At 40.0% G+C, this 137,136-nt stretch overlaps 4 protein-coding genes across 7 annotated transcripts; 2 read left to right on the top strand and 2 right to left on the bottom strand.

Annotated features, from left to right (window-relative positions):
• Nucleotides 1-5,756: 5,756 nt before the first annotated feature.
• leap2 (liver-expressed antimicrobial peptide 2) lies at nt 5,757-9,234 on the bottom strand. The gene is made up of 3 exons (XM_014981643.2): nt 8,942-9,234; nt 8,424-8,611; nt 5,757-7,153 (listed from the first exon to the last, which is right to left on the bottom strand). The coding sequence occupies exons 1-3, from the start codon at nt 9,017-9,019 to the stop codon at nt 7,099-7,101; spliced, it is 321 nt and encodes a 106-aa protein (XP_014837129.1). The 5' UTR covers nt 9,020-9,234; the 3' UTR covers nt 5,757-7,098.
• Nucleotides 9,235-15,511: 6,277 nt separating this feature from the next.
• Nucleotides 15,512-19,381, bottom strand: bmp15 (bone morphogenetic protein 15). Its single transcript, XM_014981642.2, has 2 exons — nt 18,628-19,381; nt 15,512-17,095 (listed from the first exon to the last, which is right to left on the bottom strand). Exons 1-2 carry the CDS (start codon nt 18,965-18,967, stop codon nt 16,122-16,124), a joined length of 1,314 nt encoding a protein of 437 aa, XP_014837128.2. The 5' UTR covers nt 18,968-19,381; the 3' UTR covers nt 15,512-16,121.
• Nucleotides 19,382-23,390: 4,009 nt separating this feature from the next.
• On the top strand, nt 23,391-100,468 carry shroom4 (shroom family member 4). Of its 2 annotated transcripts, XM_014981640.2 has the most exons (12): nt 23,391-23,696; nt 49,401-49,552; nt 72,692-72,898; nt 84,367-87,193; nt 91,674-91,735; nt 92,237-93,022; nt 93,450-94,031; nt 94,719-94,848; nt 95,547-95,648; nt 96,728-96,898; nt 97,543-97,685; nt 97,783-100,468. In XM_014981640.2, the coding sequence occupies exons 1-12, from the start codon at nt 23,574-23,576 to the stop codon at nt 97,943-97,945; spliced, it is 5,448 nt and encodes a 1,815-aa protein (XP_014837126.2). In that variant the 5' UTR covers nt 23,391-23,573; the 3' UTR covers nt 97,946-100,468. The 2 variants fall into 2 exon arrangements, with proteins under 2 accessions (XP_014837126.2, XP_014837127.2); XM_014981641.2 differs by lacking the exons at nt 23,391-23,696; nt 49,401-49,552 and adding an exon at nt 68,619-68,977.
• A 2,254-nt stretch (nt 100,469-102,722) lies between these two features.
• Nucleotides 102,723-133,582, top strand: clcn5b (Cl-/H+ antiporter 5b). Of its 3 annotated transcripts, none has more exons than XM_014981638.2 (17): nt 102,723-103,004; nt 103,543-103,689; nt 117,829-118,007; nt 119,076-119,175; nt 120,298-120,485; nt 121,650-121,772; nt 123,112-123,318; nt 124,179-124,259; nt 125,092-125,326; nt 125,415-125,590; nt 125,676-125,816; nt 127,356-127,542; nt 128,986-129,128; nt 129,333-129,482; nt 129,766-129,871; nt 130,127-130,343; nt 132,637-133,582. In XM_014981638.2, the coding sequence occupies exons 2-17, from the start codon at nt 103,554-103,556 to the stop codon at nt 132,725-132,727; spliced, it is 2,460 nt and encodes an 819-aa protein (XP_014837124.2). In that variant the 5' UTR covers nt 102,723-103,004; nt 103,543-103,553; the 3' UTR covers nt 132,728-133,582. The 3 variants fall into 3 exon arrangements, with proteins under 3 accessions (XP_014837124.2, XP_014837122.2, XP_014837125.2); XM_014981636.2 differs by lacking the exon at nt 102,723-103,004 and adding an exon at nt 103,265-103,437; XM_014981639.2 differs by lacking the exons at nt 102,723-103,004; nt 103,543-103,689 and adding an exon at nt 112,709-112,821.
• The last annotated feature ends 3,554 nt before the right edge of the window (nt 133,583-137,136 follow it).

Here is a 137,136-nt window from a genome sequence, read left to right as displayed (position 1 = left end):
GACTTGTTATTCAAGGTGATTATATTCACCCTGATATGAGAACTTGGTTGAAAATTACAGAAAGATCTAGGAATGGATGAGAAATTAGCTAGAATCAGTGTTTTTATGATAATGAGTCAGGGAGAGGATGTTATGAGAAATTGCTTGGACACCTAGCAAACTGGAATCGTCCCACATATTTAAAAGGATTTATTTAAAAAATAAATATAGCAAAAGTATGGTCTGTCTGCAACATCCACCAAATCGTCTTCTGATTTGTGTTTAGGCTTCAGAAAAAGAATGATGACCAACCAGAATTATGAGAAAACAAGTATTGCCCAATCAATGATAATTACCCTGCTACATTTAGGTTGTGATGTTTTTGTGCCATCTCTTCTTTTTGTCTATCTGTATGAATTTCCTCCCAGGTTTGTCTTGCTTTTTCTTCACACTTTTAAAGTTCTTTCACACAAACATTACTATAGATAACAAAAACTAAGGAAATAACAAACTAAAATTGAGAAAACATGTTTAACTGAACTTTATAAAAACTGTAATTAATGGAGAAAAACTACAACAAACTGGTATTCTATCGTAGGTTTACATACTGAAATTATAGCTGTAATGCTCTTCATTTTCGTTTCGCTACCTACTTTTTTTCAGCCATTACAACCGTTTAATCGGTTTTTAAGATGCGGTAAGGGGATTTTCCGAACCGTCTTTAAACGCACCACGAGCATAACGCATGTACGTATATCACCGAGGGCAGACCAGCTGCTGATGAGAGGAGCAATTAGCCAGAACCAAAAGGTAAAAAACAAAAAAACCAACTTGGCTTTTCGAAATAGACCATGTAAGTTGAGTAGCTAATGGAGATAAAGTTAGCTAAATGACTAGTTAATAATTCACGACGGTATTAAGCTAGCTAACAAGATGTTGCCTATTTCACATCCATTGCTAGTTAACTAACGCCAGAAATAAACCCAACACTAAATTTCTGTACAAAAGTTGCGCTTACTGTTGCTTTCCACATGTTTAAAAAATTCTTTATTGTCACGATAGAAAGAGCAAAGAGTCAGGATGGCGACATTAGACCTGAACCGGACGGTGATGCAGGGTTTCATCAGGTAAGGAGAGACTAGAACTCGCTGAGAAACAGATATTTGCTGTACAGGGTTTTTACAGATATTTCAAAATTATTCTCTAAAAAATGTCTTACTTAATTGTAGGTATCACAGGGAGAAGGAGACAGGTAGTTTATATTTGTATATATTTTTACTTTCAGATATTGTGTTGAAGAATTTTCCATATTTATATCTTGGTCAATTTTGTACGTCTGTGTTGTCACATTTGACTAAAATTATCCCATTTTGTGTGATAACTTGAATGGTGTACTGAGTACTTCATGTCCAGTGTTGCTATTTGGCACTTAATAATCTGCTACTGATCATGTAAATGTTTGAGTGTAATTGTGTCAACTCAATCTGCTAAAACATTGATTTTTGTTAGTATATAGATGGAGAATTAGAGTCTGTCCAGTTCTGCTGCACTGAGGCTCTTACTGGGTAAAGACACACAAACTCTAAGGACAGGTGAATGCGCAATGAGGGGAATAAAGGAAAGTAAGAAACAACAAAAATGACTATAGAAACGCATTTGAAACAATGTGTAACTAATAAAACTCAGCAAACTCTCTAAAAACAAATCAAAACTGAATTAGACAAAAAGTTGCAACGAATTAAAAGTAAGCTATATTGAAAAACACAAAACTTTTATAAACCTGTTTCACGCATAGACTTTTTCTTTCTGTGGAACTGTGTTTGTATTCAAGATTATTAGCCAGTCGCTAATTCTGCTTCAAAACCAGGACACAGCTGTACGTTAAGATTCGCCGTCAACTATGCCGAGAAATTTGGAGTGGGAAACAACAGAACAAAACACTTTGCAAACTTGCTGACTAAACCTGTAATGGAGTATCGTTTTCCACTAATAAACTGGTACTGGTCTGGACTTTAAGGCTGCTCAGTAAGGAGGAAGCTATTACTCCAAAAGCCATATAAAAAGTCTTTTGTCCATTGAGTCAAAAGACTCAATGGACAAAAGACCAACACGTAGGTGGCACAACTATTGCAACAATGCATTTTAGCACTTAGTGGAAAATGGAAAATGTGAGTGTAACTTGCAGGAGTTCAAAGTTTAACAATATTAAGACCAGAACGACCAATTCTATTTTTCCCCAAAGAGCAAACAGACCTGGACAAACACAGACGGTGAGGTCGTGAAGGCCTGAAAATATCAAACTTTGACACGTGTTCCAAACACGCTCGCCAATCTGTCAACTGTGTGTCATAAACGGGCAAAAAAGTGAACCTGGTGATGGATCACCTTGAACTACATCGTGGTGCGAATGGAAAACATTCCCCTTGGCTGGAAGCCATTTGCTGAACATTCAAACCAGGTTCAGCAGATTAGTCAGTGAGTTCCTGTGGTGCACAAAGTGAAACCAGATTCATGTGAAATCGGGGTGAAAAGCATTTGACATTTATCCCTGTCTGGATTATATCAATGTAAACCCAAGACTTGGCTCTTAATTTTTAGATATACGAATTAAACATCACCTGTAGGCTTGATATTTGTAATTATTTGTTTATTTGTTTCACTTCACCTTTAATGTCTTTAGCCAATGTTTCTGTGTCAGTCAGGTCTAATTTTCTCAGTAGGTTTTGCTTTCTGGGTCCAAATGTTACCACAACATATTAAAAGTCGTGGTTGGTTCAGACACAAAGACCTTTTCAACCACAAATAAAACACTGGTCGATGTCTTCCCATCCCCGGTATCACAGTGTGATACTGCATAGCTTAGGATCTGATACCAAATAAAAATACAGGACCAGTATCGCCTATACCGATACTTATTACTGATATATCATGAAATGTCTGACCTTTAGGTGTTTCTGTTGTTTTTCCTTTGAATTCTTTTGTTAAAGCTTTGTGACAAATTTTGGACAAAGTTTATAGCTACCTTACAAAATACTTTAATAACTCATTTATGTGATAACGAGAAACAAAACAAATTATTTTGCTTTATTTTATAAATAAAATGCAAAAAATATATAATTTGAGAGCAAATCAAACCAAAATCTAATTTCCATCCCTGGTCCCATCGGCAGGTTGATGATATTATTACAATAATAAGAAAAAGATGCTTTACACTGCAGCACAAAAAAGAAGAAAAGGAGATAATTAAACAATTTGTAGTCTATAACTATCTTGAGTAATTGACAATTTAAGTCGATAAGTTGACATAACTGCGCTAAAAATAGAGTAGTATGCAGTTAAGCTGTGCTAGGCTAAGCAGGCTAATGGTATGAGTAGAAAAATTAGCCTGTGTCGTAAGCCAGGGTTTTCCACACAGCAAACTGACTTCTTCACATGCTTGGAAAGCTTTAGATAGCCTCTGAAGGTCCAGACGGAGCTGTTAAACAAGTGCCAACTAGGAGTTCTTCGACCCATCTCTCACATACTCGAATCAGCACAGTCTGCGTGAGGAACAGCGTGTGCAGGACAGCAGCGCCAGATGACTTCTGCCCAGACTGGAGAGGAAGAAGAGGCCAAGTCAACATCAGGCCATCGCAGCGAAAACATTTTTTTTACAAAAACACACGTGTGAACAGTAAACAGATTAGAAAACCCCAACACGACCAAACAGTGAGCCCATTTAACAGCTGTTGGCACCTACATTATAGTTGATGAGCTGGATTTGAACAGTTTGGGTTTATGCTGAGATTGAAGCACACATTTAGGGAATCCATTATGGAATCAGGGGACTAAATGTTCCCTGATTTGCAAAACTGGTAGACATTCCCCTGAAACATTTGAAGCTGTAATGTGAGGAAAAGGTGGTTTTGTAAAGTCGTTGCACGATTGTGGGATAGATAGAAACATAAGCCACACTTTTCAGATATTGAAGTTTGATATTTTTAGGCCTTCACGACCTCACTGTTGGTCTGCTTGCTGCTTTTAAACAGTTCAAATCAGTCAAAAAACACATCTCTTTCTCTCTTGCCTTTCAGAATGCTTAATAGCTTCTATGTAAATGTGATTTTTATGTCCAAGGTCAATGCAAGGTGAAATCAACAGAACTTTACCCTCACACACTTGGCTCGGTCCAGTTATTGTGAAAGACTGACAATTTAAACACCAGCGGCTCTTTGACTTTTAAACTCTTGACAGCGGCTTCGCTCCCTCGAGTGGCATAAGAAAAAATGCAAGAAAAAATGACTCAGATGTCTTGTCATTATCCTGCAGCAGATGTTGCTTTATGATTCACACGCTTTCCAGTTTAGTGCTGGAATCAAGCTGGTGTGCTGCTCCCACCAGAGATATGCAGCAAGATTCTGTTTATACATTTGTTTCACTTCCAAATCGCTTTTGTAGGGAATTTCTATCCAAGTTGACCAAAGGTGAGAAAAAAGGACCAATCTGTGTTAAACAAGGCTGCTGGTCCTGGGCTCTGCAGGGGTTTTCAAAGTGGGAATGACAACCAGCTACACACGCAGAAACACCAAATCTTACCACGAACTGTTGTGCAGTTTTCTAGTGCCGATATCTTAGTACACTTGAAGTAAGACAAAACTAACAAGAAGTTCTTCAGAAGCTTTGTTTTTAAGTCAACAATTCCTTTAATATTGATGAAAAAGTACTAGTTCAATCGACAGATTACTTCACTTATGCCAAGATGTTTTCACCATGTTTTAAGTGAAATAATCTGCCAGTGGTACATTTTCATCAATATTAAGGAATTATTGACTATAAACAAAGCTCCTGTATCTTGCTGAAAAGTTTTAGTTTTGTCTTATTTCTGATGTGCTAAAATATTGACACTATGCCATATAAACCAAAAATACTCAGTAAGATTTTGTGTTTTTGCAGAGTTTTATTTCTGTGAAACTTTTTACTGCTGCAATAATTGACCTTTGATTCACTCAAGACAATAAATTTGATTTGAATTGAAAAAATGCACTGAAGGAGGATGTGCATTTCAAAAAATGCCAAAAACACTATAAGAAGTACATAAACAGGGCAATGTCAAGTTTAGCCAAATCGTTAAGGATGCTTAAAATATTAACCAAAATTAATCAGTCATCCTATATTAGGACCTTTTTAAGCACAAACATACCAAACTCCATGCAGCAGATGTTTCCATGAGCGGAGAAGTCTAAATAAGTACTAAACAGTTTGTAGCAGTAAAATTAACAACCAATCAGCCTCAAGCAACTCACCACTGAATTTTGTACGTCCGTAAAGTTTTCATCAAGTTTAGGATGTAAAGGGCAGATAAATAGCAACAATGGCTGGATGAATGAAAGGGTTGATGAAGTTGGCTAAACGTATGCTGTTACTGTTTCTTGTTCCTTCTCTTTTCTTCGTGTCGCGCCCTGAAGAGATTCATGATGTCTCCCCACTTTGCTCGACAGTTATGAGATGTATGTTTTGTTTTTTACAGGCATGCTATGCGTAATGGCCTAGCATTTCCATTTTGGTTTTGTCTGCCGAAAGATGCAATCAAGAGAGTTGATGCATGGAAAGAAGGGCATCTATTTAAAATATTTTAATCTCTCTGCCTTTAGAATGACTGAAAATAATGTTCTGCTCCAAACGTGAACCCAAATGTTTGATTAGCAGCTGCTGCCATTTTGTTTTTCGCTCTGTGCGTTCCAGAAACGTAACTCACACCATGAATGCAAAAACCTTCTGATTGAAAAGATGAAACTGAATCCTTTTTCAAAAGCTTTTATTTGGCTTTTCTTCCTCTCTTTTACATGTTTGTAACACCGTACAGTACAATGATATTTAGATTTAAAAAGTGCAGTCCAACTAAAATCTCTCTCTGACACACAAAGTGTGCAAAACATCAGACTCCGCCTGCCGTGTGCGTGATGTAAACTCTGCAGGCGTGTTAAAAAAGGACTCTAAACCCTTCCATTGTCAGGGGATAGATGTGCAAACGTTAAGGCCGTGCAGCTCGTGGTTATGAATCGGATCCATGTTGAGGGCTTGAAGAAAATCAATTCAGGATGATAAATTATTCTAGACTGAACCAAAAATAAGAGCTAAAGACAAACAGGAACAATTTTGACATTTAGACAAGGAAGGCAAATAAATATTTCTGAGATTTTATCCTGTAAACAAAATTATTTCTCCCTTTAGAACTTAATATAGTTTATCGTTGCCAACTTGAAGTTTGATCCATGTTGCCCTGTTCTCTCTTAGTCTTTTGTCAGCTGTGCAGGACACAGCCTCTTCTAGAGAATAAATAATGATTGGTATTTTGAAGAAAAATCTGTAATCTTCTGTTGAAAGTATTTCAGTTTAGGGTTTCCGTGCTCTGCTAATCACATCACTTTATGTATGTAGGTTATCTTCTGCTGCATAGACTTTCTTGAGATAAAAGCAATGCGTGCGTACTTCAAAACAGCATAATGACGTCAACTTCTGACGAAGATCGGAAGGAGCGAAGGTCGTGAAAGTCTCTGTGCTGCAGTTCGGTTCCTGCTCCTACCGTCTGTCATTAGAATAAAACTACAGATAAAAGACAACCTAAGAAAACAGTTTAAGCCAGTTCTGTCCAGAAGACATAAAAATGGTGGGATTATGTCTGTTTTTTTTTTTCTTTTTTTAGGGGTCATTATTGTTATATCACAAGAATCAAACTGAACTATCAACCAACCCTGTGTTATTAGGGAGGGTGTGTGGATACAAAACTCCATCACATCATTTGTAGAATGAAGTTCAAGGCTAAAGTAACTTGAACATCCCAAAAAGAAAAATCTTCTTCTTTTGGGCGATGGCTTAAAACTTTTAAATCATAGCACCAAAGTCATTTTTGGTAACTTTCCTCAGTTCATACAAAATTATGCATATATTTAGCTGTTTGTATACATTTTCTGGTAGTTAAATTGGCAATAAATCCAAGTAGCTATGCAGATATAATACTCATATTTATAAATACAAATTCAGATAATACAGATAAAAATAAAGTTTGTATCCTAGTTTTCAGAATGCATCCAGATTGGGGTTGTACACTGATGTAAACTCGCTGGTGGCGTCCTGCAGGATCTAATATTTCATAGGCTCTGACGAGGGGCGTTGGTTTGTAGAGCAGCGTCCCTCCCTGAGGACAGACAGAAGTTTTTAATGTCATGAAAAAATACAGTACATGACTGAATAGTTAACAACAGTAACATGTAGCCCCAACTCTTCCTGGTCATTTTTGCAAAAAAAAAAAAAAAAAACACAAAGAAAAAGCAAAATAAAATTAATTTTTTAGAAAATCTATCAAGACTCTAAATTTCTTTGCTTAGAGTTTTGTTTCTTTCATGAGAAATATTTAATCTCCAAGTTGTTCATAATTACACAAAACATAAGGCAATATATGAGGCAAAACCCCCGATTGTTCTTAGCTATGTAAGCTAGGCTACTGAATTTTTAAGCTAGCAGGTCAGGGTCTATTTTTGCTGATGATGCAAGTGTAATAAAATAAAGGTTGTTGCTCTATTTTTGTTTTGTGAGGTAATAATCAAATACAGAGTCTTTTGATGAAGTCATGTCAACTTGGAAAGCCAAAGGTCTCTGACTTTGAATGCAACACGGCTGCCGTGAATTCAGAATATAGCTAAAACTAGAAGAAAACTGTTTGCTCTTCGGGCATTTTGTTTCTTACTAAATAAGTTGCGCACATGGTATAGTACAATTTTTTTTTAGTATTTAGATAAATAGAAGGAAAAAATACACTAGTTTCGCCTTGAATTAGCTTCAGCAGTGATTACGACTAATGGCTACTCCCAAGCATTATCCAAATGGAAATTAAAACAAATTCATCTTAAGTTACTTTATGACACTTGTAGCCTAGATCTAAATTTTTTGGATATGAATCTAAATGTACATCAGTTATAAAGTTTAAAACTAGTTAAATGTTTTGGCTTAGTAACATTTTGTCCAAGCTATTGGGCCAGTCACTAGTTTCGTTAGTAATCCCTGTGACATAACTTTAAGTGACGTTTCTCTCCTTGTTCCTTTATGCTGTGTTCAATTTATAATCCAAAGTTTTTATTTTGAAGTTTCAAGTTGGAAAAATTAAACAGAAATTAGCCCTCAGGAAGGCATGAGCATGAGCAGTACATGTAAAACTTAGTGAAAGTTGTAGGAATAGATGGTTTGTGGATCTCATTAGTGCCCCTATATAATGCATAATCTCCATCTGTTAACCCGCGTAGATGCATGAATTACCAGGTAGCTCAATGCTGACCCAAGAAGTAAGTCCTAGTGGATTTAAAAATTTTCCCTACTACCTGAACTTTTAACTCCTAGTCAGGCACCCTTCTTAGATATGGTAATGATGCATCACAGTTTGATTTCTGAAAATATAATTTTTTTCCTGTTACCTGCAGAGTCCAGTCGCGCATTCAAAGTTGTTTTGGCAGAAAGCTCCAGATGGTTTGCTGCTCATGATCCTCCATAGAGGGGTCATGCGGGCAATTCTTTTCAGCATGTGCTCTGTGTGTTCCCCCCTTACGTCTTGGATCTGGTCAGAGCCAGACTGGAGCCGTGATACCAGCGGACCTGCGTGTGCCTGGCAACCGCACAAAAAAGAAAATGCACAGGAATGTCTATTAGTTGTTGAAAGTTCATCACAAGTCGATAAACTACCATGTTGATTTTGATTTTCTGTCTCTAAGTTATTGGATTTTGGTGTGTAAGAGCAAAATCAATTTAGGTGTATAAAATTTGAGCAATGTAATGTCAACGTTTTTAACATCTTCCAATGATGATCATCTACTTTTTGGAAGATCAACTGAATTTTCTATTTGTAACTTAAAACATTTTAAAATCAGTATGTATCTCCCCTAAAATAGCCACAGAAAGATTTCCCACATTTTAATCAAATGAGTAATCTTCTTACCTGCTGTGCCAGCAAAAATACTGCAATGCACATCACCACCAATGCTTTTCTGTGAGTGAAGAAGCTTTGCTGTTCCATCCTTTCAATGGACTTAGAAAAAGTTGGGTCGGTTTCTTTTATCTCTAAAGACCTCTGGACTTATCCTGGACCAGGTGGATTCCCTGATGTCCAACGATGAATCGAGAACTCAGCAGGAGAACTTGACTGACTCTGGAAGTGAAGCAAAAGTTTTCAGCTTTGCTGAACGTACAACCCAGATCTGCATGACTGAGTAAACCTGTGTGGGTCGGGTTCTCCTTTATATAGTAAGGCCAAGATCCCAGAGGGTGGAGAACACGAGAGAGGGACAGAGTTCCAGTCCGTGCAGTGTAATTATAACCTCCCACCCCCTGCACCCTTGTCTGCCTTTATCTCTCTTTTTTGTCTAATCGAGACATGGTGTGTCTGCAGAAAAGTGTCGTTGTCATAAATCAAACCATCAACCATGTTCAGCAGAGTGGAAAGTTACTGGAAAAACGATGCTTCCAGTAAGAGACTAACTAATGTTGACTCCATTTTCAGACATAAATGCTATCTGTATGAGAAAATCCTTGTACTGTTGTGCATCAGCTATACTGCATTAGTCAAATTCAGCTCAACAGTCATATACAATATGCTGTAACAAGTGCAGTTCAGGCGACACAAAGGGACCTCAGCATGTCACATGTGTACACATGTGTGCGATTCATACATTTAAGTGTTAGCTGAGGAGGCAGGTCTGAGCATGCTGCTGTTTATTTTGTTTTGAGGAAGAATTTGGTCAATTTTTGCTGTAGTCATTTGTAGGAATGTCCTTTAGTCTACAAAGCAAACTAACAAAAACAAGAACTTTGTAGCATCTGTGTCCTTAAAAGATAACAATGTGAAGATCATTGTGTTCTGTTCACATCGACTAGATGGAACAACTGGATTGTTCCTCCAACTCTCCTTTTACTGTAAGAATATTTAAAAATACCATCTTTAACAATAAATTATGTAACTTAAAGGTGAACATGCTCCTGAGTTGAAGACATGCATATTTCATCATATAAATTCCTGTAAGTTTTGTGTTCACCAAAAAGACTGGTATGAACTGTGTGTGTCATAATTTATCATCAAACATGACTCATCAGAATGACCCTAACAGGCTCCATGGGATGATGAAACCTCCAAATGGAGAAGAGCTAATATTATTAGCTCCCTGCTAATGTATTGGGTATTGGGTTAAAAATGTAAGTTAGCCTTAAATATGTTAATCACAGGTCTTACATTTTGTCATGTTAGGACTACTTAACCTTATATATTCTATGTAGTTTTATTCTTGCAGGATTTTTCTATCAGGCATAAATCAAACATCTTCACTCACTCCATTCTGTGACTCAATAAGGATATCAGTAACAAACTGCTAATGCTTGCTAGCTAGCAAACAGGCCAATAGAAGCCAGGATAGCTCTCTAGGTAGCTAGAGAGCCATTTACTATCAATGTTGAGTCAATTTCTAGCTCTCTAGCTAGCCATATGCTGTCTCCTTTGCATGTAGCTAGCTAGAGCCATATCACAATTGCAATAACACATTGAGCTTCACATGTTAGCTAGCTAACTAGAGCGCTAGTTAGCTAGCCCTGCTACTCTTCAGCTACCTGTCATGGCTTTGGTGTGAGGAACTACATCAGAGCCACAACAGTCTAGTTACAGCTCTCTAGCTTTGGCTAGCAACCCATATGCCATGTGAAACGCGTAAAACTGCTGCCAAGAGCTACAAAAAGACCCCAGAAAATTTATAGTTTTGGTCTTCTGCATTGCTTTTGTACATCTCTTGTCTTAATTTATTTATTTATTTATTTATTTTTTAAAGTCTTAGATTTGAGTTGGTGAAACCTGCATAAAGCCTGCATTAGGCTAACTCAATATATTCCAGAAAAAATATCTGAATTGACAGGACAGAAATATCGACTATTAAAACATGTGCAACAATATGACTAAAGTGCTGATTCTAATGTTCCACCAAACATTCATTCAAAGGTCACAAAGAAGAACTGTGGCGTTCTCAGAGAGACTTGTCATTATCAGATGTGTCTGATATGAAGGTTGTTCCACTTTCCCCTCCAGTACTAATATTTGTTAAGAACGTTTTTAAAAAGTCTGACTTCACCATGATCTCTGAACTTTAAGCCGAACTCAAATTCCACTTTGCGTCCCGATTGTTGGCAGGTGTCAGACATGACCACATCTGACTGGCTTTCAGTTCATGTGTCGGCTGTGTGTACGGCCCAGGCTAATGTTCACAGAAATAGGTTACTCAGAAAGTCCCTAAATTTGAAGAGGCCTTGACTAAAGGCCAATATCTCTGATAGCCAGTGTGGTAACAGTTCAGCTGCAATAATGTCTGACACTTCTTTTTCTCAGAAATAGGAATAAGAAGTAAATAAAACATAATATGTGGTATTGAGAAATTTATTTTCACTTGAAATTATTTAGATTTGCATGGTTTAGCTCTTGAGCATGACAGGTTAGATTTCTACAGACAAAATGATAGATATTCTAAAAATGCAGTTTTTGTAGTTTCAGGTCCCAGACACTTGTTCAAGGGATTGCCTGAAAGCCAAAACTACACTGTCATAGTACAAAGAAATTTAGCTCATTTTCAGTTTAACAAGTCTTTTATGCAAATGAGCCAAAGAACTTGATAACTGTACCAGAAAATTTACATTGTATTCACAATTTTACTTGTGTACCGGAGGTTGATTGGGATTATGTTATAAGTTGCAAAACATCAAGCAGAAAGATCTTGTAATCCTTTGAATACTAATTTACATGTCAAGAAGTATTGCACCATATTTGACCTTTCACCTAATTTAGTTGACCTTCTTAAGGTTACTTTAGTTTGTCCGTGCTGGAGTTTTAGGTCTGTTCACAACATGATTTACAAAATATGACAAGCATCAAGTTAAATGCATTGAAACATTATATGATCCTTTTTTAATATGTTATAAATCCATTACATTTGGAAATAATCCTTAGTTTACATATTTGTTAAACTTGTCACCATGTAATGATAGGATACATTAGAGATAATCTGTGAATAAATCAAGCTCCTCTGGTTCCTCTCTGTGCTCCGATGGCCTCCTGAAGAAATAGACCGCTCGGTAAGAAACAGCCAATCAAGCTCGTGTATGTGCTTAACGTGGTGAACTTGCTCTGGCCTAACAGAGAGCAAGGGGGAAGTTGTGAACAGCATGTGTATAAGCATGATTGACAGCACTAAGTCCCTCCTCCTGGCTCTGATTGGTTGTTTCTGGTGTATTTCTTCAAACAGCAGAAGGACCGCAGGGATGACGCAAAAGAGCTTAAATCATTTTTTAATTACCCGTCTCATACTGTAATAGTGACAATTTTAACAAATATGCAAAAAGCATAGTTTAAAAAAGTTACATACTCCAGCTTCAAACCTTGAGTGTCATCCTGTCTTCAATTATTGAAATGCATTTTGCAACCTTAAATTTTTAAAGTAGTGTTGATTTGTTTCTTTACATTGGCTGTCAAATTGGAAGTTTCTCCTATGTTATCCCAACTCTGCCTCTGACTGGTTTATGGTAACCACATGATGACTCTTCACATAGCATGATTTAAGAACGAGCCTTAGAACATTTTGCTTGACCGGGTCAGAATAGGCTTCATCTACCTGTCAGATCTGGTTGTGATTAACGTTTTTTTTTTTTTTTTTGCATTGTAGTCTAATTTTTGTGTGAATTTCCTATAATATTACAGTAACTTAGTGACTTCCTTTAGCAGCATTTTCTTTTGTGTTCCAAATATAAAGTGATGAAAAAACCCAATACATCCAAAAGACCAACCCAAAACAATGGTTGCTTGTGTTGAGATTTCCCCATCAGCAAAAAAGTCTGAGGTGTGAAAGCAGATTTCCATTTGGCACCATGAAGGAGTCAACAGCTTGATGGGATCCCTCTCAGATGTTAAATCCTTTTGTTCGGGAACGTCAATTATCCCACTCCCCCTAAGATAAACTGGCGATTACTATCAATACTCCTTTGTCTGACAGGCATAAAACAATAAAAACATTACACCGAACATTGTCATTTATTCTCAGAATGCGTCTAAAAAGTGACTGTATAAGCACAAAGTCTCCCTTGTTGACTTATTTCATCACCTCTTACATTTGGATGAACAAATACTTCATTTCTCCATTAACTACCCAGAATAGATGAGGCTGCTCTTTTTGTCATCGCTGGTTTTCTGACTCAGACTGTCTGTTTGCTTCTCTTGTTGGCACCTTCTAGGGAAACATTTACAGGAACATGCAGACTTGTGTGTGTGTGTGTGTGTGTGTGTGTGTGTGTCCCTGTAGTTTCTGAACTGTACACCCGTCCGAACAGATCAGGACTGACCCTAGAAAAAAGGCAAACAGTTTCTTGGTGGAAATGTTGGTGAGGAGGAACTGAACATGTTTCACATAGTGACTTGAAAACAGGCTGCAGATGACCATGACCGAGGCCCGTGATTTTTACGTGTCTAATTCCACTCGTGAGGGTGACCCCAATGTGAGTTTGTGAAACCACAAACTGTAGATGTGGCCTTTAAGGTGGATACCCGTCAGTGCAGGGAGGTTGGCAAACAGTGGTGACTGATATTTTTGTGCCCTACTTAGCTTCACGTTTCAGTGCTGCTAAAAGACCAATCCTGCACATTTTCTGCAGCATAAACCAATATCCTATACCTATGAATAATTTTCTTGCTAGGTATTGTTTGATATAAAAAAAAAATAGTTAAAAGATCAAATTTAAGATTTTGTGGTTGAGAAAAAAACAGTAGTGAGGTTGAAAAATTTGCTGTAGCTTCCAGGCAGTTCCAGGCATATTGAATTTATCTCTATCAAATAAATCTGTGACTGTAATTTGAGATGATTCATCCTTCTATCTTGTGTGACCAACGTAACCACAAGAAGCATTCTTTCTCCTGTTTACTCTCTTCTCCTTTATGTCGATTGCTGTGTCAATGGGTTATCTTCTGAATGTTCCCTTTCTAGATCTAAACGTGATGTATTTGACTATTTGTAACCAGTTAACCTTTTCTGCCCTTCATGTGAATGTTACGTGTCATTCCTAAAAGGCTTTTCCTGATACAGAGGTCAGGAAGACGGGAGAGCGAGATCAGCTTGTACAAAGCAGACACTCAAGACGCAACCTAAGCTTTTCTGGAGAATATCTGGGTCATTTGAAGTATGTAATTTTGAATTAATTTGCCTTCTCGGAAACTAAATGCTGCACGCTTGTTCCTGTGCAGTTTTCTGACAGAAGGGCACCATCTGGTGGGTGTACTGTGGTACTGCATCTTCATTTTTGGAAGTGTATTTTGGTTTCCTCTCAGAATAAACTTAGTTCTTATATGTGGTTGGGTTTTAAGATAATTGTGAGAGAGTACCATCTTTGGGTATAGTTTAATATGTTCTACCCCGTTGGCTTGAAAAACAATGAGCCACCCAGTCTTTGGGTGAACCTGCCCCACCTTCAGGTTCATCCAAAATATGTGTCCCTTATATAATTCTCCCACTTCTGTTTTTTTAAATTAAGGGGTCACACCTACATGCTTCAGATTAAACAGATTTGCATACTCAAAGATAATTGGAGCAAAAAAATGATTTAAAAAATGTTTAATGTTTGTACTGACAGAAAAAAAAAAGCTCTCTAAGCAGCCACATCTTTTGGACTGCCGAGTTGAATTTAACTTGTTAGACTCAACTTGGATTACTGCCTGAAATATAATTTAAAAAATGTTAAAATTCACCAACAGCCTGAACTAGTCTGGTAAAACCAAACCCATTACCCCAGCTTCTCCAGTTTGAAACTTGTTTGGAAAAACAAAAAACCCATTAAATTTAAAGTTTTGTTTAGCACTGCACATCTAGGTCCTACAGGAAGATAAAGTCACTTTAAAAAAAAAAAAAAAAAAAAAAAGAAATATTCATTTTAAAAAAAGCAAAAAATCAATATAACAGACAACTGATCGTCTTCATGATTGTTACAAAACAGAGTCTTCAGTCAGAAGCTTCTCCAATATGCCAATATAGCATTACTGGAGATAATCTGCCCACAGCTTTTGGCATCTACAACTCTGAAGAAAATATGAGTTAAAACTTAAAAATTTCCCTCTGGGAGTAGTAAAATAATTTTGAATTGAATAAACCATTCATTTTTAAAATAATTGAGTGCAGATATATCAATGTCTCCAATGACAATCAGAAATAAAATTGGTCACCTGAAACAAGTGGGAGCCATCATTTCTATACTTTTAACAGAGCATTTAATGCAAGTCAATTGAGTTGTAGCATCTCATCTCATCTCCAAGTACCTTTCTATTAAACAAAAGAAATATTTGAGAGAATTCAAATTTTCTGAGAGTCATTCTTTTAGGATAAAATTATTGATCCCAAAGTTGATGACTTAGTAAAGACATCCTGACATGCATTTCAAAGAAAGGGGCTTTTAAACCATACAAATGAAACTTTTGGTTTTGGACAACACACAGAGATAAGGCTTTAGAAAATATGCTTTTTATTTTATTAATCACTTTCACTCATAATAAAAATTGCACTCTCTTCTCCCGTCCTTTTAACATCCAACACCGTCATACCTCCTCATCATATTCAGTTGGTGCCCTCTGGGACATCCCAGTGGCAGCATAAAGTTTTCTTCAGGAGATTCTTTTCATAAATACATCCAAAACAGCAAAAAGTTCAGTTTGGCGACAGCAACAATGTAACCCTGCAACCCCCTGAGTAGGTACGTCCAACATGGCTGATGCCTTGTCCATTAAAATACCCCCCACCCCACTTTATCTTTGGTAATATAGTATAACAGAGGAAACTGGCCTTCATCAGTGGTGCCACATCATCCAGAGCTTTCTTTTTATACAAAAATATTTTTCGGTCCGCTTGAGCCCTGTTGTGAGGCACTGATCAGATTTAAAATGACACCGGACAAAAAAAAGTAAACTCACACACAGAAACTGCCTTTAAAGTGCTTTAACAGTGATCGGAAACTTCCTGCTTTCAGTCTTGAACTAATCACACTAAGCCCTATTCAACTCTTCCTGGGTCAATGCGTTAGTGCTGAGCAACTGAGTCATTGGGCACTGCCTCAAGTCCTTAACGACACGTACAAGACTCAGCCACCATGTCCTCCAGCTCCCTGTAGTCCACCTTCTTCTTGTAGACAACCAATACGCTCATGGGCATGTACTTGTAGGGAACGCAAGACGGTGGAGGGACGTCCCCCACTCCCAGCTCTTTGATGAGTGTCTGGATGATGGCGTGGTTGGGCGAGTGGTAGCCATAGTGGAGCACCCTTGGGCAGTCCCCTTGGCAGTATCTGGGATTGTAGGCCCGGGGAGCAATGAAGTAATGACCCAAGCCGAGTTCGTTGAACGCCAGGTTGAAGGAGTGGAGCTTACAGCGGTTCTTTGGGACTTCAGTTTTGCGTTTGAAGTTTGAGATGTCGGAAAAGATGGATGCTGTAGAGGAGGTGGAGGAAGACAAGGAGGAGGCGAGAGCGTCTTTCAGCTCATCCAGAGAAGAATCTTTGGCCTCTTTGGAGCTACGCCGGCGGCGAATCGTAGGCTGCTCCCACCACCCGACTCGCCTCATTAGGTTTTCCCCTTCTGCCCCAAGCAAGTCCCCCATCCACTCCTTTACCTCCCTCTCTTCCTCCAAATACAGAAGAAGAGAGGGGACTTCCAGCTGAGGTTCGCCGCTCAAGCCCCTTCTACCCCAAAGAGGAGTCCACCACCACGAGGGACTGGCGTCCCCGTCAGCAGGCTCTGCACACCAATACTGGGCGATGAGGGTGAGGTGTCCTTGCTCACCTTGATCCTTTTCCTGCGAGATGTGAGCACTGACATGTGCCGTGATGTCCGTCTCCGTCCAACGCTGGTGGGGCTCCAAGGTGACCAGGCTGCTGGCGCCCAGTGAGGTGATCTGAGCCCTGCAGAGGGGCGGCTCTACAGCTTGGGTGGTGCCCGAGGGTGTGGAGGAGGTGCGCAGGTGGACAAATGAAGCTCTGACAAGCTGCTCTGAGGGCAGCGTGTCCACTTTGTATTGTACAGTGAAGGTATAGGTGAGATCTGAGAGAAATTGAGAAAAATTTAATTTTCTTTTCTTTATACAAGAACAAAATCAGCCTCAAATTAGAACTTCAGGATCGATTCTCTTATTTGGGCCTTTGATCTAGATTCAGCAATCAGTGTCCTAGAATAAGGAAAGAAAATGTATGCAGATCCTTGTCTGTTAAAAGTTTTAGCCACAGTTTTTCTACACTTTCTAAAGGGCTTTCAAAAATGTTCTTGATTTTTGCTGCTTATCTGTATGAATGCAAAAGAGCAAGCAGTGCAAAGTGGATAAAAAGGGTACAAAGGAAGTCGTTTTACATCTATAAAACCTACAGGGCTGAAGAAGAGGACTCAAAGAAGAGGACCGGAAGGGGTGACTGTCCAACCAAGACAGGATTCATCCTCCAACTGATCAACAATTGCATTTTCATTTGTAGCCAAAGTCTGAAGATGAAGTTTAAAACAAGACTTAAAACTGATTTTAGTGTCCAACATCACTTGAACACTAAGGTTGGTTGAATCTTTTTCACAAAGGATTCAACCAATGCTGAATTCAGATCATCACTGAACTTGATTGAATCTGTTCTGGATTTGTCTTGTAATTTTTTTTAGGGGTTTTTGGATCTCATTCCACTGACCCATGAACATAAAGACAGAGTTACTTTGAATTAGCCAATAAACTTATTTCAGTACAACAATAGATGGAATTAGCAGTTAATGGTGAGACCACTGGTGATACAGGCTGCCTTCAGATACCCAGGGTTGGTCAAATAGACTGATGAAATAGACTGAAGATGGAAACATCAACCAATACAATCAATCCAAATTCAAAAACCAGTAGTGCGAGCTAGTTGATATGGTCAGGAGTTGAGCTAACTACCATTGGCAAATGGGCAAGATACAATCCTCTTTATTTTGTACTCTCAAACCCTGTAGAAATATGCCCACTGCATTAAGTTGGACATAACTTTTGATATCAAATATTTAGTTTTAAGCAAATTCTCAGAAGTACAATTTATTTTTTAAATTGTTGTGCTACGATGTAACACAGCCATGCTGAATGTGGTTAGGTTTGGGAAGAAACCTGCTTTGCATGAAATTCCAACTGCTTTGACTGTTCTGTTAATAGTTCCAATTTCAAAACCTTAAAAGTTCACTTTTGAGAACAAATTGAATTCATAGCCATGATATCCTTCAATTTTTCCATTCATAAAAAAGTTGAAGAAATTTTTCCTACTTTTTGGATTGATAAACTGAACTACTACCCTTTCAAGACTTCAACATTTGGTTTAGATGCATTTTGAGCCTCCTGACCCAGCTGCTTCAAAGTTATAGCCGTTTTTTTGGTGGGGGATGGGGTTACTTTTATAAAGTGACAATCGGGATACATTTTCCTCATAAATTGAAAAAAAAAGGTTCGAAAACTTATGATAGACTTTGTACCTAGATATTAAACTTGAATTATTTTTGGCTCCAGATTTTTCCAATCCAACCATGAATAGTATAGCTTTGCTTAAAAAAAATGGACAAACTGTTTGTTCCTTCACCTCCTGAAGCGGGCAGGTAATGGACCGAGGACTCCGCGGGTCTCAGAAGGCGCACTGTGTTGGAGCCGAACTTCCGGTGCTGCTTGGGTCTGCCGTCTGGCTCGGCTGCGCTCCGGTACAAACTGAGCATGAACTGCAGGTTCTGATCGGCCTTCTGCTCGTCCGTCAGCGGCCGGTGGTGCGCGCCTCGGTGACTCCGTCGGCTGCGCCTCGGCGCGAGCTGGCGGGAGGCCATCTTCCGCCCGGTGAGGACTCCGGTGCAGGTGGAACATAGCAGGTAGATGAAGCAGGTCAGGACGCAGACACGCAGGAAGCCGTGCTTTGCGCGGGTCGCCCTCATTGTTCGTGAATACAACCTCTGGTGCTAGCGAGCTCCACCAACGAGGCTATAGTCGGCAACCATCCTCCGCACGGCCGTGGGCGTGACTTACTGGCGCACCTGACGGCTGGCCATGTTGGACGTTTTCACTTCACTTCCTGCACCAATTGATGGGCGATCCCAATTAACCACTCGGAGGGGAGCGATAAGCCAACGAGAACGCAGGGAAGCCACGTGAGTGTTGCGTAAAGGTGCGTAAAAAATGGTAAAACTCCCACATTCTGAGGCACTTTTGGAAAAACATTACGTGGATTGGAACGAGACACAGAAAGACCCAACCATGTTGATTTTTTTTACCCTACGAAATGCACAATAAACTTTTTTGCATGAAAACTAGATAGGTTGACACACGTCTTCCCATAGCAGCAACACCAGTTTGGAGCCCTCAGTAGATCTTGTCTGGTTCTCAAATGATTTAATACAAATCAGTTCAAACTAAACACATCTGTGACCAATTTGGATATTTGAACCGTTGCTCAGTTCGAACCAGCTAAGTCCAGAATCAACCCTATCCAAACAATTAGCATGTGACCACTATAAGACATCAATGCTTACTTCTTTGGTAGTTGATATGTTTTTCTGCTTACAGAGATTTTCTTGTTATACTAATCCTCTATAGAGGATTATGCTTTGTTGTTAAAATCCATCACTGCATTCGGTATTTGCTGTAGGACACAATGACAGTTCCTGTTTAGAACCAAGAAACTAATAAAAATACACAACTTATCACACTGTGTTAGATAAAGCAGGGTGTGTAAAAAAATCACAATTTATCTCACTGAATAACATAATAACTTGACATGGTCATTTCCTCTATGACCTAGTGTCAGTGTAGAATATGTTTGCATTTACACCTATATTTCAGCATTGCTCCAGTTTATATTTGTTTCTAAGCAGCTTAATTCACCTGACATGGAGTAGCTGGCAGAACATGTTTAGAAACATTTACATTTTCGTATGCCTGCTGTATTATTTCCTAAATATAATAGCAGAAAACATATTAAGGGTTTCAGAATCAATATACTTTGTAACATAGATTTAATAGCGTTGATAAGTTTTGATATTTTGTGCCTCTTCTTAAAAAGAGACATAGTTTGATGTCTTTTTCTTTACCAAAAGGAGTGGACTCTGTTGCTGTTTAAATATGAAGTTGTATGATAGAACTGATTTGTGTAATGGCCCAAAACAAGCTTACAAAACAAGTGAACAGCAGAAACCCAACAGACCAACAGTCTTGACAAAATCCAGACTTAATCCGACTGAAATTAAAGAGTAGATCAAGTTTCTCAGCATACTTTGTACTTGCATAACTTTAACACCACTAGGGGGCAGAATAATCTTCATTATTGTCATCATGCATGGATCTGCAACCTGCAGGCTCCTTGGAGCTTTCGCAATGATTCTTGGCTAAAACTGATAAAGAATAAACTCATGTTTCTACATGTAGATATATTAGTAAATGCAGTTAAAAAAATAAAAATTATATATATATATATATATATATATATATATATATATATATATATATATATATACATATATATATATATATATATATATATATATATATATATATATATATATATATATATATATATATACTGCTCAAAAAAATAAAGGGAACATTTCACTTTAATTTTGTGTGTGGCTCCAAATCCAGGCCTCCATTGGTTAATAAATTTGATTTCCATTGATGATTTTTGTGTGATTTTGTTGTCAGCACATTCAACTTTGTACAGAACAAAGCATTCAATGAGAATATTTCATTCATTCAGATCTAGGATGTGTTATTTGAGTGTTCCCTTTATTTTCTTGAGCAGTGTATATATATATATATATATATATATATATATATATATATATATATATATATATATATATATATATATATATATATGTAAAATTTGCACAGCTAAGAGTACTTGTAATATTTTAATATGTTTTTCTTGTCATTAGTTTCCCTCCCCATAATAATCAATGTCACATAAAAAGATTTATTCATCATCTTTGTGTAAAATTGTAGCTTTTTTTAATCTTAAAATGTAAAAATAGAAATACAATTGTGTTGTTTTTTTTTATTACAGCTAATGTCCCATAGTAAATATGTGTCAAAAATTCAAAGTTGCCTTATTTTAAAGAAAAATAATTTGATTTTAGCAGCTGTAAAAGGAGATTTATTTAGTTGGATTGAGGGCAAAAATGGCTTATTATTTGGTAAAGAGTAGACTTCTAAGATGCCAACCTGGAGATGGTAGACTGCACAATATTCTGAGTAACTGAAACTGGAGAGGGTTACATCTACAGATTAAATCTGTGTTTTGTAGAATTATGTCCAAAAGAGGATGGACCTTTTCTTTTGAATCAATCTTTTGAATGTTATTTGCAATTCATATTTATGGTAATCCTACTGCTTTATGGCATTCTAGTTGTTTGTATGTGTGCGGTATGATTAGATGTCTCAAAAAAAGAGTTCCTGTCGTTACTGTTTAGTTTCTGATAACAAAACCAAACAACAGCAAAAATAATAATCGAAGAATGTAACCAACAACAAACTCCCCACAGTCCGAATTAAAAGGTGAGATGTCTGGACTTGTTCAAACATTCCTCCCTTCCTTTTTGATTCTGTTTGATGTCGTCTTTACTTCTCGTTTGCCTTAAAATAGCAAAAGAGAGTAACCCCCACCCTAGCCCACCACACATACACACACGTTGAGTCAATTGGCACTTTAATGCGGTGACATTCCACAACAGTGATTATCTCCAGTCCCAGTCTGCAGAGTGACTGTGGGAAAACTTAAGGCAGCAAGTGGTAAAGACGGGTGTACTCAGGGAGGAAGAGATTTACAACGACTGAGGGCATCAAAGGTCGATGTGCCCGAAACGGCGCTGTCTGAGCTGAAAATAAATAAATAAATAAATACATACTGGAATTCACCAGCTGAAGCTTCTCACTCCCTAATCAGTCAGTTGTCTTTGGAACTAAGAAATATCCCCAAATTGAAAAAAACTATGTTTTAATTTGATTGTTAAAACGTTAAAGATTTTTTCTGAAGCGCTTCCATTCTCGTGAGCGGTATCGCTGGTCAACAAATACTTCTGCGTCCTGCAACGCGGAGTTGGATGACTCTAAAGCTTACTCTTGTGCTTTAGAGTTAAAGTTTTACCTCTTTAAGAAATTGAATTCTGAAGTATGATGTGACTGCTTTGAAATTTTGCATACATGTACACAGTACAAACATTTCATCTTTGTCTTTTTTTTTTATCTTTGCCTGTTTTTGGAGGGAACCCCTTTTTAAAACAAATTGGCCTATTTATTTGGAGATTTTTGGAATTGGAATATTTTGGATCATAATTAGAATGATTTGGAATATAATGAATTGAAATGGTGTTAGGTTTAGTTAAACCGGAAACCAGATTACTGTGAAGACATCAGACTGCTCATAATAAACAGACAACTTTGGCCTTCTTCCTTATTGATTTAAGTAAAAAAAAAAAAATCAGGTATTTTCCAATCTAAATCCAACAACCAGTAACTTTAAAAGAGCAGGAATATGTTCCCACTAGATAATGTAGTAGAAATTGAGGCTTTGGTTCAATGTTATGTTTTCATTTCTTTTTCCAGTTTTACTTGAAATTGTCTCAATTCCCTCCTAGAAACCTCAATACAGACCTGATTTACACACCTTTGAATAAAGCCCTTTCTATAGGGCCTTAAAAGTGATATATATTCATTTTTATATAAATTAAAAAAAATGTTCATGTGGTCATCTTTGCCTTTAAATGTGCAATTCTTGCTTAAAATCGCAATAAATCTGTATTATTGTAACAAAAATGTCTGAAATAAAACTTTCTGTTGTTTATACAAGTGTGTAAATTTTTATTTTATTTTTTTACATATCTGAAATAAACAAGAATAGACAATACCTAACTGTAAAACTACACAGATTTCCTTGTTTTTTTTCATATCTTTGTACCGTCGCTTTAAATTTTCCGCTTGATTTCCTATCAGTTATTCTATTGGATAGTCTTCTCTGATGGAGCTCTGCCATTGGTTGTCCGTTCTTTCAATCACAGCGCGCGTTTGCAGTTGTGGGAGGAGTCACTTTCCTCGCTTGGGAAAGGTGCTGGGGTAAAAGTTTTCCCAAAGTTTTCGGCTGGGTCGCCAGTGCAGAAATGAAACCGGAAATATTCGTCTCAGTCTCAAAAATAAAACAGTTGTTTTGCTCTATTTTTAGAAAAAATAAACTCCTTTAGCCAAATATTTGACCCAAGATATTTTTAAAGTAGGCTCTAGTACTATACCCAGTTGGTCTGTTGTGACGAAATTATGCCAAAGTGCCCTTGTTTTACGAACAGACCGACCGGATGTAGCTGGCAACATTGCCAATAACTTTACACAAGGCGAAAAAAAGTTTTTGCCCTCCCCCTATTCGGGTTCACTCACTCCCGTTTTCCCACCATCCATTCGTTGTTGATGCTTGAGCGGTGATGGAGAGGCCAGAGGGACCGCTACCGGCGCCGCTGGGCTGTTAACCACCGGCAGAGAGAAGCCTCGGTACGGAGCGGCATGGAGACCGTGGAGCAGCTCGTCTCCTTTCACCACATCCAGGTCCAGCTGAACGGGGGCGCGCCTTGGGGGTTTACACTGAAAGGAGGACTGGAGCATGGCGAGCCGCTCATCATCACTAAAGTAAGCTAACAACACAAATGTTCTTTTAAAAAAACAAACAAACAAACAAAAAAAAACATTCTTCATACACAACTTCAGTTTGCCAACATTGCCTCCGCGTCTCACTGTAATGGAATTTTAAAACAGGGATACTGCTGCAAAAATGCATGAATGTTATGACTTTCATCCAAGGACTTTTGTTACTGTTGGTTCTGTTGAATTTAACTATTAGCAAACAGGTTGGAAAAACGGGGGAGTCGTGACTGACTGCACTTCTTCAGCTTGTGCACCGGTTTAACTGACAGTGCAACATGTTTTATTATATGTTTTACACATATTTAAAGATGCATATATTATTGAGTACATTTTGTGCAGGTCATAAATCTGAAATCTAACAATTTGAAGTTAAAATCTGATGTTAAATATCAGAATTTGAAGTGTTTTATTTCTTAAGTTTGATTCTTGTGCTCCAATGCACCATGAAATAACTGAAAAGGTCATTGTGACAGGTCAAGCAGATGCTAACGTTTAACTTTGATGACTTTGATGGATAACTACATGATATATTACAGTGCACAGAAATTAAACAAAAAAAGTTAATTTTTATGCTTTTGTAAAAGAAAATGCAATATGTATTTGTTGTACACCTTTCAGCATTTACATGTCGGTTTATTTATTGATTGAATTGTGGTGATTCTTAAAAGTAGTTTACATGGGAGTCCCCAGACAAAAAGGGACGTTGTTCCTGTCCATGATTCTCCTTTCAATTCCAGGCAAAACCCCCAAAGTGTTGACAGACGGCTAGAACCACTTCACAGAAGACATGGCCTGGGGCAGGAATGATGTGAGGGGGGGTTTGGTGGAATGGGGTTAGAGGGAGTCTGTAGGATGTGGGAATCCTAGAAATGAAAGATGCTGGTTATCTGATGGGGGCATTCTTAAAATATCTTTGCTTTTCACGTGGCTCTTGGATTACTTTAGTGAGTGGGGTGCATACACTGTCCTTTACGTTATAGCCATGCGGGATGACAAATGGTGTCGTGTTCCAAAGCTGTATGGGGGAAGTTTTAGGACGTGACTCCATCTTGTTCTAAAAGTAGAGGACGGCCAAAGTATCCTCCTTGCCTCTTGAGGTGGTTCAGTCTCTGCGGGCGTTGAGCCACTGCAAACAAGAAATGTGTCTTTGAATTGCTGAAAGTAATTATTGCAGTGTGTGTTCTGCTGGGGGTGGCCTGGGCTGCCTTTTACCTCCGCTGCATCCCGCACACTTTATGGAGGACCTGCAGCAGCGGCGGTGGCAGCAGCTGCTGTGGTGGTGTAAACGTTGGCCAGTGTACGTTTTAGAATTCACCACAGCAGGGAATGGAAAGCCTGGCTCAGTCTTCTGGAAACGCCCGCGCGCGCACACACAGAGTCGCACACATTAACACGGCCCCTGGGAAAATGTGACTGGAGGGTTTGGTGGAAGGGGAGAGAGACTGTTGCAGGAGATAAACATCAGACTGTGCTGGTGGACACAAAACATCATGGCTGTTTTGTGTCCATTGGTTCATTAGTCTGTTCCACTCAGAAGGCAATTGAGTGCTTGACAACGAACGAATACGGTTCAGAGAAGGGTTTCAGGTGCTTAATGGATAGAGAGAACAACAGACAAGCTCCAGTAAAGGGGTGTGTGTGCGTGTGTGTGTGTGTGTGTGTGTGTGTGTGTGTGTGTGTGTGTGTGTGTGTGTGTGTGTGTGTGTGTGTGTGTGTGTGTGTGTGTGTGTTGAGGACATCAGTCACACTGTCTCGGTAATGGACTGCTGCTGAATGCCATCATTTCTGACTGGCACAGGTGTGTGTGAAGAAGGAATCAATATGCACGGGAGGATAAAATCTGTTTTCCAATACTGGAAGGAGATGATTCTGACTTGAACATTATCAATCAGTCAATCAAGTCTGAGAAACAAGGCAGTTCAAAGTACTTTACATCATAAAAACACAAAAATAAAGTAATAAAAACATCATACAGTCAGCTAGGGCTGAAACGATTCCTCGAATGGTTCGAGTACCTCGATTACTAAAATTCCTCGAGGAAAATTTACCTGCCTCGAAGCTTCGTTAATTTATGTTTTATTAGTTAGCGCACCGTGTTCCGGCCGGGACTTCATTTGCGTTGCGCGGAGCTCTCACTTCCGCCTCTGAGTTGTTGACAAAAGCTAAGTCTCAGCGGCATAAAGTCCAATCTTCAAGATTGGCCCGTGGGGATTTTATTGATTGATGATAATGCCCGACTTTTTATCGTTTTTGGGGAACCAATAAGCATCCTTAAAATGACTGGGGGAATGCCTGGAGTACGGCAGCATTTCTCCTCCGGGGCTGCTGGTTGAAAGCGAACGGCGGGAAGAGCGCTGAGGTGAGCGGATAGCCTGAACAGGGCGGGCGGCTGAGTAGCTGATGCTTACCGTGTAAATGTAGCTTTACCGACGAACCGCACAATACATTTCATATCCCGGTCTGAAGAAACGGGTGGCGGAGCGCATCGTACATGGCTGGTAGATGAGTTTCTGAGTGTGACCAGTGAAGGTGTGGTAAATATCCCGTATTGCTTCCCCCCGTGTTCGTCCCCCGGTCTAACGGTTCGTCAGTCCGCTGGTCTATTTCCTCCCCTCCATCCCATCTTACGTTCGTTCATTCGCCCTCTCCTCCCACTCCAGGCGGCATTTCCCGTATTTTCAAACCCAAAGCGTGACAGGTTAGGTGGCAAGGTGAGTTTAATCTATTAAACTCACTGAAGATGAATACATAAACTAAAAGCTGGATTGTAGACATTTTTATAAGCATATTTGTGAGCCTGCCTCTTTGTTATTAAATTCAATATAATTTCAGATTTTTCTATAACTTTTCTTCTGGTTAACTTAGAAAGTGAGCTATTATTGTTACAGGTTAGTTTTCTAAACTACAAAAAAGCAACTGTTAGGGATGCTCAAATATGAAAAATTGGACTGATATTGATATCTGATAGTAACATTGGTATTATGCCAGATTTACCAATATTTCATTTTATAATTTTTTTTATCCGATTACTCGATTAATCGTAAGAATAATCGATAGATTACTCGATTACTAAAATATTCGTTTACAACAGCCCTACAGTCAGCAATTGAGAAACCAGTAACAAACATTACATTTTGTCAGATTTGAAACTCAATTATCTTAATGTTGATGTTAATTTCTGACCTAATCTTGTGAAATTCACCAGATCGGTTTATGGTGAATACCAGGTCACACATAGTTGGCGTCCTACAAAATCTGTATTATTTCCCCAATTCCACTTTTTCCATTCTAAGGCTTATTACCTAGGAGAAATGGGTATCCATTTATTTGATCGCCAGAAAACAGACTGCACTCATTCAGACAAACCAATCAAACACAAAGCTAGCATGTTTGAGGGCGATGAGCCTTTGTAGACATGGAGACGGGCTACACCAATTTATTGGCGCCGATTTCCTTCATTTTGGGAGATCAGTGATCTGCCGATTTTTATATGTGAAGCCAATCTTATCCACTGATCTTATCTAGCTTGGCAAAGGTCTAAGAGTCAACCACTGTCTTCTTTTGCTCTCCGGTGAGAAAGGTTCAACTGACAGATCGGCCCAACAAGTTATGTCATTTACAATTAACAATTGTTACCTCACTGTTGCGTACTCAACAACTTTATTGCTATATTGAGCAACATTTTAGAAAATATTGGTATTGGAATTGGCAGGTTAGGCTTTTTAAAAGATCGGTAATCAGCGATCGGCCAGAAAACTGCAATCGGTGCAGCCCTAGTTCAGGCCTCCTGCACTCCTCGTTGCAGAAACTTTTGCTTCAGTTCAGGTCTACTCCAGGTTCAAGTCTACAATCTGCAATCTGAAGGCTTGTAATTGTGATACTCCTGCTGAATATTGCCAAGTGGACGTCAATTATTATTCACCAACACTTTCCTGAGTTTCCTCTCTTCCTCACTGCGCCCTCACCGCTCTTTTCCAGCTTTAAGTTCTCAGTCACTAAAAATGTGAGTCAAGTGTTGGCATCGAGGGCAAGGCGAATTGATCCCAGCGGCCCAATATTTTATTGCCATAGAGGAACTGCATGGAATATAATATCTTATGAAATACTACACATGAGCAGTCCTTTGAGATTGTGATATTGGGGACATTAACATTATGATAACTAGGACTGCAACGAACAGTTACTTTAGTTATCGATCGTTCTATCGATTATTCTGACGATTAATTGATTCTTCTGGCGATTAGTTCGTTCAAAAGAATCTGCACATTTTGCAGATTTTCCATTTAAGTACTTAGGCCTTTTTAATGCAATATTAGAAATACATTAACAATGTTTATAAATAGTCATTCTTTTTCTAAAAAAATTAAAATAAACATTTCACTGCCTTAAATGAAATAACATAACATTCCTACAGTGAATTTGAATCCAGGTAAGCTAAAACTATGCCTTCATCCATAGCAGCTCTGATGAACTTTACCCCCCACAGCATTTTTTTTTTTTTTGTGCAGTTTGAGTTTTTTTATTCACATTTTTCACTTTTTACAATGTAGCTTTTGTTAACCCCCTCAAACGTAGCAAGTTGCTTTATAATGGTATGTATACAGTCTGCTCTCGATGCTGGTAAACAGGCTGCTCCTTCTGCAGGAAAAACACTAAATCAAGGTAATCGCCCCAGAATTGTTGAAGAATTTTCCAACAGGCCGTGTGTTTCCCCAGCCATGCCGTGTTGACGTTTCTGTGTAATTCGTCGACATTGTCAAACAAATTCGAAGCTAGTTTCTCTGGAAATGTTGTAAAACAAACTTGTTTTGGAGGCACAGATATGCATCAGTCACAGGAACAGTAGAAAACAAAAGCATCTATTCAGACACGGGAGAGGACAAAACAAAAGACACGATCCGTCTTCAGGAGGTTTTTGGGGATTATTTGTTTACAGTTTGGCGCACTGTAATTGTCCTTCATGTCTTTGCTTTGGAGCTTCTGCTGCATGAAAGATTTCATGAACAGACTTTTTTTCCGTTTGGCTTTTCTTCACAATAGCACTTTTCAATACCTAAACATGTTTTGGTTCTCGGTTCTCATGAGAGTCTCGATGTTTAGCTTACGGATCCATCCTGAACCATTTCCTGTCTTAATGTGATACAGCAGGCCAGAGCCTCCATTTCTTTGCCAGCTAATGGATAAAAAACCCCCCCAAAAAAACGGTCTGTCAGGATAAAAATCTGCAAGTTATTCTCTTATCGAGATGGGGGGGAAAAAGGAGAAAAGAATGGCCTACGTCTCTACAACTGTCTCGTAAGAGCACGTCTTTACTGGAGTGGGTATGCCCCACTTTTCCCCACATTTTTTTTTTAAGGTTGGTGCTCATGTGTGAGAGTGCCAGTTGCCCTCTCAGGATGTCCTGAAGACTCTGTGCGGGCGTGCATGGCCCTGCAGAACGGGGGAGGGGCAACTCCTGCAGCTCGAGACAGCAGAGGGATACAAGCCATTTGGTCAACATTCCTCCGGGAGCATAACTAATTACTGCAGTAGATTGTGTGTGCGTGTGCATGTCTGCATGCGAGTCTTAAGCGTATTTGCGTACGCACACGACTCTGACTGGAAAACTTCACTCCATACGGCAGCCGATTAGACGTACGATGACATGGTGAGTCTGGGGTTTTGTCTGCTCAATGAGTTACTCAGTCAGTCAATTGCTGTGCTGCTCACTCAGCCATTTAGCGAGGCAGTCAGTCTGTTAGTGGCCAGGATTTAGGTGGCATGTAATGGCCTGAGTTTGCTTTGAAGATCAAGTGGAAGAGAGAGAGTTTTCTTTCTTTCTTTTTTTTTTTGTAAAAATCAAGAAATCTGAGCAGCTTAAAAAGTAAGTTTATAGGATATTTTTCCCCCTTTCTGGTGATTTTAAACAGCTGTAACTGTCATGTTGATTCATTTAAAAGAATTCGGACATTTCTGATTTGTCACTGGTTCGTTTCTTTATCTTATTGGTTTGGAATCCGCACTGAATGCAACATTCAACAGCTGCAATGTTATTCCAGTGGAAATCTGCTGGGTCTTGCAGCTGATTGGCTCAGATTGCTATGCTGCTGAATGTTAGTAGAATATAAGGTAAGGTAATCTTATTTGTATAGCACATTTTTTAGCAACAAGGCAGTTCAAAGTGCTTTACGTAATTTAGAAGGAAATACAAACAACAAAATGAGAAGAAAGACAGAGGTACAAAACTAAACTATTGGTTTTAATGGGAATAAGTAGTCAATGATTTAATGGTTTCTCTTAATCTTATGTTTGTTGTGGATCAGAGAGGTATAAAACTAATTGTTGGTTCCAGTTATTCTGGGTTGAGTTCTAGATTTGTACAGTATGTAGCTAAATGCTGTTTCTCCATGTTTGATTCCTGTTTTGGGTGGCTAAGTAAACTAACAGGAGTTTCTCTGGGTTTTGCTCCGATATTAAAAGCATAAAGCTAAATGTTGGTTGGTTCTCCATGTTTGATTCTTGTCCAGGGCTGCTTTTTGTAAGTTTAAAACTAGACATATAAGCCTCTTCCAATATTACCCATGATACCTCACTTCAAAATGCTCTACAATGGTGGCCAAGGCTCGGCTCACTCCAGTCAAAGACAAACAGAGATGGTGCTCTCTAGAAAAGAAATCGGTAAAGAACAACTTGGGCTACGTCAGGATGTCAGGACACCAAATTTAGCTGAAATCCCTAGACGCAGTGCCACTCGATGTGCTATTGGCTGGAATTTGCAAAACAGCCAATCCAAGAGTGCCATTTATTTTCCTTGGTGCTCTGAATCGAGCAAAAAAAGATTTACCAACCTCGATCTCTGTTCGGTTGAAGTGAACTCTGGTGTGTTCGAATGCATATGTGAATGCCAAGAAGGACCAGAGACCGCTTCAAAAGCAGGAAATGGACTTTCTGGGTAACCAAAACAAACGTCAGTCTTGCGCTAGTGGGAGTAATGACTCACGGTCTCTTACCAACGACCGAAGAGAAGTCCTACAACCGCTAAAATCTGAAGCTGCTCCATTTTTGTTTCACAAAGAAGGAAGAACGCTCATGTCGTCTTTAGAGGATTTGGTGTCGTTTCCTTCAGCGGTTCTTGGTGCGGCGCCACCACAGGTGAGGTGGGGGAACTGGTTTTTCAAATGGTTTGGATTGTACAGTGTGAAGGAGAACCAACCAACCGATCCAACCAAGTCTTGATTGCTTAACGTGATCACAAGAACATAAATTTCAAACTTCACCTCGTAAAAGTTATTTGCTTTAAAACAATCAAAAAGCTATAATAACCATGTATTAACATTATGTAAGAATAGTAGTAATTTAATGAAAAGTGATAATCAATCATGTGTTGATTTACTCCCCCCAAAAATACCTCTGCATCATTTTAAAAATTATTAAATCTCATCACAACCCTAAATTAACAACCACAGTTTAAAAATAAATTAAAAGGAAATAAATTAATTAAAAGGAAAATTTATTGAGATGAATTACTATTTGAATGGCAGAATAATCTGCCATTCAGATTCATGGTTGTGTACCTGACAAACACAAACTAACACAATTATGTGTTGAAATATTCAAATAAATATTCAACACATACTGCGTGTCATATTATATTCATTTTAACACACAATGTGTAAAATTAACACAAAATATGCTTTTAATTTAATAACACATTTTTTGTGTTCTTTTTTAACACATCTTTTTTTAGAGTGTACATTTTAACCGTCCATTTGGTGATTTGCTGGTGTATGTCAGTTTGTTCAAAAGTCGGCTTGGCCTGTGAACAAATCATAACAGTATATGTTTGGATGTTTTCAAATAAAGGGTCTGCCAACAACTTACACCTAATTAGTGTAAAAAAAAATCTAATTCAGCAAAAATAGTTTTAAATCATGACAATCACTTCGGTTCAGTTTATTCTTCTATAGATGTTATGACTGTCCAGTTAAACAGTTGGCCTTTCTCAGGAAGTGGCGCATATTTTCTTTCTTTTTTTTTTTTTTGCTGATAATTTTATGACTCAATTTATAATATTGAAACAGATTCACTTTGAGTCCCTCTTTTCTACAACTGTTCCTCTCCAACAAACATTGAAAGATAAAACCCACATGCGGGAGGATTGCGCTGTTTAATGCGACACAAATACACGTATGAAAGTGTGTCAATCTGTGGAAATACCCGAGTGGGAGTGTTGTGTGTGTGTGTGTGTGTGTTTACTGACATGCAGCGATGTAAGTTGTCAGCCCCATGTGTTTCGGGGACATTTTTATGTAGATTTGTGTCTGTGTTCAGAATGTGGGCATGATGAACTGCTTTGATTATCGTGTATAGCCCCTGTAAAGCTGTCAGCTCACTTTCATATGTGGTTTTATGATCTATTGAGCGCTCCCTTCTGATTTGTGTTGTGTTGGGGTGAGTGAGGGGGGGCATATTTCTGTTTCTAACTGCGCTGTGGTCCCAAACCATCGAGGCGACATTCCCGTGGGACGGCGGAACGTCAGGGAATATGAGAAGCAGTTGTTGCGTGATTTGAGAGTCTTGCTTGCGTATTTTGGTGTCGGGGCGCTTTTTCCCAGCCTAGTGGTTTCACATTAGAGAAATATTTTCAACACCCGTTTTTATGGGAAACCTGTTTCTGCTGTGGCTGCTATGCGCCTGATTTCGCCTACTGAGCTTTTTCAAACTAGTTTTTTTTTTAAAGGAGAACTGTGCCTTGGTTTTGTCTTAACCAGCTTTAGACATATTCCCTTATTCCTAGCTAACGAAACCGCAGAAAGGTTTATATTTCATATATGTGTTATTGACTCTTATAGGTGTCCAGCATATAAAGTCGCAGGAAGCAGATTTCCACTTTCAGCAGCTCTGAGTCATTTTCAAACGTAATTTTTCAGCAGAATCAGACAAAGTTCCTACGTCATCTGCAACAACGAGTTACACCTGGGCAGTAATGTAGCCAGATGTTAAGCCATCTTTTTCAATTGGTGTCACAGTTTGGACCTCTAAGCTTTTTCACATGGATTAACCAATCACCATTTGCCATCTTTTATGACAAATTATCCACCTTTGTGCATAGACACACATGTCCAGATGAATCTAGAGATTGAACACATTTGTAAGCAATTCATTGCATTAAAAAAAACCCAAAATGTGCATCTTTTGTACAAAAACGTCTGTGGAGAAATCAAAACCTTGCACCTGGGATCGTCTGTAACGTCCGTCAGAGACCAAGCCAGGCTGGCTAGCCTGCAGTCTGTTGCTTTACACATCTGGCATTCTTGTCTGCCATCATGCTGACTACGCTTTCAAATCATGGTTTACTCTAATAACAAGTAGTGGGACACTCTACTTTAATTTCCTTCTTGTCTTTTGAGTTTCAGTAGAAGATCCCTGTAAAAACATGCTTCACAATGATCCCATCCAGCTGATCTCTGATCAGTACCAGCAGCAAAGATAAAAGACAGCAGGCTCCTTTTATTCCTATTCTTAAAGCTTCTCAGTTTTAATTGTCTGATCCAAAGCAGAGCTTTGAACTCGAGACGTATCGATTGGCTGTTTCTCTCCATGAAGCTGCCGTCAGCCACTGATGTTAGCGCCTCCTTTGGTTCGGGTGCTGAAAAGTGGCTGTGGTGTCGGTGTCGGGGTTAGTCACAGTGGAAACAGAACAGCAATCCTGTCTGTTGTTGTCGATTTGGTAGAAAATCCTCGAAGACGTCACATTTGTGCTGGACTTGATACTGGAGAGAAAATGTTGTGCTGAGCCGTGAAGAATCTTTGGAAACCGCAAAACAATTTAAAACATCAATAAAAGCTTTGCGTTTTCAACCGTGCGTTATATTGTTATACCGGGTATACAGGCTTTGTTTCTGCATTCTTCACAACAAAAGATGCGTCATGTCATGCTGAAATGCTGCCTTAATCACCTACTTGACACTTATTCTCATCAATCTGACAGTGGATTTCCTTTGATGTATTGAAATCCCTAACTCGTCGTCAGACCTGTAGGATTCAGTGGGTTTAGCGCAGGATAAACTTCTTAAATCATCAAGCCTTTGTGTTTAAAAAAAAAACAACTAACAAAAACCTGGATGTAATGTTGAAACAGTGGCTGCAGGATTATGAAGCATCCTGAGTGCTTAAGATCAAACTGTGGTTAATCCTGGTACTACAGAGCATTGCAGAGGCTTTTCTGATTGTTGCTGAAAGGAAACATTTAGTTTTTCCTCTTAATATCTGAAATCTTTGAAAATATAATTTAATTCACCCAGAGGAATATTAGCTGCTCTTTGTGTTGACATTAAGACAAATGCAGAAGAAGAATGTTTTGACGTCAGGTTGTTGGTTTGCCTCCAACTGTCCTGTTTAGATCTTGTAAACAACCGTGTGTGTGTGTGTCTGTGTGTGTGTTTTCCTTCTGCATTCCTGGAAAGGTAGCCTCCAGTAGCATTGCGCTCAGTGGGGGGTAGATGAGGATGCCTTCAGATAGGGATGCTGTTGTCTCTCCTGTGTGTTTGTCTTTTCCAACTGTCTGCTTAACCAAAAACATATGTCACACTGCAGCGGAGTACAGTACACAACACATTGATCATCATAATAAAAAAGAAACGTTTTCCCTCAATTTCTGCTGCGTTTAACTTTCAAAACAGGTAAAAAAAAAATTTTTTTTGTCAAAACAGGTTATCATGTCATCATTTGAAGAAGTTTTCTTTTTACAAAATGAGCTCAAATTAACAAATAACAGGAAACCAGCTGTTATTAGCGTTTGGGTAAATGTCAGGCTGGTTGAACAGACAATTTCCATCAGTAAAGTAATGAGTTATGCCATGAATTAGCACAAATTTTCTTCTTAAGAAAATTTTCACATATCAACCTCCTGTTCTATTTTTAGTTTTTGTGAAACCATTTATGAAATTGAAGAACATCTTTGTCAGATTTTCAGCCTGGAGGAAAAAAATAAAAGGAAACTAAGTATCACTAATATAAATCCTTTTCTAGCTAATGCAGTATTGTCAGCACAGGAGGATTCAGTTTATCCATATTTGTTTCATGTTTTCTAAAGTTGAAAATGTGAAGGATGGAGCAAAGAGGAAGCAGCTGGTGACCGGAACTGCCCAATTTCAGGACTATGAATCTGGAATCTCGGTGAATGTGCAACGCTAAATGCTACTCGGTCGCTCTGGCAACAACGCAGATCGGTGTGGACACAGAAGGACGAACACTCGATAATAACACAGCATATCAATGCTACAGATATGAAGTCAGAAGAAGGACAACTGACACAAGAAGTTTTTATTTTTAGCAAACTATATTTTCTCCTCCATCTCCAGACACATTTTGGTAGAAACTGTGAGATGGTAAGAAAGAGCAACAGCATTAGCAGATAACAGGAAGGCTAAACATATTACACCAAAACAATTTCTGTTTTGTCATTTTGAGCTGTCAGTGTGTTACAGAACATGGTGGATTTGAAAATGTTGGCAGCTTTTGGAAATCGCAGAGTTTCTTCGGGGTCTACATTGTCTAGGGAACAGACTGCTGTTTTACTGGCGCCAGGCCCGCTAACCATGCTAATGTAGGAGGCTAAAGACCACTAATCATTTCTCCTCTGTTTTAAATTAATAAAAGCCTGTTTCACAGAATCTGCTCTTATTTGTAAATGATGAATTACTTCTAGTAAAGAAGCTGTTGTTTTATAATCTTCTATTTTGGTTGTTAATGAGAATCTGTTAAAATCGGTATCAGAAATTAACGACAGAATTACAATCAGTGAACCTCTAGTTTAACCACTTAACAAATATCTCCAGTCATAGGAGAATAACTAATGAGAAGAAAAGAGAATCACTTGTAATAAGATTAAATTGCTAATAAGGTTGCAGATTTAGCAACAAGTCAATAATTACATTCCAGACTCCTGAAAATATTTTCTCCCTGCTCTTGAAGCGCACTCAGATTGCACAAATCCATATTGATTTATATGTAGTGAAAAAAGAAAATAAAAACTATAATGAAACTATGTTTTAAAAAATATACAAAAATAATTAAATCTGGATCAATAAGGCTGGGTAAAAGCAACCATGACAGTTTTTTTTTTTTTTTTCTTCAGAAATAATCTAACAGAGTTTTCAAATGAAATGTTTTTCAGACAAATACTTGGCTGCTGGAGGAATGTTGCAGAATGTGTGTGTTGCAGTGTGTGTGTTGGGTGGGGTTGGAATGAATGCATCTCTGATCTGCAGAGCCTTCAGCTGTTTCTCTCAGGCTGCGTCTGGAGGCTCACACTCACATACACACACTTTCTCTATACATGAGGACCCAACGGTCCTCATGTAAGGCTGCTTTAAGGCAGCATTACACCGCGTGTCTCCCGTTAGTGAAACAGAAGTTGGATAAAAAAATCATCACAGTGTCACAGTGACCGCCATGACAGCGATGGCGGTCACTGTGACACTGCAGTAATTGGTAGGTTATCATGTTTAAAGTGTCTCACCCTGCATGTTGACGATCTATTTGGCCAGGTAGACGGATGTAAACGTATAAAGACGCAGAAACATCTGGGTTAATCAGAATTGATTATATCATCGCCATTTTGAACAATTGAATTATCGCAGTCGTATATTTTTCTGATATCCTGCACGTGATAAAATAGGGTAACTTTGCAGAAATGTATTCCTGGTACCGACTGAAGTCTTTGCCAAATTGAGGATATATCCAAAGTATTTCTAGGAACTGACATCTTGACTCCTCTGTGCTTTCTAAAAATTCACCAACATTGTGGAAAGAGGATTAGTTAAGATTCCATTTTTTAAAACGCTTTTTACATTCATGTGCTTCCTTTGACTTAATTTTTAAACAAAATAATCATCTTCCCATTGGAACAACTTCCACACTGAAGAGTGTTGCTGCCGCTAACGCAGGGGTAGAGTGTCTTTACTGGAAAATTATTGTTTTTTTCAGTATTTATCCTAAACCACCTGGATTGTTGCCAGTATTTGATAAAGACAATGTTGTTTGAAACAGATGATGCAAATCCAAATAACAACAACTGCATTTATTCAAAGACGTTTGTTTGCCCCTTTACTTGCAGACAAACGTATAGCAAGTAAACGGGCAAGGCTGACCCTTTTAGGTTATTTTAATGATTTTTTACAGCTAATCCAAACTTAATCCTGGTTTTAGCTCCTGTTCCTCTTGCCTTCCAGCTGTTTTATTCAGCTCTCTGCTGTTAGAAGACGTTTCCATGCTTTTACGGCAGGTTATGGGGAACCTTTACAGACATGATTAGTCCTACGCATCTGTGTTTACATTTACACTTTATGGTAATTTAGTTTCACCACAGACCAAAGGAAAATGCTGTACCACACATGCGTGCCGTATCCCCAAACACATTCCACGATACAGTGCGGTCCACGCCCGTGGCTAACCCAACAAGGGGAACTAAAGCCAAGGTTTTGACACAACAGTCTCTTTGTGTATCAGAGTCTGTCATGCTGCCATCCCTCCTGTCTGCGCTGTTCGTACTCTGTGGCGTCTGTCGGAAACATCCTCGCGTTCCTCCTTGTTTCTCTGAAGGTACGGTTCTCAGGGAAGGTTTAGTGTGACTCAGAACCTCCACTCTGCTCTCTTCTTGTTAGAACCGAGACCTCTGGATCTCCTAAGTTGCAGAAACAAAAGCAGACAGTGGAGCTATTTTTTTTGGCTTGAATTCGATCTTGTGTTTCTTCCTTCTGTGTGTATTTATATCCTTTCCAATCACTGCAGCCTGCAGAAAAGTGTCTAAAACCTCTCAGAGTTCTGCATGCACAACTCTCTCTGTTTTTGATACAGGTTGATGTAAGGTTAAAATGGAGGAAAGCTGACATGGATTAAGCGGGATAAAACGGTTACACATAAGAAAAGAATGAAGCAATTTTACTGCATTGAAAAAGAAAGTTGGAGAGAAATTGATGTAAATAACAAACGGTCTGGCGTCTCTTTAGTTCATTTTAATATGGCGGACTAGGGTACAGTTAAGCCTGTTCACCCCTTTAACATTGTGTGCCTATGATTTAGAAAGACGTTCTGTAATATAATCCTAGTCCACTTTAAGGAAAATGTAGTTTTATGAAGCCAATAAATAATATTAATTTGTTTTGATAAGGGAGCACATTGTATCATATCGCATACATGTCATGGATATCAGCACCAAGACAAATTTTAATAAGGTTTAAAGCTAAATATGTGACTGTAGTAAAAAAAAAAATTTTTTTACTTGTTTGTTGGAATTGTCATTATGTCGTGACGGTAAATTATTAGATAATCTGTGGAATAATTTAGCTTTTCTGCCTTCTTTCACTGCTAACTAGAAACAACCAATCAGGTCCAGGGGGCAGGTTGTAGCGCAGTCAATCACGCCCATGTGAGCCTGACATGGTGGCCATGCTAAGAGTAGTTAGCATGGCCACCGATGATGGCGGATAAATAGTTTTCCTGCAAGTTGTTTCTCCACCATTGGCACATTTGGCAGCACGTTCACAAGGTTGATTGACAGCACTTGGACTGTAATGGCAGCACAGGGAGGAGGTGGAGGAGCTCAATCTGTTGTCTGTTTTAAATTATACTGTGACAACCTGGTAACAGTTTCATCAAATGTGTAAAAAGCATATTTTTATAAAGGTTACATGCTGCTGCTTCAACGCTAAGTTAGCTGGTTGAACCACAGTACTGTGTTGAGAGAAGTGCAAAACACAGAATTTCTTGTGACTGCTCAAGGACCTCTGATGTTCCAAGGTGGCAGCGCTTCTTTGATTTCTCAAAAATAAAGACACAATTCAACATCTATGTTGCTCACATTGAGCCATACCAGCAAACCATGAAAATAAAGAGGCCGAGGCCAGTAGGTGCACTTTAAGAAGTTAATATTTCACCCATACTGAAATGGTGTGTGTGTGTGTCAGGAGGGGTGTCAGGAAGAAAGATAAAGGGCAACACTTTCATGCAGATTTTTTTTTTTTTTTTTCAAAGACACTGATGGATCAATCCTGCTCCCAACAGGCCGCCGACCTTTTAACCCAGGCTGTTGTCGTCGCTGATCACCGGATCTAATGGCTTCCATAACCCACCAGAAACGCACAGCCGGAGGCCGTTCACGGGGGTGTGCGTAAGCGACCCTGCGGACGCCCTAAAGTCCACCGACTTAACGTCCCAAAAATTCAGTGCTTGTAGATGCAAATTTGTGAAGTTGAGACTGTGGCTGGCAAACGGTGTAAGAGCTCCCAGCAGTGCACAAACATCCTTTTGTTTGTCTGAATTTATGTTTAGTTCTCAAAACTTTCCAGACCGGGGATATTGGAAGAGCTCCTGAGAAGCTGAGAGTTTGTATTTCTATATTTACCTTCGAGATGCAGTTAAGAATCACTGTTTTGATTGTGTTCGCCTTAACTCACTCATCAGTTATGTCCTGGCTGCTCTGCCACCCACTTGTTGGCAAAGGATATTTCGTCCTACTGAAGTTACAGCCTTCAGTAAGTTTGTTCATGTCATTAAAAACCAGTCACGCCATCATCCTCCTACCACTTCCTGTCATCATCGTCTTTGTGGTTTGCGCCAATGGTAACATCCAGTTGTTGATCATGTGACTTGTGTGATGCGACAAAAAGTGTTTCCATTGCGAACTAAACCAATGTTGATACAGCCAATAAAACCACCTCAACCTAGAGCTAAAACTTTTTATTGAAAAATTAGAGTTTTTCCAAAATTGGCGTGTTTCCATTAAGCAAATTAACTTTGAAAATGTCAAATTGCTCAGTTGGAAATACAGCGACTAACAAGTATTTGGAAATGACTTCATGATGAACCTCTGACCCAATCATTTAGAAACATTAACCAGGATACTTTCCCTTTAAGTATTTCGTGACAAAATCCACGTCTCTTTAGATATATTGTTCCACGAAAGTCTTTCTGTCTCTAGACTTTGAATGGAGGTCAGATGTCGCAGTGTGAGTGTCAGGCTTGTGTGGGTTACGAAGTCACCGACGTGTTTGTATGTGACGGGGTTGTAGCGGTGGATTATGGGAGTTCAGAACCATGCTACGCGGTATGACGGATGGGATCTAAGTGACAGGTTCGCGTTTCGTCAGGGTCGGGGGTTAGTGCGGCGCTGCTGTGCATCTCTCCAGAGGGCTGCGGCTGACGGAGCTTTGATGTGGCCCGCAGCTCGGAGACGGTAACGAGGGGCTTATTTTAACAGATTAAGTTCGACTTTAATGGCATTAGCGGAGCTTAAGGTGGTAAGAACGTCTTTGGTGCAAAGCGGTGGGGTTTCAGCAGGGGATTTTTCCTCGAGATCACTTGTCATTCAAACAACACAGAAGACACACGACTTCTAACTGTGCTTAAGTCCATCTTTCTGCTTTTTCTTCTTCATCTTTTCATCCTTTGTGTTGTAGGATCCCTTTTATCTCTCTATAAAGGATATTAAAGGGCATTAAACTCAATAGTTTCTTTAACAAGGGAGTTCAAGCCTTCCTTTAGCTGTTTGTTTTACATGCACTATTTCACAGCCACTCTTATGTGGATTAATGCATCTGTGTTTTTGTTTTGTTTTTTAAGCGCAAAGTTTAGGCGACTTCTTATTTAGTAATATTTAGTCTCATTTCTGCGGTGCAGCCTAGCAAAATATACAGACGAAGAAGTCCAGCAGAAAGTGACTCCGGCACATTTTAAATAGTCTCCAACCCGGCTCCGCATTGAAAACAAACAGAAGAAGTTGCTGTTGGGTCAATGTGGCTGTGGAGGAATGCTCACTCCATTTTCTTTAATGTCAGGTGGACACATCTGCTCACGGAAGTAAAGGCTTTGAGTAGGAATGGGCGATATATGGCTTATTTTTTTCATACCAGATATGATTTCCGATTTTTTTTCTGTCTTTTCTAAAAAAAAAAAAAAAAAACAGACAAAAACTTTAGTGAAAAATTTCAATCGACCCTTCTGTGAGTTGTACAAAGCAATATTAGGGACAGGCTATGAGAATTTTAGTTTTTCTTACAAGAATATAGTCATAATATTTGCATAAAAAGGACAATTTTACCAGCAGATTGTCTTAAAATTGCAAGAAAATAAGTTTTTGAATGAGAATGAACAGCAAAACTATCATCTCCATTCATAAATGCTTCACGTTTTTGAGTCGTAAATCATTGAATTCCCGATTGACATTTTTTCTCCCAAGTTTCGAATTTGGTCGTTTGAGGTGAAGTATTTGTCTATAACGTGTGTCAACCCTAGTTAACATCATCCCACTCGAAGTCTGAAATCGACACAGGAGATAAACGCAGCTCCTCTGCCTGAAGGAAGAACACGATTTAATCTACCAGATAAAACTGTGCCGTCATTTATTCACATGCTGGTGCTCCTCCATGTGATCGCACTCACAGGATCGTTCTGTGGTTTCCAGTCTGCCTGCAGAAGGTCAGAAAACAATCAGTGACTTTAAAAAAGTCAGGGTTGGGATTCCTCCCCACCCCCCTGTCTGGCCTGTTCCCGTTTAGCTAGTTACATTTTCTTCATGTTCTGTCTGTTCCACTTCACTCATTTCAACCGTTCCCCCTTCTGTCACTCCGCCATTGAATTTGATCCAACTGTCGGTGACCCGAGGTCTCCGCTCTCCTACGAGGGCGTGTTGCTGAAACCTCATCCCCAAAGGGGGGATTGGGGGGCCACGGAGGGCTTATCCGTCCGGGGGCATCATTGTCTCGTTTCGCTCCCCTCGGCGTTTCCATGGGAAGGCCGTTTGAGGACAGTTGCAACGCCCGGGATCAACGAAGCGCCACGGCAGTGCACATGCAAACACGGATCCGTCTGCTGGTCGCTTTCGTTGCGAGCGTGGGAGCTTTCTTTCCTTTTCCATGTCGACGGCTCCCCTCCTCCCGCCCTGATAAAGAAGGCCTTGTGCGAGTGTGGGTGTGAGGAAGCAAGGAGAACCTCACATGGCTCAGACTGGAGGGCAGAGGTTGAGGAAGGGTGTGTGTGTGTGTGTGTTTGTGGGAGCAGTTGAATAAGAATGAGGAGCTTGTTTTTCCATACATGCAAGACATGAGGAGCGCTATGCCATAGGTGTAAGGAAAAGGCTCTTAGAATTGCTTAGAAGAGCTTAAATCAGGGGTCCCCAAACTACGGCATTTGGTCCGGCCCCCTGAACAATGCCGGATCTGGCCCGCCTCCTCATACCAGAGAGCATTCAGTGTTTTTTTTCATATATTGTATTTTCCGGTTTATATGTGGATTTTTCTTCAACCACCAGGGGGGCTCTTGAGCAGATGTGAAACTAACTTTCCCTCAATGGAATATATACTAGTCAGTCACCGTTTCACTCACGGTTTTTTCCATTTGCATTCTGGGTAACAATCTGTCTAATAGCGCGAATGTGTCGTCGCGCGCGCCCCCTTTAAGGTTTCTTTCTCCAAAAACTAAAACCGGCCCCCGACCAGAAAAAGGAACAGCTATGTGGCCCTCGCAGGAAAAAGTTTGGGGACCCCTGGCTTAAATGAATGATTAGGACCTCAATATGATTTCCTGAAAAAAAAGAAAGAAATAAGTTGAACTGGATCCACAGCAAAACCATAAAATCTCACCAAGTATTTCAGTGCAAATATCTTAGAACACTTGAAATAAAACAAACTGATGTACAAGTAACTTTTCAGCTAAATATAGGAGCTTGTTTGAAGTCAGTAATTCCTTAATGTCGATGAAAAGTACTATTTCCACTGGCAGACTATTTCACTTTGATCAAGACATTTCCCCACGTTGTAAGTGAAAACATCTGAAAGTGGAAATGGTACTTTTATCAATACTAAGGAATTATTTACCTAAAACAACTCCTATATCTTGCTGCAGTATTACTAGTAAGTTAAATTAGTCTGAAATATTTGCACCAGAAACCAGAGAAAAATATTTGATGAGATTTTATGTTTATAGCACAAAATGTGAATATTTACTGCAGAGGCCCAGAGAAATGTGCTGGTAACAGAAATCACCTCATTTTTAGCTCGATGGCTCTTGGCTGCAAAATACTGCTGACGTCACTCTGAACTACGGAAGTCCACAGAGTGTAAAAAAATAAATAAAAAAAAAGCACCTTTTCAAAAATTAAAAATTCATAAGCAGCAAATTTGGTGATAAAATAATTTTTTCTATTCTTTCTGCAGTTTTGTCATTTTCCTCTTTTAGGTAGACGGTGTATAAACTGGCTCATTATCGCCCTCTATGGGCTACTACTGGAAACTTTATATCTCAGAGCGCAGCTAAAGTACAGTGGTTTGAATTGGAGGATGTGCTTCTCTGTAAATGAATGCAGAGGGTAATACCTGTGATCACACCTTATTCCCACTGAACTTGGCCGAGATTTCTTCTGGTTTAAGCTCAACTTCCATTTGGATAGTTGGCAGTAACCCACTCACCACATACAAACACTGAGTTTATGTTTTATTCCCAGTCCTTAGCCTGACTCTGGAGAAATCACCACACATAGAGCGACTTGTGGAAATAAACTCCCCTGAAGGGTCAGTGGAAATAATGGCGAATTTAGGAGCTGTCAAAACAGGAAACGTGGAGAAAAAAACCTTCAGAGCTTTTTGAAAGAGGTGATAGTGAAACCTCCAGCTCCTCTACTCATGTTTCTGCACATATTTTACTTTGGGGACACGGCCATTATTCACGGGAGCCCAACAAACAATAGCCCCTGCTGGGGTCTTTGTCCCTAAAAGGGGCCGCCGACATTGCCATCATGACATGGCTTTCATGTCTTCATTCTGAGAGAAAGTCTTCAGATGACTCTCAAGTGTTTTTCTTTCATTTTTCGTCTTTACCAGTCGTTTCCATCATTATGTTCAGAGAGAAATGAATGACATCAGTGTTAATTCTGACTTGTCTGGTTAACAGTTTACTCACTCGGTAGTGAGTAAGAAGGCTACACAGAGCGTGATTTCCTCAGATGTCGGCGTTGTGCATGGCCGTAATAAACAGGAAGTTGACAAACCAGCACAGACCACAAGTCTCAGAAACATGAAGAGAGATTTTCAGAAATGTGTTAATATTGGGCAACTTGTAATTGTCAACTAGCATTGACGATGTCACATGCTAATGTACGCCAACAACGGAAAATGCCAATCAGTCATCCAAGGTAAACGTTCGCTACATGAGAACCTGCTTGGCAAACGTGTTTCCGTTTGCCTCCAACTCTTTTTTTGGGAAAAGCCGACGAGCGTCTCAAGCCAACATAAAAACGTTTTGTTAATGAAATTGAGGAAGTTATCTCGAATTTTGCCGTTTCCATCAACCTTTTCTAATCCGATACGTCAAAATACGCACTGATGGAAACACGGCTGCTGTCTGGCAGAACAGTAACGCTGATCATCATCTTGAGCATCGACCAAGAAACCTGATTCTTCACGAGTCGGGAAGAAAGTGTAGGGACCCACTGACAGTAGCTAACAGTTACGGACCCACATTTCCTCCACCTGTAAGGCTTCACGCTGCCTTTCATCGAATGAAGCAGCCCAACCACTTACTCTTGCTGTTACTGTAACATTAAACCCCGTCATTTACATAAAATCTATTCATTTATGTTAACGGGTCTTGATTATTGGCCTCATAGGCAAGTCCGGCCCCCACAGCGTGACTGTGTAAACAGATAATGTTACTATGACGCAGGAAATACAACCACACATGCATGCATGTGACATCCGACCTTGTTACACGTTTGTCCTGTTCATCATCTACATCAGATTTCCACACACAGCTGTTACTAAGCTACAGACCAGAGCTCATCACTTTTACTAGTCTGTGATAGAGATTCAGAAGACTCAGGGTTTTCTTTTTGTTTATCTATCTACCTCTTCCCTCCATTTTTTTAGAAATTGGCACTGCGCCATGACACAAACACTGAAAAAGCAGCTCCTTAAATCTAAATTTGAAGGTGTGTGTCTGATTTGTGCGAGTGTGAGCGTACAGAGAGGGCATTCTTCCACATTTCCCATGTGCCGGGGCTGACCTCACCCAGTCTGGACATCCCACGGCACAGACAGCAGCATGGCACAGACTCGCACACACCTAACACTAGGCAGGCAGGCACGCTGGTCAGGTCATTTGCTTATTTTATGTACACTAAGAAGAAAACCTTCTTTCACCAGATGTTAACATAAAAAAAACCGAGGTAGGCTGGTACTTATCATCCTCGGTGATTATTTGGCACACGAGTTGTTTCTGTGCTTTGTGTGGACACAGTTGGTGTATGCTCTGCTTTGTGACCTTTTTTTGGAGGGGTGTTGTAGGGGTTATTAATGACATATGAATGAAAGCACATGTTGTTGGGTACGGTTAATGTATATCTTTGGCTGGAGCTTAAAACTAACACTTGTCAGATTCGGATCTGTATTCATTTCCAAAAGGGCAATTCATTTTTACAGCAAGTCGCAGTGAAAACAACACACCGACAGTTAATATTTAGCTAGAAGGCATGGCGCTAAACTCCACTGCTTCAAACCGTGGAGGTTAAAAACACAGAACTGTCAATCTAAAAGTGCTGCTAAGACTAAAAGGTGAGCAATAAAAAATGCATAATATTTAAAATTTTTAATCCCTCACTTTGAGACAACAACACACACAACCGTTTCCATCAACTGCAGTTATTTAGCCATTTCGTCCTTTCCTCGTTGATACGTTCAAACATGATTGAAAATCATTGCAATGAAAGTTTGAGGAATATTTTATAAATCTTCAAGAAATCTTTAAAGTGTACCAGGTGTGTGTCTTGATCCACAAGGAGGCGATAATTCACCAAGTTGCTAACTAGCATGAGGCTTTTCAAGGCCAGGTTGAGTTTTACAAAACCATCATAAAAAACTGGGACTGACCGGTCATCTGTCTCCGTTGTTTACAGTTCGCTAGGAAACAATAACAAAGTGGAAACTTTAGCCATTGCTGAGCAAAGGCAATGTGCGTGCGTGCGTGCGCGCGCGTGCGTGCAAAAGAGGGGATTGGAGAGTATACAAGAGATGAAGAAAGGAAAAAATCTATAATTGTGATTATTTTGGTCAATACTGACATTAACATTGTGCATTTCATTCACCTAAGCAACAAATTTCTGTTTCAAATTGGTGTCGACTCTTTGTTTTGATATGACTCTTTGATGATGGCACTTTAAAGTTAATTGAGCATGAACTAACTTTCTTCACGCTGCTCTTTGTGTAAAGTTTTTAAGGACTGGACTTTCAGCTACACTCTGTTCACTCTTAGAATTATTCTTAGTAGTTTTACCTAATTCAGTGATGTTTAGACGTGCTGTTTTCAGTCTAATTGTTTACTAAATGAGTTTTTTTTCCTTTCTTGATCAGCATTTAGTGAAATAAATAAAGACGTAAAAATGTGATTGTCATTCAACATTTTTATTTAAAGATCGTTGTGATTTTTAGTGGCCAATGTTTACAACATTCAGCCAGGAAATGGGCAGAGAGAGGTGGATCGGACTGTCGTTTTACTGGAAATATTGATATTATAGCAATATTTTTGCTTGAAATGCCTTTCTGTGCCCTTGACGTTCTAATTCAGGAACTAGCATATTTAAAGATTTGAGCAGGAAATTCAGCTTTTGCCTCGCAAATGTTTTCCCACACCTTGAACTTTTCAACATTTTTGCCAAGTTTTAACTAAACTTGGATGCATGTTATCAAGATTTTATTTGACAGACCCCAACAGAAAGCGGTGCATAGTTCTGAAACTGAAGGGCGATGGTGATTTCCAACTTCTTTCAAAGAAAATTAAGATCCGGTGCAACCCAACCGCCTTCTCGACTCACCTTTTGCACCTTCTGAGTAACTAGACACATTCCTGGATCCGTGAGAAAGGAGTGTCCAGCTCTGCAAAGTTATATCAACACATTTCACTTTTTTCCCCCCTTCTGTCTCTTTTTAATCTAAGACTCCTACATTAAATCTTTTTTTATTACACGTGCCACCCACATGACCAGGAATCTCAGGAAAAAGAGTTCTCGGTGGGGTCTTCCTGGGTGAAGTAAAGGGCAAACAAGTAAATGGAAAAAAAAAACAAAACAATGACGGCTCATTTGTGGGACCCCACACCGAGTTACGGCAAAACCTTAAAAAGCGAGCTTTTTGTGTGATGCGAGAAGCTTACGTTTTAGCTGCCAGAGTTAATTTTATTTACCGGCAACAACTTTAAACCTCTCTCTGTTGGAAGTCGGACCTTGGTTTCCTGTCTGGAGGTGTTTGTTGTCGAGCGGCAGCAGCGGCTAACGACTTCCATCCCCTCCAGAGAAAACGGGGTTTTGGCTAATGACCTCATCAGATCGCACGTAGCAACATACGCGCCATAATCAACTCCATTATTACCACTCTCTAATTATACCTCACATCTCTGCATGCTGGGGTTGAGTATATAAAATCCACAGGTGTGTGTGTGTGTGTGTGTGTGTGTGTGCGTGTGTGTGTGTGTGTGTGTGTGTGTGTGCGCGTGCTTTCGTGTGTGTGGGTGAGCGTGTGTCGGACAAATTACAGCTCGTTCCCCTGAGGTCGTCTCCTCCCTTCCTTCTTTCTTCTCCGCCGTTTCCTCTGCCTTCTCTGAATCATTTGTTTGAGCCTCGTTACCTTCTGGTGCTCGTTTTACGTTCAGCTCATCCTGCCTCACCTTCGTGTGCCTCCATCCTCCCCCCATGGTTTCGTTTCCGTGGGAAACCGATGGATTATTTTCTGAGCTTAACGGTACATTGATAGTTTTAGCAGGACCGGGATCTGACCCCCTCCTGTGTATTTTGTAATCTTCCACCAGCAGAGTTTATTTCGTTGGTGCTACATCTGTTGCATTTCTGCATAATGAAAGGTCATTTTATCGCTCTGGTGTTTTGAGGGTAAGTGTGTGTGTGTGTGTGTGTGTGTGTGTGCATGTGTGAACAGTATTCCACATTATGAGCAGCAATAAACAGTCGTCCACTGAAGCCCTTTTTGGCCTCTGGTTTGTTTTTAGAGTGAAAAGCTCATTAGAAACAAGTGAAAATAAACACAGTCGAATGCCTTTGACTCAGCCGGTGCCCTTCTTGTGTCTGTGGCTTTAAAAAAAAAAAGTGACTGGAAAGGGTTCAAAAACAAACGGATTAGAGTGCTTTTTATGTCGCTATGTTTCTTTCTAACTTTGCTTGTTGCTGCTGTCCTCAGTTATAAACATGTTTTTTGTTTATTCCACTTTAATAATATCCATACACATTATTTTGCAAAAATGAATGAAAACCATTTTAAAAATATTTTTTGTGATACAGATTTCTCAAGTGTTTATAAACCTCTGCTAAAATACCGGTGCTGTCGTGTTTTAACTTTTGTACTCCATGTTGAGCACAAGTGTTATTGTGCTACTGTTTTATTTTCATATATTTTAACTATATTTATTCCTAATCAACAAGACATATCAAAACAGAGAGAAAATATTTACTGCTGGAAAGTCGTTGCAATGAGCGCGATGTAGTGTTGATGAAATACAGGGTGTTGCGGTTCTGCATTTTAAAGCTGCTTTAGTTTTTTGTATTTTTTTAATACAAAGCCTGGATTTTGACAAAGAATTGGATTCGGACTCAGTATTTGAAAATTCTCTGTCATTATTGGTAGCAAGGTGTCCGCACATCCTTAAAAAGTCTTAAATCCGTTGAACAGAAACAAGTTGACCTTAAATAAGTTAATCACAGGTCTTAAATGCTGTTGTGGTAAAACTATTTAATTTAATATATTCTATGTAGTTTTTGTTTTTCTCACAGGACTTTACTGTTGTGCCAAAATTTGCGTCACACATACATTTTCACTGCGTTCTTTGACTCAACGTGGTTGCAGTAACTAGCTGCTAATATTCCCTTGCTAGCTAGCTTGAAAAGGTGCAAATTTATCACCAGTTGTTCATCTAAGCCATTGGCTCACTTCTGTCTCATGGTTTCCTTATTTGTGATTTTCTTTTGTGCGTTTCTGTCTTCAATCATATTAACAATGGTGTTTATATTTGAGTTGGTGGAACCCTCAGAAAACCTAATGGGGACATTTCTAGTTGTTTCTTAAAGTGAGTAAAACATTTTGTGGCTGCGGTTTGTATCTTCAGCTTTTTAGTGTCGCACTTGTTGGGTTTTCGTTGAATCTTCCTCAGTTTCACCGCCTGTCTGTGATTCTGTCTCTCTGGATTTTGTTCAGTATCTCTTCTTGTTGTGTGTGTGATTTATGTCTGAATTTAGCCTTGCTTCACACTGCAACACACCCATCTTTTTTTTTTTTTTAACTTAAAACCAGTCTAAAACATCCCAGTAATGCATTAACAATTCAGTCCTCACCACTGAGCCTAACACACTCTCACACAGAGCTTGTTACGAGGGAATGAGACGGGGTTTGTGGGATGTTTTGATTTGGGATGTTTTGGAGATGCTCTCTGGGGCAAGGTTGCCATGGGGACGGAAACAGTTTAACTAAAAATGTCTCCAAAAACAGGTTTTAAAGGAGTCGTTGTCCTGACTGCTCCATGGGATCGTTACAGGGCTTCTTTTTTTTTTTTTTTTTTTTTTAATCTTAACGATGAGTTTCTTCTCTTTTTTCTTTTTCTTTGTGTGAATGTGCCCTTGTTAGCCTTCCAGCTAATTTTCCCGAATCTCATCTTTGTCTTCAGATCGAGGATGGAGGGAAGGCCGCGCACTGCAAGAGGCTGAAGGTCGGAGATGAGCTCATCAACATTAACGGCTCCGCCCTGTACGGCAGCCGACAGGAAGCCCTCATCCTCATCAAGGGGTCGTACAGGATACTGAAGCTCACAGTGAGGAGGTAAACACGCATTCAGACAGCTGGAGTGTTATTCTAACCGTCTAAAAGGGAGTTTTTGGCTAACAGAAATAGATGAGCCGCAGTCGCTTTTTTTTTTCTTCTTCTTCTTCTTCTTCCCTTGTGTTGACGTTGACTCACGTCAACACAAGACAAAGGAAGGAGGACGTGATCATCCGCTTCCTGTTAGGATTCTGTTTGCCAGACACATTTAAAGGAAATCTTAGTGGGTACCGTGTCAGGTCGGTTACTAACCAAACACGAACTGTCGGCCGGGATTCTGTGGTCCAACATTTACTCGGTGCTCTACAGTTTCCACTTCAGTCCTAGAGGTGGCGACATTGGGCTTGTTTGCTTACTGCTAATTTGCAAAGATAAATGTCAGTTATTTTATTTATTTTTCCTGACCTCGACCCAATAGAACAGTTTTGGAACAAGCTGAGAGTCAGATCCTCATCCAACATCAGCGTCTGACCTCACAAATGTCCATCTCCTAAACCCTGATGAAACATCCCACCTGCACTCTGAGGCACCGTGCGTCGTTCTCAGACTCTGGTTGATTATCTCAAAAACCAACTGAAGACCGTTTCATTCAAGCAAGCTTTTAATCAGACGTGTTGTTGTGTCTGTTTTTATTGCGTTGGGTTTATATCCCTATTTCTTTATTCCCTGTTGCTGTTCTTCATTTGTGCAAGGTTCTACATTTATTTACGTTTCCTTTAGAGGTTTACAAGAAAAGTTTCCAACAGTCATTGCAACTTTTCTGCAAATCTGTATTTCCTGCTTTTCTGACTCGACTGAATTTTTGACTGGTCCCTTTTGCCCCCATTCTAACTGAACTTCATGTTTCGCCTCTTGAAAACCGAACCTGCAAGATAAAAGCATGTGTGATGCTAAACGTCTCATTTTTCTTTTTTTTTTTCCAAAACCATTTTTAGATGCTCTGTAGAATTTCCTTCCACTGTGTATATATTCAGTCATCGGTGCACTTCCTGTGTCTCTGTTACTTTATTCAGTCATTACAGCAGCAGCAGGACGATGATGCAGCATCTTCTCAGGTAAGGAGGGATTATAACTAGATAAGAAAAAGAGAAATGAAGCTAATTCAGCTTTTTTTGTAAGACCATGTTATGGCAAAAATAAAGCTTTAAAGAATTCAAAACTTTGATATACAAAACTTTGAGAAAGGTGCCGCACATTCTTAAAAAAAAAAACAAACAAGCAAACATTGCAACAACCTGGAGGGACTGCTCAATAATAAAATACCAGCTACTGTAAATGTTTACAACCTGCTAAACTAAACAGCAGTGAGGAATTATTAACACAGAAATATAACTGCGTCATCTTTAGCTAATCCCAGTTCAGCTAAAACTGAACCCTGGAGCCTGAGGCTGGAAAAGCTGAGCCTGTAAGTAGTTCCTAATGTGAAATTTTCTTATTATGGGGGGGGGAACACCTGCATCGATTTAAACTTAGTTTAGCACACAGTGATTATGATTCTTAGTGATGCATATCAATAACTCCCATCAGTTAAATCCTCGATTTAAGCTTCAGCTTTTAAACGTCACGGCCGACGAGTCATTTAGGGTCTGCTGGATTTTCCGATTCATAGTAAGTGTGCTAACAAGTTTGCTTGGTACAGGATGTGAAAGTGTGTTTTCCCACTTCTCACATATTGAGCCTCTGTTAATATTTTTGGCTCTGGAAGAGAAACGAACAGCAGGAACATTTCCACACTCTGAATATATGTATGTATATAAAAAAAAAAGGTCCAGTTGGAATTTCAGCCTTTAATTAGAGGATGTGGGTTAAACCGCCATCGCCGATCTGAGGTCACCTAACAACATTTCCACATTTACAACCGCAGGCTTTAGATGAACTGCAGGAGATTTTTTTTTTTTTTTACCTCTTCCAACAGCCGAGAAGTTGATTCAGTGTTGAGAAATGTTTGAACAAATGAAGGTTTTAGGCAGATGCAGCCTAATGCGTTTTAAAGTGTAAAAGGATTTCTAGAGAAATGCTGGAAAAACAGTGGGCATAAGTTGGTCAAAATATGCAGCGAATCCAAGAAACGTGAAGGAAACATAAGAACTAAGTGGGTTAACAAACTAAACTGGTTCCTAAACTTTACATTATGGTGATATTATTTAAATATTTCCTGACTTTTTGCACATTTCTGCGTCAGGTTTTCATCACTTAAAATGTTGGAAAACAGAAGCGAAACCATGGAGCCTTTGTCCCGATTTGAAATTCAACACTGTGTGTAAACACTTCGTGCCTCTGAAGAGAGAGGAGATAATCCCAGCTGGATTAGGTCGCATACGTGGTGTAAAAGATTTGACAGATTCTTCAGACAGCCCTCTGGAAGCAGCGCCTCTGGTTCTGGAATCAGGCACGGCATCTGCAGGGAGGTTTGGTCTGTTGAAGCAGCAGCAGCCGCACCGATCTCAAATGATGGTAAGAATCCGCAGGATGAATAATTGGTGGTGATTCAGACGGTAAACAGACAGAAATGAGCCTGAGGAATGCTACTAGTTATGATGAGAATGTCGCTCTGTTACTCATCAGTGTGTTACAGTCTGGTGTGGAGACTGTGGGGGACTTTCCTGCTGCTGGGGTGTGTGAATGTGATTCATATTTAGTTACAACTCCAAACGTCGTGTTTTATTGGAGCTTATGTGACAGAGCAACACAGAGTAGTGATTAATTGCGAGTTTGACGATAAATTATCTACTGTGTTCTGCTTGTGAGCATCAGTTTTCAAGTCTTGCCACTGATCTGGACTTTGACTACGCCGTTTTAACATTCTGCAGCTCCTGCAGAGTTACCAGGACTCCGAGATGATTAACGCTCCCCATGCAATTTATGCTAAAGAATTACTGTTTTAAGATGCAAAGGTAAAAAAAAAGTTTTTTTCTTCAAATCTACGCAAGGATTTTTCACAAAGAATGACAGTAATAGTGTGAGGACAATTCTTTTCGATAAAGTCACATGTCTTTTGGTTGCAAAGTATTTGCTTTTTGACATAATTGTCGATAAAAAAATGTTTCCATTGCTTTTGTGTAATGTTAGATTCTCTTTATTTTCCCACTGTTAAAACTATACGAAACAACAAAAACAGAAATTCATTCCAAGAAATACAGCTGTAGATTTGGTTAAAATAAGACAGTTTGTATTGTGTAGCTTTTCTCTAACTTTTGTTTAATCAACACACTGATGGCAACTTTACAACTTTTCTCACAATATTTTCTGACTTTTCAGTAGGAATGCATGATATATCGGCACCAACATCGATGGTCATTTTTATCGATCCGATAAATAAAGCTGGGTCGATTTAAACAGCCGACATTAATTTCCATCATGTTGTGTTTGGTATGTAGGAGATTGGTCATGTGTTGTGTGCAATATTAATATTGCATCTAGATATTGGCTGAGATTTTCATATCGGTGCATCCTTACTTTTCAGACAAAAATTGATATTGAACAAAATTGAATTTTGATTTTTAAAGATTGGTGATCGACCAGTAAACTTCAATCGGTGCGCCCCTACAAATAACCAAATCTTAATTAGTAATTAGTAGGCCATGCCTGTCACAGTAAGTAATGAATCATTTCTTCGCATGCTGAATTAAAATGAACTCAGTGATTTCCTTTTACATTATTTACCTTTTTCTCTCTCTCTTTGTGCCAAAAACTGGATGAGAGCCGTCATTCTGGTGCTTTGGTCTCAACTAGCCCTTTTTTTATTTAAGTTTTTCTCTTTTGTTAATTTCTTTTGGACATTTAAAATATCTTCCAGTTTATTAGACTTTAAAGCTTGTCAAAGTTAGAGAATCCTTGCATTATTGTGCCATTACCATAACGTTACTTGAAAATGGCCTCAAAACAACGTTATCGCTTATCGCAATAACTTCTGGGACAATTTATCGTCCGGCAAAATTTGCCGTCGGGCCTATCGTGTAGGGCAAACAGCATTGCACTTTGACCTCAATTTTTTTCTCAAGTTGTATCATAGCATGTCTCTGTCTGGCTCCGAGTCGTCACCACGGCAACAGGAAAGCCTCCAGGACGGTGGGAGTTTTTTTTAGGCCAGCCTACAAAACAAGCGGCTTGTTGAGCGATGATGAAACGCTCACATGGCGAACTCCTGGCTCTCGTATAGTTTTAACAGTGGAACAGGCTCCTGAGTCACAAACCAGAACTCATTACCGTCTGTTTTAATGACACGGGGGAGGGGGGCAGCCATGTTGGAACAAGGATGGCCTGTGAATGTATGGAGCTCCATGTTTCTTAAGGGGACTTTATAAGAAATGTGAAAAGATATGAGGAGGTATGGGGCAACGCTGAAGTGGAATAAGGTACGACACTGTAATCAGTACGTCTACATGTCCACTTGAAACTTTATACACACACGAGTCATTTTGCTTCTTCACCATAAGAGGGTGTTATTTATTGAGGTTCTCAACATCCTTTATACTCGGTGTCTCATCTGCATTTAACCCGCGTGTTTTTATCAAGGGTCTGTTGGTTTATGGCCACTTCCATGTCAAATGACCAAAGCTTTGATTGAAAGCAGCTTCACGGTTCTGTTTTCAGACTCTCGGCAGATTTGTTGTGGAGTCTTGAGGAAACTGGCCACTAATGGCCTTCCTTGTACTCCGTTTTACAGTGCACCCCTGAATAAATGGCCTTTTCAGCTGATGGAGCGGGCAAGAAAAAAAGCGGAATTAATTATATGATGTAAATGCAGAGGAAGGGAATGTGGAGCTGGCGAAGAGATGGGATTTAAAAGAAGCTGCTTTTGTGTAACGTTTCTGCTTCACGTGAGTCGGAGGCCGATCTGAGATTCAAAGTGGATTGTTAGTTACTAGTTAGTCACTCCTCTAACTTTTCTGATTTTTGTCAGGTTACAACCACAAACTTTAAAGTGTTTCTTTTATTTAACAGCACTAAGTGGTGTGTAACTGAAAACTGGAAGGAAAATAATACTGTTTTCTTTTTCTTAAATAAATTAAATATGAAAGTTGAGTGTTGAATTAGTATTCAGTCTCCTCTAAGTCAATGCCATTGAAGAAACATTTTGCTGCATTTGAACCAGATTAATCTAAAACTATTGCACTTGAGGATACATACACATACAAAATTTATATTTTTTGTTGAGTTTAATTTTGTTCTAAATATGTTGTGCTTTCACAAAATTTCGTTCTTTGTTTTTTGTTTTGTTTTGTTTTTTGAGTCAGTGGAAAGGTTTCCCCCAGAAAACCTGCTAAGCTTGGTGGTTGGCTGTCATTCGTCCAGCGGCCCATCATGTTTTTGAGTTAAAAAATGTTTACATTTACAGGAAATCTGAAAATATCACTTGACAACAATGTGTTATTGAAAGATTGAAAGATTAATACCTGATCACTTGCTATGAAGTCTTAAAAAAAACCTGGTGGGGGCTCAAGTAAAGCCTGGTGGCCCGCCAGGCTTATCATAAACCGGGGGAAGCCCTGCAGCATATTCCAGTTAACAATTACTAAATTAATTGGTGATTACTTCAATAATCAATTAATCATAATTATTTCAATTAACCACTCAAGTCCTACTTGAAATCCAATAGAAACACAGAAGTTTGAATTTAAAACGACAGGAAAACACGAGGGTATTTCCATGATCGCTGTATAAAAGGACAGACGAACTGTAAATCTCATTACAGGCTTTGTCATTGTTCAGGACATTATTAAGTCTCAAAATTACATCCCATCATGCCTTTGAGGGCTGCCCTCCTTTCTCAACCGTGTTGTTCGTGTTTTAAACAAAAAGGTAATTTAGCTCTGACTTACTGTATCGTTCTGCCAAAGGAAGGCCTGCAGGCTAAATCCGGCTAACCGCAGGAATTTACTGGCCTGCGCAGCAGTTCAGCGCCGGGTGAGACGGCATTGTGTTTTGGTCAGTTTTCCTTTTTTATTTCTCTACTGATGCTTTATTGGCATTTTAACAAGGCGGCTAAGGAGCAAAGAGAAGCCACACTGGTGTTAACCGCCCTTGTATTTCAGGCAGACCCTTCTTTTAGAGAATGTAGTGAAACCTGACAAACAAGCCGCAAAGAATACAAAAACATTACTATTTTAGAGTGAAAGCCTTGAGAGTTGAACGGACGCCACAGTTTACTTTTTTTTCCACCAGCAGAAAAGTAAAAGTTAGATACACAATTCAGGTCAGATTCTTTACTTGCTTTTTATTTGTGAGCGAAAGGAGCAGTGAGTTATACTCTAACATTAACATATGGCTATGAACTTGAAAACGTTTTACATTTTTTACGCTTTTTTTAATTTGTCCACTTATATTTGTTAGAGATATACAGTTGAGCCCAAAACTATTCATACCTTGGCAGATTTGGATATTAAAAATCAATCTTTTTTTTTTTTTTTTTTCAAATTTTGTTTTTATTGGATAATACTTATACTAATGAGCTAATATTAGAATGGATAATATAAGTAAATTTCTATATATTAGAACTGTACAGTCAGTATATCTATTGCTTGAAATTAGAGCTGCAATAATGATTATTTTAGTAATTAATTCTGACAATTAATCGGATGAAGAAATTGGTTCATTTTGTAGATTTGTTATTTTACCACTTCAGCATTTTTAAGCAATATTAGAGATACATAAAATTTACAAGTAAACAAATAATTCAATGCCATTGAATGAGAAAATAAACCCTGAAAAAGGGAGAGTCTTTTGAATATCGTAATGCCCACCCTTGTACTTTTCCAATGGAATATCTTCACATATTTTTTTGTCTGATGTGTATCTGTAAGGGGAAAAGGCTCTGGTCATCTTTGTTCTCCCAACCTGGAAATGTTCCTTCCTCAGTTCTTCCTGTTTTCTGAGACCCTTTGTTAGATCTGTTGTCTATGTCTCTATGTGTGCGTGTGTGTGTGTTAGCTACTCCAGTTGGGCAGCTATAAACACTGCAAAGGGGCATTCTCCAGCAAATGTATCATTTCCTGTTCCTCTCAAAGTTTTCCCTCAGCACTTCCTGTCCGGCTAAAGTGCTGAAGAAATGCGTTTTGTGTGAAAAAAAGCAGCTTTCACAGGGAGTGAACAAAAGACTAAACAGTTTGTTTATGGCTGCTGATCTGAAGAGGAAGCTGCTCTTTTTAGCTTGCAGGTGTGTATAACATGAAGGCTGCAAAGGCAGACGTTTAAATAGTTCCTTATTAATAGTTGCTCATTTTTAGCTTGCATGCTTTGGGTTTGTTAAACTACTTCTTCCTTTACACCTCTTAGGCTTTTCTAGACTCCTAAATTTGAAACATAAACCAGTAAGAGGCATATTAGACAATATACCAGGAGAAAAAGAAACACATTTGTAACTTAGGTTGTATGTAGCTTACTAGACACAAAATTTCTCAAGTTTGTTTCGATTAGTTTTGCTGACTCTGTGGCAAATATCAAGAATAACCCAGTTTGACTGAAAATGATATTAAAGTAGCTAACAAAGTATTTTCCAAAGAGCTGTTATTGGTCAACTGTGTCACGTCTTTGCTGTTTCTTTAATAAGTGACTGACAGACATAGCCCATCTGCAAAGTTTCCAGTCCTGGACTTGTCCATGTTGCTACACTGGGCATAAAATTGCTGAAAAAGCAACTGAAGTCCAAAGGAAAACTAAAAACATAAACAAAACAAATGAATCAAGAGCTGGGGAATGCTGAGCAAAAGCGCTTACAAAGAATACAAGACAGTCTGGATGCCTTGAAAACCCTATCTGATATCTTCACATTCTGTTAGCATGTTTAGCATTGCTAGCTGTAGATAGAAGTCCTTGTGTATTTAGCACGTGGACTAGACGTCTCAAAGATCATGAAATCAGAGAGAATATCTATCATCTCTGGTAAAAAGTAAATGTGTTGATTGTTTTACTTTAACTCCAAAAGGAGCTAATCCCAGGATAAAAGGCAGGAACCATCCCAGTCTGACCCAGGCTGGAGTTACGTGGCAACACGACGCGCTCACAGTGGCAGCAGAAGTCTGCGTGCAGAAATCAAAATTGTAATTACAAGAGGGATGATATTATGTTTGTCATGGCAGCATAAACTGCTGTTTATGACAAAGCTCTTTGATCTCAGCTCACTCTTTGATCCCCGTGCCACATTAGCTAAATGTTGGCTTTAGCCGAAGCCCAAACGAGGGAGAGGAAGAGCACATGAAAGGATGGAAATGGGGAAAAGTGGTAGAAAGACAAAGGAGCTAGCACGTGGAATTCTCTTAGACATTACGGCGATAAAATATCGACATGTTTTGACTCGCCGCCTTCCTCAGAAATGAGCACAAACACTTTCACGTCTTTTTGGCACTCAACTGAGGCTGGGATTTGTGGATGAACAAAATAAATATTTACTTCAGTTTCCCGACAGTTTTCAGACCTGAAAACAACAGAAATACGCAGAAGACATGGTTGTGAAACATGAGAGTGGGAACCTTTGTCATTTTGACCTTAATGAGTCTTGAGGTTTGTTCACACCGGAGATGTCTAGCACTTTCAAAGCTAACGCTAGATTAGCTCATTTATGGCATGAATATGATGAGACCTCAAAGCAGACACAACTACCAGGTTACGTAAAGTGACTAGTAAAATGACAGGTCACTGTTGTTTCTTGACTGTGTGCTATAGTTACAGGTGTGCTATAATGTCTCCACAAACAACTCAGAAAGTACAAAGCTGCACCTTCTATCTGAATGTTTCCATGACTCAAGGACTAATGTCGCAGCAAGATCTACAGAAATTCATCCATTTGTTTATCTTTAGTCGCATTGATTACTGAAACCAGGAAGACGGAGCACATCATCCCATTTCTTAAGTCTTCCACTGGCTCCCTGTAGCTCAGAGACTATACTTCAAAATACTTCTGTTAGTTTATAAATCACAGAGCGCAACAAAATACATTAAAGATCTGGAAGGTTGACTTGAGAGGTCAACCTTCCAGACCTCTCAAGTCTTCTGGCCTTTGATTACTGGTAAATGGAAAACTAGTCAACATTTTTGCTTGATGATTTTGAATGGTGGCATTTAACGAAATGCAGTGTTTGGTGACTGCGTGATGATTTTACGGTGTAAAACATTTTGAACAGCCCTCGTTGCTGAAAATGTTCCCCGCAAACAGCCTTGGCCTCACTTTACCTCCCACATGTTCAGAAAGTCAGGATTTCAGCGAGTGGGATCCAGCTGATACCAGGCTGCCATCTGCTGGCTCCCCTACGGCTGGCCTTTCACTTTAAATCTTAGTAATTGAACCCATGAGAAGCGAAAAAAGGATGTAGCCGGGGCCCATCTAATCAGCGTAATCGGTAACAGTGAAGTCTGATCAGAACATCAAACTCCTGAATCGCTCCTAGAAAGATAAGCCCTCTCGGCTCTGATCCCATCCGCCGCTCGGCTTCACAGTTTGTTTGTGCTCATTTGAAACGCTTGTTTTCATCTGTTCCTCCCAAGCTTCGATCTCTGATTGTCCAGTGCTTCTGCCTCTGAACGCTGACTCACTCTTTTCTTCTTCTTCTTCTTTGTTTGTTTGTTTTGGTTTGTTTTTCTCATTAGTAAGTTGCTTGGGACTGTCAGGAGCTTTTTTGGCAGTAGACACAACACACACTCACTCTCCAACACACACACAAACATTCATCTAATTGCTTGGAATGTTATTGCAGAGAGATGGATGGGTAAAAAAAAGCTCTCATACACACACACACGCACACACACACATCCGTTGTTTGGGATTTTTGAACCACATGCTCCCTGGAGAACGGGGCATGCTGAGGTCTGCGGTGCCAAGAACCATGAAGCACAATAGTCTGCCCCCCCATCACTCCTTCCCAAGCTGAACAATAGACATTCTTGGCATTCCCCAGGACCTCTTCCTCACACACTCACAAACACACACACATATACCTTTCTGGATCCGATTAGAGGCCCATCCGTAAACAATTTGGGCCGCGCAGTACATCAGAAGTAAAGTGGACACTGAACGGACAAGAGCGTCTCTCTGCTTTCAATCATCTTTGCTGCATTAGTTCATTAAAAAAAAGATCTGATAAAGGTCTTTTTTCCCCCTCAATTTAAATCTAATTCTGCTCACATTCTGATTTGTTAGCAAACAGGCAAAGATGGGACTACTGAGTTTGAGGGAGCCTGGCTTAACTCGAACCTTATGCAGCCTGTCCGGCGCTTGAGATCGTCTTGATCAAAGCTGCGGCCAAATTAAAGCGATGAGAAGAAAAAGGGGGTATGCATCAAGATACCTATTGGCCTGGGGCAAAAGAATTACTAATCAGGAGTTACCGTTTAAGTCCACTGTATTGCAGAGCTTAGTTTGGGCTTACTTTAACTCCGTTTTTATTCAGGAAGGTGCCATGTAAGCGGCATAACAAATTGTTTTTTATTAAAAATGCATCTCGTCTGTAACATCACAATACCCTTTCTGTCTTTCACTTGTTGCAGCTGCTTGGACAAATCTTAAATCTTTTTAGGTGTTTTGCAGTGTGTGAGTTGTTGTTTAACAAAAACCTTCAAGTAGAGACTATAGACGGGATTTCCCCAGAAAACTTCCTAAGTCCGTTGGTAGGGGGCGCTAGGGTTGTCATCCAGCAGCCCATCATGTTTTTGACTTTAAAAAAAAAGTTTAAAGTTGACAGAAAATTTGAAAATTATGTTTTATTGGAAGACGTTAACACCATCTATAAAGTCTTTAAAAAAATACAGATTTAAAATAAATAACTTGTCATTTTATTCATTGAAGTTGTCAGCATGTAGACTGATAAAGGCGGGCAGAGGTTACAGAGTTGTGGTGAATAAAAAAGTGACACCAGACCTCCTGTGGTCACATACTGACCATACTACGTTACCATTATGTTTCCAACTGTTTCACCAAAAAGACTTTGTACTCTGTCTTTGCTCTCACCGTTACTGGTGATTGAAAAAATCTACAATAAAAAAGCCAATAATACACTGAGGGAACCCATGAAAGGGTAACGCACACCAGCTACGTCAGACTGAATGACTCAGGGCCGTCAGCAATACTGAATTAAAAACATTTTGGCTCCAGTAACTGGTCTGTTGGAGCTGCTTTCTATTTTATTTTATTTATTTATTTTTGGTTTGGGGGGGAAAAAAATAATCCAAAATAGATATGGAACGATTTTTTTTTTTTTATTGAAAAATGTGTATCTGAACTTCATTCTCATCATTATATGGAAAATGACAAAAATGTCTTCCGATTGATTTCTGGTGAGAAAATTAGTTTATGTTAAAATACAGAAAAGGAAACCTAAGCTAACATATTGGTATTCTGATGGTAGCCTAAAGTCATTTTTGCTCTTACATTTTTATAGTCAGACAGTTTTAAGGATCTGTTACTGTAGGAACAATGTGGGTTATTTTTAGAACCAGGAACAACTGAAAAAAAATCCCAAATAATACCTGGACTACGACTGCAGATCCATGTTTACTGCACAGTGTCGTCTCTGCTGCCTGAATATTGAGCTGTTAGCATGTCTTGATAGCCATGAGACCGTTTCACAGTGTCATCAGTCAAAAGGCCTCTGAAGATTCATTGAAAAACCGACCGCTACTCAAAATCCTTTCTGCCCACAGCATCACACGACGACTCTTTGAACATTCTTGGATGATATTTTTTTTATTAAATTTAATTCAATTCAACAACTAGCTTTCACATGGTCCTTTCATCAGTATAATCTGAGCTTTGGGGTGTCTACATATTCATAAAAAGCAACATAAAACTTATTCAGGGTGTAGACGAGTGATGTTTTAAAAGGTTGTGCTAGTGTCCCTCCCTCTTCTGTTGCTGCCCTGTGCATCTGCCTGTATGGTTCATGTCAAAACCGGCCACTGATCGTTAAACCTACAGGAACCGTTTCTTTCATTAATCATTTATCAAATATTTACAGATTTACTTTGGTATTTCTGTTAGCAAATAGACACTTTTGTATTTAAGCTGCATGTATTTCACAGCTTAAATTGGCATTAACAATGATTGTTACTTCTGCAGTTGAAGTAATGGAGTGAGTGTCTCCTCTTCGTCTGCGTGTGGTCTCCTACAGTTGAGCTGTCTCCTGAGGCCTGGTTTTTATTAACTGGCCCATTAAGCTGCGACTCCGAGATACATGACACCGCTGTCCCCCCAACACACACACACGAACAGAGCAGAGGCATTAACAAGCAGACAGTGCCGTCTCACGCCCCAAAATAAATTCCTAAAACTCCGTTTGGAGGTGAAGACATGAATCAAAATGTTGGCTGCCGTCAGCTGAGATCGTAACATTCGTGTTGGTCGTTTCCTCCAGTTCTTTAAGGTTTAAGGCTCAGTCCATCAGCAGCTACAGGAGTTTGTTTGAAAGCTGAGCTCAAACAATTGTCATGGGATGTTTCAAGACCTGGCTCTCTTAAAACTTCAGCTGAAGTGTATGAGGAGGCAGTGATGGAGTTTAGCCTCTTAATTGGATTTTAGCCATGATAAAAATTAAATTGTCATATATTTTAGATTCATTGCACACCAACTGAAATATTTCAGGCTAAAATGTTTTAATTTTGATGATTTTGGCAAACGGCTCATGAAAACCCAAAATCCCTGTCTCAAAAAATTAGAATATTATGAAAAGGTTCTCTGAACGAGCAATAAAAATAATCATCTGAATCAACAAAGTAACTCTAAACACCTGAAAAAGATTCCTGAGGCCTTTAAAAACTCCCAGCCTGGTTCGTTACTCAAAACCGCAATCATGGGTCAGACTGCACGCCTGTGCACAGTGGCTATGGATGTTTCTACTCCAGACTCAGTCCACTGCTTCCCCCAAGGTCTGGAATCGGCCCTTCTCCACAATCTTCCTCAGGGTCCGGTCACCTCTTCTCGTTGTGCAGCGTTTTCTGCCACACTTTTTCCTTCCTACTGACTTCCCACTGAGGTGCCTTGATATAACACTCTGCAAACAGCCGATTCGTTCAGAAATTTCTTTCCGTTTCTCACCCTCTTGCTTGAGGATGTCAGTGATGGCCTTCTGGACAGCAGTCAGGTCAGCAGTCTGACCCATGATTGCGGTTTTGAGTAATGAACCAGGCTGGGAGTTTTTAAAGGCCTCAGGAATCTTTTTCAGGTGTTTAGAGTTACTTTGTTGATTCAGATGATTATTTTTATTGCTCGTTCAGAGAACCTTTTCATAATATTCTAATTTTTTGAGAGAGGGATTTTGGGTTTTCATGAGCTGTTTGCCAAAATCATCAAAATTAAAACAATAAAAGACCTGAAATATTTCAGTTGGTGTGCAATGAATCTAAAATATATGACAATTTAATTTTTATCATGACATTATGGAAAATAATGAACTTTATCACAATATTCTAATTTTATGACCAGCACCTGTATACTTGTTTCAACTCTTTTTCTGTTGCTTGAAAATGTATTTCTTATAGTTTTGCTACTTCTTTCAAAGTTGAAGTGTACACTTAATCCAATGAAAAGTTAGTGAGTATAAAATGTGCTTATCAATGTATTTTTAAAGGGTACATCTCAACAAGATATACCAACCAAAGAAAATCTCATTCTAAATTTTTTTTTTTCAGCGAAATGATGATGATGATGATGATGATGATGATGATGATGATGATCATGGTGATTGTCCTACTGGTAAAAGTCATCCAGGGATGTCTGGTGTTTTGAGGGTTTGAACACCTGACAAATGGACCTGAATAGGACTGATGCTGATTCGTCAGACTCGTCTAAAAGGGAATGATGGTTCCCTTCCGACTCTGACATTAGTGTTCACCAGTTCACAAAGCAATGTCCATAAAAACATAAATTAAAAAGTTTGGTTTGAAAAAGCTTGACTATCCTGCAAAGACTCCTTACCTCAATATTTTTAAGGTGAATTAACAGAGTTAATCAACATCACTGTCCAAGCTCACAAATACACTCCAGGAAAAACTGGTAAAAAGAAAATCCTTTGAACACACTGCTGAATCTTGTAGAAAGTCTATTGAGAAAAAACTTAAGGGTGTGCTGTGGATTGAAAACTGGATATCATGTCAGCTTAAATGCATGCGAAGGTAGACGAATACATTTTGCAATAAATGTTATGGTTTTACTTGTATTTATCTGAGTAAATTTGAATTCAGGACCTTCACCTGCTTCAGCAATTACTTACTTGAATTGCACCATTTAAATTCATTTAACTCACATTGACCATTTTATAAGGCTGAGAATAAATAAAGCTCTTCATAAATCATACATGCATAAAGTGGCTTTGTGAGTGTACTGTATGTTGAGTGAGAAAGTAATAATGCAGTTTATTGTAGGTGTTTACCATTTGATGTTCCTCTCAGAAACTAGAATATGCCAATATCTAGAAAACTTTAGAGCCGTCATAACCTGCAGAAACAGGCTCTATATATCATTAGCATGCAGAATTTGCATTGTCACTGCATCTGTCACCTTCCTACATCTATGCAGCTGATGCGAACCAAACTGATGCTGGAAAAAAAAAATCACTTGAAAATGTCTTTCCTTTCATAAGTAGGGAGGGACCGCTGATTAGAGACACACACACATACACATACACACACTCTCTGATAGTCTGGGGACTTAGCAGTAACAAACAGCTCATTGTGCTGCAGAGGCTAAACTGGACTTCACCCTTCCTGCCATCGACCCCCTCTATGGGCCTAGTCTCACTGTACTGATTACCTGGTATGTAAGATGTCTGTGTGTATTTGACCCTTGGTTGTAGCAAACAGGATTGTATGAGGTCCTCTGTGTAGTAAAGATATGTCCTCAAGTACGTTTGTCATCCAGACATCCATCATTAGGAGTTCAAGGGGCTACAAGGCAAACAGAAGGAGGTCTGATTGCATGCTGATATGCGCACATATACGAATGGGAGACCCATAAAGCAAACAAATAGATTCTAATCAGGTGGCCAGGGGGGGTAGAGGGGAGAAGGTTAGGTTCTTTGGGCTCTCTGGCATAGTTAACCTTTCACCTTTTTAGGGAGAAGACTTGGAATTCCAAGAATCTCCTCACATCCATGTGCACAACATGGACACATGTCTATGGAATGTGTCCCGGAAATCTTTGAAGCCCACTGAGGGACTTGTGTTTGGAAGTGTCTGCTGTTAAGGGGTTGGTTAAACTTTAACACCGTCGATATCAGCGACTCACACCTGCTGATGTTTGTTCAACATGGTTCCAGTCCGGGCAAAGAGTTGAAACCTGAAAAGCTTCACACACGGAGATCAAATCAGTTGCGGCCCTTACAAAAGTTTTTGTGTCAGGGGTGGTGGCTGATTTCTCAGGCTTCTCTGTTAACATCATCATTCTCGGAAGATGTGTCAACCCCGTTTATCCTGAAACTTTGATGGATGAACACAGGAAATACTTGGATCAAATTATTGTGAGCTGTGGTAACTAGCAATGAGATGTTGCCTTTAGACCTTTGTGAAATTACCACTTCATACCTACATGCTAACCTGACTTTGTGGACTTTGTGACCACCCTCTTGGGAGTCTCTTAGACGTGAGAGTGGTGGTCTAACAAGCTGTTTCTGTTGTTACACAAGTGACAGCAGAAGATAACATACTGGGCTCATCTTAGAAGTCAGGCTTTAAAGAGCCATGAATTTTCTTCCCTAATTCAGAGTTAAACTGTGAATATTCAACTGAGAAAATAACCAAAAATTGGATAACTATGTAGTAGAGGTGTGCCGATCGATCGGTCACCGATCATAATCGGGCCGATTTCCGTGAAAAAGTGCATGATCGGTGATCGGCGATCATTGGCTCTTGTTGCCGATACCGATCACCTGCATCTCATTTCGCAGCCTGCCTGTGCAGCTGGTCTCCTCTTTCCTTCACTCTGCGCAAACGCGCAGCAACAAATCCTAAGCGATGTGGAACTATATCGCACTGAGTGAATGGGGAAGTTTGCGTGTTGCGGCGGAAAATTAAAGCACGTGGGGTGAAGCAGGTCAAAATGCATCAACACAACGAAGCTAATACGACATAAAAACAATGCCATACTTGACGGAGTTTGGCTACATCGAGGCTCACTGCAGTAAAAAAGACATATGGAGGATCAGATAGCAGGTAAAGCAGCGCACAGCTACAAACACTCACCCGGATTAGCATGACGGTCAGAAAGCTAAACAAATAACCTGGAAAATTATTTAAGTCTTCGAGCTGCGATGTAAGACGCTGGTTCTGCTCTCGCTGTTGAACCGCTGCTACGCTACAGGTAGTAATATTTGACAGACGGAGCGATGCTTCTGCTCCACCTGGTAGTGACTCTCACACCAAACCTCTGCTTAAAGCTGCAGCATCTAACTTAAAAGATAAATTTTACATACGTATTAAAACTTTCGCCGTCCTAACATGAGACAGATAATCTCTGAAAAAATAATCGATCTCCTCCCTGATCTGCATAATTACTCCGCTCAGTCAGAAACAGCCACTCAGAGCTAGCAGTAACCAGCTAGCCGCCATGCTATCAGGAAGTTTTCATTCAGTAACTCTGGATTGTTTATTGTAATGGAACCTGTTTTTGCCTTTGAATGTTAAGTTTTATACTTGAACTTCTTGGCAATGTTGAGAGGTTTTATTTTGGCTCTTTGTATTATTTAGCCTCTTCAGAGCCTTCATATGTTATCATTCTGTTAAAGGTAGTATTATCAATAGCAGTACAATTTTCACAATGCCTGTTTTGTTTAGTTTTCTTCTTGGACAAAGTTATTAAAAACAAGTTTTTGTCTAAATTAAGGTGAATTCATGGTTCCTTTTTCCACATAATGTAACCGGTAGGGTTTATGATAAAAAATAAATAAATAATAATTATGTGATCGGTATCGGTGATCGGCCCTCATGGGTGATCGGTATCGGCAGGAAAAAACCTGATCGGCACATCTCTACTATGTAGTTATAATCCTCCTTTTCTGTACGTGTGAATAGGTTTCACACAAATAGACATTTAATTTCAATCTTTACATAGCATGACATAGTCCCATGAATTTAGACAATATTTACATGGTGCTCTTTGCTGTTTTTTTATTTACTTAAACATTATGTGAAGAATCTGGCATTAGCTTTTACTAAAGAATATGTATTGCAATTGTCATATAGACTTGCAGCACTGCCAATCTGTACATTTTCCCAAAGTACCCAATTATATTTATGTCCATCCATCCTGAAAAAGTCTTAAATTTATGTATCTAAATTTAAGGCCATAAAATGTCTTGAATTATTTGAAAACTAAGGTTTAAATATTAAATATTTTAATCACAGGTCTTGGCAGGACAATTACATCTCGCATATTCAGTTTTTTTTTTCTTGCATTATTTTTCTTTAAGGCTAAAGTTTGAGTCACATGCCAACATCTTCATTGCAATCAAGTTGGTTGTGGCTACTGCTAACTAGCTTTTAACATACCTTTTCCAGCCAGCTCTTTTGTATTGATCATGACAAAGTGTAAATCTATCGCCAGTTGGCTGAACGAAGTTTGTACATTTCTATAGAAATATAGGTCTTACATTTCATCGAAAACGGTCCTAAAAAGTATCAAATTTGAGTTGGTGAAACTTGCAGAAAAGCTGTAAAAAGTTTTGTTTGCTTGGTGCCTCAAGATGGGCCTGTAAAATAAACTTTTATTACCACTGGCCCCATTTTCCAGTGTATGTTTTTGTCCTTGTCCTTGATGCCACAGGTCAGCTTCAGAGACCATGGACGCTTTGATTAATCAGTGTTGTTTAGCTGGCATGACGACATACAGCAAATTGGAGGAGGTTAGGTCTAATCCTCCGGCTGATTGCTATACATGATATGTGCCAGAAATTAGACCTGAACCTACACTACCTTAGAAGATCCCTCTAGCTGCAGCGTATGTCAGCACAGTAGCCCCGCCCACTTCATATTTTGACCAGTTACTGCAGTTCTTGGTCAGCAATCAGGATAAAAGTTGGACTTGAGTGGTGTGTCAAGTGCAAGATGTAAGAACCCTCACACCAGGTAGGCAAGAAAAAATAACAAATCTCAGTTTTTTCTATGAATTATGACCCTAATTCGGGAGATGGGACAGCAATTAGGAATGTATTCCTTTAATCTTGTCTTCATTGAAAAGCTGTTGTTGCAAGAAGCCATAACAACTTGTTCCCACTATGGGTTAAGCTTTTCTCCAGCTAAGTTAGGGAAGCTGATCAGATTGTAGTCAAGCCGTCTAATGTATGCCAATGACATCAGGGTTTTATCCAGATGAACCCGGTGCAGTTAGCGAATGCTGTAGCACTTTCCATAGATTGTTGTAGATTGGTGTTTCTCCAAATTGTCCTTTGTCTACTCTTTGGCATGGCAACTCCCTAAACTGCAGCTGTGTTGCCTTTTAAGACTGACGCTGTTGCACAAAGTTTAACTGGCTACTTATCAGTAGCACAAAACGCAGCAGTCTAAGTCATACAGCTTTCATTATATTTCTGTATGTAAAAGAAATGCGTCCGAGCGATAAAAACAGGGATAAGGTCTTCTGTTCATCCATCACCCCCACTCATTGTGTTGGCCTATAATTATTGAGCAGTTTTTTTTTTCATACTCCCCTGCAGACCTCCCATCCTCTCTTACATTCCCCGTCTTTCACCACATTTTGTTTTCTCGTGTTTCTGCCAAAGCGGGGGGTTGGAGAAAATCTGGCCCCGTCTACCCCCCCCCCCCCATCTGTTCAAAAAGTCTCTGCTTTCTTTATTTCTTTCAGACCTCTTTTTCATGCTCCACAAACACACGCGGACGCCGACGCACTCACGTCCAAGGAGGAAGTACCTCTGCATTTTTTCCCCTCCTGTCAAACAATAACAGTGTGGAACTGTTGGTATTATTTTAGCGGGCTGTCCAGCGCTTTATCTGTCCGCCACAAGGCTTCCTCTCTGACGGACTCGCACATCCTGGTGTAGAGGAGGGGGGGGGGAGCGAGAGAGAGGCAGGGAAGGAATGGGATGGGAGAGAGAGAGAGAGAGAGAGATATGCCGAGTCCAGTTGGGAGACATAGCCATGTTTTGTCTTCCAGCGACAGGAGCAGAGGAGGAAAAGAGGAGAAGGAGGGAGAGGGGATGTGAGGATCATCAGTTGGTTTTTCCCTCTTGGTCAGAAGCTGACTACTTCACGTCAGCTCTTAGGCGTTGAGGTGTCACTCGTTTGCATGACATCCCAATTCTCATCAGACCTCAACTGGCTTGAGGGACAGGGAAGAGGATTCCGGTTGATGAATATGAGCAGAGTCCTTCTGAGTGGAAGAAGTTTGAGACGTTAGAGCAGACAGCGCACAATCTGAACTTGAACTCGGCTTGTCTGGGATCCCGAGGGCTGAGCTTGGATCATTTTAGCAGTGGATACCTGTGCTGTCAGGTAGGTTTTGAAAACTACATCTGCTCTACAACTCAATCTGTGAAGGATCTGAACACAGAAAATGAAGGTGTGCATTTGAGGTTTGCCTCATTCTCATAGACAAACTCACCTTAGCCAAAGTCCGCGTTTCGTCTCGCTTTGCAGCAGCTTCTGTCAGAGCTCAGATCTTCCCGACTGTCTGGCATTTGCTCAGTGCTTTGGTGAGGCTTCATGTGTGACTCTGATTATGCGCTGTGACCTTTGCGGTTTCAGTCAGCTGTTGCTGTTTCTGGCCATTAAATGCCACATTCCAAATCTTTTCATAAAGGCCCATTCAGAGTCAGAGCTTTTCCCCCCCTTGAATTCTGATCTTTGTTGTTCACTGATTTTGATGTTAGTTGTCAGTATCTCCCTCTTTAACTAGATTTTCAGTTCAAGATGCTCAAATGCTGCGCAAGAATCCTGTAAGGATATTTAGAAAAAGAAAGTTCTGTTAACTTTGACGAATTTCTTGGTTTCTTTACAAAAAGACGCCAACAGAAGTGGTGGGATAAGACACTATCTCTATGTTCAGATTAAAGATTTACTCTTATCTGACAAACTGTAGCTTAGTGGACTCAAAATAGACTTCATGTGATTCCTCTTTGGTTGTTGTTTCAAGCAGCAACAGGTTACCCAGTAGGTTAAAGTGTCAGAGAGAAGAAAGCAGAAGTCATTCTAAAACTTTATTTGGTTAAATTCAAGATTCCCTCAGACCTCGAGACCTGTATGTATTTATATTTATAAAAAACAAAAATAGAGAGGCAGCATTGGAGATTTGAGATTTTTGATATTTGGTTTTTGTAAAGTTTTGACCTGTCATTTATCTCCCAAGAGATTGGAGCCAGATACGGTCACACTGAGATTTCCAAAACATTTCCTACATTTCCAGGACAGAGAGGTTAAAGACTCAAAACAATAACTTTGGAGCAACTTCGCTTTAATACACTCACATTTGCCAGTCTGCCGAGACATCCTATAAACTGATGTTGGAGTCATCTCCAGTTCATAACTGAAAAGATCTGTTGTGGAAGATCAAAACTGCAAATCTACAAAATGACCAGCATCCACTGAAATAAACTTTTCTGTTTGCTACATTACATCTTTTGTGATCCCACTAAATTACATTTTTAAGTACCTCTAAATACCTGAAAACCAACTAACTTTTACTCTTCTACACACAGTAACAAAATTTACTCCGGGGAGTGGATTTTTGAATTTCAGACTGGTACATCACCTGTCAGAAATAACGATTATGGATTCGATGGAAACTGATTTTGTATTTAAATTTGACTAATGGAGAACCGCACTTTTAAATAGCCATTAAACGGTCCTTAAGCATAGTGCTCACAATGTTTTGATTTGCTGCAGTGTCCCTCGACCTCACCCCACAGCACCTGACAAAAGTGGTTCTTCCCTTTTAGTGAGGCTGCGAACTTAGGTTGAGATAGGTCAGGGTTTAGTCCTAGAGTTAGTTTTTCTAACTCTGTTACTCAGAAGCAGTATCACCACTTCAGAAATGGAAAATGCTATCTAGCTAGCTCTCCTGTTGGCTACATTCATACATGTCTACTGATATACTTAGAAAATTGATGGAAGAAAAACTTGATTACATACATAAGACCCAACTTTATAAAATACAACATAGCTAAAACATAAAAGAAGTGCACATAGCTGCTCAGCATTTCACAGACTTTCGTGAGAAGGTTCCCCTTTGTAAGTTCTGGAAGTTCCTCTTGTCCGCCATATTATTCTTCTTGTCCAGCAACTCACTATCTATGTGGAGTGTTATGGCAATTCTGGTATGTGTGATTTACTTGTAATTATTAACTTGTACTTTTATCTGAAGCAGTTTTAAAATATTTTAATAGCTGCGTATTTCTTGATGTATTCAAAGCCATTAAACTGTCAAGAAACCCCAAAAAAAAAACTTTAGTGTGGTTAGGATTTCTAAGAGTCTCACTTAGCTCTGACATGTTACAAATCATGTTTCCGGACAGAATAGATGCATACATGCTGCAAGGCTTTTCCCACACATTCTTCTGCTAAAATGTTTTACTGATAGTCTGAAATTACTAAGTTAACACGGTAAAAACGAGAAAAAAAAAATACAACCCTCTGTTGTAGATTTCAGAGTTTTAATCTTCACATCATCTCTGATCCAGCCTCGGGATCACTTTGCTTTTGGAGAAAAGGATAAGTTATCTGGTTTTAAAATAAACACATTATTTCTCCCTGGCAACACAGTAAAAAACAACTTGCATTTTGGGATATTTGTCTGTCATTTTTCTATTCCCACCCCCTCAGTTATCAAATTCTCTGTTAAACGTCGCTTGTTTTGTTTTTTTCTTGGTCGTAAATCTCTGAAAGTTAAACTTAATGAAACAGGAAGTGGCACTGAAGTGGCATTTCGCTAATACTTGTGGTGCGCTTAATAATGGCATTTTGTCTAGCTGGACTTCAGATAGTTCCCACACAAACAAACGGATAGAAGCACATATGCGGGCTTGACATAAACTTTCTCAGGGGATAACTCAAGGACATTGTCAGCAAAGTTGAACAATCAGATAGAAATCCGTCTTAAGGAGCCAGAACCAGGAAACTACAGTGTTTATTTTGGAAGTGGGTCTCCTGCTCTTGCTTTATCATAAACAATAATACTCAAAAACGGTCTTTTCCTCTCCCTCATGGTGCCAGGGTCTGCATTCTTCTTCCTTAATTGTACCTCCAAGTGCTTCTGTGAAATACCCAGAATAGTGTCATTTTACGGATTTTGCACTTTCTGGTTTAGGAACCATATATCTCATTCTGGGCTGGTGCTGGGAATTCAACTTTAGGTCACCCAGCTCTATTTTTTTCAAAGTACAAATCTTCTTGACATATGTCCAAATAATAGTGTTAACTTAATTTTATATTTTATATTCCTAGACTTCAATTTCTGTCTCTTTCCCCAAAAGTCGTATCCATCAACCCGTCCATCCATCTATATATCAAGTCTTTACATTTCGCCTTTTCTAACAGAATAAAGGGAGATTTTTCTTGATTTCTTGCCTATCAATTTTACTCATTTTCAGCTAGAAGAGTAATGATTTTACCTTTCAAATCCGTTGTGCTTTGCAGCAGCTGTATTTATAGACAGACCTCGTGTTTCCAAAGCTAAACCTTATCCAACCTTAGCTGTCAACTCAGCAGGTTTTCTAGCTCCTTCCATCCAGCAGCAGCATTCCTGACAGTGTGTTGGTTTAAAAGATATGAGCTTTCTTTCAGACTCCAGTGGTCATACATCGATACTGTTCTGGTCCCATTCCCGGACCCCCTTTTTTTATTTTACTATTTTTTTGTTCTTTGTTTCTTTTTTCTTAAATTCACACTTTCTCTGTGGGGGGTTCAGTTGAATCTGGCCAGCGTGTGAGATCGGAAGTCTGTATAAAGGAATTAGGGAATATTTTGGGATACGGTGGAATGCCTGGCCTCGGCTCTAACTGGAGAACTTACTGCTCATGTGAGATGAGCGTTTTATGGCAGCGCGGGGGGAAAGTCAAAACAGCTTCTAAGGAAACCACGTCCAAAAACACATTTTGCCGAATTCCTCAGCTTGTGTTAATTGTAATTTACTGGCTTAATTTGAAATCTTAAACTGTGAATATTCTTTTGGGAATAAATCCTGACCTGGGTCTTCCTCTCTCGTTCACGCAGACGCAGCGTTCCTCTCATCAGGCCTCACTCCTGGCACTTGGCCAAGCTGTCGGAGCCACTGCCCCTGCCCCCTCCTCCGTCTCCTCCGCTCCTGACCCCCCGGCCCCCTCCTACCAACTCCCCTCCGCTCCCCCCTCCTCCGCCTCCGTCTGCCATGCAGCTCCACTCCGGCTCCTACACCCTACCCTGGCACACAACCGACAACAGGTGAGACACAACAGATGGACTGACCTCACATTTACCAATAACCAGTAAAATGATTGAATTCTAGGTTTTACTTGATACAGTAACTTTTAGAGCAACATTTGACTGAAGCCTTTTGGAGCTTTTCAGTACAGAAAATCTGAAAAGTTGTATATCAGAGCTCTATAACGAATAGAGGAGAAACGTTTGGGTTCTTGTAGCTGAAAAGCAACTAGAGATGCTTCAGTCTTTCTCTGAAAACATTTGTTCTAAGTTAAAGAAAGAGGACTCCAATGTCTGTTTTAAGCAAAGATCTTTGTGGTTCTTTTTTACTATGAAATGGAAATAAAAGCGGGAAAAAATGGTGAACAAAACACAGATACTTTGTGTTATATCTAATAATTTGATACTGACTTGAGAACATTTGGCAGTATGTGATAGCAGCATTTCATTACATAGAGACGGGCAGGACCACACCAGTAGTATTTATTTATTTTATTTATATTGATATGGGATTAAATTCTATTCTATGCTTATTGTACATTCAGATCAAGCTAAGAAGTGTCTATTTTGTTTGATGCAACGGGTGACATATTAAGGCTTTTATTCCAGGTGTAGTTTGATATTTTCTGTTAAAAAAGGCTACAAACACAAAATTGTGATCTTTTGTGGTATTTCTTTGTTTTATGAAATTTTAAATCAGGGTCGAAGGAGATCGGCGGCAATAACGAAACCAAACGCTGTTCCTGCTAGAATTAAATGTGCTCGATTTATTTCCCCACAGATTACAGCAGAATAACATGCATCAAACACTGTTACTGCTAGAACAAATATGCTCGATTTATTCCCCACAGAATACAGTACAAAACACTCTATGACTAAACACGTGATGCTCGATTCATTCAAGTTACCAGCGCTTACCTCATGAAACTTGGCCGGAGAGCCTTCGGCCTAGAGACAAGCAGTAGCATCAACGTAGCTGGGCATTCGAACGCGATCCACAGCAGACTCTGACTAAAACCGCGGGCTTTTTCATATTTTATCTCTTAAACAAAGGGATGCTTGCGTGGAAAGGGGGAGTGGCCATCTCCATCCTTGCAGGCGAGCCATCCAATCAGAGGTAGCCGCTCTCCGACCATGAGCCAATCATGGGCCGAGAGCGCGAACCAGCAGACCAATCAGAGCCCAACCCAAGTCAACCAGAGCCAAGCACGCCCTGTTCACGTGATCTGCATGAAGATGCAGCATGTTCAATTTGCATACTAATTCTGAGCAGAATAAGTTTTATCAGACAAATAAAGATCAAACCATAATGAATAATAAAATAAAAGATAATAAAAAGATAATAAAAAGAATAATGATTATCAAAGAACATAAAAGATAATAAAAAGATAATAAAAAGATAAAAATACAAAATACCATATCATTCCACCCCTTGGTCTTTGATAATCACTTTAGTCTTTTATCCCGAATTCGCAAAGTAACTTTCATCTTAAGGCTGTGTTATAAATTCTATGAACCAAAGACCTTTTTACTCGTCTAATATATACGCAAGTCGTTCTCTTTGTATGTGGGCATGTATTGTTTTCATCCATTTTAAAGCTTGTGAGATGTTTCTCAACACCTCGGATGTGGCATTCCACATACTTAGGTCCCATGTCAGTTGTTGCTGGAAGATCTTCGCTGCTTCTTCCTGAGTCATAACTGTCGATGGCATCCAGACCCCTATTTGGTGAACAGCTCTAGCTGCATGTTGTCCGGTGTTGGACAGCATCGTGCGGGTAACCTCGTTATCCACCGCATTGGATACTCCCATCAGTGTTCCAGCTCCACCTAAAATTTTGTCATACCACTCACGTCCTCTCCGTGCACATGAGTCGTCTGTCGGTGTCAGAATGATACTGACACATCGGTCACGCGATTGAATCCGTAATGTACATCCTTTGGTGACAATAGGCATGGGTGACCTTGAATCCTGGCTCCGGTCATGGGTACTGCTTTCCCACCACAGTCGAATCTTAACTCGAGAGCGAAGCGGGACATTGTCAGCAGTACCATGGCGACCAAGGCACGGCACACGATGACTTCGCAGCCGGTACATCCTCCTCGGCGCCTCCCATGATGGCGGACGTCGTCACCGCCGGCGTCACAGGAGTATGGAGCTGAAATGACAATTAGCACTGCTATAACACAAAATAGAAAAATACTGATTAGTTTTCTTTTAAATAACATTTTGACACAGGCACATTCAACCACTTCTCTTCTCCTAAATATATACAGTTGCATCGTTGCCTTGGGCAATGATTTATGCGGCTTCTGGTGGACCATTTTCCTGTCTCACCCAAACCTTTGCCCCAGGTTTATCTGTGGAACCAAAGCCCCCTTTTCTCCTTACTGTTATCTCAGTGGGTGGAGAGATTTCCTGAACTTCTGACATGTCACACGGTTGCAGTAGCAATTGTGCAATCTTGTCTCCTTTTTGTAATACCAGGGGACTTTCGCCTTGGTGGCGACACACCACACCCAATTCTCCCTGATAATCACTGTCAATAACCCCAGCCTGAATGGTCAATCCTTTTAAGGACAATCCTGACCGCGGTAGAATATGTAACCCGAGCCCTGTTTTTACAACTTGAACCTGATTAGGTATTAGGGTCATGGGTTCCAGTATTCTCAAGTCCAACCCTGCGGAGCCTGGGGTAGCTCTGATAGGAAGTTCTGCCCTTTCATCAAGGTCAGGATACAGGGCTGAATGTCTCCTATCCTTATTCCTACCTTTTTTGCCCTTCTTTTTCTTTTTAACAGTCCGCAGGTGTATTTCCCCTTCTTCAGATGATCCTGATTCTTGATCCGAGATTTCAGCGATGATCTTTTTCTTAAAGGGCCCAACCGACTGTATTTGTCCTACCGACTCAGATCCACGTGCTTCGCTCATGGACTCCTGGACGACGTCGCGGAGACTTTGTGCCAAAGTATGCAGTCCTGGAAATTCAGAATATCTTGTGCAACTTACCTTCAATCCTTTTTTATGGCATTTCTTCTTTAATTCCTCTGTGGGAAGTCCATCTATTTCAGAGGGAGAGACCCCTGTCTGGATCAGTGCTCTCCAGTACGCAGATCTGGACGGTCCTTGTCTTAGCCTATCCCTGTGTGGGCTACGGGATCCTTGCTGATGGTCATCCCTTCTTCGTGGCTCCTCCCAATTCCCCAGGGCTCCTAACTCCCCTATACGATTTTTAATGTCAGACATGGAAGCACCTGGATCGCCTAGCATCACAGTTAGCATTGCTGCTCGGTAATGGGGGGGTGCAGTACGAATTAGCTGATCCCGCACGGCTTTCGGAACTGCTAAGCTTTGATATTGATCAGCCATGCCCACTACCAACGCATCTCTCACACACAACCGAGTCAAACGCTGTGTACATTCTCTTAACGTTATCCAAGCTCCAGTGATTTCTGGCCAATCAGTAAACGCGGCGTATTGGTTTTGTATCGCGGCCGCCCACACCACGAACAATGATGCTGCATCTGGCATTTGTCTTACCTCTTGGCGATAATTAGAGTTTATTGCTCCCTCTGTTGACAATCCTGCAAAGGACATCCCATCAACTGCATCTATTTCCACTTGTGAAGCCCCTTTATCCAGCATCCGTGCTAACCACAAATCTGTCGGCTCCCCATTCTGCTGCCGCAGTCTGCGCGTTAAATGTGAGACTTCTTCCTGTGTGTAATCTTCCACAATGGTACGGTAAATGGGATCAGGCTGAGGAGCCGCCACCATGTCATACACTGGATTTCCCTGAGCATCAACTACCAGCTGCCCCGCATTGTCCCTGCGCTGTTGTCGCACATCCGGCAGGTGTCGTTGCTCCTGCCTCCTGCGACGAACAGGTTTCAGGTCCAGCCGAGGGCGAAGGGGGGTGTTCGGTGTTCCCCCACAAGCATCTTCCCCCTCCTCCCAAATGTAATCTGTTTCATCTCCCGAAATATTTCCATCCCATTTCTCTGGGTCCCATTCTGCAGTTAAACCAGCAACAAACGCACGAACATTTTTTGGCGAAGGCTGCCGGGGCTTCCTTCTAAGTTTCTGTTGCTTCTTCAGTGCAGCTACCTGAACCACAGTTCTCTCAGCTAACTCAGTCATTTGCTGTAACCGGTTATTTAACAGCTGCACGTGTTGCTTATGTGACGATTCTGCAGCTAATGCATCGGCTAAGGCCTGTCTATCTTTCAGCTGCTGCGCCTGTGCTTCTTTATTAATCTCATGCTGCTTTTTCCAAGCGGTTACACAAGCCCACATACGCCTTTGCAATCCAGCAACAGGGCTTTTGGCCTCCACCTCGATGCTTTGCAAAACAGCTAACAACTCCAGCGGCTCGGCTTCCCGCAGCGCATCTCCCCACGGCTCGGGTCGCCCTCCCCCCTCGCGCAAACACTGCGCTACATCCTGGTGAGGCTGATCCCAGCCAGGGATTATTTCAACTTTCTTCCCAACGTCATACTTACTCTTATTTTTATTCTTTCTCTTAAACATGTTAAACATATTTGCCGCAGTCTCCTTTAAAATCCTGTAATCGTGACGCCAAAATGTTTTATGAAATTTTAAATCAGGGTCGAAGGAGATCGGCGGCAATAACGAAACCAAACGCTGTTCCTGCTAGAATTAAATGTGCTCGATTTATTTCCCCACAGATTACAGCAGAATAACATGCATCAAACACTGTTACTGCTAGAACAAATATGCTCGATTTATTCCCCACAGAATACAGTACAAAACACTCTATGACTAAACACGTGATGCTCGATTCATTCAAGTTACCAGCGCTTACCTCATGAAACTTGGCCGGAGAGCCTTCGGCCTAGAGACAAGCAGTAGCATCAACGTAGCTGGGCATTCGAACGCGATCCACAGCAGACTCTGACTAAAACCGCGGGCTTTTTCATATTTTATCTCTTAAACAAAGGGATGCTTGCGTGGAAAGGGGGAGTGGCCATCTCCATCCTTGCAGGCGAGCCATCCAATCAGAGGTAGCCGCTCTCCGACCATGAGCCAATCATGGGCCGAGAGCGCGAACCAGCAGACCAATCAGAGCCCAACCCAAGTCAACCAGAGCCAAGCACGCCCTGTTCACGTGATCTGCATGAAGATGCAGCATGTTCAATTTGCATACTAATTCTGAGCAGAATAAGTTTTATCAGACAAATAAAGATCAAACCATAATGAATAATAAAATAAAAGATAATAAAAAGATAATAAAAAGAATAATGATTATCAAAGAACATAAAAGATAATAAAAAGATAATAAAAAGATAAAAATACAAAATACCATATCATTCTTAAATAAGCTTGAATTGATAAACTTAGATTTCTCACATAGTCTAACGTATTACTCTTGTCAGCAGTTTTTATTTACACAGTGTGTCATCCTGTCCACTTGAGTCACTCTTTGCCTTCCTGTGACTCCCATCAGATTTTTTTTCATGCTGCAAGGCAGTGTCGGGGATTTTTTTGTTCTCTGTGACTGGTTCAATCTCGAAAAACCAACAATTGTCAGGAAACAGGTGACATCACTGCATTTTATAGTCAACACAGCCCACGCAGGAAGCATTGATCTATTTTCGGCTCCTATTCAAACATCCTAAAGTGATAGCCAATCACATCGCTCTCAGAAGACTTCATATGAAGTTGGGACTTCATATAAAGTTTTGACTTTATATGAAATTGAAACTTATGGATCCATCCAAAGCCCTTCTTGCATTGTTTGTGGAGGTTACACACACGTTTCAGTTTCTGTATTCATCCCCAGGAGTGTAGTTTGCTTTAAGTAGCTAAATAACAAGTAGCACAACAGGAAAACATCATTAAGAAGCCAAGTCATGAACAAGCATATCAGTTATTTGTTATATGCTGGACATATTTATGCCTTTAATAAAGTTGTTAAATTAGCCAAATGCTGTGTCTGTAGCTTATGTTTTACCCAAAAGTCAATAAGATTTAGCTACTTTTTGAACTGACGCAAGAAACAAACTGGCTACAGCTTAGAAACATCTGACATTTTTAACTAAAACAATAACATTGTTAAATAATTGAGGAGCTAGGCAGCTGACAACCTTCATGACCTCAGTGTCGAGTATAATGGATATATTTTTGTTCCTGTAACACAGCAGGCTTGGAGGACTGTATTGTCCGTTCAGGTTGAACTAAAATCAACCATGTGATGTAGATACAAGACCCTTTGTGTGTCTGTATGATCTCACCGAGGTAAACTGTAATCTGTTAGAAAGAAAGAGGAAGTCTGCGGCGTCTACATATTGACTCACAATAAAAATAGCTGCACTGTCCTTGTTTGTCAGCTGCATGCTATGTAAGAGGTTTGTACTGTTCTCCTTATGATAAGAATCAGTGATATAATGCACTGCTATTAGATTTAATAGTCCCACGAGGATTAGAACCAGTACATCTGTGTGTGTGTGTTTGTGTGTCTGTGTTGGCCTTTCATTCCTACAGTTTCTGTACGCACACACACAGGTTTGGATTTTTACCCATATTCGGACTTTGCATTGATTTCCATTAAGTTAAGTAATGGCTGCCTAATCATAAGACTTACACTAACCTTTGCCAATATATTCCTAAATCACTCTTAACAAAAATATAATTCACACCAAGCCTCTAAAACTAACACACATCCTTAAAAAGGGTCTGTCATATTTGATTTCGGCTTTGGTCCCCATAATGCCTATAGGTCTTCATAAGGTCGGAAAATGTCAGGTCCTGATTATGCTACATAAACAAGAACACACACACACACACGTTTGTATTTCTGTCCACAATAGGACCTGGTATTAATTCAATTCAGTTCTATTTATATACTGCCAATAAAAAAATTTCGTCTCGATGTACTTTTCAAAAGAAATTTATTCAATTTAGTCATACATTCCAACTGATCCTTATGATCAAACAGTACATTTACCTCAGTTAATTATTTAAAGTACTTTTAAAAGTGTTTATCTAAGGAAACAGATTCCATTGAGTTGAAAAAGATTCAGAACAATTTTTAGTACCAGAACCACCACAGTGGCTAGAATTTAACTCCTTACTTTGATCCAAATTCAACTTTTTATTAAGGCCCCTCACCCAGGGTGGCATATTAACTACCATTTATTTAAGAATCTACATTTATGTGTAACCCAAACCATTATTAATATATTCCTAACCCTTCCCTTAACCAAAATCTAATTCACACCATGCCTCTAGACCTAACCCCTAAGTCTAATCAAGGGGGTGCACCATATCAGGTCTGATTGTCCCCATAAGAACCAGCGGTTCTTAGAAGGTTAGTAAATATGCCAGAAACTGTCCTAAATAGGATAGCTAGACAAGTACACACACACATGAGGAGGCAGCTCCTGGCATAACTCTGGACAATGGCATGTGACTCCCGGAACACATGGACAAAGAGAGGAAGACATCCAGTAAACTCTGTTTGTCTGAAGAGAGAGGACAATCTGTACAGTGTGAATGGGTTTGTAATGTGCAACTTGTGTTTTTATCCAAGCACCGACACAATATGAGGCCTGAAGGAAGGAAGTTTATCTGTTCTCACCATTCTGATCAGCTAATAAAAATTGCTGTTGGTGTGTTTAGCTGACACACTGAGGATTAATCCAGCGACCTTACACGATCCCTGGGTGTATCTCTGCGACAGCCCTCACATGTCCCAGATTGGTCTCTGATTGGGCAGAAGTGACTGTCATTTCCTGTCCAGTTCTGACCTTATATTCTAGTTTCCTCTCTCTGTCAACCAGGTCAAATCTATACAGCCGCCTCCTCTCCACTCATTCATTGCTCACTTCCTTCCCAAGAAATGTTTTCCCATGCAGATAATGTAGCTTTCTTTCCCACACTCAGTATTTTTCGTCCATAGTCCTTTACAAATTTAAGAAAAGGTTTCGTGTTCTTCGTCTTCACCAATTGTAGTTTTAAAACAGGGTTACATCAAGAGTGACAAGTTGGTCGTTTCTGGATTTATGAGGAAGAGCAGCAACAGGTAGGCGAGGGGGAGCTCTGCATTACTCTATGAAGAGAAAACTCTAATATGTTCTCTGGTGTTTCATGAAAAAGACCTTAAGCTGCAGGAACGGTAGGACAAAAATGTCTGTAGTTTTTAAACTTGAATTTTAAAGTCTCGGCATACCTTCATACTAGTTATTGTCCATGGCGCCTCTCTCCCACCTATTGTATATGCCACCTTCTGTTTGGTTTTGTTACTCCCCCAGAGACACTAACATTTACTGAAATAGTAATGGGTCAAGCAGTCTGCAGCTCCAGAACCAAATGAAGCTATTCAGCCCTTCTCCAAGGATTGCAGTGACTGAGCAGAAATGATTTTGCAGAAATGAGCCAAATGACAATATGAAAGGCTATTTTTAGCTCGTCATTTATCAGAATGTCAGTGAATTGAAGATGAAATGAAACTTAAGTGATCTAACAAGGAATATGTTTGAAGCACGTTTTGAGAAACGTACTTACTGAAATGATTTTATAGTAGGCTGCAAATTATGTTTGTCATCTTTGTTAAAATGTCTCAACTTGCATTGTTTTACTGATGAATATTTGTATGATAAACATATATATGACATATATTGATAATTGATACATTTCTCTTTTCCTAAGACTCAAATATATATTGCTGTTCAAGACCAATTTTTTTTAGATTGTAAAGGTTGTTGAGTGTTGCTGACTGCTGGTCCAGCCTCAAGGTTTTCTCTACTTCAGCTTGCTTTAGTTTTTAAAAAAAAATTGTTTAACACAAATTAAAATCAACTTAGTCAACTTTTTGGACAACCATCCAAAAAGTAGCACTTTGGTATATATGAGCAGTTAATCAGGTCACAACTATTAAAATGTTTTGAAGCCATGTGGTCAGTGGCTTGGGATGCAGTTAACTTTTCAGAAAGGTTTTTTTTATTTTTTTACATTTGCACTTGGGTTCATCGGGTATAAGTTATCAGATTATTACTGTTTAATTTTTAAATTTTGGACAGAAATAGGTTGAAATAAATGGTCCCAAATAAAATGTGTTGTTACAAGACATTGGCAAATTTATCAATGCTTTAGAAAGTTACTTTCAAAACAGACAAATAATTTGGCATTTGTACAATTTTGATATGTTTTAGAAGGTCCCAGCGATGATGCTGGGTTCCCTTACCCCACCAACTGCTGTGAACTCTCAAACAGCTGTGTGTAATGGTACAATAATGGAATTTCCCCATTTTTCTTTAAGAAAAGTCAGCTGTTTGAATTTTTTAAAATCCAGCCATGCGTATCACCAGAGAAGCCAAAAACTCACTGGGACTTCATCTGGTAGCAAAAAGTGCATGATTAGAATCTAAAAAACAAAAAGAAACAACTGATCCTCCCTAAAGACAAATGGGGAATTCCTTTAGTAACCTTCATAACACAATAAAACACAAGACTGTGTTCACACAAAGTTCTACCAGGTTGGAGTATTTTGCAGCTGGTGAGATTTTTCAACCATGAAATGCGAATCATAAATACCACAGAGACTTCTTAGAGGTCATCTACTGGTTAGACCTCAATACTTGTTTGAGATCAAAGCTCGTTAGAGCTTTCTGTCTCTGTTTTCCCCTCCTCTGTCTCCCTGGAAACTTTGGCCATTGTATGAATAAGACACCAAAGAATTACAAAAGGGTGAGGGATCACTCTGTTCTTCTTTACTGGAAAAAAAAAGAAACACCACAATAAAATGTATCTAGGCCTTGTGGGGGTTTTTCACAAAATCAATTCAAACCATTTGAACCAAGGCTGGGGAAAACTGCATGCCTCCCACCTGCCCCAGCTAACTTTAAGAGCCAATACAAACTCCTTTTGCCAAAATGTCTTTTATGGATTTCATCAGGAAATAATCTCCTCACAAAGATGTGAAACTACAATTGCACAGTGGGTTGAGAAAAACATGTTTGGTTGAAGGTTTATTGATGTCACAAGTCAATTCCATGAGGTTAAAATTGAGTGAAAGACAGCTCCGCTGAGAATTACATTGATTATTAAGTATAAGTGACATTTATTGCATTGCTGTTTGCCCTGGAAAAGATCTGTTAGCTGTTTTCCCTCAACACGTATCCATCATTGGGAAATGGTCCAGGTTAAGTTAAACTTGAACATTGGAGGCTATTTTTCAGCACTTGTCTGCATTGCTGTAGTGGTCAAATATAATCTTTTTTCCCAGTATGTAGCTAGTTAATAATAAAAATATTCAAATTTATTCAGATCAACAGACCATAAACAATGACTCATATTTTGTAAGGGTGATGGCTGAATCTTGGTTTGGTTCCAGCAACTCGACTTAGTCTTGCGTTTACAGGGAACTTCTGGAGCATTTTCATCCCTCGCTTGGTCACACTTATTTCTGGCCAAATGGATTTTGGCCATTGCAGACCCAATCCATTTAAGCTACCTTGGCAAGCATGAGGGAAAATCTTTCACTGCATCACACTTGTAAGTCTGAGAAGTGCTTGTACAGGCTGTACAACTGAGCCGTTTGTTGCCTTTACAGAATCTTTTTTGAGAGTTAAACCATGAAGAAGTTCTCTTATAAAATGTTTGCATTGCAGTCAGTAATCATCAAAAGAGTAAAAGGAAGCTGTTTGTTAAGCCGATGTTTCAGTGCCATTTAACCTGTGATATAAAGGAGATGAGATGGGAACAATCTAATGGCGGAAGAAAAGAATGACAGAGAAAGGTGGAAAGAAGATGGGAGGAATCAAGAGATTGCTTCAAGATTGGTACTTGTGGTGTTGGGAGTTGATGAGGAGGAAATCCTTCTTCGCCTAAAGAGTCTTTCTCATAGGGGCTTTAAAAACACATGGGGCTGCCGTGGATCTTCAGCCCCGCTCTAATAGGAAACACATTCTCCAGATGCAGAGTTGAAACGATATATGCAAGGAAAATATGCCCTGCATGTTTGAAATTTAAGGATAACTCCTTCAGTGTAGTTCATGAAAACATTATTACTTTTTTGTCCTGAACTGACACCATAGTGTTCCTGAAGAAACCATATAAATCCTGCCTTTAGGGAAAACAGTGCCTAGCAGAACTATTCATACCCCTTTGTCACAATGTGGTATGTCACAACAAACGTCAATGTTTATTATTCATTATAAAAAAATATTGAATGATTGTTAAATTCAATTGCAGGAATTCATGTTTTCACTTTTTATATATATATATATATATATATATATATATATATATATATATATATATATATATATAAAATTGGAAACAGTGACCAAATGTTGGGAATACTTTTGCAAGGCACTGCGTTTAGTAAAAATATTAGTGACTATTTGACATTTTTTAAAGCAGTTAGAACTACTCAAAGCTTTAGATAAATTGAAGCTGCGTGACCTGTTTCTCATGTTGAATTTTCTTATGTATCAGTAAGACATTTATCTTCCTGTCTCTGCAGTGACTTGTCCATGCAGTGGTCTCAGTTACCCAGACCGTACTCCTCCACTGACCGAAGCAGCTCCTTGGGATCTATGGAGAGCTTGGACACACCAACTCCCACCACACAGCCATATTCCGACTCCCACAATTCCCCCGTCGACCCCACCCTCTTCAACAATAAGCGAGACTCCGCCTACAGCTCTTTCTCTGCCAGTTCGAACACATCTGACTACGCTGCTGTGCCTCTAAGGCCCGGTGAGGCCTCTTCCATGGATAACCTCCTCCAGAGCCTCGGCCCAGCATATCAAGGTTACCCTGGTGAGGCTTCCACTCTAGGGAGGTCGCCGGGTGAGGCCCCACATGAGGCACATCTAATTATGCACAAGTCCAGATCGTTGACCAGGCCTAAAACGAGGCCCGCCGAGGTAAAAGGGCGGCCGTCATCGTGCTGTTATGAGCACGACCAGAGGGAAGGAGGTTTGGACATTGTTAGAAATGGAGAATCTCAAGTGGGGAGAGAGAACAACCCCCCTCAGCCTCCAACAAGAAAGGACAGCTTTAGGGCCACCCGGAGTCGTACTAATGACGTCAACAAACATTGCATATCATCTGCGGTTGAAGATGCTTCTTGTTGTAAAGAAAACCTGCCCTGTCTGAATGCCGATTCTGGAATTCAAAATGGTTTCCCTGTACCAGAAGAGGGTGACCAAACCGAGAACTTAAAAACAGATTCAACACACTCACACTTCAGTCAAAGACAAATTGATGAATTTAGACATATTAAATGTGATGGCAGTTCTGAAAATTATTCTAAGTCCGAGGCACCATCAGAGCACCTCTCTGACTCGATTCCAACCTCAATAGTTCCCATCACCCCCTCTGCTTCTGCTTCCTTACCCTCTGAATCCTCCACAGAGGTTCAAGGGCAATCCCATGTTGACCACTGTCAGACCAATTGCTCTTCAGCAAGCCTTCACCGGCACAGTGCACCCGAGAAGCTGCTCGCCACTCAGCTTCAGCTACTGCAGTTCAACAGCAATGACTCTTCTCTGGAGCCTTTCAACCCATCACACCCTTCTGATCGCTCTGTATCGCCCTGCAGCAGCCAGTGGTCCCATGCTTCATCACTTCAGCACACAACGGAAGACTCAACCCTTCCCACATCACATAAGCTGGAAGGTAGTCGATGCTCGACCCCAGGATCTGTCTTCCTGGAGGGAGAAGGTGAGGATGGTGCTTCAGTTGAGAGGCTGGAAGCTGTGGGTGTAAATGGGACGTCTCTGTCACCAGTTCATCATCATACACCTTGGGGTCGTTCTGTAAGCGTACCAGGTGAACCCACTGGATCAACAACCCGGGAACGGCTGAACTCTGATCAGATGGCAGAGAGTGATTTTCAGCCACTCAGTGCAGCTGCCAGTGTGGACACCTTGCTGGACGAGCAAATGCTTGTAGAAAAGCGGATGACTGGGGATAAAAATGAGGAAGTGGCAGAGAGAGAGGAAAGCACGAAGAAGTCAAGCTCATCCAAAAACATTCGGCGGAACCGTCGACGCAGTGAACGATTTGCCACCAACCTCCGCAACGAAATCCAGAGGAAAAAGGCGCAACTTCAGAGGGGTCATGGTCCAGGAGGGCTGCTGTGCAGCAGAGAAACTGTCCAGGAAGAGGAATGTTCAGACCTTTGTGAAGATGGAACAGACCCAAACAGGCCTGTCCAGAACAAATCTGCCAAAGTTGCCTTTGCTACACCAGGAATCCCTCAAGATTCCCAAACCTCTTCACAGGTCAAGACATCACAAACCTCCAGAGAGCCAGACCGTGGCATCTCCCAGACTCGGACCACATCCATCCCTCAGGGCAATAATCGATCCAGGTCTGTTCAGATTCTGGAACCAGGTGTCCCCAGCTTTGGTGTCGGCATCAGAGTTGTTGAAGAACCGGCTCCTGCTGGCAAGGCTCGTCGTTGGCGATGGACGCCTGAACACAAGCTCCAACCAGAACCAGATGGAGATCGAAGGTGTGGAGACTCGGGTGAAAGGGTATTGGGTGTAACAGGGTCTCGTCATGGAGTTTGTGCCTTCACTTCCTCATCCAGCTCCTCCTACAGTCGCTCCTCTTTGAGCTCTCGAATAGAGGAGTCAGATATTCTTCCATTTGCGGATAGAATGAAGTTTTTTGAGGAGACTTCCAAAGGCGTACCTGTGTCAAACACCTCAAAAAGGTCCAACCACAGGCAGAACCAACCAGACCGGCATCAAGAGCAACAGACGGGAGATTCAGGGCAAAATTCCACCCAAAGAAGATACTCCTACCAAGGAGTACAAGAAGAAAGTGCCCATCCTCCAAACAATGTCGAACTTAGGAGGCAGTCTGTCAGTGCCATTAGGGAGAGACAGAAAGAGATGGAGAGGGAACAGCTGAGAGAAAGGGAGGAAAGGTTGAGAGAGATGGAGAGGCAGCAACAGCTAGAAAGACAGGAGATAGAACTAGAAATGGAACGGGCAAGGCTGAAAGAGATTCAGCGAGAAGAGAGGATGAGGCAGAGAGAGAGGGAACGAGAGAGGGAACTGCAAAGAAAAAAAGAGGCTGAGAAGGAAAGAGTTGAACATTTTCAGCATGCCTCACCTCAGGACTGTTACAGTCATTCTGGCATCAGAGAACAAGAGCGAGAAATCCAGCTTAAGGACCAATTCCACAACTGGCAGCCCAAACCTCAGACATTTTCTCACTGTCAAAACCAAATCCAGGGATCAGCTTTTTATCCCATCAGTCATCATCTGCAGCCAGAGCAACAAGAGTCTTTGCATCAGGGTTACAATGCAAGGAGCTACACACCCACAGAGGTAGGAGGACTTCTTGCTTGGGTTCATCATTAGACACATAACTGGATTTACAGTTCAGAGTTCAAAATGAGTGTGTTTGTAGGATTTTGAATAGAGTTCCACCAGTCAGAGATTCTTCACAAATTTCCAGTTTTCATATAAAATTATTTGACCTGCTAATAACAATTTTAGTTGATTCTGATTTGTCTTTAAGAACAGACTTTGAACCTTTGTTTTGCAGGCAGTAGATACTTTATGTTGGGAAAAAGAGGTGATGTCACACTGTGTGTTTGAGACAACAGTTGTGAAACAAAACCTTTCTCATAAAAATACCACAAAATAATTACGGAGTCTTAAATAAGGGATTAGCATTATTAACTAAACAGTGTATGTTCCTGAGACTGTATAAATCCTAAACTGTTCTAACTAGAGGTGTGCCGATCATCGGTCACCGATCATAATCGGGCCGATTTTCGTGAAAAAGTGCATGATCGGTGATCGGCGATCATTGTCTCTTTTACCGATACCGATCACCTACTTCTCATTTCGCATCCTGCCTGTGCAGCTGGTCTCCTCTTTCCTTCACTCTGCGCAAACGCGCAACAACAAATCCTAAGCGATGTGGAACTATAACGCACTGAATGAATGGGGAAGTTTGCTGCGTGTTGCTGCGGAAAATTGAAGCACGTCAAAATGCATCAACACAATGAAGCTAATACGACATAAAAACAAAGCCATACTTGACGGAGTTTGGCTACATCGAGGCTCACTGCAGTAAAAAAGACATACGGAGGATCAGATAGCAGGTAAAGCAGCGCACAGCTACAAACACTCACCCGGATTAGCATGACGGTCAGAAAGCTAAACAAATAACCCGCAAAATTATTTAAGTCTTCGAGCTGCGATGTAAGACGCTGGTTCTGCTCTCGCTGTTGAACCGCTGCTGCGCTACAGGTAGTAATATTTCACAGACGGAGCGCCGCTTCTGCTCCACCTGGTAGTGACTCTCACACCGAATCTCTGCTTAAAGCTGCAGCATCTAACTTAAAAGAAAAAACATTTTACATACGTATTAAAACTTTCGCTGTCCTAACATGAGACAGATAATCTCTGAAAAAATAATTGATCTCCTCCCTGATCTGCATAATTACTCCGCTCAGTCAGAAACAGCCAATCAGAGCTAGCAGTAATCAGCTAGCCGCCATGCTAACAGGAAGTTTTCATTCAGTAACTCTGGATTGTTTATTGTAATGGATCCTGTTTTTGCCTTTGAATGTTAAGTTTTATACTTGAATTTTTTTGGCAATGTTGAGAGGTTTTATTTTGGCTCATTGCATTATTTAGCCTCTTCAGAGCCTTCATATGTTATCAGTCTGTTAAAGGTAGTATTATCAATAGCAGTACAATTTGCACAATGCCTGTTTTGTTTAGTTTTCTTCTTGAAAAAAGTTATTAAAAACAAGTTTTTGTCTAAATTAAGGTGAATTCATGGTTCCTTTTTCCACATAATGTAACCTGTAGTGTTTATGATATAAAAAAAAAAAAAAAATAATTATGTGATTGGTATCGGTGATCGGTATCGGTGTATCGGCCCTCATGGGTGATCGGTATCGGCAGGAAAAAACCTGATCGGCACATCCCTAGTTCTAACTAATGGTGTTAGAACACAGGGTGTCTGTTTGCACTAATGGTGCAAACATTTCAAATTTGGCAAAGTTTGAAAGCCAAATAAGATCAAACAGAGAGGCTTTGCTAAGCCTTCTTCTTATTTACTGTACTTTACACATTCATCAGTTTGAGAACATAACCCCAGCCTGGGTACAAAATATCCATTTTGTTCCTTTGCCTAACTGAAACATCGATTTGCCTCAGTAGAAAATAGTTCAAACATCTCACTATTCCTGCTAACGTTTGACGTTCTTCACTAATGAAGGAATAGTTTTCTGCTGTTAAGTAGCAATAGTAGAGATAATCTAATTTCAGGTTTATATTTCTGGCTCTGGGTGCATACATTTTCAGTAAGTTCACAAACTTGCCGACTCAGACCAAACATCCAGTGTATTTTCAGTCCTGAGTCTAAGTAAAGTCTTTCAGGGTGAAAAATAAACTTTCAAGCTCCCTGAAAACAGACTGCTCTTTTAGATTTAACCCAACTGACCACTGAAAGACTAAAAACTAACTCTGCTTTGTCAACTTGCACCTAAAAGGATCTAGTGGTCACTCTTGGATTTGTAGTCAAGCTGCTGCTCTGTCCAAGTGCTCCGCGGTTAAATGGTTGGTCTGAACTGAACCTCACATCCTGCCTGTGGTCAAAGTCTGAAGTTCACATAGAAATTCGGCAGATCATTGAAATAGTTCGTGGAATTGAGGGGGAGATTGGGCAACGGCAGTGCTCTATGGTTCTGGTGCTAATAGCAGTGTTGGGTTACAGCTTCACCGCAAATTGATTCTAGACTCTGGGGACTCCCCTGAAATGCATCCCTTAAGTATCCTTATCATCTGACACCAAGTAATCAAAACTGACATTTGTTTTGGGACTAAACACATTTGTAAGATCAGCAAATATTTGAGCCAAGCGGACTCGTTTTTTTTGTTGTTCAGTGTGATTTTTGCTATACTGAAACTTGGCGGGGGCGAGTCTTGAACCCTGCCCCCCTCCATGCTGTGGTCCTTCTCAAATCAAAGCTTGCGGCTCTGATGCCACGGCGATAACCTCAAGTGTCGAAATCTACCTCTAACTATTTTTAACGGGAACAGATGTGCTGAACTTGTGCTTTTGCAGACACAAACTCATGCCTGTGAAAACCCCTCTATTAGGAAAGTATCAACAGATGTTCAGTCTGACTGGACATTAATGCGTTATCAATTAAGGTGTGAGCTTTTATCTTTTATTTCTCAGGGTTAAAATGATGTGTCCCTTCATGTGAACTGCATTTTTAAATCGCTTTTAGGGCCAAATTTGGCCCCAAGTAAAACATCATTTGCATTATTATTAGCTTAATCAAGCTAAACTTATCTTATTAATTATCATTTTTATTTCTTAACTAATGTTTTTTCTAGTGCTTAGATTTTTCAATTTAAAACATTGCAGACTTCCTGGCAAATATATTATTCTAGAAAGCCACTTTTATTAGCTTTATTCTGCAAAAATGTGCATCCAGCTTTAATTATCCCAGCAGTGGCCAAAAAAAAATCTGTCATCAAAACATTTGGTGCCTCCTTAAATGTCAACAGACCTTTAAATGTAAATTAGCCACTCATGAAACAGAACACATTATCTTTTAGTAGTTACTTCACACTATTTCATGAATATTACCCGCTGCTGAAAGCAGGTGTCGGCCGAATGTGTAAAATACGCCCCCAGTTAAGCCAACAAAAATACCATCTGGATGTTCTGATTTGCATCACAGACAGTAAGGCAGGCTCTTTTTCCTTCATAGTATATTTATGTAGCCTGTCCACGCTGTGGGGACCTGCTGGCTACTTTCACCTCTAAACCAAGAGAGTGCAATAAGTTCGTTCACCACTTCCTCTACTCGACTTTAATATGTTAAGCACCCCTAAACTCTTCATCTGCCAGCATAAAGTAGTGTCTTGTAGGATTATGTATAATTACTATTGGAGGTATTGTGACTGTCTTTGATTTTTGTAAGACTCAAATAAGCATTAAAGAGTTTGACGTAGTTAGCAGTGAAGGAAAACTTCAAAATTGTGAAGTTACAAAGTATCTGTAGGTTTGTTCTTGCTGTCAAAACTTTACTTTTTCTTTTAGTTTTGAGTGGATCAGTTAGATGGTAAATTAGTAAGAAAGTATTGATCTACTATAGAAATACTAAATTTTAGTGCACAGAGAAAAAGTAAACTTAAGCGACTACCATGACTAACTGTGAACAACAGTTTTTGTGGCATTTCTTGACGGAAAACAGATCCTCTATTTTCCAAAATGGCAGCCAACATAACCAAATCCATCTTGGTCTGTAATTTGCTAATGCATGCTTGCTAGTTAGCCAGCAAGAAAACAAACAAGACATTTGCAGCTAGCATGTGGCTCGCTAGCTAGAGTCACAAAAAGAACCCAGAATTTTCACAGTTTTGGTTCCCTGCATTTATTTTGTATATCTCTGTTGTGTATGTGTTAAATTTGATTCATATTGGTCTTAAAAAGTCTTAAATTTGAGTTGGTGAAATCCTGACAATTTAAATGAAACTGAAATTGGACTGAAATTAAATATCTTTGGACTAACATATCTAACAAACATTTCAGCTAAGTACTGAACAAGCAAGTGTTTGAACTAAACTGTACCTGATAAAAAAGATAGAGATAACAAAAGAATGCGTAAAACAACAATAGAAGGAAGAAAGTGTTCTTAATGTAGCAGAAACAGCCTCCACCCTAATCGGCTTTATTTCCACTCAAGTGCACTGCAGGGTGGAGTAACACACCCTCTTCCCAACGCTTTTCAGCCTAGGTGTTATTAACCTTCTTTAAATCTCTTCCCAGACTTTTCACGCCCCGCAACAGGAAACGGCCAAACTCAACAGGAAGTACAGCCTGACGGAGAGGTGAGCACCTCATTTTGGAAACAACTTGCATCATTTGTCAATCGAGCATAAAACATTACTTCTTCACCTTTCGCTCTTTGATGGGAGTCTTTCTGAGACGCTCACCTGCTCCGTCTCTGCTCCAACCAGCCTCCAGAGACGTCAGGTCTGGTTTGGTCATTGTGCACCGGCAGGCGGAAAGCCTACTTAGTCACGGCTGACTCTGATTTAGCTCTAATGAGCTCTAAGTGTGTGGGGCAATCATCCATGCTCAAGATGTGACCACAGTGATATGTTTTTGGATGTATGTAAACATGTAGGAGAGGGAGAAAGGCATGTAGGGTATGTGTGGCCTAAGATGACCTGACTCAGTGAGCAGGGAACGCAGAAAGGAAACATCTGGAACTTTTCAAGAAAAATACAAAGGCTTTTAATGTGAATTTATGCTCATATCAGATGAGACCAAAATGTAACATTACATAAGAAGATTAATTAATCTAAGTAACTTTCCTTCCTCATCAGAGACTACTCCAGCTGGAGACGGGAGTCCAGGCCACCGCCAGCTGTCCATCAACAGCAGCATCATCACCATCATCAGGTGCACTGGGACTCCAGACGGCCTGTCAGTCGCGGTGATGAGCGAGATGTCTACAACGCCGCCCCCCCGCCGGCTCCCCTTTACCTTCGAGGACGAGCCATGTCTGAAAACGATCTGCGCTTTGAGACCAGCCAACGCTGGTCGCCCTCTATCTACGCCTCCTCGAGCCAGACCCTGAGTGAGATGGAGGAGGGCGGAGACTCATCGAGCGCAGCGCGGCAAAGGAAGAAGAAAACCCCACCTCCGCCGAGACCACCACCCCCGAAGTGGGAGCAGTTCCACCGGCGACGGGCGTCTCACCACGCCCTGCTCGCGTCCTCCGCATTTGCTGCTCCGCAGCCCGTCCCATCCGCCTTCGACAGCGCAGAGGGACGCTACTCGGATCACTCATCGTCCTACGTCCCGCCGCCCGATGAGTCCCGGCAGAGGTCCTACAGCCTGCCCCCAGAGAGGCAGGAAGCATCAGAGACCTGCTCTCGATGCAGCTGCAGTCAGACTCAAACTCAGGAGCACACCTTCTCCCGACCGTCTAGCCAAAGTCCAGCTCCGTTTCAGGAGCACGCTTTCGCTGTTGCCCAGTCCAGCCCGATGTTCTCCAGGAAGGCCTTCAGGCCGGTGGCGCCACGCCATGTGGAGAGGGAGGATGACTTTGTGGCGGAGCCTGTAGCACCTCTACCTCCACCTCTACCTGCCAAGACCAGACTGAGAAGGTGAGATTAAATACTGACACTGACATTATCAGGAAAAATAACTGGTTGTCTTTTACCAAAGACAATAAAGAAATCCAACAACCGCTAAAATCTACTGTTTTTGTTTACATTTTATGAAGAAGGAAGTTGCCCTCTATGTCTTCTTCTGAGGTTTTCATGTTGTTTCCTTCATAGTTCTTGGTACACTGCCACTACTGGCGAGAGAGAGAGAGAACAGGTTTTTCAAAGAGTTTGTATCATTTGACAGAGCAGTAAGAAATTAAATTGCAGCAGCTGAAAATGTAACAAACGCTGCAACCGTAAAGGTTGAACACCTGGTTTCTGCGCAACAGAAACCAGGTGTTCAAGGTCTTTATTGTCACATCATTGTATTAAGAGGACTTATGAAGTTTAAACTGATGTTTCTGAAATGCTATCTCTGTTCCAGTCCATCTGGGTTGAATGTGGGCCTTAGTCCAGATCTCAAACCACTACCCAGCATCAGACCTGGAGCCGAGCGGGAGAGACCCCCATCTCCTGGAGTTCGTAGTCCCTCTCCGGGTTTAGAAGTTGGCAGACTGAGAGAGGGTTATCCTACAGAAGCATACTTCAGTCAAGTTGAGCTCGAGCATCAGCAGGCTTTCACAAACAGAGACTTCCAGGTTGAAGGTCAGCAGAAACACGCAGAGTCAGAAAAAACTCTGAGCCCGAGCCCCGTCCACAGCCTGGAGGCCGAGCTGGAGGTTCCCTTAGAGACGGACATCGACGATTTCCAGGAGCTGTCCGTGGAGGACATGCCCATCACCAGCGAGCTGCCGTGCTTCGCGCAACCCGTCACAGTGCTGGAGACGGACATCGACACGCTGCCGGATCCCGAGGCCTCGCCGTCGGCTGAGACTCTCGATGGGAGCGGCTCGCTGGACGAGGAGGAATTGGAGCTTTTCCCTCCGAGTGGCGAAGGAGAGTCTGGGACAGAAAGCTGGAGAGAAGCCGGTCAGTCTGTGGAGCACAGCACCAACAGCCTGGACAGGTAGTTTAACCTGGGCAAGACCTGTTGTCGTCACTAATACTTCATCCTTTAACAGGGTGTCTGCATATCCTTAGGCAATCTCAAATTTGAGCATATAAAATTAAGGCCTTAAAATTCTAGGTGCATTCTCTGCTGGCACTGCAATATAAAATAAGCAGTTTTATTTTCCACATTTCTGTTGTGATATATCATTCATAACGGTCTTAAAAAGGTCTTAAATTTGAGTTGGTTAAACCTGCAGAAAACTTTACTTTACTTTACTTTTACTTTATTGATTTTATTGTCATTTTGCATGCACAAGGTGTATACAGAACGAAATTTCGTTGCATACGGCTCAGGACAGTGTTTTGAGCTTTCAATGTTGTGAGGTTACTCCAAAATAAAATACAATATAAAAATATGAATATAAATATAAACTATAGAGTGCAGGAATGACAGTTAAAATAGAAATTATTTAGTTCTGTACATGTGCAAAAACCCGTTCTGTCTTCCATGTTATTTGTTGGCTTTCCTCCCTGCCTCTGTAGTTTAGTTGCTCACCAGGGGTTGAGATGATTTTCATATCGCTGTCGTTGCTCCTTTGACATGCTCAGAATTCACTGCCGTTTTAAAAACCCTCGCGTTTGCTGCCGTTTCTAACCACACGCATAAACAAACTACCTCCTCCATCGGTCCTCCTGTCTTCAGGCAGTCCGGTGCCAGCTCCAGCTGTTCGTCCTATTATCACACGTCAGCAGCCAAGGCTCAGCTCCTGTCGCAGATGAAGGACTTCACCGACAGCAGAGAGAAGCACGAGGACGACGAGCTCACCTACAAGGTAGACACAGCTTCATTTTGAACCACTTTTAAGGAGTTTTTTATGGAGAGAAATTATCATACATTTAACAACTTCAATTAATTTCAAAAACAAGACCAGGGTTCATAAAAGTGACTAAACATTCTGATAAACAAGGCTGGTTTCTCTAAATTCACTATCATACAGACTCAACAAGAGATCCTGTCAGCAGCTACAACAACTCATTGAAGAAACTGATATGAGTTACAGCAAAGTTTCATTTCCCTTTGGGGATTAATAAAGCACTCTTAAACAACCCCACAGTATGATGCTGCCACCACCATGCCGGGTAGTAGACACAATGTTCTAAGGTTTTAAAGTTACCCTACTCCAACCCATCAAATGTACGTTTTGTCACTTTTAATTAAAAAGCTCAATCTTGATCTCTTCTAAGCGTCACTGTGAGCAGGGAGGCTGATGTTGATGCAGGTTCAAGTTACCCAAACATTCTTGAAAGTACATGTTTATATATTTAACTTTAATGTATAATTTTAAGCCTTTGTGGGTCAGAGGAAATCCATAATAAATTCTTGATTTTAAATCTCCTTGAAGGGGTTTGTTGTGTAATCAGCCCAATCTGGGGAAAAAAAAAAAAAATCCAGTTACGCGTTACAGTCCAAATTTGTTCTTCTGTTGTTTTTCTCACTGCGAGCTGAAACAGTTGTTTCCATGTTGTGCAGAAGCAGCTGATGGAGAGCCTACGTAAGAAGCTGGGAGTGCTGAGGGAAGCTCAGAGGGGACTGCAGGAGGACATCAGAGCCAACGCACAGCTGGGAGACGAGGTCCAGTCCAATCCTGCTCACTAGATTAAGTGCTTTAAATAATCTGTGCATGTTGGCAGCCACTCTTACTTTGAAAACTTGATGCGACTCACTTTATACAAGCACGTCTACAAAAATGCTTTCTCTAAATAGGATTGGACCTTATTTCAGATTATAAAGTCATATATCAGATATGTTGTCTGAAGAATTTGTGTTATTTTAAAGATGCTTTTTGATTTGATGGTGGTTTTAAAAAAGTTGGGATTAGAAAAGTTATGAAAATCTTGGAAAAGAGGCATCTCCTGGGCCTTTTTACTGTTTTTCTTTTCTACAACCTTCAGTGTTCCTCCACAGTTTGGGAAAAGTATGGAAAAATACTGAATTTGATGGAAGTATTTTCCAGGTTTGGATTTGTAAGGAGTAAGACTTCTGATCCTACGCTCTAAGCTGTATCCCTCTAATGTCCCTCCATTCATCTATCTGTCCGTTCTTCCACCAACAATCCATTCATGTATTTATCCAGCAAGTCATTCATCAGGTATTCTAAAAAATTAAGGTCTTAAAATGTCTTAAATTCATTTTAAAAAGTATCTTGGCTTTAAATATGTTGATCACAGATCTTAAATTTTTTTCTATTCTCGTATATGCTATGTAGTTTTTTTTCTCATTGGACTTTTCTGTCAGGCACAAGTTTGAGCTACAGGCAGACATTTTCATTCTGTAACTCACTGCTAACGTACTAGCCAGCTTTTTGAAAAGCTAGCTAGTAAGTGCAAAAAAGTAAGTGCAAATTTATCACAAGTTTTCTAGACGAAGTTTGTACATTTCTTTTGAAATATAGGTCTTAAATTCCATTCATAGAGGTCTTAAAAAGTCTTAAATTTGAGTTGGTGACACCAGCAGAAACCCTATTCGTCCATCTCTTCATCCATCTATAGTGAATAGCTCAACATTTTACATCAATGATGCTAGAGTTAGACTCTACATCCAGGAGGTTCTAGAACGTGACTTTTCTAGACCAGAGGATATCTGTATATTCATCCCACCAAGGATGAAAGTAGTCAAACATCCTCTCTGTCTATTTATTTTACTTCCTGTAGGTGGAGAACATGGTGGTATCCGTGTGTAAACCCAACGAGGTGGACAAATACCGCATGTTCATTGGCGACCTTGACAAGGTGGTGAGCTTAATGCTGTCTCTGTCTGGGAGGCTGCTCAGAGTGGAGACCACACTGGACACACTGGACCCCGAGACAGAGCACCAGGACCGGGTGAGGAGAAAACTTTTACATAAAGAACCAGAAATTAAATGCTGATTAAAGAAGAGATAGTCTTTTTTTTTTCTTTTCATTTGGGAGGGGAGGACAGATTTTAAAGATCAAAGTTATTATTTATAGTCAGGTTGTCTGCACACTCTTAAAAAGCATTAATTTAATTGATCTAAAATTAAGGTCGTAAAAGATCTTAAATTCATATAAATAATCCTTAAGTAAGTCAATCACAGGTCTTAAATTTTTATGTAGATTTTTTTAAGCGGGCCTTTTCTATCAAAGAAAAGTTTGAGATGTGTGCAGACATCTTCACTCACTGCGTTCTGTTCCATTACCTGCTCGCTAGCAAACAAACAAGCCATAAGGAGCTAGCATATAGCTCATTACCAGCTAGCATATGGTTCTCTAACTAACTAACTAGCTAGCTAGCTAGAAAGGTGTGAAGCACAAAGCTGCTGCCAAGAACCACATAAAGACTCAAGAAGTTTCAGTTTTGGTCCCCTGCATTTATTTTGTACGTCTCTGTCATGATATGGGCAATACATTTTATTCATAGTAATCTAAAAAGTTCTTAAAAAGCTCTTAAATTTGAATTGATGAAACCTGCATAAACCTAATAAAATAAGGTAATTTTTGTCCTGTAGCTCCCCCTGCTGGAAAAGAAACGTCAGCTCATGAGGCAGCTGTCGGAGGCTCAGGACTTGAAGGACCATGTCGATCGCAGAGAGCAGGCCGTCAGTCGGGTTCTGGCCCGCTGCCTCACTCCAGAACAGCACAGAGACTACAGGTGCGCATCAGAATGGGAATTAACTCGCATTCAGCCTGGCCGGTGAACTGTCCTTGAGTGCTAAATTGCTTTGTGTACTTTTGTTTTTCCTCTCCAGCCACTTTGTGAAGATGAAGGCTGCCCTGCTGGTGGAGCAGAGACAACTGGAGGACAAGATTCGGCTGGGAGAGGAGCAACTCAGAGGGCTGAGAGAGAGCCTCGGCCTGGGCCTGGGCCTGGGAATGGGGATGGGAATATCAATGGGATACGGACATTACTGAGCAATAAACAAGAAGTGAATGAAGGATGAAGCCGTTAAGTTCAAATCAAGTCCAACACATGGAAGACATGTTATCAATCGCACAGTTAAGGACAATATCTTAACAGTTGTATGATGACACTAAACACTAAGCTGCTGCAGACGGTTAGATAGACATGAATATAGGAATTAAAACTGCTTAAGAAGATACTATCTGATAGTAAGAGTATTCGCACTCAACCACTGGCAAAAAAAACTGTTTAACAAATGATCTTCTGACTCTTTTGATTTTATCCAAGAAGCAAGTGAAGTCATCCCAAAACAGTCTTATAAGACATTTTCCAGCTAAACAGGCAAACAGTAAGGCATGGAAAAACAAAAATTAAGACAAGAACGGACTCTTAGCATCACAGCGAAGACCAAAACCAGCTAGGAGATGATAAATAAGGGTCCGAAAAGCCCGTTTGTCGCATATTTTCAAGGCTACGACAAAGAAATCAAACACTTTGTGCCTTAAACATGTACTGTACTATTAAACTGACACTATGTATTTTCTGTTGTTACACACTTTGTTGCCAAAGACATTTTTGCGAGATGACTGTGTCATTCACTTCTGTTTTCTTTTATATTTAAACCTCCTGGTTCAGAGAACTTGAGGAGGGTTTTTTTTTTGTTTTCTCTGGTGCTTCTCATATCCACACTAAAGCCAATGTTTCACAGTGCCATTGTCAGCTTTATTAACTGCTAAACATTGATTCTGCAAGACATAAATATACTGTTATTGTGTTATTTTGTGTCACATTACTGTACTTGTGTGGAGTTTGACACTCCATGGACTGACTGTCACGTAACGACCTTTATGTACAGGAGGCACTAGTGTTTATTATGTGGTTTGTATATTATGGTGTTGATGTTCGAGAACATTCATTTTAAAAGATGGGTGAGAAGACCTGGAAGAGTTGAAGTTTACTGTATATGTTTACAATGAATGAATCCGGAGTGGAGTGCGGTTTGTATTGCATCAAGTGAAGTTTGCAAATTTATTTTCGGCCATTTTTTATTCCCAGCTGTCACCTCAGCTGACTTGAAAACTATGCTAATTTACCTTCATATGGAGATAAATCTGTACATCAGTTAGATGACTTTTAGTTCCAAAGTGCAACAATAAAACCTAACTTTTACCAACATATTCACATTTTTCTAAACCATTTTTAAGCAGAACTTGTTTTGCAAAATTAGATATACCATATTGCCAAAAATGAAAAGCACTTCAAGGACAAAAATACACATCAATAAATAAAACCAAAAATTAAAACATTTTGGAAGTACTAAATATTTTTCAAAATGTTTTTGTTTTCTCCATGTTTTTCTTTTTGTTGCTGTCATGTGTATTTTTTTTATTATGTTTTAGTCTTCTCAGGCTGTACCATTGTGCCATGACAAGCTAGCTAGCAGGTTAGCTTAGCATACAAACTTAATCTTTGGGGGGACTGTCACAATTTATTTATTGTTCCACCAGCAAAACTCAAAATTAAAGAAATGTTAGTGTTTTCTTCACGCTCAAAGCATCAAACAAAAGCAAAGAAAACTACTTATTACATCAGCTAGCTTGTTTTGCTAGCTAAGAGCTTTTCAACAGCTGAGTTTAAAATCTAGGTAGGCAGGTTTAAGTGTAGCTTTGTCCATTCCCACTAAATGCTACAAATTCAGCTAACAAGCAGCTAAAAGAGAACACATCTCCTGTCACATTTGTCCTTACAGAGCAAAGGTCTAAATTGGGCGTAAATCGCTGTAAGAATCTTGTTGAGGATCAAGAAATCTTTAAATTTTAAAAACGTGTAGGTTTTTATCTAGCTGAACATTCCTAGTTTGAGTTCTGTTTTTAAGTTGGTATCTCATTAAATCAGTCACCTAAAGTACTCTACAACCTCGGTCAGTTAAGATCTTGCCACGATATTTGAATACAAGATACAGAGAGAGATGCGTTTTACCAGCCTTCTTGTTATTCACTTATTTTATAATAGTTTTATGCTACTTTACTGCCACCTACTGGGAAATAGCTGCTAGTGTATGATGACTTGAGTGAAAATTTTAGAACGGACATGCTTAAAGGAGTTGAGAATTGCCTCTGATAAAAACAAATTTAAAACACTTTAAAACAAAAGAAATTGAGAAGTCAAGTAAAGAAACATTGCCACTCGTTAATTGTTGTAAAAGTCAACCTGTTCCATTTCAAAGTAGCTTGAAGTCTATTCAAAGGACTCCTGTTGTTTTTAGTTGTAAGCGACCCTAGAATTACATTGTTCATTGTTGTTACTGTGTATATTTGTGAATGTTTTCCTGTGCTGCAAACAGCAATTCTCATTGGAAAATTCATTGGAAACATATTGATGTTTCAAGTACAAACATTGCCTGATGGACCTGTAAGAGAGTGTTTCTTTTGTTTCTGTTTTTTTTTTTTTTTTGGTTAAAAGAAAACATTTTGTTACTGCAAAAACACTTGTGTGAGGAAATTGTACCATAAATAATAATGATTTTCAAACTACGTCCGAGCCGTACTGTGGTGATTTACGCTTTAACGGGCCTCTTTAATGTCCTGAGTGAACGTGTGAATGCTTCTCAGGGGAAGCTTACATTTTAAAGTCGTGGGATGGTTGAGTAAACACGGCTTTGGGTTATATGGAGGTTGACAAATGACAAGTGGAGTGAGGGGAGTCGTTGAGCACGTCTGTGGGAGGTGGAGAAATTTACCCTGGAGGCACATTGAGCGGTAATCATGTGTTGATAATACTGATAGCTCTGTCAAGTTACGTTTCCTGGAAGCAAGGCTGTTAAATATTCCTGCTTCAAGTTGTAAACGCTGAAAAACGAGACCAGAAATGGAGCGGAAAAAAAGTAGTGCTGTGAAATAGTAGGCACCCCATTTTGCCTCTGTGTTACACAGAGTGAATGAACAAAGCAGCCTTCGAAGGATCATATTTATTAAATGGCAAGTGAAATCAAAAACAAAATCACCTTCTAAACTGGTGGTTGTTTCGCCTTGGGGAGTAACAGAAGAAAACAAGCATTAGAAATAACTGGCAGTGTTTTGGGACAATTGCCATATAATTATCAAGTTGTGTGGCAAATTTTCATCCAGTCTTTCTTATTGGTTAATGATGAAAACGTCCTTTAGCTGAGGTTAATGGTGCCTGCTTTGCTCTAGATGTGACTCTGGGTTATTGTGTGACCTCCTCGATGGCTTTGCACCCATTTTCTGACAAATTGGTAACACCAAATTTATTTTAAATTTCTTTAGAATGAGCCGTGATGTTCTGTTTTTTGTAGCCTAATTCATGTTATGAGGTGGATTCTGTTTGCTTTCTTTATTGACAATAATCAGACATGTTGTGACTAGTGTAAGTCAAAATCTCAGGTAATTCATGATTCAACAACTTATGATCTAAAGTGTCTAGTTCACATACACTGTCAAACAAGAAACAAGAGGGACAAAACGATGAGGAAGTGTTCCTTCTTTCTCAGTTTGGTCATGATAATCCTTGTTTAGAGGGATGGGTGAGACGTTTCAGAAGATTTACCGCCAAAAGGAAAGTTTTCCTAGGAATGAACTGTTTTGTGTGTGATTGGGTTTATAGTAAGAAAGAAGACATCAATGGCTAAATCAATGATTTAAGACGTTAAAATTGAAACAGTGATGTCTGTTGGAAACTTGGAGCCACTTTCTGCATAAAACCGAACACGTAGGACCTAAATAGTTCAGTGAGTGGCCACAAGGTGTCGCCCTCCAACCACTGTGAAATAGAACATGGACGCATATTCCTAAAGATTCACTTCATGGCTGCAGCTTCTATGGTATAGTTGAGCTTTTGGGCTTTATGAGAAAACTAAGACCTGCCTCAATCAGTTTGACGCTACATTTAATATGCACATGTCTCCATTTACATACAGATGCAGTTTTCTCTTTTTGTCCTGCATACATTTCTTAAATAATTTTTGACCTGCAAAAACTACTAAATAATGAATAAATTGTATGATGTTTTGTACCTTTTAAATATTATTTTTTACCTTTTAAATATTAATTTATATACTTGTAAATTAATATTTACATATAATTTACATAATTTATAGGTTAATTATGTGGCACGTTGCCTTATTTGTCATTAAAATGGCTAGCTTTTTGCTTTTAAGAAATGCAATACAAGATTCCAATACAATATTTATTTATTTAAATAAATATTTTCGGTCTCCAGTTTCTGAGAAACATAAAAAGACCGTCAAATCTGAGTACTCAGATTAAAATTCCACTTTTCAAATTCGTTTGATGATCAAAGCATTTTCTGGATTAATTTAGAAACTGACTATAATCGATCCGACCTGTAAGATTTACGAAAACATCGAAGATTGATTAGTAAAACTGCTCCACTGACCCATTTGAAAACGCCAGACACATATCAATAGGAAAAGCAATGACTCTTCACTCGACTAGTTGTCCTGGTATTTAGTTATTTAGCATTTTCTTATCAAGTGCAACAGTGTAACCGGAAATAAATATCCTAATGCCTCCAAAATAAAATTCACAGTTTGACGTTTTCAGAAAAGAAAGGAAAAGAACATTTCGATTCACATCACAAAGACATGAATAGATCTGTAAAAACACACCTCTGATGTTGAGTATATGATGGTAAAATTTGTTACGTTGTGATTGAAAAGCAGATTCGAAAGTTTTGAAATTTGAAGGACAAAACCGGAAGTTGTAGCCATGTATAACATAAATGACACTAGCTTACATGTTGCAGTTTAAGTGGTAAAAAAAAAAAAATCCGAGTAAATACCGAAAAATACAGTCAGTTCCAATGTGACGTGTTCGGACAGATAAATCATATTAAAACCCGCTCGTTTCGTGTTTATGCGCCGTGTAAAAGCCGAGATTTAGCCGCTGTGGAGAATGACGCAGGATTTTATCTTCAAGTTTACTGCTGTTGACATAAGCAGTTCCAGCTGAAGGAGAAGAAGAGAGCGGCGGGGCAAATCCGAGTCACAAGACTTCTTCATCGCCGCTGTTTTCCAGTCGAAGGCTTAAAGTAAGGCCAAAACTTCTCACCTTCTTCTACTTTTCTCATTTGGTCAGAACACCAACAACACACCAAGTTAGCCTAAGGTACACACTAAGGTATGTGAATTTGCTCGTCAGCAGCAAAGCGCTTATTAAAGCCCCAGCTAATATAATCCACCGGGTCTCCTTCTAGTGAGAGCTGGACGCTCGTTCAACCAGCTGAACCACAACGATGCGACAGAAAAAAGTGAGCGGAAGTGGTTACAAAACTTCCCTTTAACTAAAACTGTAGTCATGTCTGGATAAGAGGAGCGGATATGCAGCGGGTCTTTATAACACCCTCCTCATTTTGAACACTGTTCTGGGTGGAATAAACACACTGGCACCCCGCTGACTTTCAGAGCCAATGTTCCAGTTTTTGTCACGCTTGTATCGGAATTATGCTCTGGTCGTGGACAGAGGTAATTAGCTGAAGTTAGAGAAGGAGGAGGGGTTCATTTTGCAGACACTGGAAGTAAAATGCTCAATTTTTAATTTTTTTTGTGTGTGCGTGGTTTGTGAAACAGCCCCTGGACTTATGGAGAACCCCGGCTACAGCAGCGGCTTCGACGGCCTCCATCACCCCAGCGACGACGACGATGACGAGATGGTGGACATCGCGGGAGCCACGCTGGACTTTTCGACCACAGATGACGTCCCCCCGCTCAGCTCAGGTAACCTGCACGCGGATGTGGAGTCACCACTGTACAGGTGTCGACCGTTGACCGAGGTCTGGTATTAATTTGGGTCCTGGCTGACTCAGACTGACCCACGCCTGACATTATTCAGTCCACTGACAGCTCTAGATGTGGTGGTAGTCTTTCATTTTAGCCAACAAGTTTCATCTTACTGGATGAAACGTGCTCAACATGCACGTTGAGCACAGGTTCCCTGAAGTAACCCCAGCAAGTCTTAAAACCCTAAGTCTGTGGGTTGGGTTCATATTGGTAAGTCTGATATAGATCGTATAAAATCTGAAAAGTTGCAACATGCATTTGTACTCGGCCCCTGTGTGGTAATGTTTCATTGAAACCACTGCAGTTTGTCTTTGTCACTGTCCATTTTGTTTCCAAAGTAGCTCAATCGAGCTTGGTCGGATTGCATCCATAGTGTCTGTGGTTGGAAACGTTTAAGTCTTTTCCCCAAATAATCAGTATGATTTAAGTCTGGAAAGTTCCTCCACTGTGTTCATTTCTCTCCGGTTGAACGGAGTCTCAAGAGAGATTTGAAACTTGTGCTCCTAAACTTTGTAACCGTTTACCTTTTGATGTACGGACGGCTGAGGCTGTGAGACTTTTTAATCTTTCTTCAAAAGACCCATTTTTATTCTTTGTTTTTTTTTTTTTTTTTTAGTTTCTTTTATGCTCACAGTTACGGAGTACATTTGTATTTTGTTTTAGCTGCACCCACACCACCTCCATTTTAGCCTTATTTATTTGTCTACTCATTTGCATCTGGATCCTGATTAAATCTCTTTAAAGCAGCGAGACAAAACTTGAAAAAGTTAAAAGTTTGAGTATTCTTGCAAGGCACCATAGATCCGCATTCTAGTTTCAATCGTAGGAAAGTGTGTAAAGAAGTCATACTCTTTTTTTTTTTTTTTTTTTTTTCCTCCTCCCCATTGTTGCCCGGTTACTGATGATGTCATCATCAGATAATTAAGTTCCTGTTGCAACGTCCTTGTGATGTTGTAAGAAGGCGACGTGAGTAGATAAAATGAGATTTATGGAGATTTAATTACGACTGCATGTTTGACCAGGATGGAAAGTTCTGTCTTCTTTGTTTCTAAACCCGAGCTGCTGTGGTTTTTGTTGAACTGCGGCCCTTTAAGAGCCTAAAATGCCCTAATTTAATTAATAAACCAGCAGTTCAATAAATGCATATATGTACGATGCATTTCACAAAAAGGTGTAAACAAATGTGGTGTGTCTGAATAGGTAGCAGAATCTATTTATTCCCCTGCACATTTGAGCTGCCTGGTTACTGGTGACCTCACCGTGCCGGCTAACTCAAACAGAATAAAACGCGCGTCAGCAGGAAGGAAGTCTGGAGAACGTTTTAACTCAACAGTGAGCTGTTCCTGCTGTGTCAGCTGAAGGAAAGGAAAGACCCTTCACTTCACTTTTAAACGGAACTTTCTTCGTAAATTAGGGAGTCTGCAAATTTACAGTCAGACCTCAGAGTGTCCGGTCGAAGTTGTGGGAGGAAAACCGGAGGAGTTTGTTTTTTTTTTTCTCTTTGCTTTTGTGACCTCAGATTGTTTTCGCATCAAGATGTGGGATTATCAGAAGAGTTGTGACTCATGCGGGCCTCAGTCATGCAGAGTTGAGTAGAAGTTTCAGAAGACTTCATTGCCTTATACGCTGAACAAGTTTTTGTCTCCGTTCAAATGAACCCAAAGCTTGTTTTGAAATTCTTGAGATTTTAGTCCAACTCTTACTTCTTCTTTTTTTTCCCTCTTGAGGTTTTGGAGTAAGTTGTAGGATGTTGTTGTTGTCTTCTTTTAAGAAAGCCTTAGTGGGTCCTTTTTGACCTGGTGAGGTCATCTTTTTGCAATATCTTTGTAATGAAAAGTTTTCATCACTTCATATTCCAGGTATTCCTCAAGAAACATGTTACTGATATCATGCAATTCAAATTTTTAATTTACCTTTTATACATTTTCAGAAATGGCATGTTTTATGTTACTACCCCATTCTTCCGTGAGTGGGTCCAAAATGACCCGCATTCATTTCCTATGGAATTTAATGGGAATCTTTGTTTCTTACCAATTGTTACTGTCAGGAAAACATTTTTTTGTGAACCAAACACACTGAGACCTAAGTGTCACCCCTGAGTAATTATATTTTACAAAGCAAGAACTCTTACATATAAGTATTATCTTTATTTTTTTATCTCACAAATGTGTTTGTGTGTGTCAGTCATGAGTCCTGTGACAGTGTTATTGTCACAAATCAACATATTAGCCTTCTTCAAAGTTAGCCAACACTAGTTATCTAACCAGCTAGCTAACATTACCACCTATACTTTATTGTGGATGTGTATTATTTGTGTGTGTCTCTGTGTGTGTCTGACACCGTGCATAAGAAAACAAGAGAGAGAGTGTGTTGAATGACATGCAAAACCTGTTGGTCAGTGTGTTCAAGGTTTAGTCTTTTATCATCTCAATAAATAAAATAAAAATTCATAGCTATGAAAATAAATGCAAAAATAAATGAGCCAGAAAAGTATAGAGTGCCTTCTCCGGGTCGGGGAGGAAGTCTTGCCCCAAGTGGAGGAGTTCAGGTATCTCTGGATCTTGTTCACCAATGAGGGACAAATGGAGGAGGAGATCGACAGGCGGATTGGTGCAGCGTCTGCAGTGAAGCGGCGTTGTACCGATCTGTCATGGTGAAGAGAAAGCCGAGCTAAAAAGCAAAGCTCTTGACTTACCGGTTGATCTAAGTTCCTACCCTCGTCTATGGTCATGAGCTTTGGGTCATGTCCGAAAGAACGAGGTCACGTTTACAAGCGGCCAAAATTAGTTTTTCCCATAGGGTGTCTGGGCTCTCCCTTAGAGATAGTGTGAGAAGGTCAGATATCCAGGAGAGACTCAGAGTAGAGCCGCTGCTCCTTCATGTCGAGAGGAGCCAGTTGAGGTGACTAGGTATCTGGTCAGGATACCACCTGGATGCCTCTCTGGTGAGCTGTTTAGGCCATGTCCCACCAGGAGGAGACCCAGGGAAGACCCAGGACACGCTGACGATGTTTCTCAGCTGGTCTGGGAATGCCATGGGTTCCCCCAGAGGAGCTGGAACAAGTGGCTGGGGAGAGCAAACTCTGAGCCTCCTTACTTAGGCTGCTGACCCTTTTACCCGACCCCAGATAAACGGAAGATGGATGGATGGATGGATAAATAAATCACACACATACACACACTCACATGCATGATAGACATAGCATAATAGAATAGAGACAATAATGTTAGCTAGCTTGGTTAGCTAGTTAGTTCCAAGAAATGTGCTCTTTTGCAGCCCCCCACATGCCCACACACACATAATGGATGTTAACATTGCCCATTATTGACATTTGATCATTGCTGTTGTAAAATTGCTGCTGTTGTCATTTTGTTTTAAAAATGTTCTACAAATTGTCAGAAATGTTCTACAAATTGTTCTAAAAATGTTTAAAATAGTGAAAAATAAAAATATTTCAAACATGAAATAACTCTTGTGTGAAATAAAACACAGTAGAAAGTATTATACAAAACATTATTTTGAATCAAAATGACAAAAGTAGCATAAAAACACATTGATTGTAACCCGGGTCAAAAAGGACCCACTCACGTAAGACTGCATAGTCAGTCACTCACGCATCAGAGGGTTAAAAAGAGTCAGTGACTTTGTCTACATGCCCACATGCTGGTAATTAGGATTGTAGAAATCAGTCCAACTGCCTGACATGAACTCTGTTTCTCCCTCTGTTTCTGCTTTCGATACTGACCACCAATGGCGAATTACTGACACATTTAGGAAGCTATGACAAGACACCATATATCTTCAGGCAAAATCGGCTAACGTTTGTGCTCCAACCCCCCAAAATATAATGTATAGGGAGCAGAGAAAACACCCACACAATATATATTTTAATAAATTACGATGCTGACATGGCCCATGTTCCTCATAATCAGTAAGAGACAGATGAGTAATAAATTGAAATGATTTTGAGTTATTTTTTTGCTTAGAAATGAACGAGGGTGCACTTTCTGTTTCCACAGTGATCTTAAGTAATTCTAAATCCTTGTACGTGAGGATTAAGTGCACATAAGTGTTATTGCTTACATCACCTCTGGCACCATCATGTTTTCTTCTGGAGCAATCCTCCTCTTTCCTCTCTCTTCCTTCTCCAGCTCTTTTTGGCGTAAACGCTCAGATTCAACTAGATTGATGGGCAGCGCCAGCGTTTCAGCCTTTTCAGGACTTTCCAAAAATTCCTGGAGTGCACCAGACGTTCTCTGGGTCACTCCAGGACCCGCTCTTTGAGGCTTTTCCAAAGCCCACACATCTCCCCCTATTATATTCTTGATAGTAGGGTGGTCCAAGTCTTGCCAAGATGAAAAAAAGTCTGCACCAATTCAGAGATCGTAGCGTCTTGAAAATGTTTTCTCTGCGGATTTCTCAGTATGGGTCTCTCCTAACCTCCACCCTGGCTTTCTGCCACGGCCCTGTTGTGGAAATAAAACCCCACAGATTGATGCTGTCATCACCCTGTCTGAACCAAGAGATGGTTTTAATAAGGTGCTGCTCTGGGCCTGGTTTTAGCCACACATGTTGCATGAAATGTATCACTAGGGTTGATTTATTTATTTTTTCTTCTCTTGTTGATTCTTTGCCATGAGTTATGATGACGCCCTATTGGCAAACTCAAAGCATTCTGTTTTTTGCAGTGTCCACGGATCCTTAAAGTCTTTAATTCATTAATCTAAAATTAAGGCCCTAAATATCATGTATTCTTTGTAGGGTTTTTTTCTTGTGGGACTTTACTATGAGGCGAAAGTATTGAGTCTTACCCAGACATCTTCACTCACTGCGTTCTGTGACTCAAAGCAGCTAAGGCTACAGTAACAACCTGCTAATACTTACTTGCTAGTTAGCAAACAATCTATTAGCAGCTAGCACAGGGTTCATTAGCAGCTAGCATTTGGCTCTCTAGCTATCTAGCTAGCAAATGCACAAACTGGCCACCAGCAGCTAACATATTTTTGACTTGATTTCTTTTTTCAAACAGATTTTTAAAAGCAAGGAAAGAAGCAATCAGAAGGACAGAGAAAAAACAAATCCATACATAACCAAGAACAAAATAATTTCTGTTGGAAACGGAGTAGGAAGATGTGAACACTTATTTAATCCTACCCCCTTATCTCAATTGGCTCATTAGCAGTATGGCTCATTAGCAGCTAACATATGACTTTCTAGCTAGCTAGCAAGCAGACCAGTCATTAGCAGCTGGAATATGGGCCATTTGCAGCTGGCATATACATTTGGTAGCAAGCAAGCAAACAAACCATTAGCAGCTAGCATATAGCTCTTTAGCAAAAGCTGCTGCCAAGAGCCACAAAAAAATTCCAACATTTTGGTTCCCTGAATTTCTTTTGAACATCTCTGTCATGATATAGACTTTTAATTTGACTTCTAATGATCTCAGAAAGGTCTTAAAGTCTTAAATTTGAGTTCTTGAAACCTGCGTAAACCCTGCTATGGTTTTAATACAAAAAATGCTTCCATATGAGCATTCAACAACAGATGGTTTCTGCTAATTTAATTACTATATAGTGACCAGAGATTGAATTGCTAAGAGTTTCATTCTTGGGTTGTAAAACAAGAAAAATGTATTCAGACATTCATATGGATGCTTTCACCCCTTAAGTAGTGCGGAGGGCTTTTTCTCCTCTTTAATTTGCTGAATTTCCAGTTAGCTTTTATCTTTCTCATTTTGCATGCATTGCTCTTTTTACTGCTCTCAATCTCGACTGTGTAAATGTATTTGTTGGATTTATTACCAGTTAGTGTGTTGTTATTGCCTCTAATGACTTTATTGCTGGACATATTGGCTTACAGTCCTCTGAGTGGTTCAAATAGCAGATCGGCTTAGTCACACCGTGAGCCTCTTGACATGTGATAATGACTGTAATGATTAGAAGCCATGAACTGGGCAAATACTGTGAATTAGGGCGGCATAGCATCAGGACAACACGCGATTCCGATGCTGTTTTTGGATATTGCGATGACATTTACTGTACATTTTTTGGCTCTTTTCTCACTTTCATATCCATTACTGTGTCTTCGTCTCTCTAAATCCGGCGAGGAACGTTTCTTTTAAATCTTTAGCTAGATAGAAAATGATCTTATGCTCAAGAAAAAACATTAAGAGACATGGTCTGGACTGATGCCATCTTCATTCAATTTCCTCTGACCTTGTAAATGTGATTAAAATTCAAAGTTTCAAAGTAATTACAATCAATAATCCAGACATCATGCAGCCACCGTCATTGAGGTCACATGAAACGCATGTTCCCATGGCTATCAGACCTGAAGAGTTCAAAGTTCGAACTCTAGCTTGAACCTGCGTCGTCTTATCCACCTTCGTTTACGTGCTTCTGCTGAAGCAGTGCGTGTTTTGGCAGAAATGCGATCCAAGAGATCGCATCAAAAATCTTCCTGAACTTCAGAGAAATATTAAAAGATTCTGTACACAAAGTTCCCAGGATGCAAAGGAAAATATCCCCTCCTTCCCCTCAACCCTCCGGTCCTCTGTGCATACATGTAAATAATTAATGGGCAAAAAAAAGAAAAAAAGATCTCTGATCAGACCTACTTTTAAATGCATGAAATCATCCGCAGTGTGCTGACATAAACAAATGACATGGAGCAGAGCACAAGCGCTCCCACTGGGAACAGATTGTTAAATGTTTTTGAACATTACGGGAAAGATGTCCTCTGACGTCACGCCGAGAGGAGAACTGTTCTGGAAACTCGTGAGGGTTTGGTTGCGGCAGAAAGCGTGTGGGAACCTCCCAGTGAACAACAAATGTTGGACTTTTAAGTCTTACAAGTGGAGGAAATGGTGGGAAAACCATTTTCAGTAGCTGTTCAGTAACTTTCTGGAGCAGATCTTCAGAAGCTCTTTCCTGGTAAAGTTCCAGTTTTTGTGTGACACCATAATAAGTTGGCCTTTTCTCACCTTTGGTAGAATCCTACCTGTATTTATGATAAATCATAACTTAGAAAAATTAACAAAACATTTTCTCTAAATATGAAGCTATTGTGTTCCTGGTAGTTAGGTGGTCATTTTAGAAATAAAATGGTTTTAAAAATAAATCTTGCGTATGCTTTCAGTTCTAAAATATCTTTTTTATCCCAAAGAGACATTTTAAATGTTGTCATAACTTGTGTCTTATGAGTCAGGAAGGATTTTCAGTAGCAGTCAATCTTACAACGAATCTGATTAAGCCTCTGACTGAAGACTAACAAATAACTGCTCAATATTTGAGCAAAAGAGTAACTTGGATTTAGAGTCAAACTTATTTTCAACTAACGATGAAGGGCGTTTCTGTAAGGAAATAAGACCGGCGTATATCAAAAGATGATGAAACAACAATAACAGGAGAATAATTTTTGGGGAAAATAATTTGTTGCTGAATTTACAAATTATTAGTAACATTTCATGTTTGAAACAAAACAAGTAAGATTCATGTCTAACCAAGTATTTCAGAGGACAAAGCTGTGATCTATTGTTTATTTATCCTGGGGCTCTGAGGAACCTTTTTGTGGTGAGCGAGCATTAATTATTTACGTTGAGAGCAGAGGTGACATCACACAATGCATGAGAGAGACATTGAAAGCTTAAATGGACAAAGCTGAACCACTTCCTGTTCGCTGAAATGTCACTCCCCTTTTAGTACTTCTAATCTCCCTTCCTCAGTAACAACATCCACACTGAAGACTGTTGATGCAAACTACTTGCTTATGCAATGTTACTTTCACCGTTAGTTACATCCACCAGTCTTTATTTTATTTATTTATTGTTTTTTTTAATGCGTCCTTACCTAAAAGGATATTGGATAACAGATAAAATGTTTTGTTTCAGTTTTATAAGAGATTAAATTTAACAAAAAAAAATGCAGAAATGCCTCACAAAATACACACACACACACACACACACACACACACACACATATATATATATATATATATATATATATATATATATATATATATATCTTAAGCTTAGTGAAACTTAAAACTTAAAAAAGTTAAATTTAATATACAAATCTCTAAATTCAAGTACTCAAGATCCACCAATTAATTGGTGCTAATTTCCCCAGATTAGCTGAAATTATTGACTTTTAAAACATTATTTCTCCTCTAAATCCTGATTATTGCATCAAAACTAAGAACTCCCGCTTTTCATGTATAAATTAACCAATAAAAGTAATGTCGTCTCATGCTTCTCTCTTGAGTTTTATAAAATTCAGTTTAAAAAGTCAAGAAGATGTACCTTTTTGTATTAAGGAGAATAATTTGTAATTCAAACTTTCACAAAAAATGTTTCCCTTTAAAATCTGAATCGGCAGGTCAGACTTAAAATAAAAGTAGAAATCGGTGTGATCGGTGCATTTGTAATGTAATATTGCAGTCTAATCAGGTCAGAATGGAAAGATAATCTTCAGTGTGATGTCTGGACTGTAAGTGTTGCTTCTGATAGCACAGTAGCTTCTTTTTTATTTCAGTTTGAACACTGAAAGCCCTGAGACACTTGAGTTGTAAAGTGTATTATCCAAGATTGCTGAAATGTTTTTTATTGTGTTCAGTCATTAAACCATGAAAAACGATGAGACCTTTGAAAAACATTTAGATTCCCAGAACTGAGTGAAAACCAGGTAGAGTCACCCTGACATTCAGCAGCTCTGTGTACAACATAAACTCATCTGTTTATGCAGTCTTTCACCTTTTTAAACTCTGCAATCTAATTTATTTCCACACTCACCTACCTCTCAGCCTCTTGAGTACAGTAAGCTCATTACTCAAGACCTGTAAAAATACTTCAGCAAATCACCATCCACTTCCCAGACAGCTCAGCCAGTCACGAGTCAGCTCCACATACTGAGGGGGGAGGGACCTGCGCTGGGGCTTGTTCCTCGAGGAGAAGGAAGATACTTCCAGTTTGGCTCGACGGCGGATCCTGAGCGAGGGTGGGGGGAGCGTAACGAGAGATGGGCTGGGAGTTCTGGAGCAAGCAGCTGGATGAGGAGGAACTGGTGGCGGATGGTGAGTTAGTCATTTCTGTTGCGTCCCGGCGATGTGGCTTAAAAGGCGACGTGTTTTTCTCGTCGAACCGCTTGCAGATCTCGTGCCATTAAGAACAAGTTGTTGGTATTTGTCCATCCCGTTCTGTACAGCTGCTAGATCTGCCTAATCGTCTGCTTCCTGTGTTTTAATCATTTCATCTTGTTTAAGTGGTTCTCTCTGCTGTGCTGACTTTAACTTTTCCACAGCAGAGTTTAATCATTAGGTACATTTACTACCCGTCATATGATTTGGGTCCAGTAACTGCTTCAGGTTGCACAATAGTGAAAGGGGTCAGACGAAATCTGACTTTGGTGAAGCTTTTTTCTTTTTATCATTAATCTGAGTGAGGTGATTCTGTGTACCTTTTCTAGTCTTTGGACTGTGATTTCTCAAGTCTCTGCTGACTCTGTTGTGACTTCAAAGCTGAGAGAATATCCATCCTGTTGCAAGGTGGACACAACACACCTTTATTATTTTAGCCCCCAAAAATATTCCCACAAATCTTTTGCAGACACGGAGGAAACTTGTTCACTGTTGTCTCTTTTTGTGTGTCTTTCCTCAGGAGATAAACGGTATCCTAAATGCTTGAGTATGTTGCAATGAATGTTTTCAACCTTCCTGAAATAACGGTCTAAGTAATTTCCTTTGACCAAGAGGTGAATTGGGCAAAAAAATCAAATGGCAAAAAAAAAAAAAAAAAAACCCGGGTCCTTATTTTAGGAATAAAATAGAATGAATAAAACTTGGCTGATAGTAACAACCGATATTTATTTCCGTCTTGTTGATATTTCTGGAGGGTCAGAGGTTGATCATATGATATTTGTTTGGTCATGTGACAGTGTCAGTCAGACACAAGACTAGGAAAATGTCTGATATAAAATATTGGTAAATGTCGGTTATTGGCTCTAACATAAAGTTTAAATATCAGATATCGGCCCAAATCAGCCCAAATTCTAATATTGGTGTATCAATTAAATGTTTCTTTCTAGCCTTCTTGCTCTGAACATTCATTAATTGAGTTTATTAGCAGCAGGGGCGATGTCACACTGTGTGGTTAAGCTAGCAGTTACAGTAACACGTAGGGTTTATTATTTAAATCAAGGGTAAAATAATTAGAATAGCACAGTTAGCATTACTGACCTTAGACGCAGTCTCTGAGTGTATTCATTTGAGATTTCCAAAAGACCACAGAGACGTCCAAAACCACCTCAAAAGGATAAAATGACGCTCAGTTCAGCCTCCCTGTTTTCTTCTCCAGGTTCGATTGCAGGTACAAGTTGATGTCCTGTGAAGGACGACTGATTCTGGGTAATGACCCAAACTGGAAACCTTTTCTTTTTCAACAGCTTCTTTTATCCTTTGTAACTTTTGTGGCTTCATTTTCAAACACGCCACTGTTGCTCCACCTGGCTAACTTTGAGTCTAACAGTAACAACATCTGCACCCAAAGTTTTTGTAGCTAGTAAGACCTGTCAGCAATCTGGTATGAAGTATCTATCAACTGACAAAAAAAAAAAAAAAAAATCAGCATTAGGCGCCACGGTGAAAAATGAGCTCTTTCTTGTTACATTAGTGTCTCGTCTTCCACAGTTATGCCGTCAGATCAGCTTATATTAATGCTTCTTATCAGGCAGCTTTCTGATTTCACCCCAGTCTCTGCAGTTTTCTGTAAGTTTTAAACTTAGTTCTGAAACAACAGTTTTGTCACAGCAAATTGCCCTGAATGTTGTCGGTGTTCAGGCCAGCGCGGCCTCAGGGGAACATACTTCTGCCATTACTCGCTCTCGTTAGTCCACTGTACAGACCAGTTTAACCTGTCAGTTCAGGTGACGGCTGAAAAGCTACTTCTGCTTTTAATGCGCAGCAACATTTTTCTACAGAGCTGGATTTGGTGTGACATGCCGACGACTGTGCAGATAGGAGCTCTTTCAGCGGCGAAGTGTGAAGGAATTCTGGATTCCAGCTGCGTTTCTGGATGGTCGGGGAATGTATTTACATTCTGAAATACGCTGTAGTTCGTACTCTGTCACCGTGAAATCACCAAAATCAAATATTATTAAAGTGATTGCTTCGCCTCAGGTGCATTTATATCGTGGGTTTCGGCCAAGGTTGAGCCTGTTGCAAGAAGTAACTCTTACAGTGTATTCACAGTGACAGCTGGACCTGCCTCCTCCAACTTTAACTTGTTCTCAAGTAAAACACAGAAATAAAAACACAATTATATTTTATCGGAAATTGTTGTTTTACCCCCTTAATTACCCATCTGTATGAGCTTCGAGCTAAAAGGGCCTGACTTCCTGTGTTACTTCCTGTTTCCATTGGGATCTGCTTCTGTGTGGTGAAGCAATCAAACGTTAAGATTTTCTATTAAAAAGCTTTTGTAGCTCACTTGAATATTAAGCTTTTAAAATTTGATCTATTTTGAAATGCCATTGCACTAATCAAGGTATTTATCTATAATGTTAATATAGTGGAATAACATCATCTAATGTGTTTAACAGAACATGCTACTCAGTATTTCACTAGTCAATAACAAACAATATTTTTTTTTAAAAGTCCCAATTCCACAATCAAAGGTGCTCCTTGGATATTTTTTTCTTCGTCGTTTAAAAACCACAGCGTCATCTGCATATATCTGAACATTAACATATGTGCACTCATGTGGTTAATTTCTAATTTCAGCAGGACTTCTAAGAGCACCAGATGTTTGTTTTTTTAGTTTTGTTTTTTAGTCATTTTAAGGAATAGATTATATAAAAAAAAATTTTATTAAAAAAATAAAATCCTCAAAAAGAATCCATCAGAATTCGTTTTTTTATCCAAACATTTATTGGGAGAAACGCTGACAGTCGACCTCCTGCATGTCATTTTTACCACATTATGTACTGCTCTCAGCTTCTTTTCCTCATTGAAGGCAAGAAATCATTTTTCTTCTACATGAGTCTGGATCCATTTTGCAGGAATAATCTTGTTGTGAACGTTGTTGACTTTAATTTGGTTGAAGCTGCCAGGGTAAGTCTCTGCGTTACACATTCCTGGAGAAGACCACAGTGAGGGGAAACGGTCACCCTGGTGAAAAGTACGGTGAACTGTACGCTGTTGGTGTCATGAAACAAAATCAAGCTCAGACATTTGCCTCCAGCTAGTAATAAACCAGATGTGGCAATTTTAAAACATCTGCTGGTTCTGTCACATATAGTTAAATCTAAACAATTACCGACCACCAAGCCTGTAATTATGTGTCTGTGTGGATATATGTTTATATATATGAATTTTTTTCCTAACTGTCATGATGGACAAAAACAAAAAAAATGGAAAGTGATCTTTTTCCAGAATGAGTTTCTGATGTACGTTATGGTAAAGTGTTTTTAAGTTACGGAACAAGAGAATAGTGTCAAAAAGGATGGTTATGACACTTTTCCATTACATACACTGCTTTTTTTATTTCTTACATTATTTTCAGGTTTTCCCACAGCTGATGGATCTCTGATCAGTTGTCATCTATACAGATAAGAGTTATTAAATAATATACGTTTCACTGCTGTGGATTTTTCTTTTTTGACTCGATAGCTTAAAAAAAACACATTACATCACATCAGCATTGTTGACAATATGGGCCTGAAATTATCAATGAAAGTGATGAGAAAAATTCATCACTTTGTTTTCAGCTCTAACTTTTTAATTGCATTCAGTAAGAGACTAGAATATTGCTCTAAAGTGGCTACACTATCGTGCACAATATGGACGTCAGTCCATTTTGAAACATAAATACTGAATTTGTTTATACTTTCCTAAAGCTATCCCAATCAGATTTTCTTTTATTTTAAAACATCATAAATTTAAGCTTATCGCAGCAAATCAACCGACTGATAAGGAAATTTGGTCCAATTTCCTTAATTTTGGGAGATTGATCAGCCAGTACTCGCAGACTTTGTCACTATGTTTAGTATTTTTTTTTCCACAGGAAAACATTTGGTATCAATCAGAATTGGCATGTCAAGTTTTTTAAAAATCGGTGATCGGCCAGAAAATTGCAATCTGTGCATCCCTGCAGCATTTCTTACAAATTTTCCGTTTTGTGATTTTCTTCATACAGACATTTCTTCAGGTTAATGTTTTGCCTCTAAAGATGGCTCTGGCATGACGCACAGTATAGTTTCTCTCCAATAAACTTCGTGCTGCCAATGATTTTTAAGCAGTTTGCTGCAGCTAGCAGATGTTAGCTCGTTTACGCAGCACTTTTGTTGTGACTCATTGATTTGTTTCATCCATCAATGCAGCCTTAGTTAATCTTTTGCAGACGAAATGTACAGAGAAAGCTTGTCTCTTGGTTCATGAACTCAGTGATTTAATTTAAATGTCACAAATGGCACATGACATGACAAAGTAACAGGAAGTGGAAGCAGCCAAAACAATCTCGCTTTCTCTGTGGAAGACTTCTGTAAACAAAAGCGCCGCTGTGCGCTTGATTTATGATTACATCAGCATGTTTAAGTGCAAGTTTTCTGTTACAGATTAATTTCCTGTCTAGTCTTAATAGAACTAAGCTACTCTGTGCTCAATTATCATGAATATGCTGAAAATATGTTTGATTTTATTTTTTTTATTTTTTTTGTCTGTAGTCAAACCTGGTGATGAATTTAAGTGCACCATCCATTAGGTGCATTAGTCACTCCTGGCAGGGAAGACCTGTGCCTCATGCAATTGCACTTTACTGCACCATCTAAATGGAAAAACACTGAGAAACACTGCGTGAGTGTGTGTGCACGTGTGTGAGAGAGACCAGATCTTATACCTCAGCGCAAGTGATAAAGTTCATGCGGCTTCCTTGTTTTTAAGAACCGTGGCAGGTCAATAAAACAGAAAGTGACCCATTTTAAAGCACAACAATGAAGTCAGAACCGATGAGTTGATCATTGACTTCTATGTATCTTTATTCTCTCTCTCCTCCCCCCCCTTTACCTCTTTCCCCCTCTGTTCCCTCAGGAGGTTATGATGAGTACAGCGCCGGCAGCAGCAGCAGAGCAGCCGGTATGAACGGGAGCGGCCCCACTAAGCTAGTGGACCCTTTGGAAGACCCACTGCCTGGGGTGGGCACCTACGAAGACTTCAACACCATCGACTGGGTCAGGGAGAAGAGCAAGGACCGCGACAGACACAGAGAGGTACGCAGTACATTTGAAGGAATAGAGCAAGATTAAACAAGAATCTGGGATAAAGAAGTGTTTACTTTGAGATTAGAAGGCATGTGTGTTATGTCGAAGGTGTTAGCATGGAGGTGTCGCTAAGGCGAAACGGAGTCGGGTTCAGATCTCTGGAGGAAGGGAATCAAAGAACCGTGCATCAAATGTTGACAATTTAAAAACCAAAACTGAAACGATTAATCTGATCAGTTGTGATGAATCAAATTAGCAATTGATTAATCATTAACTCTACTCTAAATAGGTCATTTTCTGAAATAACTATGTATTAAGAGCTGTAATTAAGGCAACACAGTATAAAACGTATAGAGTTTGCTTTTAAGGTTAAAAAAACTTTGTAAATTAGGGCTGCAGCTATCAATTATTTCAGTTATCAATTTAATCTAAACGATTATTTGATTAATCAGATAAAAAAATTAGCACATTCTGCAGATTTTTCATTTAAACTTATTTTATACAGTATTTGAAGTACATTAAAAGATGCTGACAATTCAATTCCTTTTGAAATAACGTCTTTACAGACAGGTATTTCTTCTAAATCCCATGGATAAAATGTACATATTTTTTTGCATCGTTTTGGCTTAATTACTTCTCTGAATGTGTTGTTCTTTAAGAAAATTGACTTTCTTTAGGCTGTAAACTCCAATTAATGATTAATCAGTTATTAATTTAGTTGATAATTGTTTCAATAATTATTTAATCACGATTAAGTTGATTAATCGTTTCAGCCCTAATTGCAGTAACACGATTGATTACTGCTTTGTTGTGTTTTCAGCAAATTATCTTTTTTAGAGCCCATATACTTAGTTAGTTAACTGACAATTATTTTAGTAATCGATTCATCACGATAAATCCGATTATTCGTGTCAGCCCTACTGTAAATATGTTCTATTTGCAGGAAATTTAGTGACATATGCACTTTATGTATATGTTGGTAAAAGTGTATTTTTGTTACTCTTTATTCGATCAATTTCTGTTACTGTGTCATTTAAATAAAGTAAGAAGCACTTTGTTGTCTCTGTCACCCTGCAGATCACCAATAAGAGCCGAGAGTCGACTGTGGCCCTGCTGCACAGCGTCAGCGATGCCTTCTCTGGATGGCTGCTCATGCTGCTGGTGGGACTCATGGCAGGTAGTTCACACGCTCAACCTTTACGTAATTACAAGCTTACCTAAATGGTGGGTGGGTTGATGTACATTACACCTGATGAGATGCTTGGATGCTTAAAGCTTGCAGTTAAATCGTCAAACACTGGGTGTTCAGTGCAATTATATTCAAAAATACTTTATTCATCCCAAATGTTGTAGCTGATACCAGTCATTACAGCAATGAGTCAACATTCCTGAAAGCAGGTAGAGTTAAAATGAGTCATATTTACAGTGTCAATAGTCCAGACAAAGCTCTGTTAAATCCAGAGTGGCTCTTCGGTTCATTGCCGCAGAACGAACCTGCAACAGTTGAGTTTTGATTTCCCACAAGGTGGAAAAACTGCAGGTGTAGAGTCACAAAATAGAACTGGGATAGCGCTGAAAACGGGGAAGGTGACTTTTTTTTTTTTTTTTTTTTAAAGAAAATGATTATTCTGCAGATTGACCGGAAGCCCAGCAGGAAACTTGGGTTAGGGCTCAGGGAAAGCAGGCCAGGCACTTTGCTGAAGAGTTTACACTTTTTGTAACATAACGGCAGCAAAGTTAAGAGTGTTTTTCTACTATTATATAAAAGAACTACACAAAGTAGTACATAATTTTTATGGATAAAGCAGGGGAGAAACTTAAAGCTCAAACTTCTTTTTCCTTTTTTTAAATGTCTGAATTTAACACAAGTCCTAACCCGGATGCACCGACCATCTATACCGACAGATCAGGCAAGGAGGGGATTATTCAGAGAAGCAGCCATTAGATCATCAACTCAGGCTGGGAGAACCTGTGGGCAGAATAACCAGGAGTCAAAACCAGGACTACCATGTCGCCTCGAGGAAGATCCATTGTTCAGATTAGACAGTTTGATTATATAAATGTAACTGTTTTCCCTACATGCAAATCATTGTGTGTGAGGGAAAACTACATCTCAACACATCTTCTAGCTCGCTGTCCTCACTGGGGGTATAATTACTTTGTCAATGCACACCATGTTGGCTTGGAAAACAGTTGAGGATGCTCATATACTTAAATTGGCTCAGAACACAACCTGGAAAAATATTGTGCGCTCAACCACAAACAGCCTTTGTCCTGAGCGCCGCGTTCTGACCCGCAGGTTCTCTCGCTGGTGGTATCGACATCGCAGCTCACTGGATGACGGACCTGAAAGAAGGGGTGTGTCTCATCGGCTTCTGGTTCAACCACGAGCACTGCTGCTGGACGTCCAACGAGACGACTTTCCAGGAGAGGGACCGCTGTCCGCAGTGGAAGAGCTGGGCTGAACTCATAGCAGGAACGGCTCAGGTAGTTCCAAAGGGTCACACGTATTGATAAATATTACTGGATTGGACATCACGTGACTTATTGTGCGCCACACATGTGCCATTGAGTCAGGAGTATCAATGGTGGTACCGTCACGCAAAGAATCTGAAAAAAAGGGCACAATGTTTCACTATTAATTTTCAACACTAAAACAGTAAGATAACACTCCCAGAGTATCATATTTCACAGATCAGTGTGAATTAAAAAAAGTGAGGAAGTGGTTAGTTATGCTAGCTTGACTATGACAACTTAACATGTAGATGTGCTGTGGAATTCAATTTGTTTGGTTCATTTAAAAAAAAAAAAAAAAAAAAAGGTGATCCACACACCCATTTTCTGACAGATCATCAGTAGACCAGATGTTTAAACGAGCCAATCAATGACCGCTGTGTTCAGACTGTGACTTCTTAACCGTTGCAAGAAAAAAAATAAAAAACATCAGGCCCGAAAACTTGAAACTGTAACGGACTGACTGCATACTTTGTTTTGGTGTTTTTACGTACCCTTTTTTGTGTGGAAAATGTGTATTTTTGATGTCCATTCATGATACTCTTGAACATAATCGCTGCTCTGTGGTTGCATGGAGCTGTTGTCAGTCGGTTGTCATGACAACGGGACTGCTGGTAGAGTAAAAACGAGAAAAAGCAGAATATAAATGAGTTTAAGTTGTTTTTCACACCCGTTAATCACCATTATTTTCCCTTTGGTGTGGCACGCTGCAGCTGCTGCAACTTCTAAAAGTTCAATAATCGATAAAAACTGAAGCACTTCCCTCGTTTGTTCGTAAAACAACTGTTATCAAGCAGCTGAATATGCTTGGGGGTTTTTTAGGAACATCTTTGAGTTCTGCTCTAAACGGACATAGATGTGAACATCTTGATTCTAATTGTGTTGACATATGACATAAAGAGCTTGAGAACCTTTTTTTCTACCTTATTGTCACAACCAGTCTTCGAAAGCTGCATGTTTTTATGTCCTAATGAGAATCTCAGCAACTTGGACAGCAACGTAAGTGATAATGACGCTTGGGTTCCATCTACTGGCTGCAACATGTCATCGTTAGACTTTTTTTTTTTTCTTTCTCTGACTGGATTTATATTTACATTTACTTCATAAAGTTAATAAATGTGCTTGTTGTGTTTTCAGGGCCCGTTTGCCTACATAGTGAACTACCTGATGTACATATTTTGGGCTCTGCTCTTCTCATTCCTGGCCGTGACGCTGGTCAGGGCCTTTGCTCCGTATGCCTGTGGATCAGGAATACCAGAGGTAAAAGTGGACCTCATGTTGTGTTACACCAATCTGTTTTATGTCTATATTTTCTTCCGTCACTGACTGGATTTCTCCTACAGTTACAGCCACATGTTTACATACATCACACAAAAAGAACAAACCCTTTTTCTCTCAGTGTCTGACATTAAATCAGACTAAACTTTTCCTCTTTTAGATCAAATGGGAGAACCAACATTATTTTATATTCTAAATAGCAGAATTTGATTTTCTTTTTTCTCTTTCAGTTCTAGAAAAAAAATCTAGTCTTCACCAGGTTTTAAATGTGTTTAAATCCAGTGCACTCTGGTGACTGTATGATTTTTAGTGCCTTCCCTCTTTAAGGGAGTTTGACTCACTTTTCTTTGCAGCATTGCTTTCTCGATGTTTGTTTCGGCAACTACAGATTGAGATTTGGACCTTTGCAATGCCTGGAGTCTTTTAAGCCCACATCATTACCCCTCCACCACCATGCCTAGTAGTAAGTGTAAGGATTTAGCTAAAAATGCTGCTGCGTTTTAAGGCCATTATTTTAGTAAATGATTATTCTAGAGATTATTCTGATGATTAATTGATTAATCGGATGATGACGGATAATCTTTTGTATTGTCCCAGATAAAGGCCACAAACCAAAATGGCAATTTGGTTCTCTAAAGTCATTGCTTCTGACTTTCTCTCTTGGGCTTCTGTTGTTACACAATTTTAAGTGTCAAACCAGTGAACTTCTACAGAGGTGGTCATACTGATGGTTAAAAAGTAATCAAATAATTTTAGAACCTGATAAAGATCAGATTGTTTCTCTTATGCCTTGTTACGTAAAACCCAAGAATTAAAAGCATAGACTGTTTATTAAACCCTCCCTCGTCCCTCTTCCAGCACTTAATCTTCTGTTTCCACTTTTTATTTCTAAAGAAGTGAACAGATAAAGGCTTTTCTTTTTTTTTTTAAACTCTTCTGTGTGGTCCTGAAAGTCTCACTGATTGATCCATCTCGGGATAAAAAACCCAAGCGAAGCTGTCGGCCTCTCGCTGCGGCTAGTTTCACGTACTCGGATCGTTTTCTCCTCTGACTGTAATCTCTCGCAGGTCAGACTCTGGTCAGGAGGCCCGCGGTCAGGAGATTAATGTCTTATTTGAAAGAAAATATTCTCAAAACAAAAAAAGGGAACTTATTCTCCCCCCCCCCCTTTTTTTTTTTTTTTTAGGGTTTTTAACTCTGAGAGAGAGAGCAGACACACGTCTGAAGCGATTCCTCACCAAAGTCTAAACATGTCGTCGTCTTTGGAATGGAGAACCTGTCCGTTCACACCCCTCCTCCTCTCTCTCCCTGTCGTTTTCAGATTAAAACAATCCTCAGTGGGTTCATCATTCGTGGCTACCTTGGGAAGTGGACCTTGATCATAAAGACCATCACTCTGGTCTTAGCCGTCTCCTCCGGCCTCAGCTTGGGGAAGGAGGGACCTCTGGTTCACGTGGCCTGCTGCTGTGCCAACATACTCTGCCATCTGTTCACCAAATACCGCAAAAACGAGGCCAAACGGCGAGAGGTGGGCTGCTGTGTTTGCTGATGGAATGATGGTTTATTTTCTTTTTTGTTGTTGGACATCACCAAGTGATTGTTCAGGGTAGACTGAAGTTTAAGCAAACTGAAGCTGTATTCTTGGCAGCTCTTCCAACCATGTAACTACATTTAAAGTTAAAACGTAAAGACTAACACCAGAGTGAAAACAAATCATTTTCTCTAAAAAGCAATCAATCTGCAATCACATCAACATTTTAGATATAAACCAGATGAACATAATTACAGAATATCTCGTTTACTTCTTCAGATAGATAAAAGAAAACAAATTTTTATTTTTGTCCACTGTAAGATAAGATATGAAATGTATTTCTGATCATTTGTGAAGAAAAATCTGCAATTTATATATATATGTTTTTCTTAATCTTTCAGACTTTATTTTAACTATAAAACTGCATCTATAGCCTTTCTGTTGTGGCTGATCAGGAATTAATTATTTATATTAGGATTAAAGGCTGAGAACAGTCACTATCACACAGTAATATTTAGCCTTTATCTTGATTAGCTGAAGGCTAAGTATAGCTAAATATCTCCCAAATGACTTGCAATAGTTCAGAATCTTCAGACATTTCACTTTCTATTTTAAACACTTTATTGATACTGGAAATATCCTAGTTTCACACATCTTCCCTCAGTAACAACGTCCACACTGAAGAGTGTTGTCGTTGCGTCTCGGTTGTGACGTTTCCGCCGATTCAGTCTTTCTGAGCAGCGAGTCGTAAACATCATCTGATCCTGGTCAGCAGATGTTTTCCCAGTGCTTCTGGTTCGGATGGATCTGTTGTTCTGAAACGCTCTCCGTTTTTTTTTTTTCCCCTCTTCCTGCAGGTTCTGTCGGCGGCAGCCGCAGTCGGAGTGTCCGTGGCTTTCGGCGCTCCCATAGGGGGAGTCCTGTTCAGTCTGGAGGAGGTGGGTAGGAAGTTGAGAAATAAACCATGAGCTGCAGTGTGCATACCTGTTTCTCTGTCCTGCTACGGAGCCAGTAGAGTTATCGGCACCAGATGACACAGACGACTTGAATTAGTCGCGTCTGGCTTTCCCTCCTTGTTTGTTCTCTCCCAGCCGTGTGACTTTGTACTGGAGCGAACGCACGCTGGCAGCTAATTAAGACGTGATAAACCGGGAATAAACGTTTGCTGCAATAGTTCGGAGAGTCATTGTGTTCTTGGCAGCTCTTGGTTATTAAATAACGAAATGTTCAATCTGCTTCAAAATTGAACTCATTTGTTATTCTTGTTTATTTTCTAAAGATGTTTTCTGTGTACTAGTAGGCATTTAAACTGAAAATAAGTGTACAGTGGCTTGGAAAAATATTCATATGCTCTAACATTGTCTCATTTTGTAATCACAAACTTCAGTCTTTATGTGACAAAACAACATAAGAGTTCGTAATTAAGAAGTAAAGGAGAAAGAAAACAATACAAAACATGTGGAAGAAGATATTCTTGTAAAGAAGAGAGAAAAACAATTATTTTTCACCTGCATGCACAGTACTATGTGACATTGAGAAGTAAAACTGGACATTTAGCACTGCTTTAAGTTGGTTTATAACATAAAATCCAAGTTTAATACAATGTAATGCATCAAAATGTGACAAACATTGGGAGGTATGAATGCAGTTTCAAGCCACTGTAGTATTTTTACAGCTTCTCCCATTGAATCAATATTTTTAGTAATCCTTTGCGCATATATAGGCAAAAAACCCAACCTTTTACTTACTTCTTGATTTCCCCCCCCCCAGGTGAGTTATTACTTCCCCCTGAAAACCCTGTGGCGTTCGTTCTTCGCCGCCCTGGTGGCGGCCTTCACGCTGCGCTCCATCAACCCGTTCGGAAACAGCCGCCTGGTGCTGTTTTACGTGGAGTTCCACGCCCCGTGGCACCTGTTGGAGCTGGCACCTTTCATCCTGCTGGGGATATTCGGCGGCCTCTGGGGGGCGCTGTTCATCAAGGCCAACATCGCATGGTGCAGGATGCGTGAGTGCTGCCTGTTGTAACCTTTTTACTCTTTGTGTTTTGTTGATATGTGTGTGTACTAATCGGCTTGTCCGTGCTCGTCCTGCAGGGAAAACCACTCGGCTCGGGCACTACCCGGTCATCGAGGTGCTGCTGGTCACTGCGGTAACCGCCCTGATCGCCTTTCCCAACAGTTACACCAGAATGAGTGGAGCCGAGCTCATATCCGAGCTTTTCAATGACTGCTCCCTGTTGGACTCCTCTCAGCTGTGTGGCTACAAACAGGTCAGCAGGTGGCTCTTTGTCTCAGTAAGACAAGTTAAGTTATGGATAATACATCTTTTTTTTTTCTTCCATTTTTCACTTCCAGCCGGTCAACACATCAGAAACGGGCGTCGATAACAGCCTGGCTGACCGGCCAGCAGGGGCAGGCCTCTACACGGCGCTGTGGCAGCTGGCCCTGGCCCTCATCTTCAAGATCCTGATCACTGTGATCACTTTTGGCATGAAGGTCAGTTCAGGACACACGTGAGCTCTCGCTTTCTGGAGAGGCGCTTTGTAGACGTTTTATATCGCCGTTTGTACTTAGCTGCTTGTTAAATCGTCATCGCTCCGCTTTGAACTCGTGGTGTTTTTCCCCCGCTGTGGACTCTGTGGGATTGCTAAGCATGTGAGGAAACCACAGCTACAACTGTGTTCACTATACGAAACTGCAGCCACATTTTAAAGACGGGCTTCCCTTTCATTCATCATGAACTTTTCTCAGTAGAAATGGAAAAATGTCTGAAATACAAGATTCTTTTCTTTCCTTGTAAATGTTTTATGTTTGTAAAAAGAGTTTTATGTGTGCTAGAGTGTTTTCACAACTGAGTCAGGTTTGATTGGACACTGAAATTGCAACATTTGTTACATTTTCACACTGCACTGTGTCAAAACTATTCAAATCTTTTGAAAAATCTGATCATCTTCTCGCCTGTGGTGGCGCTGCACCAAGAACCACTGAAGGAAACAACAAAAAAACCTCTGAATAAGACATGAGCACAAAATCCTTCTTCACAAAGTGCAAACAAAAATGGTGTAGTGTCAGCTCTTAAGAGGTTGTAGGATTTGCCTTTTGTCTTTGGCAAAAGACCAAAAGCCATTTCTCCTGTTAACGATGGACTCTTGTGTTTGTTTTGTTGGCTTTTACCCAGAATACCATGCTCTATAGTCCGCTTACTGCTTTTGGAGTGGTCTCTGGTTCACTTGACATACACATATATGCATTAGAACCGCACTTGAGTTCACGTCCACCAAACAGTGAACACCAAAGTTTTTAGGTGGACCAGAGTTCGACTGCATATTCACACCTCCCCAAGTGAACCAGACTTTCTAGCCAAATGAACTGAAGTTCAGTTAAAGTGGACCAAACATGGCTGGTGTGAATTCACCCTTAAATGTAACTTTTAAATTAAACTTTCACAAATTAGATTTAGGGTGCATTCATACCAGACCTGTTTGGTGTGAATGTGCAATCAAAATCTGTTGAGGACCAAGAATGCAAGCTCTGGTCTATCTAAATATATATGTCCCAGTTCAGTTGACGTGGACCAGAGACTCTTGACTCTATAGCGCAGAACATCCTGTGTAAATACAACCAAAACAAATGCATCTGTGTTCACAGTGCTAGCTGGAGAAATGGCTCGTGGTCATTTACCAAAGACAAAAGAGAAATCCTACAACCATTAAAATCTGACGCTACTCTATTTTTGTTTACCTTTTGCGAAGTGGTAAGTTGCTCCTGTCTTCTTCAGAGGTTTTCATGTCGTTTTCTTCTGTGGTCCCTGATGCAGCGCCACCACAGGCGAGGGAAGAAACGGGTTTATCAAATGTTTTGGTTCGTTTGACACAAATGTTACGATTTTGGTTCCAAATGAAACCAAGTCCACCGGACTATGAAGTGTGAAAACACCCTAAATTTAGGCACCTTCTCACTTTGCTTTTTTTAAACTCTGCTCTGGTGGAAAACTGCATTCTTAAAGCCTCCTGACTCTCTTCCATCACCACCCAGGTTCCCTCTGGCCTCTTCATCCCCAGCATGGCTGTGGGAGCGATTGCTGGCAGACTGCTGGGCGTGGGCATGGAGCAGCTGGCCTACTACAACCACGACTGGCTCATCTTTAGAGGGTGGTGCTCCCCAGGAGCCGACTGCATCACACCGGGCCTTTACGCAATGGTCGGGGCCGCTGCTTGTTTAGGTGGGGCTTCGTCTTCTCTGGATTTTTGCTGTTTCAGCCCAGTTCAGTTTATTTCTGCAGCTCAGCGTTATCTCTGGCACTTTACATGAGACATTCAGGAGATCTAGCTTGTGACGGGGGGATTCGCGAATGTCATGTTTGGTGGTTTCCTCTGAAAGTCCGGAAGCAGCTTGGAGTTGATGAAAAGCAGGCAGCTGCTTGGCCGTTCGATAAAGACAGCTTTAGTCTCTGCGTGGTGGTATTCTGAGAATGTGTGGCTTGAACATGCTGAACTGGTTAAGATTGTGTGTTCAGTCCTTCCTGGAAATGTTTTTAGAAACTTAAAAAACCAAAGCAGCGATGGGATGATATAGATGTAGGTAGAACAAATGTCAAGTATTTTTAGTTTGTGTGTATAAATTGTTAACCACTGACGTTTCTTCAACGAGAGATGATGCCTAACTTTGTTTTTGAAATTGGAGAAGTTGGGGGCAGGGTTAGTAATTGAAAGAAATTAAAATATTTCAAATGTTTATTCTCCATGTGCTAAAATGATTTTCTTCTTCTCATTTTTGTAAAACTTTGTAACATTAGTGACCTTTTATTGACGGTTGTCGGACTGGAAAAAAGCAGAAAATTAAGTGTGCTCCTTTTTATGGAAGATAAATATTGGTAAACATTGTTCTTATATATTTAAACTTGTTACAGAGACAGATTTTTGCTTTATTCTTATTACTTAATGTAAATTTGATCCTTTAAATACTGCCTGCTAGAGTTTACCCTTATTTAGATAAAAAAAAAAAAACATCTGATATTTGCTTCCCTTCACAGAACAGAGTGATTTAAATGGTAAATAATCTCAGATCTGAATATTTAATCACAAGGTACACAAAGAAACTGAATGTTATGTTAATTAGCTCTGCTTCTGCTGTTTCCTTTTTTCTTGTGTGTCTGTGCTGCATGCATTTTTTTAACATAGTTGCGTTTAAGTATTTACCTAAGTTTCTATCAAGCTTAAAACTAAAGAAAGACGAGCCAGTGTGAGCTTATTTGCACACAAACTTCATTAAATAAATTCTATTCATGTTTGACAGGCCGGACAAAAGGCATCGTTGACTTATTGGCTGGTCTTACAGGAAACCCAAAAGAGTTTTAGCATTTCTAGAGTAAACATCAGGAGGCAATTCAGAGAGCCGTATTATCTGTTGCATTTCTGACATCTTAACAAGCTCGTTTTCATTCCTCAAAAATGGTTGCCGGACCCACAGCATAAATCTCCCGTCCAGCTCTTGTCAGAAGGACGAGGCTACCAAGAGACATGTAATTGGATTCAGGCTGAAGCCGTTTACCTCGATGCAACTGCAATCATTTCTGTTTTTTTTCCTGAAGCTGCAGCAGTCAGGTGGCTGGTGGTGTTTTGTGTCGGCGAAGTCTAACGTTGTTCCGACCTGTGTCCCGTTGCAGGCGGCGTGACCAGAATGACGGTGTCGCTCGTGGTCATCATGTTTGAGCTGACCGGCGGGTTGGAGTACATCGTTCCCCTCATGGCCGCAACCATGACCAGCAAGTGGGTGGCAGACGCCTTTGGAAGAGAGGGAATTTATGAGGTGAAGTGTCTGCAAACAAAAACTTGATTTTTGTGTTTTCTTTAGCCCTCATCTCCAGTTAACGATCTGATCAAAAGGTGTGAACGAGTGACTCTGCTTGTGCTCGTTCTGCTTTTCTTCTGGTGCATTTGCATTTATTTCTTTTTCCTGCCACGTCTATTCCTGTATGTCTAATCTGAGAGATTCACTCATTTGTATCTGCAGGCTCACATACGGCTGAACGGTTACCCGTTCCTGGAGCCGAAGGAAGAGTTTGAGCACAGCAGCCTGGCAGTGGACGTGATGAGGCCGAGGAGGGGGGACCCTGCTCTGGCTGTGCTCACTCAGGACTCCATGACTATAGGGGAGGTGGAGGTACGGACACCGAAAACCCCGTGCAACAAGCCTGCAACGAAAGATTACTGTAGTGATCAATCAGTCTAACACTCAGAATCACTTTGTGATTTGAAATTGTCACATGAAATCCCAGTAGAATACCTGAAGTTTGTGTTTGCATTGTGACAAAGGGTGGAGGAGTTCATGAGGTGTGAATACATTTTCAAGGCAATCTCTTTTCATGTTATGTTTGAATGATGTCTTGTTTTCCACACGATAACTCCTAACATGTTTTTTTTTTATTTTTTTGTCTTTTTCGTAGACGTTAGTAGAGAGCACTCACTACAGCGGCTTCCCTGTGGTCGTCTCGCAGGAATCCCAAAGGCTGGTGGGATTTGTGCTCAGAAGAGACCTGCTCATATCAATAGGTTCGGATTGCGACTGAATACAAACATTAATTGACATAAATATTCAAATTTTATGTGATTGTGAGGATTGTCATTTGCTGTCATTAAGTCCTGGTTTAAAAGGCTTCTGAGCAATTCTTGTATACCTTAGCAGATATTTGTCGTAGTTTTTAGCCTCTGAAACTGTTTATTTTGCTGGTTGAATTGTAAAACGTTTGATCTGGAATGCCGATGAGTTCTTCATCTAGATTTCTTCCGCTCTGCGTCTCCTGTCAGATAACGCCCGGAAGCGTCAGGACGGCATCGTCAGCGCCTCCCTAGTGGTCTTCACAGAGCACTGCCCTGCCCAGCCGCCCGAAGCGCCCCCTCCCCTCCGCCTCCGAGGCATCATGGACCTGAGCCCCTTCACCGTCACGGACCACACACCCATGGACATCACCGTGGATATTTTCAGGAAACTGGGGCTCCGCCAGTGTCTGGTCACACATAACGGGTATGATTTTCTTGTGTTGTATAACACACACCCATGGAGAGAGGGATGTTTAAAGAAAAAGGTCTTAAGATGAGTCTAGCTTTTATTGAAAATAGGCTATTGCAAATTTTATTGAGTTCCTCACTCTTAGATTGGGGGTTTTTCTTGGCCTGGTTGAGAGGCCAAACATAGAGGTGGAAGTTTTTATTTTTACATTTTACAAACACAGATCACAAACAAAGCTTTTAAAGAGTCGGTGTTCAATGTAGCATAATTCAAGCCACCTTTGAAAGAGGTGGATTTTGAACTGTACCAGATGTCAAAATGGTGAGTTCAGTGACATAGCGCACTGTCTAATCAGAAGCCAACTTCAGCGTTGGGTGGCTTGTGATTTGCGAAACCTACATATAAAAATCAAACGCCCTTTTTAGCGTCCACAAGTACTCAAATAATTATCTGACGTAATCCGAAAATTGGTCATGCCATTGAGTTTTAGTCACTCTCTAAAATGCATAGTGAATCTTCCTCGGTGTAGACTGAGCGTGTGCATAATGTCTCATGAGATTAAGTAATGTTATAATTATTGATGCAATGTTTGAGCAGTTGTGTTAAAACACTTTACCAGTTGGAGTTATAGACCTACGACCAAATGAATGGTGCGGTACGGATGGGTTGAATGACTTTTACAATGTAAACGGACAAAAAAAGTTGACATTTTTGGTTTTTCTAGAACTTTCCAGCAACAGATGAAAGCTGAGATCTCATTGTTGGACTCCTACAGAATTTTTAGCCAAGTTAGTTCTCCTGTGAGGGCGTACGACAAACACCTGAGTGGGGATTTTCTTCTGTGTGCTGGAAAATCGGGATACATTTCTGTTCAGAGAGCCAGAAAGTGGACTCAGTCTGCTGCTCGGCTAATTGTAAAAGTTACCTCACTTTGTCTGAAATCATTTCCACTCCATTCTCCACCGAGGCCCACTAACCTGAACACGTCACCCACAGTACAGCTGCATGTCAGACTTTATACAAGTCTAATATTGTTCTCTTGGAATCAGACAAACGGACCTCAACTCTTTCTTTCTCTCTCTGATTTGTTGAATCTCGGCTTTCGGGGCGGTTTGGAAGTGGAAGTCTGTGTGTATTCTCACGATTTCACCGCCAAACAACTTCTACGTACACATGTTGTGGTCTTCCTTTGTTATTTTCTGTCTTTGGCACATTGTGTTCATTCAGGAGGAATGCCACCACCGACGCAGGCTGCGGCCGGGAGAGTTTCAACTTCAAAGTCTTAATCTAAACAGTTTCTTTGTGAGTGTTGGTGTGAAACGGCAGTTTCTTGTTCTGTTTTACAGTTTCGAGGAGATTGAAAAGTAAGCGCACAATCTTTCAGATTAGTTTTAGCAAAAAGTCCCTTTGACATTTCCCACAGGGTTGCAGTTTAAAGTTTCTTCATGCCTCTTTAAGTGTCTTTGTTGGATCTAAAGCAATCATCAGCAGAAGAGTCTTAAACACTTTCTCCTCTCGGGGTTCCCCTGGAACGTTTCTTCTGAAATGAACTGTTTTAGGGGTTCGGTCCGGTTGTACTTCCCGGCATCACGCACGGCCTCTGGCAGGCCGTCGACAGGCACAACGGGCCCCTGTAGGATTCACACACGTCTGCTTTAGATGCCCTGCGCTGAGGCCAACAGGACGAGGCCCAGACTTTGATCAGAGTGGATCCACATTTGAGGGTACAGAGGAATTTAGTTGATCTGCATTGGCGAAAAAAGAGATAAGAATTTACTTTGAAACTAATATTGAAAGTAAATCACTCTGTTTATTTGTTGGTTGAAATGAAGATAAAGGCTTGACCCTTTTTCTCAGAATTATGACTTTAATCTGAGAAAAGTCCAAGTCCTTTGTTGTTGTTTTTCCAGTAGCCCTAATCCTCTGCCGTACGTTAAAGACGTGCTCTAAAATTAAAATAAATGTGGCACCCTGCTCTAAGCTATTCCTTCCTTTCAGCTGAAGCAGATTTGAACCTTTAGTTGACCTAAATTTGAAACTCGGGTCAAGAAAATATACCATGACATACTTCAAGCGTATAAGGCGGGTCAGTCAGGGTTGATCCCAATTTCCTCCTGTCCTTCCACACTTGTACATCCCATTTTTAGACTTCTCTAGTGTCTATAAGAAGAAAACGATCAGTTTCTTTCTCTAGAATGTTTCCTTCAGAAGCTGATATTAAAAAAACAACAAAAAAACGACACAATGAACCACTTTCTCGTCCTAAAAGTCCGAGCTTAACCTCCATCTTTTTGTGTGTCGTCATCAGGAGGCTGCTGGGGATCATCACTAAAAAGGACATCTTGAAACACATGGCACAGATAGCCAACAGAGACCCCGACTCCATCCTCTTCAACTGAACTCCTTTCATTTGACGCTTCTACCTCCCGTCCACAGAGCGGGACGGAGGACACACACCAGCTCGGACACGCCTCACCTCTCCTCAAACCAGAGACTTCCAGCGTTCATTTGCACAAACAATTCACGGCCGGCTGAGTTGGAATTCCTGTGAATTTTTTTCTTTCTTTTTGGAGGCCTTCCTGGATCCAATGAAGCAAAATGCTCCCTGTAGCAGTGACTCACCCGGAGAGCTTCAGTGGGTGTGGGCGACTCGTTCACGTGTTCTCCTTTTGGCACTTTTCCTTTCTCTGCATTTTCTCTCGTTTTTCGAGGGGGGAAACTCGGAAGAAGTCTGGAATCGTCCTGAATCGACCGGAGGGAGGAGATGATCCGACGTGACGGATGCCGAAAACTAAAATAGGAGGTGAAGGGAGAGGGGAAAAAACTTTAAAAAATGAAGTGGGTGAAAAGAAGATGGAGAGGTTTGGGAAGCTCCGCGAATGCCCCGGAGCTGTCCTCGCAAGTCCAGACAAGACGCCGTTCTCCAGGAGCAGAGGATGCACCGATGGCTCGCCCACAACACCGAAGGGCATCGATTCAGGAGTCCCACGCAGAGGATTGCACATCTACACTCCAACGAAGACATTGACGACCGCCTGGGAAGTCCCCACAAGTGTCTCCCTTATGCTTGAGAGTTTGGCGGCAGCCTGGGAACCGACCAGCCACCGTCCGGACCGGCACCGTAGCAGAACCGCTCTGATCCGAACACCATGCCTTATGGGAGCGCCGCAGTGGAAGGGCTTAAAGAATCATGACACTTTGATTTAATTTAATGTCAAATTGTTGACCCCACTAAATTATTACACTGATTTAAACAGATTGTGTTGTCTCTTTTTATGTTGACGTTTTTCCTTTTGGCTGGTTGAACTTAATTTGAACAGGCTACATTTTTAAAAATCCTGTCAGAATCTTATCCAAGACATCCAAATATTCTTGTTTGAAATACTGAGACACTTTTCAACCTCTTTATTGCATCATGCAACTGCATTTAGGGCTGAAGTGATTAATTGCGATTAATCAATTATTGAAGTAAGCGTCAACTAATTTAGTAATTCTTTAATTGTTCACCGGAGTGTACTGACCCATAAGTGCAATAAGGCTGAATTACTCGCGATTAATCATTATATACATTAAATAGGAATATATACATTTTATATTTAAGATTAATACAATCTTTGTTGCTGAATCTTTTCTACCCAGAACTCCTTAAGTAACAGTTTTAGCTTCAACTAATAAGCATCAATTCCAATTATTAATCAGTTAATCATGCTAGAAGTATTTTTTTAACTACAGTCTTTGCTATGAATGATTAAGCGTATGCTACAGGAATACTTTATTGCATTTTAGACAATAAAATGTTTTATTAAAACAAAGTCAATTGCTTATTTGTTAGTAATTTTTTTAAGATATAACTAATATTGTATAAAAAAGGCTCAGGTGGTTAAATTATGTCTAAAGAATGTGCCAGTTTTTAAAATCTGATTAATTGGAGGAATAATCAATAACTAAAATTGTCATTTTCTAGAATAATGGCCTAAGTAATTTTTTGCCATGTGTTTTTTTTGTTCTCCCCCTGTGCCCCCCCATCATCTTTTGGGGGAAAAAAATGACTTAATCCATTATTTTAGGAAGCTCACCAAATAATAGTTGGGGTCTGTTTTAAGGTGTCAAAGTTTAAGGTAAAAATATATAAGACACTGGTAAATATCAATGTCTTATATTGATATTTATAAGAGATAACAGTAATATAAATATCAAATATTGGCCCAAATCTTCACATCGGTGCATTCCCAGCTGTAGCGTGACGTGATGCGGAAACGTTTCTGAGTAAATACTTTTCAAAGTTAATTAGTGGAATCGGGAAAATGTGCAATTAGCCGCTGCTTGTTTTCATTTCAGACGTTTCATCCCCGTCAAATCCCGCTCACAAATATTTCACGAGCCGAACAATATTATCCTAGACTCAGTTTTAACCCTTTACAGTCCCAGAGGGTTCATTTCTGATGACTTAATGCAGGGAAGCCGAGACTCATAAAGTTTTTTTATTTTATTTTTTTTATTGATCCTTTGAGCTGATTTTCTGTTTTCCTTCCATCAGGGCCCGGAGCTGCTGTGCATGGCCAGCATAAACACCGAGGCGAGGGCCGATAGAATTGATTTCAGAAATACTCTTTGTCCTTTCAGAGTTAGTTTGGCACAGAAACGAAATGTGTCCTGGGAAGCCATGAAAAAAACGTTTGTTCGTTCAAAGGTGCAACTTTTATTCAACTCCGCTTCTCCGTTATTTCTATATGTTCAAATACATTTAGAAATGCGTGGTTACCACAAAAAAGACTGAAATTTGACTGTATTGAGTCAACATACAACCTTTTTTTTTTTTTTTTTTTTTTTTTGCAAAGATAATGAACTGAATCCGATTTATTACCTCCCATCAGATCCAACTGACGGACAAGACCAAAGCAGCGTTCCGGAGGAGACTAAATGAGTCCTGATTAATCAGATTTAACTCTAAAATCTAATCTAATGTTAGAGTATTTCTTCCTCACTCTTTATCAATCTATCTGTTTCCATCTGTTATCCACAAGTTCCTGTTTTTCATCCAATTTATGCTTTTCGTTTAGCGCCAGGAAACCCTCCACCCCCCACAAAACTGTTTTCATTCGTTCTGGATCAACCATCTGAAGCTGAAATTTGTTTCACTGCTGGTTGTTTAATAGAGATGCGTCACAAAGTTAAATCCTAATACTGGGACTTCTTATTCAACCTCTAAATGATTGGAGAAGAAAATTAAATGATATTCGAAAATACTGAGTCATTCCTGGAGCCCCATTGCTGAGATACATGTAGCTACGCTTCCAACTTCACAAGAGTTTTGCTAGATTTGAACTAAAATTAGCATTTGGAGACGTTTTAACCTGCCTTCAGAGCAACTGCTAAAGCGATACCACAAATATTGAATTTCTAAATTTCAAAAATGCCTACAAGAGGAATTTTTTTTTAGTGTCGTTTAAGCCTCACAAGTTTCCTCTCCACTTTCTCAGATGCAACTAAAAATAAAATCGAGGCTGTTTCACCGTTTTCACCATTAAGTTTAATCACACAAACCTTTAAAGAACTTTTCCAACCCGTATTTGTTGCCGCTCCCTCTACCGGTCTGAGCTATGGTGTAGGTCAGGCTGACACACATCTTGAAACATTTACCTCCCATTCTTCCACAGCAGCTGCACGTCTCTGAAGACCCTGAGGGAACGTGTAAAAGATTAAAAAAAAAAAAAATTAAACAATAAATCCGAAGTGACGAAACCTTCTTTTAGCTTTGATGAGGGTAGTTATTCTAGCTTGGCTGAGTGTGGAAGGGGTTTTAGTTCAGCTGTAGGTCATTCAAAGGTTCTCCCTAAGCTAAAGATTTAACCTATATTTAGTAAAATCAAAAGTTTTTGCTAAGTAAAAACAAACAAAAAGCATAATTTCACCTTAAATATGAGATGATCTGCACAAATCAACTGCCGCCCCTTGATCAGATGCTGCCCTGGGCAGTTGCCCCATTCCCCTTATATCAGAAACTGCCACTGAGAGAAGATGGTCAATTACAGAAGAAAATATGGGACAGCATTTCTGTAGAGGGGAAAAGGTAACACTAAAGAAGCTACACAGAAAAAGAAATCATCAGTGAAGGAATGTCATACCTAGAGTGAAACATGGTGGTGGCTGCATCATGGTCTGGGATGACTTCTCTACATATCAAGGTAAATTTTTATTTCTGTCAGGATAGCATTTCTGAACATCAGTCAGTTTTTGACCAATTCTATAGGATGACTGCTGAAGATATATATATATATATATATATATATATATATATATATATATATATATACATGTATATGTATGTATGTATTTATACACATTTAGCCTTTTAAGTTGAATATGTAAAAGAAAAATAATGGATTCATCAAACTTACTTAACTTATTGTGGTCCAGCTAGAATCCACAACTAAAACTGACTTTGTAGACATTACTTTTTGTCACTGTCTGATAAAGTTGGATAACTTCTACAAGGTAGAGCTGCAAATACCTTCTCCTTGTTAGAGAGGAATGTCTACATGAATTACTCAGCGGGTGATTGGCCTACTTGAAGCTTTTTATTATCAGGCTTGTGCATGTATTGGCCCCAAAGGGTTTGAACAATGTCTGCTGTTGACCTGCGGAAGCCTGGACTTAAAAACCAACAAAGGCATCAATAAAATGACACAAAGAGGCCATTAGCCACTGAGAACGGCTGGTGCTTTGATTTTAAAAAGCAAAGCCTTTGTGTAATTGGTGCAAAATATCAATAGGAACTTCAACGCCTGCCTGTTTCATCCACACACAG

This window comes from Poecilia mexicana, unplaced genomic scaffold (genome assembly GCF_051168715.1).
Source record: "Poecilia mexicana isolate PSO_F unplaced genomic scaffold, ASM5116871v1 scaffold_18, whole genome shotgun sequence".
NCBI lineage: Eukaryota > Metazoa > Chordata > Actinopteri > Cyprinodontiformes > Poeciliidae > Poecilia > Poecilia mexicana.
The sequence above is the reverse complement of the archived record's forward strand: the minus strand, read 5'-3'. Positions and strand labels throughout refer to the sequence as shown.

What these genes read in the sequence shown, in the direction of transcription:
- leap2 (XM_014981643.2), bottom strand. Translation starts at nt 9,019, where the DNA reads ATGGAACAGCAAAGCTTCTTCACTCACAGAAAAGCATTGGTGGTGATG. An exon ending in TATTTTTGCTGGCACAGCAG is followed by an intron (nt 8,612 to 8,941) that starts GTAAGAAGATTA and finishes TGCGGTTGCCAG; the next exon opens with GCACACGCAGGTCCGCTGGT. An exon ending in TGCGCGACTGGACTCTGCAG is followed by an intron (nt 7,154 to 8,423) that starts GTAACAGGAAAA and finishes GTCTGTCCTCAG; the next exon opens with GGAGGGACGCTGCTCTACAA.
- bmp15 (XM_014981642.2), bottom strand. Translation starts at nt 18,967, where the DNA reads ATGAGGGCGACCCGCGCAAAGCACGGCTTCCTGCGTGTCTGCGTCCTG. An exon ending in TTACCTGCCCGCTTCAGGAG is followed by an intron (nt 17,096 to 18,627) that starts GTGAAGGAACAA and finishes AATTTCTCTCAG; the next exon opens with ATCTCACCTATACCTTCACT.
- shroom4 (XM_014981640.2), top strand. Translation starts at nt 23,574, where the DNA reads ATGGAGACCGTGGAGCAGCTCGTCTCCTTTCACCACATCCAGGTCCAG. An exon ending in GGAGCTACACACCCACAGAG is followed by an intron (nt 87,194 to 91,673) that starts GTAGGAGGACTT and finishes ATCTCTTCCCAG; the next exon opens with ACTTTTCACGCCCCGCAACA. An exon ending in AGCACCAACAGCCTGGACAG is followed by an intron (nt 94,032 to 94,718) that starts GTAGTTTAACCT and finishes TCCTGTCTTCAG; the next exon opens with GCAGTCCGGTGCCAGCTCCA.
- clcn5b (XM_014981636.2), top strand. Translation starts at nt 103,383, where the DNA reads ATGTTCCAGTTTTTGTCACGCTTGTATCGGAATTATGCTCTGGTCGTG. An exon ending in AGCTGTGTGGCTACAAACAG is followed by an intron (nt 125,591 to 125,675) that starts GTCAGCAGGTGG and finishes TTTCACTTCCAG; the next exon opens with CCGGTCAACACATCAGAAAC. An exon ending in GAAGAGAGGGAATTTATGAG is followed by an intron (nt 129,129 to 129,332) that starts GTGAAGTGTCTG and finishes TTGTATCTGCAG; the next exon opens with GCTCACATACGGCTGAACGG.